This window comes from Limanda limanda, chromosome 14, assembly GCF_963576545.1.
Source record: "Limanda limanda chromosome 14, fLimLim1.1, whole genome shotgun sequence".
Classification (NCBI taxonomy): domain Eukaryota; kingdom Metazoa; phylum Chordata; class Actinopteri; order Pleuronectiformes; family Pleuronectidae; genus Limanda; species Limanda limanda.
In genome coordinates this window covers 7118546-7262724 of record NC_083649.1, presented here as the reverse complement: position 1 = coordinate 7262724, position 144179 = coordinate 7118546, and the positions used below count along the sequence as shown (strand labels likewise).

The following is a 144179-nucleotide window of genomic DNA, read 5'->3' as shown; positions in this document are numbered from 1 at the left end:
TCAGAACCTAACTGGATCCCGGAGCCACTAAAACTGTTCTTTTTCTACGTGGAGGAGCAGAGGTTCACTGACTCCAAGATCCCTACAGATGTCTGAACTCCTCACCCTCTCTTCTGTCGAGCCCAGCCGCCCGACAGAGGAAGCGGAGCTGGAGAACAAGGTCAATAGTTGGAATATTGCTGTCTACGTAAACATAACCACAGATTGGTATTGTCTTTCATTAGAAGCTCTTCAAATTATAGTCTCAACAGTTTCTCCAACACTTATTCTTTGTAAATTCAGAGTTATCAGACGACTGTACAGCTTTATGAATGTATGTATCAGCTACAAGGGACAAAATGTATGAAAAAGCTCTGTCTGCTAATAAAAAGACGGTGGTTTTGTTTTATCTGACAGTCCAGAATCCAGAATAGTGCCTGTGTGCTCATGCAGAATCCCACCATGCTGCTGTGGTGTCCTATCAAAACTTGTATTAGTTATTTTAACTTTTGCTTCCACTCTAGTATGATTCTAATTAATGTCTAATTTAAACTCCTCAAGCACTGCTTCCCCTGCCGACCCTGATGCACCACCAGCAGCTCAATATTCAACTGTAACTTTCGATGTGACAGGTTCACGCTGTAGCTCTGCAGACGGTGGCCTTTCCTAAAGTCTTTTTATTAAACGTCAACTGAGCTCGGTGGAAGACTGATGGTGTATTTTACTCGAGAGGGAGTTTCTGAAATGTCCTGCGCTCATTAATATATTCAGCCGGTGACATTTCATAGCTGATGCCAGTTACCCAAAATACATTCTATTATGTGGCCGACTCCAAAACAATTCGACCGAACCAATCATTGCTCGGTATAATGGTGAGTTAATGCAAACGACCCAGGATGGAGATATTTTCTCTGGTTGTTGTGAAAGAGAGAAATAAGGGGGAGAGCTTGTGATTTGCTTCACACTCTTAACTTTGTTTATTCTGAAGCAGTGGACGTTTTATTCTGAAGGACCTGCAGTGAACAGGTGTGAGCTTTGATAATCACGTTCATCTGTGAAGTCCCTGAGGTGAGGAATGAAATTAAGATTGAAGCGATGCCTCCTTATGTTCCCTTCTGTTGTTTGACCACATCGAGGATAATGGGTTTTACTTGGATGCATCACTTAAATCTAATGGGATTTTTCTGCGTTCACTTCAGATTTCTTTCTTTGACGCTTGTGCACAAATCACCGTTGCAAACTTGGGACACAACATAGCCAGCTTTCGTGCTAACTTGCCGTGTTAGCCATCAATCCAACTAGATAAACAGATTCCAGGTTACCCAGCTGCATCTCGCGTCTATTTCCCAATAACACGATTTGATTGGCTAGCAGGTGCACTTGAGTATTCATTTAAAAACGATTTGATTGGCTGGTGCCTCCATTGCCGCATGAGAGTTCTGCCCGACCTCTGCAGCTTGCAGCAACAACACAAAGGAACCACAATGCAGTTCAGCAACGCACAAATCCCCCCCATTCAAGGTGAATGAGCAGCATTCCCAGTGATGCATCCAAGGTATAAGTGTGAGACAAGTGTAATGGAGGTCCGACATTTTGGGTCCTCACAACTTCACAGGGCTGTTTGAGTGTTAAGAACTGGTGTAATGGTTAATATTATAATAAGGTTTAGGGTTAGTAGCTAGAGCATTATATAAATGAGTGTCTTCACAAAAACAGCAGTATGAGGGTTAGGGTTGTGATTGTGTATGAATGAGTGTAACAACTGCAAAGTAGGAGGGAAGAACATTCAAAACAAACCTCTCTATTGCAACAATCTGAATGTACATGTCAGTGTCCTCAAGCTGTTCAGTCGTTCAGTGCCTTCGGATGAGAGCAGAGGACGAGCAGCGTCAGTTCTATCAGAGCAGAAAAGGAAAATCACTGCAGCCATCAGGGGCAGTCACACTTTTTTACATCCTGTTTGATACATCAAAGTGGTCGCTTAAGAGAAATGGTAGAAAATTCAGGTGGTGTAATGAGTCCGAAACAGAGCATGAAACCATCCTAGAAATGTCTATAACGCCGCATTGCATTTTCGGTTGTTGTTGTTGTTGTTGTTGTTGCTGTTGTTGTTGTTGTTGTTGTTGTTGTTGTTGTTGTTGTACGCCATAATCCTGCGATAATGACGTCATCAGAAGTGTTTTTTTCTTTTCGGGATGAGCTCACTATCTAGTACTTTATAATACAGAGCACTAGATAGTGGAGTAGGGGGAAGTGAGTGAATGCTTTCGGAAACATTCACCGACTCACTGGACACGTCACTGGTTCCAATGGGAGGAGATGGAGCCGATTGATTTGGTTTTACACCTCAGAACCTTTGCTCTGACTCCCACCTCCAATCTCCTGCTGGGAAAGTAGCTTCAGTGGAACACATATGTTAAGGATTCTCCGGAAACGTGGGAAATGAATCAAATGAGGTGAATCCAACACAAATCACAAACTTCTCATCTGTTTTATTTTTCTCCTCATGTATCATCTATATACATAGTCATGTGAATATAAGAACCATCATAATATCTAATAGTTACGAATTATAACAATTATTGTGGCCAAAAGATTTCAAATTCAAATTCATCTATAACTGTATTAATGGTTGTTTGGTTGCTTCTTTTTTTTGCAAATTGATTTAATTCAAAGTTCTAATACCTACTATAGAATGTGAATCAGATTAATAATTATTCACATGTTATTATCATGTGTGATATGAATATTTTATTTCATGTCTATTGTTAATGCCCGTATAACATGACATCTCTGGTATACATACATGTAGCCTAATATAATACACGTACTAGATTTAAGTCATGAATCCTTCTATATTAGTTTTTAAATGTCAGCACATCCTGTTCAAAAGAGATTATCCTGCCTCATTTTGTCTTTCCCTCCTCTCTCTTCCCGCTCCCTGTTCTCGTTCATCCCCTCATTATCCTGCCCATAGACAACCAGCTAAAAACCCGTCTCCATGGTTACCAGGTGTGCAACAGATAAATAGCTGGCTGGCCTTTTGACACTTCACTGGTGTCAATAGTTGAATAAATCAGCGGTTGTCTTGATTTTTTATTTTTTTATTTAAAAAAAATATATTTTTATTAGGAGGTAAGGCACAGTAGAACAGAAATCAATGTCAAATTTACATTGAGTATCACATAATCTCTGTACGACAATTAACAATATATAGAAATATTGACACCAAAAAAAAAAACCCACTGTGCATTTCGATGTTTTTCTTAATTTATGGACCACATGAACGTGGTCATGCGAACAATACATTACACAATTCATTGAAAATAATAATAATAATGATAAATAAATAACTGAAAATTCTATTAAGTAATAATTAAGTATTAAAGCTACACAGTATAAGTAAATAAAAATAAATAAAATAAGAAAAAGAATAAGTAAATGAATAAATAAAAAGGAAGAAGAAAGAGAGAAAAGAGAGAGAGAGGGGGGGGTCCGTCAATCAGGGGGCAGGGACTGGAGAGAGTGGAAGAATGTAAGAAAGGGAAGCCACTTATTATAAAATTTGTTAGAGATACCTTTCACTGAATATCTGATCTTTTCCAGCTTTAGAAAAGACATGGTGTCGTTGAGCCACTGAGTACTGGAGGGAGCTTTAGTCGACTTCCAGTGGAGAAGAAGGTGGCGTCTTGCCAGTAAGGAAGTAAAAGCTAAAATGTCGAATTGAGTAGAGGTAAACCGGTTATGGTTCTCTGGGAGCCCGGAATATGGCAACATGGGGGGAGACTTTTATAATCACTGAAAGTATTTTTGACATGGTGTCAAAATAATTCAACCAAAAGCGAGAGAGTAGCGGACAAGAGTAGAAGTTCTCTTGATTTTAACAGAGTCATCGTTAATGTTATCGGAGACGTCGCTGCATGACTCGTCAAAGTATCGTCTGAGAAAGCAGCTTGTGATGTGACGTGATGAGTGTCTGAGCTGGCCACAGGGGGCGCAGTGGTGCAGGTGCTCAGCGGTGCAGTTTTTCAGATCGACCAGGTCCGACCTCTCTACAGCGCAGCCGTGCGTATCGGCTTCATGATCACTTATTAATTTATGGAGACGATGATGAAGAGAGTCTGTCTATACATGATTAAAGATGGTAAATGAGCTTTGTTCATAATCCATACGGCCCCTTGTCTCTCTAGGTCTACATATCTACCATAATAACCTCGACTACAACACACACACACACTTTTTCTCCAGAGGTTATTAGTCTTCCCACTGGGCACACGACATATAGAGGCACATTCCATCTGAGCGCTCATTATGTTTCCACCATCAGACATTTTTTGTGCATTGAAAAAGGGACATGCTCTGAACTCGATCACCATCACAACGTGAACAAGAAGCCCAAAGGCCTCCGGGCATTAGGAATCTCTCAAGCTTTTGTTGTTGTCACAGCCGTTGCATGTGGCTACTCAAGGATTCAAAGCACTTTCCAACAGAACTACTGTAAATAGGTGGGACAATTGGCAATGCACAAACATGCAGAATTTAAATAAACACTGAATTGCCTAAAAAAAACCAGTAGATTGAATTTATTGACACTGAAAAGGGTCGAAAACAATCAGCAGAACTAGATATTAACCAAACAAGCGTGGTCTCAAATGTCCACTGAGCTGCTTAGTGCTGTCACTTTTTATTTGAAAACACAGAGAGGTGGAGAAATGTCAAGTGTTCATCTTCATCTGACTTGAATATATCAAAATGAAATACTCGCCGTGACAAATTTGTTCAAACTTGATTTTTATAAAGAGTGACAGCTTCAGTGCTGATCGTGCATCTCATGACAATGACAGCAGCCGGAAGGCCACTTAGAGCAAGACATCCGCCAAGGCCAGATCCAGATTTGTGATTTGGATCTGCACCAAATTCTACACACTCGTAACTATCAGTCTCCTACACACACGCCTGATATTTGTTCTCATCAAGATCCATGAATTATTCTCTGTGAAATCAATGTTCGAGAAAGTGAATTCCTGCGTCGCCCCAATAATCTGGATCCACATCAAAATTGAATGAGTTCTTCCATGAGTTCTACCACAGCCATCCACCAAATTCGGTAATCCAGTAGTTTTTGCACTAATCCTGCCAATTTGTGTACATAAAAGCAACAAAATAAAAGTGCAAAATAATGTGAGTGACTCGCCGTGAAGAAGTGCACAGACGGCTCTTTAATCTCCAGCAGCACAACGTTGTGACTCATCAAACCGGACCTGGCAGCTAAAATTAGATCGGCCACAGTTTCCCATTGAGAACAAAACACCTCTCGTCTTCACCGCCTGATGAAGTTAATAACGTGATCCAATATTGACTTAACCAGTTTAGCGCAGTCTCCCCCCCCCCCCCCCCATCGTCGCTAACGCCCAAGAGGAGGGATTTGTCATAATGACGACCACATTATTGTGATAATTTACTGTAGCTTTGAGCTTGTTAATAAGCCAGCTGGAGGGAGGGGGGGGGGGTGGTGTTTGGAGGTTAATGTAATGATAACAAATTCTGTTATGGTGCAAATGTTGTAAATTCAAATGCAGTTTTTTTTCCATAACTGACAAATTGGACCCATTTGAAACTTGTTATCTGTTAATTCAATGTACTGCAGGTAGCCTGTTGCATTATTCATTATTCATATTACCTCATAAAAACTCCCTTTCTATTCCCTCTATGGGATCTTTAGAGGGATCTTTACTACTACTACGTGCATCATGTTGGAGAAAAGCACTATGGCTTTAGGTGCTTTCATGGCAGAGGCTGGATTATATAGACTGAAAACATTCTCAGACGTTTTGTATCAAAGTTTCCTTTTCTTCCTCACTGGGGTACGCTTAAAATTAAATATCCCACCACAAGCAGAAACTAATATCCTCGTGTTCGCTGAACTGAAAAACACCACAGGCTCAAATACGACGTCTAAAATTAAATTAAATTTAGGGCGTTAGGGATCGGGTAGGGTAACACATTTGTTTACTGAGTTTCTCTGCTGCTCGGGGAACAGAGTAAGAAATGGTTTGTTTATCTTACAGCCGAACAGGAGCAGAGTGTGTAACATCACAGGACGCTGGCACCTTCACTCTCTCTATTCTCTATCTGTAATATTGTCCATGGTTTATCGGTGATCAACTATTTTAACTTTAGAACTGACAGAACAAACAAAAGATAATAGAAAAATAAAGCAGCAAGACACAGTAGCAATAATAACTTTGTGTTTTAATTTTGTTATTTTTAAGGATATTTGCTCTTTAGCTCTTTCATGGTGTTTAATTGTGTGATTGATTCAGTGGATATTTGTCAGTGGGTGTCTGTATCTTGTTTTGGTTCTTTTAATTAACTTCAGACCAAGTTCTTTCAGGATTAACAAAATTTTATTATATTGTTATTAAGACGCACACATTCTAATGCAAAGTGCAAATAACCGAGGATTGAAAGTGAAGAAACAAAATCCTCAGAATCCAAACACCCGTCTCCACTGATATTCTGATATTCCTGGGCGTTGAGGAGTGTGGGAGGGGAACATGGTGCATGGTGAGAGTTGATGAGTTTCATTCACACATCCCTGCCGGGTCCATCATTTGTATTCCTGCTTAAAGGCCATGTCGATATCCAGTTTGAGGATCCGAGTACATGCGTAACATGCCAAAGCCGTGAACATGCACAGACTTTGAACTCGGCTTGAGTCCCGATGAGTAGGTGGGCGTCTTAAACAAGAATAACGTGTGTGTGTGTGCGTGTGTGTGTGTGTGTGTGTGTGTGTTTGTGTGAGAAAGGCACTTGCAGAGTCAGACCTCCATTACTCCGGTTTAGCGCCTGCAGTTTCGCAGCCATCCAACCATTCAGCCTGTGATTGCTGAAGCAGGCCCTGGGTACACTCTGTTCCGACCCCTGGTGCCGAACACAGCAGGCTGATCTTCACCAGCCTCACAGCCTGAACTGTTTCTCACTCTCTCGCCCTCTCTTACTAACACGGTTAAGTTTGAGCACAAGAATGGATTCATTCCCCTCCTGCGCCAGCTCCGGCCTTGTTATGCATCTGAGGGACGCACCGGGAGAGTGCAATGCTTTGAAAGTAAAGTAACTAATGTTAAGGCTGTTTGCTTGCTCAGCACTTATACGTTGACAAGGTGAACAAGACGCATTAGGTTCGGACAAGCACTATAAGGAGCTTTTACGAAAGACCAGGAAATACAATTTACATTTAGTTGTCTGTGGAAATAGAGCAACTTTCGATGCAATACATGCATATATTGCTTAGAAACAAGAAAAGCAGGAAACAACTGTCAAGTATCGTGTTGTTGAGGAAGAAGCAGCTGAAAGGTTACTCACCAGTAACGTCAGTGCTGCCGTCCTGTTGCACCGCTGCCAGGACACTGACGCTGACCTTTCTCTAATGATCGACACAGAAACACTCTTCATCCTCTGTAACATCCTCAAACTCCAGTGAATCACGTCCACACCTCTCAAAGCTCTTATCCCTGCTCTGTCTGAAAAGGAAACAAGGCAGAGTAGAGTGGCACTTCAGAGCACATATCTCCGCCAGGGACCAACCGTCCCCTTACAGCCAATCGAACTTCCCCAAAGTGCACTCACAGATATCAGTCCACCGAATATTTCTGATTTCTTTTCATCCAGATCCATCCATTGTTCCTAGATATTTCATATAAACCTTTCTTACAAAGTTAAAGAAAGTGAGAATCAAATTCCAACATGTGGCCCTTTGTGCAAACTTTAATGCAAAGTTCTTTGGAGCAGTTTATTCATAATGCTGCTGGCAAACAAACATGGCAGAGGTAACGAGGGAACCTTGAACTTATCTCTGATGAATGAATGGTTTTGGTTCCTGGGAAGACGTGCAGCAAAGTGCCGGGTCAGAACCGAACCTGCAGGACGATTCAATCCTCCGTCTGCCATGACTGAGTCGTGAACAAGCCGACGGCTGAGTCTGATTTGTTCTCAACCTTTCTACCTCAGCGCATGATGTGTCTGAACCTGGAATTCAAATTGCACTTACACTCCTGGAATAAGAGCTGTCTCTTCTGAAATATTTTCCTTTTTAGGGTGAATTAAAGCACCATTTCATCTTATTTCTTTGGGAGTGACCTACAGCTTTCACAGTTTGATGCTCTTGATGCTTTGTGTCACTTCAGTAACAATGTTCACCAACAGGTTTTGATGTGCACTTTTCATCTCTGTTTCATCCTCTGGAAAACAGGAGCTTTTAGAGAAGCTATTATTAGTTTATAATCCTGCGGGTTAAATTAAAATTCATCTTAGCCTGACGTGTTATTGCTGGATTCACAATGAAAGCAAAGCCACTAGGCTGTCTTCTTCTCTGCCTCTGTCCAGAGCATCACAGTGTATCTGACAGGACTTCAATTTAAAGGTCAGCTCAGCTAGAAACGTGCAGCTCTGCCCCATGTTAACTGAAGTCAAGTGTTACATCAGATGACAAGTCACGTTCCACATCTATCAAATCCTGTGTCTCCCAGATCCCTCCTCACTGGGGCAGGAACATATTAATCAACCACATCGCAGCACGCACTGAAAGAGAGGAAGTAATACACAATAATGAAATATATGACAGGCAGCACACGTTGCATATGCATTCCATATTCAATATGTGCATGTGGCCACTATATGGTGTCATACAACTGCAGTAACAGGAACAGGAACAGGAGGGTTAACTGAAGGGAAGTCCATGAAATTGATGATGAGCATGACAGCAACATTGCAATGATTTCAGTGTGTGTGTGTGTGTGTGTGTGTGAGACACTGGCCATCTGCAATGACCAGCTAGTGTTTACATGCCAGTAGATGGAGAGACATTCCTGCCAGACACATTAGAGCTAAACACATAAGACAGTCCTCAGCCCATCATCATCAATCTGTCTGACAAACAGACCGTGAGCAACTTCACATCGTTTCTCACATTTAAGACACAGCTCACAGGCATTTCATTCCCCGTTTGTGATGGACATTCTTACATCTATTTTGGTAATTTTTTCTTTTATTCTTTTTCACTTGTATTGTCTCAATTTTGGGCCGTGCTAATCCGGGATGACTGTTACTCAGAGGAATCTTGTTAGTGTTACCGTTAATGCACATTTGCACATCTGAACAACTTCCTGCATGTTACTCTAAGAGAAGTATCTGCTTTATCCACGTTTCCTCTGAATGTGCAGCTCTCTTCACTGCTAGTTGCATGTTTTCATATAAATTCGGAAGGGATCTGTGAACCCAATAGGATTTTCACAGTAAATAACACTGCAATGTTTACTTGCCGTATTATTTTAGGTAGTGTGGGTTTTCCTACACAACACACAGTGTTCCCCACAAAGAGCAGTATACATGTCCTCCAGTCTGAATCAGTTCTCAGCCCTGCATGGATGGTTGAGCTTGCAAAATAATACACAGTAAATATACACAGGCTCCAGTTTCATTAACTTTGACATGAACAAACTCAATATGCACGACACATTCTTATCTAAGTATAATAATAATCCTCAATACGATTAAGTGTATCTTTGGAAATAGCAGAGTTTTTTTAGCTGTTTATCCTTTTTATATGTTCTATTCATCAAATAAATTCAAATAAAGTTACTGAGTAGATGAATAAAACTGTTCTGGCAAGTTGGAAGAAGAAGATTTATTATAGGAGCTGAGTGTGTTAATCAATCTATTTCCACTGCTCTTTTAAAAGTTAGTAATTTATTTATTCTGCAGAGCATATTTGGCAGGTTCAGTAACATCTATGTCTGTTGCCAGTAAACCGTGCACAACTTAGTTTTCACTCATTAGACTGAACCGTCTGAAGCACACAACCTGAAAAGGTCTGTGCAGCCTGATAACGAATGTTAAGCAGGTTAGTATTGACTTCAGAACTCTCTAATTAATCTGCTCTAATGAGTCAAGTGAGGACCAAACCATCGCTGGTGTTAATCTCCTCCTCCTGTGTGGATGCCTTTTTAAAACATAGCATGTAAAACGTCCAAATTTACAGCTCAGGCTTCTAAATAACTACTAACCCTTATTTGAGATGCCAATCACACCCCTTCCAGACTATTTGTGTTGCAGCGTTTTCTTCCAGAAACAGATTTTTTTCTCCATTCAACACACTGTAGCTAGTTGAGCCTGGAAGCGTGAGTGTGATGAGAAGAAGGGACGGAGCTGTAATCATAGACGCTCTAATTGGTGCTTTAGGCCTCGTCTTCACTGGCCTAGGCAGCTGAGACACAAATAGATGCTCTGCTCATGCTTACACACACACACACACACACACACACACACACACACACACAAACACACACACACACACACACACACACACACACACACACACATACACACATACACACACACATGTATTATCTGTTCATACTATTTGTTGGAATAACCATGAGGCGTAGACAGCTGCACAAACAAGCTGGAGGAGTGATTCTTAATAAGGTTGTTAATGACAACGCTACTTGTGGGGAAACCTCTGAGATGCCTGCCACATATAATGGTCTTATTGGTATTGATCCTGCAGGTGCTGCTGCTTCAGGTTCGACCTTTGGAGAGTTTGAAGAGGAGGGAGACATCAGCATAGTGTTACGTCCAGTCCGGATTATTGAGGTTATGTTGGCCTCATATTTATCGTTTATTTCTTCGAGTTGTGCGATTGAATCCTCAGACTCTACTGCACCCATTACACATAGAGCCATGTTAATCCTGTTAAACTAAAAACAATTTTAATCTGTATAAAAAGTTGGAGATCATTTCTCAGAGAGGTCGTGTGCTGTGTACGTCAGTTACATTCCAATGGTTGAATAAACACTTAAATTCACAAAAAGGTAGATTGAAGAGAAGTAGAAAACACTTTTGTGAAGTTGTATTTTACTATCGGGGTCTTGGATTTGGTTTCCATTATTCCACAAATGTAAGTTCACCAACAATCTATTCTTTCTTCCATTTGATTTTCTTAACGAATAATTTATATGCGGCAGTATGTGACCATCCAATTCTTCTGTTTTAACACTGTATGTTGACTTTATATGTTGACAGTCTAAAATAGAGTTTGTTAAAACAAATGAATCAATTAAAAGTTTCCACTGTTAAAGAAAAACTGAACATCAGGAGAAAACCTAAATGACAGACAATGAGAAATGTGTCGTTTTAACAGAGCACTTTTATTAGAACTTGAGTATTTTTGTGATCTGCACTGAAAAGAGACTGAACATGAAAACTGAGGTTTGTGGAGTTTCAGGAGGAAACTGCCTCAGTTATTCTCTCATATGAGTTTCACTTTGTCTCCATCAGTTTTGAATGAGATCCTGGAATGAAGACACAAGAACAGACTGGATTTACTCTTTATTTCAACTTTCAGCTTCTTCACACATTAGATTGTTATTGCTTTATACGTATATAAGATATTTAAGTGTATATAAACATGTATAAGAAACACATGTGATGAGAGCTGCAGAACAAACCCTAGGATGAACTCAATCAGGAAACTCTCCAATGGAACTGCTAGTTCAGATCATGAAAATAAAAAAAAACAGATACCTACGCAGCAGCAGATAAATATGCCCGTTCACTAAATATGTAAATACAATGAGGACGAGTGGATTCACACTTTACAGAGATGAGCCGTGATAAAAACAAACGGGGTTCCACATTGTGACCAAACATCCCATAACACTGATGCTCTGTAAATCCAACCAGAGTGTAGTTGACTTGTTGGACGTGTTGACGCTCTGAGTTCATTGATCATTTCATCAGTAAAGTCTGTTCAGTGACTCTTGTTCAGGGAGTTCATGGACACACAGTCAGTTTGTTTCACCTCCATCTCACATGTTGAAAAGAAAAGACCAAAAAATCAGCTCATTGATGAGGATCAGGATCAATACAGGTTCTAAAACATCCCAGAACCATATTTCTACATTGATTTAGAAAACAACAGCAACATTACTTTTTTCAAACACATTCATGTCAGTGTAATTATAGATTTATGTCTTTACAGTGTAAACTAAATATATGTGATAAAGGAAGGTCAGTGTTTGATTGACAGCTGAACTCTGTGCGGAGCAGAAACGTCACCACGACGAACTCTGATCAACAAACATGGAGTCAAAAGAAGTTAAAGATTTACACACAGAATCTAAATCACTGCTTTTACTGACTCGAGTCTATTTGAGTTTACAGAATTCAGCTGTGGCTCCAGGCCAAACCGAAACTCCAGCATAGAGAGGCTGAGTGAATGTGGTCTGGACTCTGTGGAGGAGAGTCATGGTGTCAGTGACGCTGAAGAAGGACAGAACACCTGCACTGTGATCCAGGTACACTCCTACTCTGGAGGACTCAGGACCTGACACTGGAGTCTCGATCTTGTTGTAATAAAATGTATAACTGTTTTCAACACAATATAGCGAACAAGATTTATCATTGAATGCAAATCCACATTCATGTGACATCCCTGCTCTGCTGACAGTCTTGTATGTGACTGCTACATCAACTCCCATTCTTAACGCCCCACACCCACCCACACCTCCACCTCCCAGTAACAACGTCCAGTCAGACTCTCTCTACTCAGGACCTGCCAACAACCAGTGAATCTGTCTGGGTGATCAGAATAAGACTGTTCTTCACTCATACGTGTTACTTTTCTGTTTCCCTCAGATAATAACAGATATGTGTGTGCTGTGTTTGGATCCATTGTGATTTCCTGTGAATATTTTAAGAAGTCAGCTCTGGTCTCTGGCTCTGGCCGGGCAGTAAAACATCAACTTGAGACACAATCTGTAAAATCTCTGTCTCACTCAGAATGTCCTGTAGTCGACCTCTGACCTGTGACACAGCTGCTGTCATGTCCTCAAAGTTCCTCAGAGGACGGATCCTGAAGCTGGATGAGTGTGTAGATCCAATGAGTGGTGACAGTGAGGGGTAGTTGTGTAGAAACTGGTTGTGATCCTCTGTGTCTAACAGCTGCTTCAGTTCATGGTCTTTCCTCTTCAGCTCAGTGATCTCCTGCTCCAGTCTCTCCTGAAGCTCTCTGACTCGACTCACTTCAGTTTCCTGCTGGGATCTGATCTGCTGCTCCACATCAGAGCTTCTTTTCTCCAGCAGACGGATCAGTTCAATGAAGATCTCCCCACTGTCCTCCACTGCTTTATCAGCAGAGCCATTGACGGCCTCCTCCTCCTGTTGAAGCAGCTTCACGTCTTTCTCTGTGTCCTGGACTCTCTGCTGGATTGTTTGTCTCCTCAGCCCGAGCTCTCGCTGCCTCTCTGTCCTCTCTGCTGCAGCTGACACTGTGTCATGGTCTTTGTGTTCCTCCATAGAGCAGAGATAACAGATACACTGCTGATCAGTGCGGCAGAATATCTTCATCACCACGTCGTGGCGAGAGCAGATGTTCTCCTCGAGCTTCTCCGAGGGCTCCACCAGCTTGTGCTTCTTAAAAGGAGCTGACTGAAAATGAGGCTGGAGGTGTTTTTCACAATAAGAGGCTAAACAAACCAAACAGGACTTAAGAGCTTTCATTTTTCTCCCAGTGCAGACATCACAGGCCACATCTTCAGGTCCAGCATAACAGTGATCAGCAGGAGCAGCTTGGAGTCAAGTCTTCTTCAGCTCCTCCACTAAATAAGCTAATATGGTGTTTTTCCCCAGGACAGGCCTCGGTGTGAAGGTCTGTCTACACTGAGGGCAGCTGTAGCTTCCTCTCTCCTCCTCTTTGTCCCAGTGGGTGTTAATACAGCTCTTACAGTAGCTGTGTCCACAGACAGTAGTCACCGGATCCTTCAGTAGATCCAGACAGATCGAACAGCAGAATCTTTCTCTGTCCAGTTGATTTTCCTGCTGCGCCATTTCAGCTCGTGCCAGTGACTGTAGACAGATTCCCTTCCTCTGAGCAGAAACAGATCTCTGCTCCTCCCTCTCTCGTTCACTTCCTGCAGTGACTCCCAAAGTTCACAGCTTGTTTTCCACTTGCCCTTACACTGACACACCTGTGAAGGGAGGAGGCACAGACATATCCTGACTGGGAGGAGCTGGTTGTGTTTGAGGAAGAAGTTGTTGGTGTTTCAGGATTTACTGCATTTTCACTTTTTTGCATTTAATCAAATGCACAAAAGTAGGGATCAGCCTCTGTTTCTCTAAGCGGAGGAACAAGTGCCACATGTCTGCTGACATCAATGCTATCCTGATGGAAGAGGGCAGGTGATGTTACCTGAATGGGGGGTATGTCGTGTTCTTTTATCCGAATTATGAGAAGAGCCGGTCACGGTTTTGTTCAATCAAGTATTGATGAAAAGGTATGAAAAGTTAAAGCAAAGCAATGGGCACCCAACGCACAGCCCTAGCCCTCTAGCAGCACAGGACAGTAAAGAGTCGCACCACACGGACGGCGGTTGTAATATTTATAACAGTAGGTAGAACAGGTTTGGTCAATAACGATGGGGGATCGCCATGGTTTAGACTTGGTTCTTCCTTTAATGGTGTGCAGGCGTAGACCCAGCCTCTTGGCACTGGAATCAGGAAATTACAGGAGCCTCTCCATTTCGCTCCTCCTCTGATGGTTGCTGGGCTAAATCTTCACTCTATGACAGTTCTATTTTGTGTTTCATAAACAACCCTTGACTTGGCTGACGCCTTATGGGTCGTTGTTGTTGTTCATTGGAGTAAAGAATATTGTGTTTCTGCTCTATCGGCTGTATGTTCTGTTTGTGTAAACATTTGCATCCTCCAAACAAAACAACGCCTTTTTATCTTCCCTTCTGAAGCTTGGGCAGCCGCTTGAACTCTGTTTGATGTTAACTAAAGCTAAGGGAGTTATGCTTTCATACAGAAAAGTTAGGTATGAGAACAAGTTAAGGCTGCTCAACTGTCATTCAATTCCCACATTCGAGGGGCAACACGGGTGACAGCAAGTGTTAGGATTTCAAATTTTTAACTATAGTCTGGGCTGACAGAATTCTTAACAATAAAGCTAGAGGTGGTTTTAGTTAGATATTATGCTTTGTACAAATGATTGAATAATAACCTTTTTCTTCCTAATGTTTAATCTACAAACTAGCTGGAAATGTGTGTGCGTTACATTGTTGGTCAGTCTCACAGCTTTCTGATAAGTTCTGGAGGTCATACAGAGCGACTTTGTTGACTTAATTTTGTGACATTGTTTGGGTTCAGTTTGTTGCGAATGTTTACACAGTCAGGTTTGTTTTGATATAGCTGAAACATAATATTCTTTGGCCGTCATGGCATCTGCTGAGTCAAGGCCTTTCATGAAGTAAACAGGTTGCCTAGCAACTATCAGAGTAGTAGGAACGTCATTGGGAGTGTCCCTGTTCACTTCCGTATTCCAAAAGCCAGGAGGATGGATTACGCCTGCGCACTTCCGAGGAGGAGGAACGAAGATCTACTGCTATAAAATAGACAGATGCCGGATGTTCGTGGCGCTCTAATATAACTAGCGTACTGGAAGCCCATTGCTTTGCTGTGACCTGTTCATTGTTTCCTAAATAAATACTTTGATTGACTAAACTGAGTTCGGCTCATCTTCTCTTAAAGGATAAACGAACACGCTTTAACACAAGATGATACACGACAGATTGGATGCAGAGTTCTGAGAACGAGCGGAGAGGGGGAGGGGTTGTGGTGCTGAATGGAGGAAGCCGTGAATGAAGAGATGTTTTTAAAAGACTCATTACAGATGGAGGGGAGAAAAGGAAGAACTAAAAAGGGAAGATGTGTTCAAATGATACGGAAAAGAACAAAAACTTCAACAGTGAGAATGTTCCAATTTTTCTGCAAACCTAGTGTTTGTGTTACTATATGATCAAATTAAACTTACGATAAAAACAAACAGCTATGATCTGCATGAAAGTGTAAATAAACATTTTACACTTTTGTGATTTCAACACCTTTTACATATTGTGTAAAAACATACTGTGATCACAATGGAGGCTGCTGCTAACTATCTGTGTAACGTGTTGGTCACCAGGACAACACACACAAACGCGCACACACACACACTCACACACACACTACCTTAAATAGGATTTTGGATTGTCTACATTACTTTAATACATCCTACCAATGGTCAGGTTTATTCTCTGCACACCACATCCTGACCACATTTATTTCTATATTCAATGATAATATTATGGTTAACTTTAAGATTTTTATTATTAGACTTACATCTTAACGTTAGCTATTACTCAGCATTTTTTTAAAACTCAGGAATCTTTGAGTGACATCCTGAATCTGACACTGAGAGTGTTTTGATGCATTTGTACACTAAGCAATCATTTAAATTTTAAATGATACTTTTAATGAACTTTTTAATGAATCAATTAAACGTGTTTTTATATGTTAACCTCAGGGATCCTTGCCCTTACTAACCAAACCAATCTTATCATGACCATGACCAATTCATGCCTAACTCTAACCTTTATAACCACAATTCACATCACAACATGTTGACCAGGAGATTAGAAATTAAGTTGTTCCTCATTAGGAAAAGGCTTTGTTCCCAATTAGGCTGTGATAAAATCAGTATTTAAGTCCTAAAGAGGTGACATGACACACACACACACACACATACACACACACACACACACACACACACACACACACACACACACACACACACACACACACACACACACACATACACACTTCACAGATTAATTTGCGTCTTGTCTATCTTCTCTCCTCACACATTGTTCTCCCTCAGTCGTCTCTTTACTCCCATGTATTCATGCATCCTTTTGTTCCACATTCAGCAGTTCCTATTCGTCACCTCCGCTCCAGCCTGAATGAAGCATGTAATTAAAATCCAAGCCTGCTCTTCTCTCCTCTCCGCTGCTGCTCTTAAATCTGTTTCTATCTCGACATGATCTTGACGCCTCTTCACTCACCTGAACTCCGGTCTGCTGAGCACACGCTGCTGCTGATGATATCATGATGAGTTTGAATATAGAAATACATTATTTACTTTGAGGAATTAACCATCAAGGAGAATACGATGGATTCCTTATGTGAAATGATGTTTGAAGACAAATATTAAAACACAAACATGTGTTTTTGCTCCAGTTGCTCTATTTATTTCCTAAACCAACCGAGCATGCAACCAACTAAATTATTCTGTCATGCATCATTAGATGGTGGTAACTGTTGTGTGTGTGTTTGACTTGTGATTTATTCTGTTTGGGCTCACTCTCTACCATCAGGATAATGACTCGTCTCCTGAGGAGCATCTTGGTAATGCATTAAGATAGATCCATCAACAATATTCCTGCTTCAAGGCGACGGAGCAGAGTTCTTTACAGTATCAGCATATTGTTGCTTTGCGAACGTGTCGTGATGCGACTCTGTCTTTGCCCCACGTTCCCCTGAGTAACATTTCAACTGTTTGGAAAAGCTCCTCTGCTTATCGTGCCCTCTCTCCGTGTCAACACAGCTCGGGCAACTTACTCCCCAGCTCAAATTTAATTACAACTCAGTGTGCCGGGGATTATGCAAAGCAAGTAAACCTGGTGGCAGTGACACACAGGGGTCGACTCCCGAGGTCTCTTTGCAATAGTTTTCACTGATTGTTATTCATCATCATGTTTTGTAAAAGATTAAAGACCAAAGAGTCAACTGATTAATACGGATGAAACTTTTTCAACTAAGCAATCATCAGGGGTGACACTTTAGGGATTTTACTATTTGCTATAAAAACGTTTATTTACAGATTTAATTATTACAAATCGTCAGTCTCACGTTTAATATTTTCTTAATGGGCTGCAGATACTTTCTGTCGACTACAATGGTGCTGACTAGAGGACATAACTACTAAATCTGTCATTGCAATTGGACATAGTCCTAAACTATTGATATTTTCATGAATCTACTTTATCTCAGCTACACATTAGTTGCAGGTTTATAGCCTGACTTGTTGCTGTACAGCAGCTGGATGAATCCCACCCTGATATGAAACCACTAGAACCAAAGATTAACAGCATGTCTAACATATCAATAAAGAAGGATATGTGTTTCTAAGTGTTTTTCAATAGCGGCTGTAGACAATGAATTGAATTTACACACTGTTCACTTTAATACTCATGTTGCTTTGTTTGTTTTCACTGGGTCACAGTGGTGATTATGTCTGTTCCTGGAGGTGAGTGTCTGAAGTCGTGTTAATATTGATACTAATCCGGTGAAAACACAATACACAATGTTCAAAATTGGCATTTTTGACCATGAAGCACATGTATTATGCATGTACTGCGCACCCACTGTATTTGTGCATGTGAGTGAGTGTGTATGTGAGTCTTTATGCCTGCATAAGCAGCAGTATTAGCATTGATTACTCTTATATCTCTGCAGGTAATTGCCGTTTTTCTGCCTCTACCCACGAGACCTAGTGTTGGTATGTTAATAAACTCTGTCAGTGGAGGCTGCACAATGAACACAGCGCTTGTGTTTTGCATTTTGAACACAATCTCAGGCCTCCAGCACGAGGTCTGAGAGTAAAAATAAAGGCAATGTCGTATTTTCAACTCTAATTCCAGCTTCAAAACTAATATTTCTCCTACACCACAATAACGGATTCAGACAGTCAGTGGAAAAACAGCCAGTCCTTTTATTACCACAATTATGTCATTCTCTTTAGGAGAATGAGATCAGGCAAGAAACTTCAATTATTAAACAGTCTGCTGTGTCCTGAATACGCCGAAGGAAGTCACTAGCTTTGTGTCAATTTTTATAATGTTTTTAAAAAAATACCTCTGATGCTGTCTTTTATGTCTAGACTTATTAAAATATCTATAAAATACTTCAATAGGAAGAGACATCCTGCACAGTATATCTTCTCCACGCTGCCTTTGTAGCATGTGTCTCTATATAGGTCTCCTTCTTTTGTTCTTTCCCCAGCGTTACCACAGCCTCCTCTGCGTCTGTACTCTGTTCTGGAAAGGACCCATCACTAAAATCCCCAGAGGTGTGTGCCTGAGCGTCTGGATTGTAACTCTGAGTCATCATAACACGTCTGCTCCCATTCTGTTTGCTGTGTGTCTCTCCACTGTCGACACTGCACATCACCCTCTCTCTCTCTGTGTCTCACAACAAGTGGTGCAGCCGCAGCAGCAGGAGGTGAACTGGCATGAAAAGAACATGAGCTCCAACTCACATCAAAATATTCACGTGGGATTTGTTGTATTTTCACGGCTGTAACTTTTCCCATTGTTGTTACATGAGGAGTCAGTGAGTCACTTAAATGTGAATTAACAGTTTATTTGAGGCAGAACCAAAAGGAATTAGAAAACATGGCAAACATATTTCCTCTTGTGAATCTAATGGTCAATGCAAACAGAGACATCACTGTTATAAAGTTACATCACTGTTTTAAACCTGGAAATACAGAGATATGAAATAAAATTAGGATTTTAAACTTTCAGCTCCTTCAATTGACTATATGGACTTTAAATGCTAATCATGGCCACAAATAGCCTCCATACAATCAGATATATAATCGTTTTTAATGCAAAATCTAAAATGACTGACAACTGACTAAATCCTGAAAAACAAACATGACAAACAATATTAATCTGTGGAGAAAATGTAAAGTTCACCAGTGACTTCATTAAAAAAAAATGTCTTAAATCTTCTACATGAAATTCAGGGTTAAATGACCCAGTGGCAATATGTTGTGTCCAAAACAAACAAACAAACAAACAAACAAACAGGTTCAAATTGAATTACTCTAAGAGTCTAATAACACATGCAACTGGTAGAAAGGAACATTGAACATTTATAATAGTATTTAATTGGGGAAAAGGTTTAAAGTTTAAAATTATAAATGTGCAATTTGATATTCGAGATCTAACTCCATTCATTTGAATAGGCGCTCAATGTGAGTGCGCTTTACCACAGATACTTACGGTAAATGCTAGTCGTCTAGTAGGATGCCTGTCAATTATTAGCACAAACTATAGCTTCTCTTTTATTCTGAGACGTACATTTAAAAGATTTAAGATTTACAACAATTAAAAAATACTCCAATACACATAAAACCAGCATATAGGTTATTAAATGTGTGTTTCAAAACCACTAACGGGATGACGTGTGTGTTGTGGGTCCTTCGGACTTCCGGGTGTGTGTAAACAGGCTGCGGACTGATTCGCCTCGGAAACAAAAATGTGAGTTTTCTTCCTGCTCTGAGGGAAAATGTCTCCGAACATGTTTCACATTAATTGACCCAATATGGCGCTGATGCTAACTGTGGTTTCGTTTCCGTCCTCAGGTCTAAAGTCACATTTAAAATCACCCTGACGTCGGACCCGCGGCTTCCGTACAAAGTGTGAGTGTTTCACTGACAGCTCAACAAACACCTCTTTTGTGTTACTTCTTTAAATCATTCATTTACATGTTTTGCCGCTAAACAACGTGTCTGCTCGATGCTAATGTGGAAGCTAACCTGCTTTTCAACGAGAGCTACGTGCACTGGGGTCAATGGGAGAACAGCTGTTTCCATTGACTGGTGACCTCCCCTCTGGTTTAGATGTTTGTATTAATATGACACGTCCTCATAATGGGGTCATAATAATGTGTGACCCTACACGTGGTGTTCACAGGTTGTCATAGATGTGTGTTTAATGGATCTTTAACTCATGCATCTGGGTGGTAACCTCACATTTCCATCTCTAAAATGTGACAATGCATTTTTATTTTATCCTTCTTCACAAAAACAAGCTGCTGAATTGGATTTTTTGAATCAGCAGGAAGAAGTTAAGCAACAGACATATTCCCCACATGTGGCAGAATGTACGAATAATGTAAATTCATATTCAAACTCTTCAAACCAGTCAGTTGCTATCTGTCATTTTTCAGGTGTTTCCTTTAAATGTTTCATTTGGACCATTAACTGTCAAATAAAATACATTTTGAATCCCCAGATTCTATCCCTGTCATTGAAGGGATAGTTCACCTGAAAATGAAACTTCATTCATTCTCTACTGCCACTGGGATGGAGGTGGTTGAAGTGTTCGAGTCCATAAAACACTTCTGGAGTTTCCTGGGAATACGGCGTTGCAGCCAAATCCAATTCAATTGAAGTCACTGGGCGACCATTTCTTAAGACTAAAAAAAACTACAGAAAAAAACAAAATGCTTCACTAACAAAGACATTCAGGCTAAAAAACACAATGTGGGTCAAATTTGAATGTCGGGGTTTACGGACACTGGACAATAGATCCCCAGTTACTTCAATTATATTGGATTTGGATGTAAAAGCATTTTCCCACTTGATCCCAACCCTCTATCAGCATAGTGGTAAATAAATAAAGAGTGAATATTCTTTTTTCGGTGAACTATCCCTTTAAGTAATACAGTTCACTATATATACAGTTTTTGAAGCAGCTTTGTTTTGTCTGCTACTGTTTTCCATTGAGTGTTTTAGGCTTATTTGACGAACATTATTAGGTAGAATTTCAAACAATCAATCAATCGATTAATAACATTTTGTTTGTATCGCTCAAATTCACAAATTGTAATACATCTCATAAGGCTCAACAAGGTGCAACATTCTCTGTCGTTAACCCTCAACAAGAATGAGGAAAACGACCTAAAACCAAATTATTAACCTTGGAAAACACATAGAAACCTCAGAGAAAGAGACATGTGAGGATCCCTCTCCCAGGACCCAAAGAAGTGCAAAAGATTGATTAAAAGAAACAGTTTGTAACATAATGGAAAAGTGTGTTTTAATGTATTTGTACATAAGAAAATGTCTGATAGAGATAAAGGGAGCTGCAATGACACATGAAATGAGAGTTGTTGTCAGTAATGGTCGAGTATGAGTGAGTAGTTGTATTGCAGAATCAGCTGCTTGTGTTTCTCAGTAGTTGAGATACGACCTGACTCAAACCAACAAAACCATAGAAGAGGGAGATTTTCCCAGTGATAGACAGAGCACACCATTCATTTGAATAACAAGATTAAACTGGTGGAAAAAAAGAGAAATATATTTACATTGTGTACGAACAGGGGGTGAATCCATCATGTGCAAATCAAACAGTTCATCTACCATCTGTGAAATCAGGCACAATAATGTTAGTTAACCTTTGAAATGTATTTTTTTTTAAATTGCCTTAATTTTTACTTAATGGATTTAAAATGTCCCTACGTAGCTTCACTTTGAATTTTGTGCCTGTGCAGCTGCTGATGTCTCGGCACAAATAAAGGGATGATGATGAAAGTAAATGAGGCGAAGTGTTAAATCTGCTATAGACATGAACTCTGGCTCCCTGTCTGTCTGTTCAGATAAAAAAGTTCAGATATCCACCGGAGATACGTTGTAGTAGTGAATCTCTCGAGCAGAAAGCAAAGCAGGTGTTTGTCGATCAAAGATATGATATTAAAATAAAGAAGTCCTCCTTTTAAAAAAGTGACAAATCAAAACAGGCTGGATTTTGTGGTGTTTTCAAAATCCTGATTTTGTTTGCATTACAGACTGAGTGTTCCAGACAGCACGCCATTCACTGCAGTTTTGAAGTTTGCAGCTGAGGAGGTAAGCTTTTTTTTGTTCTTCTAAACTATACTATAAATATACAAGTATAATTCTTCCAACTCTTTAATACTGAGATCTCCTGGGAATTTAGGCTCAACACATCACAGATGAATATGGATATACATATGGTCGAGGCTGTGTGTAAACATGTTTGAGTTCATCTGAAGTGTCACCGTCGCACAGCTTTGTTCCTTTGTGCTTTTTTTGTTGTTGTTGCCATCTGCTCTATACATATGTTGGTCACACTTTTTAAAATGTATTAATGATTCAATTTATATACAAATATTAATAATTAACCTCAGAATAATATCTTCACAACAAGATTCATAAACAAATAAATAAGTGGTTACCAAGCAAATTTAAGGGATTGTCATCAAGGATGTTTTATATATTTTATGATGAGACATACATATGAACCAATAAATAATTTTCTCTTTTGTTTTGGTGTCAACTGTTAAATGATGACACCAAGTATTTATCAGGCTCTAATCTCAGACTGACCTACAGAGCTTGATAATTGCGCAGATTTGGTGTCAGCAATTACACGTGACCTTTTCTAAACTGAAATTAAGTCCTAGAGCTGAGAGTGGTACAGACACAGGAAGTTTTACAGCCAGGTTTTTCACTCTTCTATCTCAACTGGTTTTAATCAATGCAGTTGTCTGTACAGGTCGACTAATGTCACACATGTCACATACTTTAACCCACAGACTTTTATTAGGCTCTGTTTTCTACCTTCATAAACACATCCTGACTGTGGCTGCTGCTGCTATCACTGATGTGCTGCTTTTATAATGTGCAGACAGGGTGTTGACGAGCTGCTGTTGAAAACCAGGACACTGATGAAGCATCACTTTCACATTTCATACCTGGCCTTTTGTGGTCTAATGACGGAGGCTCCATTAACCCGATAGAGGCTGTTGAGTGAGATCATCTGTATTACTCTAATCAAAGCACTGGGTTGAAGCTTTTTTCTCTGTGAGAATCTCACTTGTCAGAGTGGTTTGTAATGTTAAATGTGATTTAGCCTTTTATTCAACAGGTGTTTATCTAAATCCCATGTTGATCGATATAAGAGCCTGATTGTTTTATATGTTAACCAATAAGAACGTCAGATATGATTCACAGACCAAACGGTATTAGAGTTTACTTTTTATTTTATAGATTAAACCATGCAGAAAGATGTACATTTATTTTATTAAAAACATATATTTATTTTCTTAATTTGAGTTCTATGTATTTGTTAAATAAATCCTTTGATTAAACTGTAAAAAATCCAACCACAACTAAATTTATTTGTCATAAGGTTTTGGTAACGACATCTTAAGAATCATTAACATTAATAATTTATTGGTAATATATATACAATATGATAATACTAACAATGTATCAACACTAGTCATTACAGTATAACAGAAACGGAGAAAACGTATAGATTTACAAATAACAAACGTTATCACCTGAAAGAGGTGATACCATTTAGGATTTATATTCAGAAATTAGCAGCTCAGGATTCAGAACACTATGCTGATTCTTTTTTACTCAAACCATTTCCAAACTCTCTTTTATCCGCTGGTTTTATGTGACATCAAACGAAGCTGCGTCCACATGTGTCCGTGTTTGATCCAGCGTGTTTCTCTTGTGTGCTGCCTGTGCTACCTGGCAGCAGTTTGCTGAGCCGCACTCTGCTAACCCTATCTCCCTGACGACAGACTGATCCCCCCCATCTTTTTTTTTTTTTTTTTTAACAAATCCCAGCAGCCCACATACCCCTCGCATGAACACTGAAGTAGGATGTATTGTGACCAGGCTGAGTGATTTTCTTCCAAAATTTCAAGCGTGGCTATCTTTCCCTCAGGCTGTCTCCCTTTCTTCCTCTCTCTCTCTCTCTATATATATATATATGTGTGTATGTGTGTGTGTGTGTCGGACAAGCGTAAAAGTTGGCAGACAAAAGATTCAAAACAAAACACACTACACAGCAGTTTCTTTTCCCTTTTTTCACTGACTTACATTTTTTTCTGAAGTCTTCATAACAGCAGCTCCTGTTTTTTGAAGCTGTCACCGAACAAAGTCTGTGTATCTCTCTGCGCTGACTCAGTGGATTCAGCTTCTCGCCTTGATGATTTATTCACACCTTGGTTCAGCCCAAGTGAAGTTGGGTTGCAAAGTGTTGCAAAATTCTTTGAGTGCTCCTGAAATTCACGAAATGTCAAAGAGTAGCTTCTGTTTCATCAAGTTTAGTTTGATCATTGATCTTTGATTCTTTTTCGCCCTTCACAGTTCAAAGTGCCATCAGCAACCAGTGCAATAATAACAAATGGTGAGTCAATGCTTTTTTTTAAGATGTCTTTGGGAAACTAACTGCAAAAGTGAGACGTTTACTAGACGTGTCTTACACCAGAGAGAGACCCTCATTCTCCAGACAGGGATGTTTGGAAACCCAGATAAGATTTAAAACCTCAGCACCGAGCTGGAAGGATTTGACGGCGCTCTAACAAAACCATGGGGAGCTTATGCCAAGTCTTTGAACTGCAGAGTGATGCTGAAGTAAGGTGATGAAGTAGAGACTGTGGAGTCAGATTATAAATCTTAATGGTCAGTGGATGATCCTCCAGCAAACCTGCAAATTGTCACTTCAACATAGTCATCTGTTTTTATTGTACATGTTTTTATTACGACCTAAAGCCGAAAGGATTTATCGAAAGAATATATTTGTTTATTTAGAGGAGAAAATGCATTGTTGCCTTGCTGTTTTCTCAAATTTAGATTTGGACATATTCCCTAAAATTCCCACTAATTGTCCAGTTTCAGTAGCTTTTTGAAGTCTGTCCTGCCATTTTACATGAAAAGATTCATTTTCCTCAAAGAGGGGATATGAGTTACTCATCATATATGAAAGACATGGATTTAGAATGACTCTCAGTAGAGCGTGTGCCACCGCCAAGGACCAACAATCGCATTAAATTGAATCAAGCTGCACCAAATTTCCTTCAGGCATCTGTTCTCTTAATTTGCCAGATTTATTTTTTCATCAAGATGCATGAGTTATTCCCTGGATCTGTCCCCTGGTCTAGATCTGCACCATTTGGTTCTATCCTGACCCATATCCAGCAAGTTTCATGGAAATCTGTCCAGTAGCTTTTGCATAATCTTTCTTACTATTAAACCAGACAGGGCTGAAAACATATGGCGGAGTTAATGAATGGAACATTTAATGATGTAGTTTATATATATATTAATTTCCTCAGGTTCTAAAGGAGAATTTCTGCGATTCCCTGTCTCTTTACTTCTAGAGGCAGTTTTCACCATCAGCGTCTCAGAGTACGAGTATTACTCATTACTGCTTTTAATTCCGCTCCACCTCTATTGATCTGTATCGGCGACCAGCTGGAGCTGTGAAAGTGCTGATGCCACTTATCTCCGCCCCCGAATCCCACTTTGTTTGCTCATTAGAGACGAGTCAGCTCGGAACTTTTCGCAAATCTAAATTAAAGATTTACGATGCTGATGTTTAAAGAACTCTTATTTACTTGATTTACTGCTACTGGTGTTTATTTTTAATCCAGTTGAAATGTGATGATTTCACTCGATCTCACTTGCAACATAAAGTACTGAAGCTAAAATAAAAACTAAATTCAAGCTGTTTGAAATCTGGCCTGCAAAATAAAAAAAGAGTTTCAATCAAGTACCAAACAGACGCATTTCTGAAATAACCTGAGACTTTAAAATATTCAGGTACAGAACTCCTGTAGCCAAGTAAATTATAACAAGAACAAATCACAGTCAATTGTGGCTGTTAGATGGAAACATGTTTAATTCATTAAACTGTAAAGCAAGATAATGTCTGTTTACATCTTGTGTTAACCTGTCCAATGTATTTCCTCACATTGTGTAGAGGCGAGTCAAAGTGTGGAAGCATATTGGACATTGGATTTGTATATAAATGGATTTTTAGTTAGTTTTCCAGTTGCAGAATTAAGTGGTCTGTTATTATTCCAAATGGAATTGCCTGCTGCTGAGGCACTCGCCCCTTTCTGTTGCCTCGTGCCACATCATTATGGATGAACTGATGATATTGTAGATAGTCTTCATTTCTGCGCTGCTCATTTGCATAACAATCTCTTCCTTTTACACTGCTGTTGTTTTCTCTGTTTCTCTGTTGCCTCGCAGACGGAATAGGAATCAACCCGGCCCAGACAGCAGGTGAGTTGTTGGTTTGGAGCCTCGGATAATCTTCAAGAAAAGCTGCTGTTTCTCTATATTTTATTTGTTCTGTCTCTTTGAAGTAAACTCAGTCAATACAGAACTAAAATAAAGCTTCTTTCACAGTTCACTTTGGTAATGCTGGTGGCAATGCATTTATAATAGAATTAATTAGATCACTTCGATAAGGCTGCGAGAGGCAATGATTTATGTGGGTGGTTCCATAAAGGAATGTTCCAAAATTGAAGGATTAACACTGAAATCCTCACTCAAGGCAAAACCACAAATCAGTCTGGGATGTGGATCAAGGTTATTTAAGTCGGGTTTGAAACATAAACTTACATAAAGATGGATGATGAAACGTAAAAGAGTTAGAAATAAATACATTTTCCGAAACTGAAGCAAACCACAATAAGCCAGAGTATAGACTTGATTACATTTCTGTTCTGATCTAACCGGAGTTTAATGAGATCTGCTGTGAAGAACTGAATTCTCTAAAAATAAGCTTTAAACTGCCTCAGTGTTTGAGCCTCAGAGTTGTTTATATGAATCTGGTGTTAACTGAGTCATGGATTTAGATGCGGAGCCCCGAGAGGTTGATTTTAATGTAAAATGCAATTTAAAAAGTGACCTCTGACTGGAGGCGAAGTAGACACACCCGGCTGCTTAGTCAGAAATAACTTTGACTTGAGATTCCCACATTCTTGCTGAGCCTCAGTGAATCACTTTTTCTATGTGTCAGCCTCCTGCGTGTTTCCCAGAGGTTTGTAGCCCACCTCTCCTTATGCAAGTCCTCATTTAAACAACACCCGTTAACACACAACTGAGTTTTCTGCACAGACCATGATAAGGTAATGTCTGATTTGACCAAAGGCAAGATAAGTTGTTCAATGCTCAGAAAGCAAAATGAGTGGTGGGCATTCGCAGCGGCTGTTTAATCTGTGCAACATCCATGCTGTGTGCTGCCAAGAATAGCCTGAGCTCAGCCACCTCTGTCTCGTGGCCTTCTTCCACCCAGCCACCTCATGTTCATGGGACCGAGACACACTGGTGTAATTTTACAGCCATTTTCTCTTCACACGTCGTTATTAAAGGTCGACATCACAAGTGTCCAGTGGAATAACAGAGGTCCACTTACACTGATGGTCCCGGGAATGAGTTGTTTATGATCTGTCAGCGTGATTCCTAACTGGGAACCTGAATAAATTAATTAGATTGCTGTGGGTCCAATCTGCAGTATTACACATTATTTATTCGCTTCTTAATAAACTGAGGCTGGAGACCATAGAAGCTGTAGATAGACAAATAGGCTGAAAAATGGGCCTGAGAAAATTGTTTTATTTTTCCATTTAGAAATCTGTCTGACCTCATTTCTGAAATCATACATTAAACTAAATGAATTTGTAACCAACTATGTAAACAAATCTATTAATCCTTGTATCAACTTTTAAAGCAACACTATGCAACTTTTTGCCCTAAAACAACAGCTTCAATATGAGTTTACTGGTTTACTGACTTTATGTTTTGCTTTGAACTGTGGATTTAACACAGATTTAAAAAAAAGAATCATTAACATTTTCATATTGTATCACAACTAGAGTCAATATTCGTCATCTAAAAGATGAAATCTTCACAGAAATACGTGAAATTAATAAACAATGGAGGAAGAAATACAAGTTTATTCATGCCATGAGTTAACGTTATGTTGTGTTGCTTTCAAGAAATCTGATTCATGATAAACAAATCATAGTTTTCTCATAGTTTCCCCTGTTTTAAATCAATCATCATTTCTGATAGACAAATTGTATCTTTTGAGGGAAAGTGTGTTCAATCAACTGTGATCTTTACGTGCTGCTCTGTCCTCTATTTCAGGAAATGTGTTTCTAAAACACGGCTCGGAGCTTCGCATCATTCCCAGAGACAGAGTGGGAGGACAGGTAGACTGATGCTGCGTTTCCTCGATGACGGCGTAATGACTCATCCGGCAGAATCATCTCACACTCGAGACCCGGGAAACTCCTCAGCGTGTGTCCTAATTATTTCTCTGGCCCACAACTGACAGTGACTCACATTAGTATATATATATATTTAATCTTGACGATGACTTGCACTCACACATGCATGGTCCCTGCTTCTTCAGTCATTTTATTTCCATCCGTAAGTGTTGTCCCATCAGAGGACTGGAATCATTACCCAGAATTCCCAGAGGTACCATGTAATCATTATAGACGAACACAGCAGATGCATCCTGGGTAACATTTAGTCAAAGATCAAGAAACGACTGCGTCAACAGTAGTTTTTCTACCTTTGTAAATGACAATAAACATGACTAACAGCACATCCCTATTTTGCAATGTCTATTTTTCTTCACTAATAGTATTGTGAATATATTAATATGTTAATGTATTAATGTAAAAGACAGTTTAACATGCTTTTAACAACTATTTTCTTGGATGTTGATATTGATAAAAATGTCTGTTTACATTATTGTTTTTGTTGTCAGGGACCTGTTGACAAAGATGATCATCCATAACTAGAGGAGATAATCTACAGATGAGAAGAAAATATACCAGCTAATGTAAAGACGTGTTGAGCTCATAGACTGTATACATATATATATATATATATATATATATATATATATATATATATATATATATATATATATATATATATTGAGCTGTGTCTCTGTTTCTGACGCATGGATCTTTGCTGCCCTCTGCCAGGTTACATTCTAACATCAGCTTGTCCCGCGCCCACATGCGCTGCCTCTGCATCTGAAACCATGTGTTGTGTCAAACAGTAAATCATCCTGAGTGACATCAAACCTTTTAATATGCTCTGCTAGATTCATTAGGAGCAGAGGAGCAGGTGGCCGAGTAAACAAGGCTGTGAATTAAAAAAACGCTTCGATTAAAATCCACTGAATGTGTCTGAGAAGTTCTGGCGCTGGATTCTTCCGGGGAAATAAACAAAGTGTTTGATTCTGTCTTGTTTGTTCTTTTGGCTCGATTCAAATCATCGATTCAAGCAAAATATTAAAAAAATATTCTTTCACGTTACGTTTCTCCGTTTAAACTAAAGCCGGAGTAATAGTCGGAGCAGCAGGTTTATTTATTGTTCCTCTGATTAATGAAGCAAGGCAGATTATTATCGCCCTCCACATTCATCACTATCATTTGAGAAGGTCTGAGTCATTTGTGAACTTGCTGAAAAAACCCAAAATACATTTCATACCTTGGCGAGAGAGAACAATGGAGCATGCGAGCTGTAATACTCAAGAGAAAAAACACCTTCGTGTGACAGGCTCAGATCGGGGGGGGGGGCAGGCCTCCTGTCACAAATGGATTTTTCCATTTATTTGAATCAAAGTCACCGTGAGACTCATTCACCTGAAGCCTGAAATGACTAAAGACCACAGAGAGCCTGAAAGTGTTTTGGCCTCGCTGCTCTGAATGAGGCTTAATTACTGCGGCTGTTGAATGTAAAAAAAAAAAAAGTTCAGTTTGAATCTTTAGAATCTGAATGTTTGTTCCCATGGCAGCACACATATTAGATTTCTTTCACATGCAGACAAAGGATAACAAGGTTTCATTTACTAAAAAAAATCAAAGGAATCAGTTCATTCCATCAACCTCGGATTTTGTGCTCATTCAGGCATGAAATTAAAAATGTTGCTCTTAAACAAAGATGGTGCCTCCGTTTAATCTTTATAAGCAACGATGTAGAAAGATACTCTATGATCAGATTTCAGGTTGAGCTGTGAGTCAGGATGAGCTGCTGCACCGTGGATCCCTGTGTCACTCGGACCAGGAGGAAATAAAGTCCTCTGATCCACTTCTGTATCCGCACCGGCACTTTTCAAGCGGGGAAACTCCACATGAGACAAACGATGCAGCAACACACAGACTGTCTGCTCTATAGGGGGGGGGGCTCGGGGCAGGTGTCATGTTAGAGGGCGATGAGGCTGAGAGTCACCGGTCGGGCCTGAGATGACAGGAGGAGCAAAGAGGAATCATGGAGGAGGGGATGTGGTCTCCTTACCTTCTGTAATGACTGTTATCATGTGGTTGACGATGTCGATTGTCAGTGGATCACACTTCCTCAGGCCTCTGACCTCTGACCTCTGACCTGTGCAGCTCAGTTGACTCGGTTGAAGCTCCTCACGCCAGTTTGTCCTCTTTTAGAGTCTGTCTCCTCCTCGGCCTCTTGCACCTGTCTGAGTTCAGACAAACATAGAAAGAGGAAGAACTATGGGAATGACAATAAAGTTGTAAGGCAACACATCTGGAAACGTTCATCTAGTTTTTCCTTAATAAACCACAATACAAATCTGTTGAAACCCTAAATTATATAGATAAACCTCATGAAAGCTTCCAGAAGTGAAGCCAAACTGTGTCAACGGCCCCCTGGTGACTTGCTGATGTAAAGGTTACAAACCCCACCGCCTCCATGTCAGCAAATGAGACATGGACCAAATTAAAAAGCTCACGTTAAATAATTAAAAAAGTTGTTTTTATAACCGGGTGGTGAATCTATTTGGTTTAAATTGTCCACTCTCGCTTCCATATGACCTGACTGTGTTCTTTATTGTTTAATTTCAACTGTAATATTTGTAAAATGTCCAACTGATTATAGCTGGACCGCCAGAGTTTTACCTGCCATTACAGACATCGGTCACAAGGTGGCAATATTGAGTAATGTTATGTTGCTCTTGGCAAATATTCAGTGAAAACACGTCACAGATCGTCAAGCTGCGTTTTCTCACTATATAGTCGTCTAAATAGAAAACCCTATATATCAAGTAAGGGTTAGTGAATGAGTTGATTTTGAACACAGCCTCTCCCTCCAAATTACCTCCTTGGCACAAGATGGCGGCGGTTGTATCTGGGATATTTTGGCTTCATTTCTGGACAATGAGAGCAAGTGGAGACTCGTCTGTAGTTGAGACGAATACTCGAGTGCATCTCGGTGCAGGAATGTGCCAAATATATTGTTTTTGCAAGATGTGTCTTAGAACAGTGAAATAACAAATGAGCCTTTGTCAGGACTTTAATGAGAATTCTCAAATGTCACAGAGACTGAGGTCGTTATATTCATTGATCCGTCTGTGTTGTGATTCATGATCTGAGCTGGAGATCTGGGTCGAGGGTCCGAAGTGTCCCCCGGTGTTTTCAAGTGTCTCAGTGTGAAGACGGTTGACAGGCAGAGGAACACGATGCTGACACAGGGACGACATGTTGATATGAGCTGATCACATGAGTCTCTCCCACTGACTCCTCCATTTCCTCCCCCAATGGGTCCCTTGTGCCCCCCCGCTGGTTTATAAATGACAATGTCGAGTGTGCTCCCCCGGCCTCCCATTAAAGGCAGCCAATCTAAAATGAGATCTGATGGTCCTCCGCAGACTCCAGTGGAGATAAGACCAGCAGCACTGTGGCCACAGGTCACTGAGCCGTGTGGAGAAATGAACGAACCAGGGAGTGGAAAACTATCTCCCCCCCCCCCCCTGACAACCCATCCCGCCCATTCTCACACATCTGTCCCTCACACACACACACACACACACACACATGTGGCACGGTGCAGGTGTGTGTCTTCCATCACCACACAGACACAGCCAGGTGGTGTCTCTCTGCAGGGGTATTGATGAAAAGCCCTGGGAGGCTCCACGTCAAGATTATTTATTTATATTAATGACCTAATTCTGCCCCCTTCTGTCTTAAAATAAGTACAGCAGCTGGAGGGGAAATCCCACAGAGGAGCACAGGCGCTGTTTGGATCTTCCTCTGCAGAACGACGCCTGATTAGTCTTGATGGAGTTCAGATATTAAGGCAAGAATATGGACATTTTTAGACGTACTGCTATTGTCTGTCTGATTCGTGTTTATCACTGATCTGAGGATCGGAAAATCCTTTGGGATCAATGAAAAGTGGATGATTAGTGTGGAGGCAAAGCAAGGCTGCATGTTTTGGTTCTATCCTGTTTGTATTTTAAAATCATGTTTTTCTCCTTTGATATTTAACTTTGCTTTTGTATTTCTCTTCTCGCAGAAAAATTGATTTGTCACTGATGTGAATTTCGATATTAAGCCAATGTGTTGTAAAGATAAATAAACCTGCCAGCATTTCTAACACACACACACCCTCCTCAGATGCAAAAGTATCCGTTTATTCCATCTCCAAAAACTGACTAATCAAATAGTAGGTTGTTGAGTTATTGGAAAATATCGTCTGCCTCTTCCCTCTGCTCCTCTTCTATTTGCTTTCTAGTTAAAACTCTAGAATAACATATCGGATAAACTGAGAAATGTTTGTCCTTCATTTTCACAATGTCACTTCTCAATATGAAATGAATTAATCCTCTTTGCGTCTGAAGGGCCTGTGAAGGACGGAGCTGGGAGGCAGGAGGAGTTTATGTTTTGAACATCAGGGATTTATTAACTGAAAAATGAATAGAAAATAAACAGAGAATAAATTCAGTTCAGGGCCTAAAGTCAAATCAACACAAGTAAATCCAGGGTCTGAAAATAAAGTAATGCAACGTCCTCACTGATGTGAAGGAAAGTGAACTGACAATCACAAAGAAAAGAGGACACACAATCACACCATCTACATAGAGAGAGGATGTTGAAATACTTAACACAACAACCAAGTAGAAAAGAAACAAAGCAGGACCATCAATTAGTCTATGAGTTGAAACAAACCTCACATTAATCAAAGCAAAAAGTATCTAACAAATTTAAATCTAATGAAAAAACAAAATATTCCAACCAAATGAGTTCAGACATGATGAGAATTTGTTAAAGCCCTTTTGTATTTAGGACCAATGCTTCCTTCCTTTACCCACATGACCCTGACAACTTATTATAATGTAGAATACAAATATTTAATTATACATGTGGGCCACAAATAGAATAACTCAGAATAAACATTAAATTAAACACAAGTACATAAGTGAACTACGAAACTTGTGGAACTAATAGAGCTACACAATAGTTTAATTGATATTACCTCAATTTGTCTGAGATCACTTTTATTATTGTATCACTGCATTCTTCAGGGAGTCACAAAACAGTTGAGATGACAACAGTTACACAAAACACTCTATTCTGTATTGTGGTTTCTCTTCAGCGACAACAACAGGCTTTGATTTGACACCATCGCTACTGTTTCTGTCTTTAAAAACATTTCCCAAAAAGTCATCTCACTTCTTTAAGTCACAGTGAATGGTCTCTTAAATCTGTGGAGGCAGTCCCACAGCTAATCTTTTATAATCCCCTTCTCTCTTTGTGTTCTCTCCTCTCTCTGCACCGACGTGTGTGTAGCAGGCTTGTGGGAGTGTTATTAAAGCGCTCGGAGAGAGAGTTTTAAGGACACAGCAGCCACGGGCGTGTTTAGCTTGTTTGCGGTTTACCCGTGAAGCTTTGGTCAGAATTCTGAGCCCGTCTGCTTCTCCAGCAGCAGCTCATCCAGGCAGAGTGACGGTGCACAGTCATGATGCTGCTGAGGCTGCAGAGACGTAGGCCGCTTAAGAACTGCACAACTACTTTTCTGTATCTCTGTGTTGTTCTGATCTTTTCAGACACGCCGGCAGCAGCAAAGCTCGGTGGATGTCACTGTCGGGTCTGAAATGTCTCAACGGTAATCTGATTCCACATTCGAGGTCCCCAAACTGGGAATCGGGCCCCTGATATCTCATGTAGCTTAAACTTTAGATTTACTTTTTTTGTTTTGAGTTGAATGTCTTGAAAACTCAGATGCAGATATTATCGTGATTATATGAGTTTGACAATCCCCTGACTTTCCCTGGTTGTTCCTGGTTATAACATCTCGGACGCATTGCACCATGAGATTCGCTGCACGTTCATGTTCCCCTCAGGAGGAACTAAATCACCAGGCCAACTTTGTTTATGACCAAAAATCTGCAGAGCTAATGATGTTCCCATCAGCTTCAGTCAAACCCAGTGTTTAATGCTAAAATACGCACATGGCCTTTTGCTAATATGCCATAGAAACGGGTGGTAATGGGATGAAGAGAAGGCTGAAGAAGAGAGAACAGATTTTAAAGGTTCAGTGTGTAGGATTTAGTGACATCTAGTGGTGAAGTTGCATGTTGCTGCCCTCACCCTCCCCTTCCAAACATGAAAGACAACCTATGGGAAACTTCAGTTGTCAAAAAAATTTAAAGGTTTAGTTTGTCCAGTCTGGGCTACTGTAAAAAATGGTGGCCTTCGTAGAGAGGAGCTGCTCCCGATGTGAATTTGAAATATTGAAATATAAATAATCGAGGGGAAAGAAAACAACAATTCGTACAATTTAGATGAAACACACTATTGAAAACATAACAAGGATTATTTTATATTTAATTTCTGCCAATAGATCTGAATCTTGCACCACAAACCTTTATGTTCCACAGCACACTATTGGCTGATTGAGATTATGGCAAAATCGGATTTGACGAAGCAGGAGGAGAGAGAAAGAGAATAGTGAACGTGTACTTCTTCGTGTAGCTGTGTGTGTGTGTGTGTGTGTGTGTGTGTGTGTGTGTGTGTGTGTGTGTGTGTGTGTGTGAGAACAGCTGACTGGAACAAAGCAGATCTGGAGTAGAGGGAAAAGGTGTCATAGAAAAAATGCTGTTAACTTTGAAACCAGCTGCACCGTCTGCTCCGACTCTCGAGTCTTAACGTTTAAAGTAAGTGAGACTTTAAACTTTGTCATTAGTGACTCGGACTCTCTCTCTCTTTTCTTTTACAGCCGCCTTCTAAGCGCTGCTGCTTTCTCACAGTTCCTGAGCACGTTTATCTCTGAAGTGGACGATACACCTCTGGGATATGGTGGAAAATGAAAGAAGGATAAACTTACAGAGGCTTTGATGCTTTGAGGCGGCAAAAACTTTAATATCTGTGTCGAGATCTGTGGAAACAATTTGGTGTAACAACGTTGGGATGCCTGTGAAAATTAGCAAAGTAGATTTTAAGCTCTGAATCTTAACTTATTGCTGCATTGGCCTCATTTGACTATGACAATGACGGCTTTCTGTTCTATTGAGTTTTAGATCAGAGAGCAGATGTAGACATTTTAATTTAATTGCCAGGCAGGGAATATTTGTTATTTTCCACAGAATAATTCATGGATCTTAATAAAATAAAAATCAAGCATCTTTAGGGCCTTGTGGGTGTGAACAATATGGTGCAGATCCAAATGAAAAATCTGGATCTAGTGAATTTAAACATGGTTTGATGAGGGGACTGTTGGGCCTTGGAAGAGGAATGTGCTTTACCGAAAGACATTCTAGTTTGTTTGTTTGTTAGCAGGATGATTCAACAGCTGAAGGAAGGACTTCTTCTTTTGACACGGATCCAGATCAGGGGACAGATAGAGGATTTGATTTTTCCGTCTCCTTAACATTGTGAGATATGTGTGATTTTATTTTCTCATTTTCACCAAATTTCCCACAGAATAATTCATGGGTCTTGATGATAATCATCAGGAGCGTTTAGTGGACTGATATCTTTGGTGCAGCATGATTGAATTGAAATGGGCTGTCGGGCTCTAGCAGAGGTTTCAGCTCCTCTACTAAACGTTGATGGTTTGATAAGCTGCAGCTCTTCACTCCTGAGCTGCTGCTGCTGCTCTTTGCCACCAGAGGGCAGTAGTCCAATAAAGAAATATCACCATTTATTTCCCTGGATTATTAAGATTTAATCATCACTCAATGTACTTGATTTATTGTTCAAATAATTATTTTTAGTTAGTTAATAAGATGGAAGTTCATTTGCAAGATGACATTTATCCGGCTTTAGTTGCATCTAAAGTAAATAATTGTAGTAAGTAAATAATGTTTGGTCTCAGGAGGAATATGAGCAGTTTAATTTGTTCTTCTCGCTGGGCCTCAATGTCTCATCTCCTCTTCCTCTTCTCTTCCACCTCTCTTCTCCTCTTCCTCTCCTCTTCCTCTGCTCTACCTCCCATCTTCCTCTTCCTCTGCTCTTCCACCTCTCTTCTCCTCTTCCTCTCCTCTCCCTCCCTCCCCTCATCCTCTGCTCTTCATCCCATCGTCCTCTGCTCTTCCTCCCCTCTTCCTCTGCTCTTCCTCCCCTCTTCCTCAGCTCTTCCTAACATCTTCCTCTTCCTCCCCTCTTCCTCTGCTCTTCCTCCATCTTCCTCTTCTGCTCCTCTTCCTCTGCTCTTCCTCCCCTCTTCCTCTGTTCTTCCTACCATCTTCCTCTTCCTCCCCTCTTCCTCTGCTCTTCCTCCATCTTCCTCTTCCTCTGCTCTTTCTCTGCTCTTCCTCTGTTCTTCCTCTGCTCTTCCTCTTTCTCTCCTCTCTTCTTCCTCCCTTCTCCTCCTCTCCTCCTCCTCCTCTCCTATACTGTAACAGTACTTTAAAATACAGTCCCCTCCGATGTGCCACGAGAGACGAACAGCCACCTAGTCCTGAACTGTCTCTGCCTGCCGGGCTGAGGGCTCTGTCTCACGCCTGATGGAGTGTGGCAGCCTCGTCCCTTATTAGTCTCGTCACCTCGGTGGAATCACGTGAAATGGAGAGAATAAGCTCTGCAGGGGGGAAATGTCACGTTGCCAACCAACTGGAAACAGATATATCACACGTGAGCAGTAAACAAGTCATTAAAACCTGACAGATCGGTACAGGGGCTGTTCTGCAAACCACCAGTGATTATCAGCGTGGGACACAGAACTGCAGGAGCTGCTTGTCCTGAGTGAAATGGACACAGGGTGTTTTGAAAGAGTGTCTTTTTCTCACAGTTTTGTCAGAAATGGAATCCATGAGAGGATTCCCTCTTAGCTCCAACAGATATTTACCCAATTCCACCAATAATTGACCTTGATCCTCTCACTGAAAGTCGGAGGCCTGCTGGAGCATTGTCATCTGTGCTGTAAATGAGTGGAGACACAGGAACAGACCGGCGGTTTCACCAGACGGTAAACGTTGGGCAGGATGGCACTTTGCGTAAACTCACATGCTCATTGTGTCGGTGATTACAGAGCAGCGGCCGCACTGAGAGGCCTGTTTGCAGCAAAGAGTTCCTGGAGTGAGCTCTGAATGCCGACGTTTTCACGACTGTAACATGGGAACAAAGATGGACCAGATGTGAGTGTGTACGCTTTTGTCAGCGCTCGTGTGAACGTGTGTGTTTGTAGAACTTCCCCTTTACACTTTCAGCTGACCCAGACACAAAACATCAGGTAATTGCAGGCTGGATCTGCAAAAGAAATCATTGGTTTTGCCCGTGGAGCTGTGGATTTTATGCGTTGGAGTCCTCAAGACGCAGCAGGTCTCAGGTCGCCGGCACGGAGGCGGTGAGGAGGCGGCAGTGAGTGACAGGAGGCCCGAGCCTTTCATTCCTGGGCAGCGTTGAAAGCATGAGAGTAACAGTTGAAAGCATGAGAGTAACAGCTGTGTGATCAGAAACACAAGGTGCTTATTACACTCAACGGCGCCTTCAACGGACTCCTATGACTTTAATGAGTTATTGTTCACGTTGCATTTATGTGTACGGAACATTTAAGTGTTTTTTTTTCTAGTTGAGAAGGGTTTGTAGCTATATGATATCCTGTTGTGAAGTTTAAAGTAAAATAACGCATCAAATTTTACAGTCTGATCAAATATTTAAGTCTCTTTCCTTTTGTGTCCGGATCCAGGAAGTTTTGATTCACTTCTTTGAACATTGCGATTATTATTCCTCAAGGAACTAGTGGATTTAAATGTGGTTTCATGAGGGGGTAGGACTTGTTTAGCCGCTGCACAGAAACAGACAGAGCTATAGAAACCTTTAACTACCACCAATGTGTAGCTGAGATAATTTGAATTCAGGGTAATCAACAATTTTGATCCTCTATAGTTTTAGATCTATGTTAGGAACTTACGCTCCGGTGAATGTAAATGTGGCTTCACTCGGCTGTTGGGCCTTGGCCTTGAATATCCATCTATGTTTTAGTGTGGGGGGGCAAGGTGGTGCAGTGGGAAGCCACAGTGTGAACACTGGTTTGGCCCGGGGGTCTCTCTCTCTCTCTGCAGTTTGCATGTTCTCCTCGAGTCTGTGTGGGTTTTCTGCAGCTTCCTGCCACAGTCAGAGACATGCAGGGTTAGTGTGAAGGTAACTGGAGACTCTGAATTGACCGTAGGAGTGAATGTGAGAGTGAATGGCTGCTGCTCTCTGCACATTGTAATACGCTGGCGACTTGTCCAGGTCGGACCTTCCCTCTCACCAAATGTCCAGCTTCCTCCATGACCCAATTTGAATAAAGTAGAATACAAAATTCTCTTACTTCTACGTGAAATACAGTAAAGAAGTAAGTGTAAATCCAAATGTGCTTGTTTTATTCGCCCCATGTATGCATGTATTTCCCAAGCCTATAGATTCTCTGTATGAATACATTTAGCACAATGAACATTATTGTTTCTGGGACATTTATTTTATGTTTATTAAAATGCAACAAGGAATAAAAGATAAAAAAAAGCAAAAATCCTGTTTACGGCTTTGTCTCAGCACCAGAGAACAAAAACCTCCATCTTCTGCAAACAAGATAAAGTCATTTTCTATTTGTATTTAAAGGCAACGCTAATCTTCGGCAATTAACACTGAGAGAAAAACGTGTTTAGATGAATGAGCCACTGCTTTGCAATAATCCCGTGTGTTGCGTTGGTGACAATTCCTTTGACTTTAAATGTCGACTGACGGCTCATCACACAATGTCTATTCAGATAAATTAGTCTTTGTGGTAAGCAGGGAACGACAGATTGTTGTTTTTAATGCAAATGCTTCAAATCTGATGGGTTCCTCGCCCTCGTTCTGTCTCTTTACTTGTCAGGTTTGAATCTCTCTCGTTGGCTCAAACACCAGAAATCACCACATGCGTTCTTATCACAGCCGAGCAGCTGCTGAGGAGAAGGAACCCAACGCTGCACCGTTCTCCATGAATATGTCATAAATCTCAGGGCCGGACTTTCCCCGAAAAAAAGTTCTTCAAAGTGCTGCAGGTTTGGGTGCAAATTAGTCAAATGGGACGTGAGCAAATGTTTGTGAAGCAACCAGACGTCCAGGGAGCCGAAATAATAGACATGAGTTACAACCAGCTGTTCATCATATGGAATCCCTTATGTGTTTATCTATAGGAAGGATTTTCATGGGAAACAAACACTGCAGATTCAAGCTCCAGGTGAACAAAGCCTCTAATCTCGGGCCTGATGATAATAATTCATACATCCGTCTTTCCTTCCTCATCTCTCCCTCTGTGTCTCATCAGACTTTCAGTATTCAGTCCAATCTGTGTGGATGTGCTGGCTCCTCACAGAGCTCATCCAGGCTGCTCACGTATCCGAGTGGCGTCTCTCATGTGAAGGCACAGGCAGAATCCTCCGGCTCGGGTAGAGAGTGCGACAGCTGGAAAAGCTGGGGGTGCCATGTACTTTGAAATAACAAGGCACCAGAAGCCCTCTAATCACCTGGCATTTTAAACGTGGGTGGTGAAGAGTCGAGAACAAAATGCAGTCATGAGCAGCACTTCTAACGCTCTGCATTTTTTAAAATTCAAGGCTGTCGGGCTCCTGAGAACAGTATTTCAAATATTCATGTTTGAAACCTGGTCCTGGTAATTCCTCTGCTTGTATCCAGTTTCAGAGTGATTTATACAAAGCGTTTAAATGAATTTTGACTCACACCGGCAGCAGCATGTGTGATCACTTCTATCACATATTCACATTTTCCTACTTTATTATAGTTATAATGATAAACTTTATATATACAGCTTCTTTCGAAACACAAGTACAAGGTGCTGCACAAGTTAAGAGTGAGAAACTGAAGGAGAACAATAGGAAACTAATGAATTTGTTTTGATTGGAAGATCACACAGCATAGAGAACAGAGACAGAAATAAAAGATGTTACAGATGAGAAAACAGTCAAAACAAGATCAAACACTATAAAATTATTATGGTGAGATCAGAACTAAAGCATGCCTATAAAAATGTGTCTTTAAGAGAGTCACCATTGAAAATCAAACCTAAAATCCAATGTGAGCCAAAGGAGAAAAACTCAAATCAGAGTAATTTGCTCTTTTACTCGGTTTTGGACGAGCTGTAATTTGTGTAGATTGTGTTGTGTTGGTTCGAGTCCGAGAACGACACGTAAACTTACAAGTGTCAAGTTGAGAAAAAGTCAAGATGGAGCTTCTTCTTCTCTACACACAACACGTGTAGCAGTGACATACCAACATGTGCAAATTCCTGAAAAGTGCCACACGTTTCTCAGTCATCATAAAACTTTTAGATTCAATACAAAATAGATATATTTCTGATTTATATTTGATTCATCATCCAACTCCGATGCCACCGCACGGCCCTCACCCCCCGATGCTCAACATCAAATTATAAGTATTCAGCAAAAACTCAAACACGCACTTTATTCTCTCATGACTTCGCTTTGACAGATGTTTCAACTTGCTGAACAAACCCCCCTCCCCCCAGGACCTGGGAGATCTGGCAGGATGGATTTTCTCCAGTCTTAAGAAACTATTTGCATCCATATCTCTTTTTTTTTTTTTCAACCCCATGACAACTGAATGTGTATTTCATATCCCTGTACTGCTGCTCAGAGCAATATTTGTGGATTGTCTCACTGCATCAACTGCAGTTTACTCAGCCGCACTGACAAGGCCGGGGTCGCCCGGGCCCCACTGCCTCCTGGGTAATTAGAGGTCTTACGTGGCGTCTTGGTCTCGCTGCTGCGAAGGTCAACGTGTTCCAGAGGCCGAGCTGCACCTGCTTACTCACCACAAAGTAAATGTCAACACATAGATTAGAAAATAGCTGAAGACTATCTCACTTTTATCAATATATGTGATTGTTATTATTTTGTCAGGGGGGTTTCGGGGGAAGTTAAGCCAACAATGAGCAGAGTGTCTTTTTAGAGGATGATGCCAAAAGGATTGTAAAGGTTTAATTCATCAGGAGCCAATCACATCTCATGGCAGTGCCTTGTTTCATTTAGATTAACCTTTAGTTTGATCTAGTGCTCAATGTTTATAAAACTAATTCTAACGTGATCAAGGCTGTTTTTTTTAAGAATATACACAAGAAATACCAAAATATGCAAAAACCTTTGTAGTTACTGCATTTTATTTTTTAAATACTTAATTATGAATGAGCACTTACACATGCTACTGCAGAAATAATCTAAATTCCTGTGAGAAAAAGACAGTTAAATGTGTTAATATTTGCTGTTATAAGAGTTATTTCTATATTCTGCATTGATCCAATTCTTGATACATTTATCAAATCAGTGAAGTTTAAGTTACATTATTTGGCTTTTCTATCATTTCACATCCTATATTTGGTTATCTGAATTGTCTAACTATTTATCTCTCTCTCTCTCTCTCTCTCTCTCTCTCTCTCTCTCTCTCTCTCTCTCTCTCTCTCTCTCTCTCTCTCTCGCTCTCATATGGAAAGTGTTGATAATCCTCTCAGCCACGGGGGTTACAGTTTTTACGATGATGACAATATGAACAAAACAAGATCAAACACTATCAAATTATTATGGTGAGATCAGAACTAAAGCATGCCTATAAAAATGTGTCTTTAAGAGAGTCAGCATCGAAAATCAAACCTAAAATCCAATGTGAGCCAAAGGAGAAAAACTCAAATCAGAGTTATTTGCTCTCTCAGTCGGTTTTGGACGAGCTGTAATTTGTGTAGATTGTGTCGTGTTGGGTCGAGTCCAAGAACGACAAGTAAACTTATAAGTGTCAAGTGGAGACAAAGTCAAGATGGAGTTATAGTTACATTATCTGGCTTTTTCTATAATTTCACATCTTATATTTGGTTATCTGAATTGTCTAACTATCTCTCTCTCTCTCTCTCTCTCTCTCTCTCTCTCTCTCTCTCTCTCTCTCTCTCTCCCCCTCTCCCTCATATGGAAAGTGTTGATAATCCTCTCAGCCAACGGGGGTTACAGTTTTTTTACGATGATGATAATATGATTATGTTTCTCTCCAGGGCCACTGCATTACATGATCACATCCCTCAGGAGGACTCGTCTCTCGTCTCCCTTGCTCGGTGATGAATGAATCCCATCTGTGTGGCTGGGCTGTGGTAACCCTGCCTCCTGTGTGACTGTCAGCCGAGCTGCCTATCGCTGAGGAGGCTGAGGAGCTCATCCCTGAGAATCCTCCAATATGCGCAGAGATGGGCGGAGGCGCTTTTTACGCACAGCCTCTCGAGTGGCACAACTTAAAACTCCTGCGCGCTCTTCTGGCGGAGAGTGTCCGGGTCCGGGCGCACATCCAGGGTCCACATCCAGCACAAGGATTCTTTTTTTTTTAACCTTTACGCGCAGAACAAAGACCCAGGATTGTGGTTTTGTCTCTTCTCTCCACCACCTTGGCACAGGGACTGTTTCCAGATGCTTTGGATGGGATCCTCCGCTGCGATGCCTCTCCACTCACTTCTCCTCCTGTGCGTCTCTCTCGCAGGTTTCTCCCTAGCGCAGCCGGACAGCTCCGGGTTGTTTTACGCGCTGAGGTCCGACCTGTCCGAGGACGCGATCCTCGTCGCCAACAACGGAGTGCGCGTCGCTTTCGGGAGATCCGTGTTCATCGACCCCATCAACGATCTGGTGATCCAGACGCAGCCCGGGGACCGGTGCAGCATCACGGTCCTGGACAACGACCCGCTCTCCCAGAGACCCGGGCATCTGTCCCCCAAAAACTTCCTGTGTGATTTCGGTCCCAACGACGTGACGTACTCCCACTACGGCTCCAGGAGTCCGGCGATGGACCGCGTGAGGCTGCAGCTCAGGTACGACGCGCCCACGGAGACCGTTATCATCCCCTTCATGATGGAGGTGGAGGTAGTTTTTACGCAGCTGGAGTTACTCACCAAGAACATGCCTCTCACCGTGGACCACCTGAGGGGCATCAGCCACCCCATTGATAAAAAGACTCTGGAGTTCACCTATGACAGAGCATCTCATCGCTGTGAGGTGGCCTCCCTGTCCAGCGGCAGCGCTCTGCCCAGGTATGGACGACTCATCGATGGGGGGAAACTTTCCAAAATGATGGACTGTGATGACTTCACGCAGGCGGACATCCGCTACGAGCACACGTTTCAGCGCCAGTCCCCCAACCGGGACTACGTGCCCATGGTGGTGGAGCTGCACGATAAGGAGGGCAACCTGGAGAAGCAGGAGTACTTCCATCTGATGATCCGCATCAAACAAGGGGAGGAGAACACCCCCCCCAAGCCCAGCTTCGTGTCCATGATGATGATGGAGGTGAGTCAGTTTGTCATGAGCGCCCTCACCCCGGATATGCTCGCAGCAGACGATGCAGAGTCCGACCCGGATGAGCTTATCTTCAACATCACCTCCCCCTTATCGTACGAGGAGGGCTACATAGTGAGCACCGACGACAGGAACCTCCCCATCACCTCCTTCTACCAGAGGGACCTGCGGGATCTGAAGATCGCCTACAAGCCCCCGGCCCTGGACTCGGAGACGGAGAGGATTTTCCAGCTGGAGTTTGAGGTGGTGGACACGGACGGCGCCGTGTCGGACCCCTTCGCCTTCATGATCGTGGTGAAGCCCATGAACTCCTTGGCGCCCGTCGTGACACGCAACACGGGCCAGCTGCTGTACGAGGGCCAGTCCCGGGCGCTCTTCACCAGCCACAACCTGGAGATCGCCGACGAGGACGACCTGGACGCGGTCACCATCACCGTGGTGGACGGGCTGCGGCACGGAGACCTCACCGTGTTGGGCTCCCTCAGCAAGTTCTTCACCCCCGCGGATCTCACCACGGGAGTTGTGGTGTACCAGCACGACGGGAGCGACACCTACAGCGACAACATCGTCTTCAAGATGTCGGACGGGAAGAACGAGGTGGAATTCCTTTTCCCCATCACAGTCGTTCCCACCGACGACGAGCCACCGATTATAAACGCCAACACGGGCCTGGTGCTCTTCAAGAACCAGATGATGCTGATTTCTCCCCTCATGCTCAGTGCTGCTGATATTGACTCTGAGGACTCGACTATTAAGTTCACCATCGTCCCCCCCCTCTCCACAATCGGCACGGTGCTCCTCAGGCAGTCGGACGCCCCCGAGGATCCCTCGTCCTGGAAGTTCAACGCCGAAGATGAGGTGTACGAGAAGGAGGTGACAGAGTGGCTCCAGAAAGACATCACCGACGGGAAGCTGTTCTACAAGCACACAGGCCCTCACAACACAGACACCATCATGGATCAGTTTGTGTTCACAGTGCAGGATGACAACGACCCCCCTAATGAGTCCGGGGAAAATGCGTTTATGATCCGAGTGTTGCCCATCGACGACGTCCCCCCGGTGCTGTTCCCCGGGACCACCCTGCAGATGACGGTGCAGGAGTACAAGCTCACTCACTTCAGCAAAGAAGTTTTGCGCTACACCGATTTGGACTCTGAGGACCGGGACCTGAAGTACACAGTCGTCCAGCCGCCGACGGACACAGACGAAAATAACCCGGTTGTGTTCGGTTCTCTGGTTCTGACGGACAGCCCGGACACCGAGGTCACGGAGTTCACGCAGGCTCAACTCAATCATCACAAGCTGTCCTACGACCCGCCGGATGTGGAGCTCGGGATCACGGCTCACGTGGTGCAGTTCCGTTACACCGTGGAAGACACAGCCGGGAACAGCGTGGAGGGGGCGTTCACCATCTACCTGCAGCCCGTCAACAATAAACCCCCGGAGATCACAAACACCGGCTTCACTGTGTTCGAACGTGGCATGCACATCATCACGCTCGCCGAGCTGGACGCCACGGACCCGGACACAGAGAGCAAACAGATCACCTTCGCTCTCAGCCAGCTGCCCAAACACGGCCAGGTCCAGGTTGAGTTCACGGACTTAGAGAAAAAAGGGATTTTCAGACTTGAGGACGTCTCCGAGGGGAAGATATCGTACGTTCACGGCGGGGAGGAGACGGTGAGCGATGACTTTCAGCTGGACGTAAGCGACGGGTTCCATGTTGTAACCGTGACGGTGAAAGTGAATGTGAGGCCCGTGGATGATGAGACTCCCACCATCAGTCTGCCTGCGGGAACCATCGGGTCTCACATGGACGTGCTGGAAAACGGAGCCACAGAAATCACCACTAACGTCATCCAAGGCCACGATGACGACACCGATGACCTCGAGCTGACCTTTATCGTGGAGGACGCTCCACTGATGGGCGATATATTGGTTAAAGGAGTGCCTGCCACCAGGTTTACACAGGCTGACATTATTAACGGTGTGGTGGTGTACGCACACACCAGCGGGGAGATCGGCCTCGCCTCCCAGCACGACGGCTTCAATCTGACTCTCACAGACATGTCTGATGATTGGACGGTGGGGGGGAATAAGGTCAACGGGGTCCAAGTTCGAGTTACTATTCTTCCCGTTGACAGCCAGGCCCCTGAGGTCGGAGTCGGGATTCAATTTAGTGTCCTGGAAGGAGAGAAATACGCCATCGGGCCCCAGCACTTGGATGCAGACGATAATGACACTCCGACAGATGATATCCTTTGCACCATCATCGTCCAGCCGACCACTGGCTATGTGGAAAATATATCACCGGCCCCAGGCTCAGAAAAATCCAGATCAGGGACTGCTATCAGTGCTTTCACCATCAGAGATATCAGAGAGAGGAACGTCTACTATGTGCAGAGTATCCACAAAGGAGTGGAGCCGGTGGAGGACAGGTTCACGTTCAGGTGCTCGGACGGCATCAATTACTCAGAGAATCACTTCTTCCCAATAGTTATCATCCCTGCGAATGATGAGAAGCCAGAGATTTATCTGAGAGAAATAGTCGTCATGGAGGGAATGAACATCGTCATCGACACCCCGATTCTGAACGGCGCGGACGCCGATATTCCACCTGAGGAGCTGATGTTCATCATCTCCAAACCGCCCAAGCACGGCGTCATTCTGAACCAGCTCCCCACGGGCTCGGTCCTGGTGACTAATTTCACCTTAGAGCAGATTAGGGAGGCGTCAAGCATTATTTATGAGCACGATGACTCAGAGACAACAGAGGACAGCTTTGAAGTGACTCTGACCGACGGAAAGTACTCTGTGCAGAAAACTGCCGTGGTCATGATTATTGCAGTCGATGACGAGACGCCCAGGATGCTCATTAACGACGGCCTGGAGGTGGAGATCGGTGAAACTAAAGAGATCAACAACAAAGCGCTGAAGGCGACAGACTTGGACTCAGACGACAGCTCACTCGCATACATCATCCGGTTCGGGCCTGGTCAGGGTCTCCTGCAGAGGAGAACTCCCTCCGGGGCTTTGGAGAACATCACACTGGGGATGAACTTCACACAAGCTGATCTGGATGCCGGGCTCTTGATTTACACACACAACGGACAGGAGGGCATCCGAGACCTGGTCAAGTTTGACGTCACAGACGGGATGAACCCGCTAATCGACCGTTACTTCTACATCACTGTGGGCAGCATCGACATGGTGTTCCCTGATGTGGTCAGTAAAGGTGTGTCCCTGAGGGAAGGTGGCAGAGTGACCTTGACCACAGATCTTCTCAGCACCACCGACCTCAACAGCCCCGATGAGCACCTGGTCTTCACGGTGACCAGGGCCCCTGTGAGGGGCCACCTGGAGTGCACGGACACCCCCGGGATGCCCATCGTGTCTTTCACTCAGCTGCAGCTGGCCGGCAGTAAGGTCTACTACCTCCACACCTCAGACGACGAGGTGAAGATGGACAGCTTTGAGTTTGAAGTCACTGACGGCTACAATCCCATCTTCAGGACATTCAGAATCTCCATTGTGGATGTTGACAATAAGAAACCCGTCGTGACTGTGAATAGTCTGTTCGTCACCGAGGGGCAGGTTAAGCTGATTACGCCGTTTGAGCTCACGGCTGAAGACCAGGACACATCTGAGAAGATGCTGAGATTCACCGTCACCCAGCTTCCTGTTCACGGTAAACTCCTCTACAACCAGTCCACACCCGTCACCAGCTTCACAAAACAAAACCTGAACGAAAACCTCATCAGCTACAAACACGACGGCACGGAATCATCAGAGGACTCCTTCTCCTTCACTGTCACCGACGGCACGCACACTGACTTCTATGTTTTCCCCAACACTGTTTTCGAGACTCGACACCCTCAAACGATGAAGATCACCATCGTGTCGCTGGACAACGGCGTCCCTCAGATCGTGGTGAACAAAGGAGCCCCCACTTTGAAGATCTTGACCACGGGTCACCTGGGGTTCCCAATCAGCTCCAAAGTGCTGAGGGCGGAGGACAGAGACAGCAGCCCGGTGTCCCTGGTGTTCCACGTCACCACGGCGCCCAAACACGGTTACATCATCAACCTGGGACACGGGAACAACTCCATCAACACGTTCACACAAGGTGAGATCAACAGCATTGCAACATATTGACCACTGCATGAATAATAGTCAGAATCAAAATCAGAATTCTTTTATTTGCCAAGTATATTTGCACATACAGGAAATTGCCTTGGTGTCATTGGTGCACTGAACATAAAACAACAATATAAAAACAACAATATATAACAAAATAGAATGAAATAGAATAAAAATATATAACAATCAAATGACAAAAAGTAAAAAATAACAATGAAAAAACTGATTTAAAATAAGTAATCTGCCCTATTTGGGAAACATAATAATCCAAAATCATACAGCTTTTCAGAAATCTAAACTTTAGAAAAGTGTGATTAATGCAGTCTAATATATCTGATACCTTAATATGTGATGTCAGGCTCTTCAGAGTGAAAGAATCTGTAAAGTTTGATTATTTTTCTTCACACCAAGATTTTAATTTATGGGGTAATAATTATGTATATGTGTGACAAGTGCTGGCTTGGGAATTTCAATGCCCAATTTGTGGGCCTGACTCAGACGTGCCTTGCTCATCAAATCGTAATTAGCAGAACCAAAGTTAGGGGCTGATGTTTTCCGTGCAAATGTCTTGTAGATGGTTTGAGATGAATAATTTATTATTTCTCCGTCTCGGGGGGAAATGTTCACATCGGATGTTCTCCACCGCGCTGTGTTAAATGAAGCAGGACAGGAGCAGAGGATTCGTGTGAAAAGGTCAGAGCAGTCGTTCCAGTGGAGGTTCAGGTGCAGATTTGCAGATTTTTGACTGTTTCTTCAGGTTCGAGCTTCTCAAAGCCATTTATTGCAGTTTTAAAAAAAAAACATCACACTGAGCAAACTCGCCCTCCCTGAGCTATGAATTTGTAAACCTCCATGTGCATCTGTGCATGTCTGTTTATTGATACTGGAGACGGAATCAAGACAACAATGCCACTGATTGAGGTTTAAAGCGACGCAATCAATGCAGTGTTTCATATCACGCTGAGGCAATTATGCAAACAGGTTAGGAAATTCATCTGCTCATGCTACGAGCTTGGCACGAGTAAAGACGGCAGCTGAGAACACAGAGGAGAGAAAAGAGCGCTCTTCAGTCTGCGGGAGACGGACACTTCTGTCCACCGCTGTGCCGCTGCAGCCTTTGATAAAAAAAGAAAGAAAAGGAAAAGGGGACCGGGGGGCACACACACACACCGGGGTGATACTAGAGTTCAGAGAGAACAGGAGGCAGAGGGGATGGAGAGAGCAACTAAAGTAGAAGATCGAGTGGAGAGCGGGAGGGGGGGGCTGCAGGTGGCATGAGAGAAATATAAAGAATGAGGGAAGGGTCGTGAGAGAGAGAGAGAGAGAGAGAGAGAGAGAGAGAGAGAGAGAGAGAGAGAGAGAGAGAGAGAGAGAGAGAGAGAGAAATAAAGAATGAGAGAGGGGTCGAGAGAGAGAGAGAAAGAGAGAGAGAGAGAGAGAAAGAATAAGATAAGGGTCGAGAGAGAGAGAGAGAGAGAGAGAGAGAGAGAGAGAGAGAGAGAGAGAGAGAGAGAGAGAGAAATAAAGAATGAGAGAAGGGTCGAGAGAGAGAGAGAGAGAGAAATAAAGAATGAGAGAAGGGGAGAGAGAGAGAGAGAAATAAAGAATGAGAGAAGGATCGTGAGAGAAAGAGAGAAATAAAGAATGAGAGAAGGATCGTGAGAGAGAGAGAGAGAGAGAGAGAGAGAGAGAGAGAGAGAGAGAGAGAGAGAGAGAGAGAGAGAGAGAGAGAGAGAGAATAAAGAATGAGAGAAGGGTCGTGAGAGAGAGATAGAGAGAGAGAGAGAGAGAGAGAGAGAGAGAGAAAGAGAGAGAGAGAGAAATAAAGAATAAGAGAAGGGTCATGAGAGAGAGAGAGAGAGAGAGAGAGAGAGAGAGAGAGAGAGAGAGAGGGAGTGAGAGAGAGAGAGAGAGAGAGAGAGAGAGAGAGAGAGAGAGAGAGGCTCGTCAGAAGACTCACTCAGGTGAAAGAGACAATCCCTCGCTCTTTATTTACTCATCCTATTTCCAGGGCACATCCCGTGAGGCGCCTCTTTAAATATTTGATGATCAGTGTGAACCTGGTTCTCTGCCAGGTCGTCGGGTTCAAGGCTGCAACACAACTCCTGCTGTTCAACACTCCACAACGCAACTTCAATCTTCTCTGTACATGCGTTTTTGTTTCCGTGTTCGGGGGGGTGGGGGGGAAGCAGGGGAGTCGGTTAATGACAGGAAGCCAGCGAAGAGCTTCCTGTCAGTCAGTCAGGAGTCGGAGCTTTACACTTTTATGAACCTGCGTCCTGTCACATCTAATATTGACGGAGGTGTTTCGCGGAGGCCAAATCCTTTCACGCTCTTGATGATCTTTCTGCACTGTAATAGACGTTTGTGCAGAATGGGGGGGGGGGGGGGGGGAAACATGCAGACTGAGCCCTGTAATTCTGAATTCGCTGGGAAAACAGCTGTGGGAAGCCTGGGTGCCCGCGTGCGATCCTGTTCTTAACATTCCTGCCCCGGCGTCTGTCATTAGAGGTCCACTGCTACCCTGGCGGCTGTGGCTGAGGGGTAGAGCGGTCGTCCTCCAACCTGAAGGTTGGCGGTTCGATCCCCAGTCTGAACCATCTACATGCCGAAGTGTCCTTGGGCAAGATGCTGAACCCTCAATAGCCCCCAATAGAATAACAAAGTGCTGCAAGTAGATGCACTGTATGAATGTGTGGGTGAATGTGAAACTGTACTGTAAAGTGCTTTGAGTGGTCATCATCAGACTAGAAAAGCGCTATATAAATACAAATCCATTTACCATCTACCCGGCCGGGCGACTCCAACGCCCTCCTGCAGGTCTGAGCTCTGAGAAGCCGTCTCAGATACGAGGTGCTGGCCCTTTATCCTCCTGCATTACAGATGCATGACTTTCAGAACGCGTGCTCTGGTACCAACCCGCTCATGCTGAGTGCAGATAAGGAAGAGAATCAGTGTGATACTCCAGACCTGCTGATACGGCACCGGGCAGCAGGACGGCCTCCATCTTTGAACAATTATTTGACAGAGAGTGTTTTCAACAATCCAATGGTCACAGAGACTTCAAAGTGGACTTGAGGCTGCGGCCAGCATCAAACATCACATTTTATTTAATCTAAAAAGAATATCTCACATATTTACATATATTTTTTCAAACCTTTGTAAAGCACAAATGTCTTTGATGCATAAATTAAGATTTAACCTCTCGAGAAGGGGATTTTTATTTTCATCATGTGACATTGACAGTGACAGTGAAACGACTTCTGTTCAAAACGCAGAAGTCACCGACTCTCATTTGCATTCGCTCACTAATTACATCAAAATATTTGTTGTTGTTTACTCGTCTGCTCTGTTTCCCTTGGTTCCCAGTATTTATAATTTGCACAAATGTCATCCCGTGCATGTTGGTGACACACGAGCAAATAAACTGAACTCAAGATGCTTGTGTGTTGCAGCTGATGTCGACGACCTGAACATCTGCTACGTGCTGCGGAACGAAGAGAACGCCACATCCGACCTCTTCCATTTCTCTGTCGAGGACAACGGTAAGATTTTTATAAATGTTTACACCCATTGATAGGGATGGGGGGAAAAATCGATTCAGTTACAAATCGCGATTCTTGTGAATGACGATTTTAAATCGCCATGCTGCCTCCCAAATCGATTTTTAAAAAAACATATTTATTGGTTATACGGGGGGGGATATATGGGGGGAGCAACATCACCCCAGAGCATGTTGACCTGCACTTGTTTTTGCACAAGAATCTAAACATACCCAAGCACTAGCTTAGCATCGGCTACATGCAAACAACAATAGCCTACTCTTTGTTTATTTCAAAGTTTACATTTTAAGTAAACTTTTATTCATTCTATTTAATTTACCTTTTATTTATTGTTTAAAAGTAGCCTAAGTGGCAATCATTTCTTAATCTGTCAGTTTGTGTGCAGTTGACAGGGGCTATACAGTAATAGGGCACATTTTTATTTATTTTCTCTATTGGCTGCCCGGCAGTCATTAAGTTAATGTTATTATTTGAAATAAAACTGGTAAAGCTCTAAGTGAATTTTACTGTGTTGTATTGAAGGGATGATTCCAAATTGTTCCATGGTCCAGTATTTAAAAAAAATAAATAACCAAAAGAAATCCCAGGAAATCGTAATATCGAATCGCAATACTTACAGAATCGCAATACATATCGTATCGCCACCTAAGTATCGTGAAAGTATCGTATCGGGAGGTCCCTGCCGATTCCCGTCCCTACCTATTGAGCAGAAAGAGTTTTTTTAAATTATGCTTGAACGAGAAAGTGTTGTTGGATTGGAACCGGCTGAAGTTGTGTTTTTGTTTGTGGTCCCGAACCTCCTGAATCGCTGGTGTCTCGTCTCTCCGGGTGAATTTGTGAGTCTGCCTCTCTTCTGCTGTCGGGGTTTCACAGAATCACTCATCACACTCACGCTCCTGATTGTGATGGACCCGCGAGTCAACTGTCAGGCGTCGTGTTCCAGCTCATCGTGCGTTTGATTCTGGAAATCGCTCCCTGCAGATTGAACAAACAGATCAGTGATTTCTTTTTTCATTTCTGCTGCGTTCATTCATATTCATCGTGCTAAACGCCGGCCCCCCCCCTCTGTCAGCTTCGGGGAGGCTGATATTTGGTCTGACTTCATTTGATTCACGAAAAATAAAATCTGCATAGGCCAACAGAAATCCCAGCTTCTGCAACTGTAAACTACAAGTGATGCTCCGTCTTATTAGCTCAGCAGTGAACTGAGGCTTCCACTTCTGTTAAAGAGAGGAAACTCTTTCTTTCTTTCTGAGGCGCTGGGATTGACTTGTGTCATTTTCACAGTCCGTTGATTTAATGAGACGTTCTGGTTAATTTGTGAATATGGCTGCAGGATATGTCAAGCAGAGCTACTGTGTATCTGGTCCTGTCTTGATTTATTAGTCAGTGTAGTTATTAGAATGCCAACAACATGCATTTAATATACATGAAGATATACGAGACCTAGTTTAAACTGTCAGTGTTTTACCCGTTGGGCTATAGAGGGTCAGGTCAACCTTTGTATAAAGGGCATCGAGCACAGTAGGGACAGTATGACAACGTGTTTTCATCAGCAACAAATTCATCTTACTTTCCATATTTGTTGTGCACATTTTGACGTGCATTGTACCTGACATTGCAGACACAGTGACGTTAAATTTAGTCAATTCTTTCGATATTTGTGTTTTCGATTAATTTGCTTCTTATTTACTGAAGTATCAGCGTTTTACCTCTTTCACACTAAAATGAATAGTTATACAGAAGTTATTTAAACATGGGCAAACCAACTTTAAAATGGTGGTTGACCCCTTTCCCATCGCCAGTAGAGGAGTTTCCCTACCACTTGTTTGACATCACGAATGCAACAAGAACTAAATCGCTCTCACACCTCCCTGTCAAGCCAAATTAGTGCATTAACCGTAAATCACACAAATGCAAAAGACACTAAAAGAAAACGACAACAAAAACACAACCACAGTGGAAGTGAGTGACAACGGATGTTCACTGAAACGAGCAGAGTTAATTAACTGTGGCTAAATGACCCAATCGTTTGTGAAAACCCGCTTAGTAAATTGGATGCTTGTCTATTTAATTATTATTTGTACTTTTGCCTTCGTGTTGTCCGTTAATCGGCTCGTGTGATAAACGCAGAATGCAGATTGTTTCCATCTCATCGAAAGTCTCAAGAGCATCGTTGGGTTTGTTCAAGATGGAGTAGCTGAAGAAGAAAAACCTGAATGTTCTAATTCTGAATAGAAATGATTGTTAATGACATAGTTACATTTCGAGGCGTTTACCAAAGCTGCAATCAAATTCAAACTGTGAAAATGACTTGAGTATTTAAATCGGTGGGCGGCCGAATGAAACGAGAGGGGAAACACAAACGCACAACATGTGGTGTTGTGCGTAGCGTGCAAAGACCAGAGGAATGGTTTTATGTTTGGTCCTGGGCGGCCACCGTAGCCAATCGAAATAACAGTCATTCTTTAAAGAAGGGTTTGTAAGTTATGAAATAAACAAACGTGACATGAAATGACATGAAAATCTGTACAAATATTCAGATTTCATTTTCAAAAATGACCCAAACAAATGCTTTGATAAAACCTTCAGGTTGTGGTTTAACTTCGACCTCAGAGCTCCACCGTCACACAACAGATTTACATGTTTACATCCTGTCGACCTCTGTTCTATTTTTCTCTCTCTGCCGTCGCTGAGGTAGAAATTACAGGTTAATTCAATTTTCTCTGCCACAATCTTTCAATACATGAACAGATGTGCAGGTAGTTTTTTTAATCCTGGAAAATATGTAGTCACACCAACTACGCAGACATTTGTGGCACTTGATCCTCGATGAAATGCACAGTGAAAATAAAAGGTGCTCAGGAGGCAGAGAGGTTCATCCACCAACCAGAAGGTCGGTGGTTCGATAGCCGACCTCCTGGTTAGTGGCTGTCCTTGGGCAACATACAGAACCCATGACTGCTGCTCCTGCACCGTGTGAATGGCGTGTTGTTGTAAGAGAGCTGCATAGAGATGGGTTGTACGAATGGGTGGATGTGACTTGAACCTGAAGTTACAGGACGCGTTTACACTCTTATTTCTCTCAGTCTGTTCTTTAGTCTTCTGTACGATCAGATGTAACTTTGCTACGTGGACTTAATTCCCAGATTCACTTTCAGCAGCACAGTTCTTCTCAGTGACTCACATCACTGCAAGACTTCCCATCACTGAGTGTCGGATTAAAACATAACGGCGACGTCACGATTCACTTCTCAAGGTCGTTGTCTTCATCACCACGGCTGCCTTTGTTCTGCAGATACAAAAGGACAAAGTAGTTGAGATAGTGACTTTGTCCCTCAGTTTCAAAACTACTCTTCAGTCTTAACCAGCGACGGCAAGTAAATTTAAATTGTTTCCTCAAATTACAAAAGAAGACAAAACCGTGTAGGTTATTCAACACTTTCTGTCTAGAAACATGAACTAATGGTTTGGTGAATTAGCCCTGGACCCACTTTTCAGAAGTGTCTTTTAATTTGTAGTGCACTTAGAGGGAAATGCTAATGTGCAGAAGACTAACAGTTTCTTTATGCACATGAAAGGAGAAACATTGACTAATTGATTGTCCATGCTCCGGTAAAGTTCTTAGATTTTTTGTTCTCTTTTCCCTGCTCCTGGCAATAGTCTGGTTTAGATTTTTTAAAAAACAGCCTGAGGCTTTTAAAGGGAATTGTGCTCTACACAAGTTTAGGCTATTGTCAATCCATAACTTACTGGATATACTTAAGCTTTCCTTTTTTTTGGAGACTTGGTGTTACTGCAAACCGGTTCCAGATAAAGAATTTGCAGAGGAAGGAAATGTTAAACGGCAGCAGTACAGTGAATTACAGTGTGTGGTGCAACACAGTGTGAAGCATCATTCTCAGCCCCCCCCAAAACCCCCCCGAAGCAACTCCTCCACTTCCACTCGGTTTTACATGAAGCACCTGGTTCCTCTTGTAAAACACGAGTGTACACATAAACAGGTACAGATATGTATTTATTGGTACATGTGTATATATGTATAATTCACATGTTCACTGGCACACTTTCACACATTCCCACATATGCATGCACAGCAGAGGACGGAGGGGTAGCCGCGGGCTGAGGGGCGGTCAAGCCTCCAGCACAAAGAAAGAAGTGTTTGATATTTAAGAGCACCGGCAGCATCGTGGCTAATGAGAGCCCTGCAGCGTGTGAGCCGGGCAGAGCTGGAGGCAAACACTGGTAATTACACAGCTCTATTACAGGCTCATCTACTGGGGAAGAGCGGCAGGAAGCGCCTTCTGTCACAGGTTAAGAGCAGCTGCGATCACCGTGGTTCACTGCGGCGGGCTGGAGCTCCACTCGTTTCCCAGGCTTCTCTGTGACCACGGGACGCTCAGGGAGTTTTAATGAAGACGCACGTAACAACATTGATGACACTGAAAACAAAAGACTGAAGTAGAGCTGCAACGAACAGAGATCGATCCTCAGTATTGATTCGTCTGAAAGTTAGTTGCCTCGTTAAACTGAGGAAATCATTCGGTCTCTGAGATAAGTCAACGTGTCTTTAAATGTCTTATTTTGTCTTTACAAAATTTAAAAAAATGAGTTTTATTTGGGTCAGCACATATATCATTCCCAAACAAATAAATAAACAAACAAACAAACAAACAAACCAGTGGGCAGTGATAAAAACATAACGTGCTCGGTAAGAAACAAAAGATAATCAGCAAACCCTCATATTTGAGAAGCTGGACCTAGAAAATGTTTGGTGTTCACGAATTATCACAATAGTTGATAATTATAATTGACCAATTAACTAATTATTTCCGTTTTACTTGAAAGATTGATTTGCCAAAATCACAAAAACAAACCTCTTAATCTTTTCCTGTCATCTTGTCTGTTTCCTGTTTGTTTCTTCTCCCCCCTGCGAATGGGACTGATCATCACACTATACACAGACTCCTCCCCCCACCCCACCCCCCCGTCCTCACCCCTCTGTGACCCGTGGTTTCACTGCACAGACTTGACATGTGTTTCTCCGTCATCACAGAGTTGACTTGAATAAAACATGATTCTCATCGGTGGCGATGAAGACTAACTCTCACCGCAGATTACAGTGCTAAGGCGCCGCTTCTTTAATGTTCTGGTGAGACGCGTGTGAATCCGTGGTGCCATGGTGACGCCGCTCTTCAAAAGATATTTTTTCTCAGCAGTAATGACAACTTGGTCAAATTACCTCTCCATGTTCCCCTTTTCTTTGAAACCGCTTCTGAGCCGTGAGTCGTTAACTTTTAAACTCCGCTTCAACTCTGCAGAAGAACGAGAAGGAAACTGAATACAGCTCGAATGAAATCACATTTAAATTCACTACAGCCAGATTTTTATTTGAATCTACTCCTTATTACAGACTCTTAAATATAATAGATACATATCAGTGCCCTAAACTTTCTATTTATCATGATCCATGATGTAGTCTCCAAGAAACCATTTCTTTCTGACTAATACTGGTATCTGCATTGATCCCCAAATATCTGGTCAGGCTCTAATGATTTTAACAGTGGCTGGTAAAGAAATAGGAAAATCTCTAATTGTGAATAGAGGAAACTTTATTACCTGAATCAGTAAAAAACCAGGATGCTGCTCAGTAGAGTTTAAACTGCTTCAATCAAGCTGCACCAATTTCACACACTCAGACATATCACGTCCATAAATGAGCTTCGTTCTATTCAAGACACATGAACACAGGGTCAGTCATAATGTTACAATCTGTTTTTTAATTTTGTTTGCTGATTTTTTTTGCAATCATCGCTTTAATCCTTTTTTAATCTGTCTCACCTTCATTTAAAGTAAAGTTTTCACATTAAAGTGCATAAAAGAAAAACTATTACAGCTTTAAACTGGCCGTCACCATGGCCACAAATCTGCTGACCTTTTGTCTTTTATATTTGCAATCGTTGAATACACACACACACAAACACACACACACACACACACACACACACACACACACACACACACACACACACACACACACACACACACACTAACGCAGCTTTAAATGAGGATTCTCTTTATCTGCCTCCATTCAGGAGTTTACTGTCATCCACTTCTCCCACATCTCAACTCTTCCATCTCTTATCCTCTTCATCCCGTCATCATGACACTCTTAGATCTTATTGGATTCTTCTAAATTAATCCTCCGTTCTTTTCCTCCGCTCAACATCTGTGATCATTACACCTTCTGTTCTTCAGTCTCATTCCTACGCTGCGTATCAACGTCTCCTTTTCCTTTCCAGGTTCAGCCTTGTTGAGCTTAATCTCAAAGTCTGTCGCCGTTTATTGTCCCGAATGTCAACTCTAGTCTCCGGCTTCGGGTTTTACTGTCACACCCTCGCTGTGGTTATTCTTTCCTGCCGCCTGACGTGTTTTTCTGTCAGTGTTGGTGCTGACGGACGTCTTTGTTGTAGGATTACCGCACATTCCGCAGTTGTGAATGTCGCGCGGCGTTGATCTGCATCTCATTAGAGCGCCGGGACGAGAGCGAGAGACTTGTTGAGGGATGTGAAGGGGAATATTTCATCGCGTTAATCATCTTTGATTCTCGGGTTCTCTAAGCTTCACAACCCATCAGCTCCATCAACAGGACCAAACACACTCCAATCTCAAGAACAAACAAAAAAATGTATCTTTTCTACATTCATTTCGCCACTGGAATGTGGTCATTTGCAGTTTTTTGAATATATGGTGAGATTTCTCCAGATTATTGGCTTATTATTGCTTTTTCTGTTGCACTTTTTGCAACATACACTTCCCATAATGTTCAATGTTTACTTCTCCACACAAAATGAAACTTGGGAAGCGACTATTCCAACCCCAACTCTCCCTTTTCCCGTCTTTGCATGTGTCATCTTAATGGAACTTTAATTCATATTTAAAATCATACAACCATTACAAAAAATTACAAATATTACACTTTTCTCCCTTCACATTGCCAGGATGCACGGCACCGGGGAGCCGTTCCGAGCTCGGCTGCTCTGTGAAAATAATAAAAACCATACATCTGAAAGTATAGTGAGCCGCCGAAGTAAAAATTTAGTAAGTAAAAATTTGTGGCTAAATAAAAAACTGTTGTTCTGAGGAGTTGGATGAGATAATGGAGGGAAATGAGAGCAGAGGAGTGGCAAAGGAAAGAGCAGAGATTTAAGTACCTAGTTTATCATCTCCACGCTCAGACGCAGTTTGCTCTCAGGAGCAGCAGCAGCCGTCCTGAGATGCATTAAACCCGTCCCTCTGTTTAATATTATATCGGTGGCGTGGGGGGGGGGACTTGTGCTGATGTGGAAGTTGACAGGCGGCGCCGCACAAAATAATCCAGCAGGACGACAAATGCTTTTAGTTTCTATGATTCATCTGACACTCAAGACATGCAAGGCGCTGACATTTCTGTACACACACACACACACACACACACACTCACTCACACACACCTTCAGAGAGCCCCCCCCCCGTGTCTTGGTCCCCGAGCCTTTTCCCTGAAGCCGTGCCCGAGGTCGTATGCGGCTCTCTCTGTAGACATCAGTGAAAAACCTCACAGTGTTAAGTGCAGCACAAGAACTTCAAAGCAGCGAAGGTTCTCTGCCCTAGATGTCAGGTTTTTTTTTTTTTTTTTATGGCTTCATGTTGAAGGTTGCTTCAGGTGTTTCTGCACCCCCCCCCCCCGACTCGAGGCCGGTGGCTGTTGACTGTAGGAAGGAAACAATGCATTATTCCGTCACATGCAACTTTCATTCCTTAAGGGTGGACGGGGGATTTAATTGTAGGTGCAGCTCACTTCTCCTTGTTGCCACCAGGCAGGAGCTACATGCACAATCACATCTGATAATCCCTGATAGAAACAGCAGCAGCAGCAGCAGCAGCAGCGTTCGTCCTCACATCTGGTTTTTTGAAGTTGTGCGAAGCGACTGATCAAACGCACAAACTTGCGGAGATAATTACCAGTACACAGGTGAAAGCGGGAGGTCCGCACAGCCGAGAGATGAATTTGATTCCGGTAAATTAGCAACAAAGAAACCTCGTGCTTATTAGCATCATTTACCCTCAAGCTGAGCAGCATTTGAAATACACGTGTTTGCCCGGGGGCCAGGAAACCTTGGTCAGTCTACTTACATCTCAATACACCTCAGGAGAAATCCACTGTGGTGCTGCTCGCCCTGGGCAAAGTGTGAATGTAGATGGAGACACAGATACACAGCACACACACTCAGACACCAGGCCTTGGTGCTGATAGAAGGCCTGTAAAATGACCTGCTTGTGCGGCCACACAAACACAAACACACACAGTTGCGTCTCCATGACTTAACGGAACATTACATTGACTTACACTGATTTCCTGATGACTTACTCTAACCTAAACCACAGTAACTACTTGCCTCACCCTTACCTTTAACCGAAACCTTAACCTAAACCTTACTTTAAAACATATCTTACCCTTAAAACTCAATTGAGATTAAGATTAAGATACATTTATTTGTCCCAAACACATGCACAGACATGCACAAGCACACTCACGCAAGGAGGGAAATGTAACCTCTGCTTTTAACCCATCTGGTGCAGGACACACAGAGCAGTGAGCAGCCATGTACGCCGCCCGGGGAGCAGATGTTGGGGGGGGAGTAAGGTGCCTTGCTCAGGGGCACTAGACAGGGTAGGGAGAATCCTCTTGGATTTTTGGACAGATCAATCCAGGTTCGTCTTTTTGTTGTTTCTCCGTGGAGTCGAACCAGAGACGAACCAGAGACCTTTTCTGCCCATAGTCCAAGTTTCTGCCACATGTCCATCGCCTCCTTGAGTTATTTGGACTTGCGTCTTCTCCACATCAGGAAGACAAATCTCCATAAAGTGACGTGTAGGCAGATTCTGGTCCCCACATCATGAGATAAACCTGGAACCACAACACATTCTTGAAGAACAAAGAAGCAGCTGAGTTCAGAACCCGTCACAGCTTCGTCTCTCCCACCAGTTGCACGAGTGCCGAGGCCGCGGTGACTGACACACACCTGACAGGCAACATTCAAAGAATCATCCTGAGGGGGAGTGAGATGCTTGTGTTTTGTCAACCATCAGAGTCCGTGCAGAGTGCCACTCCTGTCAGATGACGGGTGCGTGGGCTCCTGTTACTAAAGAAATATCAATGCCAGTGTATCTGCAACAGAAAGAATGTCGAGGTGCTTCACACGCCAGCTGAGTAAATAGCAGATTCAGTGATTACATCCTGGTCCAATGTTTCTCAAATGATGAGCAAAAATTATTTGGCTTGTTGCCTGCATACAGCTGTTTGGTTGCCAATTGCACTGGGAGATGGGGACTTGTATATAAATGAGTACACAGATGTAGCAGTGAGGAGAAGTCGCAGAGAGAATTTCATTTGAGTCTGGTGGTGAAGACTTGGAGATGTTTACAAAACACTGAGCTGAAATTCAATACAGGAAAGTCTGGGGTTTTTAGGAGTGAAGCTAAAAGATAAATTATAGAATTGTAGTTAAAGAAAATCGTGTAAAAAACAAGCTTCATGTCTTTGTAACATCTGATCTGGTTAATTTTGGTTTCACGTTGTAATTTAGGGAACGTACTGTTACCTATGTGAGCTGCACTGACTTATACTTGATATTAGTTTGTAGTCGAGCATGCGTCAGATGTCAGATGTCAATTTAACGGGTATTTGTCTTTCCATTTGGACGGAGAAATTGAGTAAACTGGTTAATTTTCCACCATTTTGTTAATCGTTGCCACTGTGGTATGGTTTTGGTGTTTCTACCAGCATCACCAACCTCATTGGGAGGAATATACACAATGCACATAACGAACATCCTCATCTGTCAAACATTATATCATCAGAGGCGAAGAGAGAAAGTATAATCCTGTGAGCTGCTTCTTTGTGTTTTTGAATTCTCCAAAAAACTCTTTTCACACTGAAAACGAACCGAACCGCTGAGGTCTGAGGTCCCTTCTGTTGTTGTTAATGTGGTTCTGACTAAACTGAAAAAGTCTGTATAGGTGCAGAGCAAAGGCTCCTCTTTAATATGCAGTGCCGGCAGTTACAGTTTAATTCATGATAGGCTCCCTCTCCCTCTGCACACACAACCAGAGGACATAACATTGACTTACATTCATTAACCGTAACTTTAACATAAACCTCGCCTAACCTCACACTCACATTAAAGCACATCTTCACCTTAAAAATATAATGATTCACATTATGTGCACTTTCTTTTCTGTCCCCATAAGGTGGCTGTGAGAACAGGTTTAGGTCCCCACAACATAAGGAATACCTACCTACACACACAAAAACCAGTAAATGATAATTCCACTTTTTATGTGTGTGATTTCCACATAAATGTGAGTTATGTTTATTGGGCAAACACGAGTTGGGGGTGAAGTGAGAGAGAGCTTCACACTATCTGATCTGAATATTTAATGTGACAGTTCTGAGATCACGCTCTGCGACAGGTCTGCAGGAGAAGTGCTCCGTTTCATATTCACTGACAACATCAGCGTGAATTTATTATTGTCCCTAGAAGGAACATACGGCAATTGTGTGAAACTACGACGTCTAACATGCAGCATGAAATAGAATGAACACTTAGAAGACTGCAATCAATGCAGAGCTACAAATGTCAGTGTAGTCGTTGTAATGGTTGATTGCTGTAATTATTGGTTAAGGCCTTGTGGTGAGAAAAACTTGAATTTGCACTCACCTGGCTTTTAAATAGTACTTCCGTAAATATATACTTTATACTTTATATATATACATGTGCATTTTCAGCATCCAGCTGATATTAACTTTATCTCCTTGTTCAATGTTTTATTTTTCTCTCACTAGCTTATTTGAACTGAACATGAATGGAAGCTCCATGGTCTTAAAGATGATATCTATAACAATTATTAATGAGAGTGTGTAAAAACAACTATACCTATGTTGTGTTTTATATTATATCGTTGATTTGTGTACTTACATTTTGCAAAATGTTTCCAGCAATTTTCAAACCCAGCGAAATCCACATTTTCATTCCAACTATTTCATTTTAATCGCCTTTATTACGTCTTATCTGCTTTTTACCCCGTGGCTTTTTCCGTCTCTGCTATAACTTCTGGGGCAAATGTCGAGGACAAAATTCACTGCCAAGCCAGTCAGCTGAAAAAATATTTTATTATTTGCTGTTTGCTTCTTTGCTGTTGTGTTGATTGACAGACCCCTAGCAGCTGAAGTTACATGTTTACATCGTACGTTTTTTAAATGGCAGATTCTACTTTGTATTGATATATATCTATACCACTTATCCCTGGACAGGTCATCAGCGTATAGAGCCACCATAAACACACAGGGTTCGAACTGGGATCCTTCTGGCTGGGAAGCGACAGAGCTAACCACCGCTCCACCTTAAGTAGTTTCTGAAAAACATTTAAAGAAAACCCCATCTTCCTCGGACTTTAAGACTAACGTGTCTGGTTTTCTTCCACCGCCTCATGTTTTATGACATGAAAGAGTGAATCCTCTCAGCGAGCACCTCAGTGTGAGAATCTCTCAGCAGCGTATTCAGAAACCGAGCAGATCCTCAGACCTCGCTGAAGGTCAGCAGCTCTTGTTTTGATGTGCTCTTGAATGATTCTACCTTAATTACAGGTTCTTCACTCCGCTCGCCGACTGAACATTTCTTCAGCTCGAGGAGGGAGCGGTGAAAAGCAACGGCTGCAACACACTCGATAAGAGCATTACAAACTGTAGACGTACAATAGAGACGTTCTTACTGTGGATTTAGGTTTGATAGCTTCTTTTTTTGTTTAACCCTTTTGTGGAGAAATAAAAAAAAAGTAGTCTTATCCGACTGGACAGCTGTCTGTGATCATTCCATGAAGTGGATCCTAGATCACAAGCCAGCATGAAAACTGAGGCATCAAAGTTTCTCTCGGCAGAGTTCTCCGAGTGCCCTGATTCTTGAAATCTGCTGTTCAAAAACTCTGATCCCTAATTGCTAAAAAAAACCCTCTTGTGGTCAGTTTTTGTTAGGGAAGCCTTTGAAAGACGCTGTAAAAGTGAATTTATCTCTATTGAGGATGATTTCAAAGCGGCTTTTTTTTTTGTATGGTCAGCACATGTGAGCGGTCTTTTATCTTCTTGAAAGGCTGGAGGAACGAGGCCGTCTGAACCCGACTGACTCAGATCCCTGTTGTCCGTGCACATGCTCCTCACTTCCAGTGGGAGATCACACAGAAGGACCGACAAACACATGCGCACACACTTAGGATTTCAGGCAGCTTGATGCCGTATTTACCGTCAGGAAGCCGGGATGAAAGTCAACGGTGCAGTGAAGTTGGAAAGAAGAAGGGATGTGTGTGTGTTTGTGTGCAACTTCATATTTGAGCGCTAAGCGAAGCCTAAACTTGGCCCACAGGCTCCTCGGAGGATACACGAGTTGTGGTTGTACGAGCTGTCTCCCTCCCCCCCCCTCGGCCTGTTGTTGTGTTGTGTGACAAACCGGAAAGTGCTGAACTTTTCACCTCGGCTGCTTTTGAGCATCACCACGGTATCACGACGCAGGTTTATCCATACACAGAACTCTATGTGTGTCTAGATGAGTTTCCTACCGATCAGGGTTTGGGAAATACTCTTATTTTATCAATTTTTCAGAGCATCACACAACGCAGGATTAGCCACAGAATAGCTCTTTTACTGGTTTGATAATTCCACGTTGCCATTTACAAGCTCCATGATGGCGGCGGTAGAGCGCTGTGCTGTGTGTTCTTCTGACAGCCATACTGCTTCGGTCTTTTAAGAGGCATAAGCATTAGGGTTAGCTTTGAAGCAAATAGCTTTGAAATTGTCCTCAATGGAACTAAATGAGATTTCCTTTCCGACAGCCTCCACATAACGTTTCTACACAAACAGTCGGCCGCCTCTGCATTTCCCTGCCAGGAAAACACACACACACGTACACACACACACACACACACACACACATACACACACACCCTCATGAAGGCATTCAGCTTTACTCCCATTGTCAAACACTCTTTATCAGAGAAAGAAAAGATCCCACCTCCACCTATTTCCTTGTAGTTTTACAACGTTTTCTCATTATTTCCATTCATTACTGCAGAACCCCGTCCTCCTCCCCCGGCAGTCGGTCGGCAAATTAGCCGCACAAAGCATCTCTCCTTTCTGCCCGCCTGTTGAAGTGGCAGCTATTAAGTTCTACAAGCCTTCGCACTAACACGAGCGTTTACTCTGCCAACCCCTCGCTTTATAGCACTGATTGGCTGGCACGCTGAAACACTCGGGATGATATGCTATTTTTGCCGAAGCGAGGAGGGGAAAAAAAAGAGGAAAAAACGCAGTTCATCAAAGGTGGATGTGCGTTTAAATCATGGAGAGATTGAATACAAGATTGGGTTGTTTGTTTGTTTTTCAGCAGAAAGAGTTCTGCAGCAGATGTTTTACAGGACTTCACTTTCAAAATAATGAATGCACTTTTTCACCATTATGGTTTTACAATCATTTCTCCCTCCGGTCACAGAACTCGCCTTTTAGTTTCCTTTCCAATTTTTGCATAAAACCCAATGCCAAGTATTCGGTACTTATCATTAGAAGTAAATAGGCACAGACCCACAATGGCTCATGAGGTATTTCCACAGAGATTCTAGATAATAAACTGTACGCTCAAACTTTAAATGAACTAAAAGTTAAAGAGCCGGAGTTAACACAATGTTCTTGTGTGTTTGGTCCAGGTGGTAACAAGCTGAAGGGACAGAAGTTCCGATTGGACTGGTCCTGGATCTCCCTGGAGAGAGAATACTACGTGGTGGACGAGGAGGACAAGTATCTGGAGGTGGTGCTGAGACGGAGAGGCTACCTGGGAGAGACGTCCTTCATCGGTGAGTGGGTTTGTCTTTCTTCTTTGTGAGGACATACTTTGTGTTTACACTACATTTCAGTTGTTGGTTCTACATATAACAATGTCGGCCTGTTGGTGGGTCACTGTAAGTTCAACACTTCATTCAAAACTGAAATATCACCACAACTATCACGTGGTTTGTCACATTTGCAAACGTTAGCAAATAAGCTAAACCAAAAGGATGAACATGGCAAACATTAAACCGGCTTAACATTATAAAGCTAGCAAAGCATAAGAATTGTTTTTGTGAGTATGTTAGCGTGTTGACAGGCTAAATAAAAAAAGCTTGGTGCCGCCATGATCGTCATAACACACAATCACATTCTCGAGACACACAACATACCCGGCTTTTGTGCCATTATACCATGCTTTTTACCGGCCACCTTTGCCTCCTCTTTCGTATTTACATGATTAAATTGGCTAGTGGTCAGAATACGCCTCTTGTTCATTTAAGGATCCATCACTTGTTATTGTCATTATTGTTTCTGTGCGAAACAAGCATAGAAAGAAAACTGTAGCCTACTGTATGGCAAAATGTTGTGGAATTCAGGAAATAATACAAATCCTCAGCCTCATTTTTCAAGATTTTAGCTTGAATGCTTGACATGTAATCACAAGTTGGTAATTTTCTTGCTGCGGAGCTGTGAACATCATTTTCCTCCCAAAACTTTTACTGAAGTTGAAGCCCAATTTCATTTTCCCCCTCAGGGTTTCACCAGTTCCATCCCCTCTGCCTGGGTCATTTAGTTTGGCTTTAAGTCATCCCAGAGTTTCCAAGGTATTTTTTGCCATGAATTCTTAGAAACTAAATATACCGCGTTAAGGAGAGTGCAGTGCCCGGAGCACAATGCCACTTTTTATTTCCTGACACATACAGGAAAAACAAAAAAATGTCAAGAAAAGACTTTTACTTCTGCTGCAAGTGAAAGCAAAATGCTGTTTTTCTTTATATTCAAAGTTCTACTTAATTTCTCCCAGAAGGGCAAGTGATTTCCCAGCATGTCACCACGAGGACCTGAAATAGGCATCTGAATAAATACATGTGAAAAGGCAATAAACATGCATCACATTGAGCTGTGACTATGACACACACCTGAGAGAACAAACTGACAGAATAGATGATGGAGACATTACCAGGGTTAAGGACTTTGTTTACACTGCTGATATTTTCCCCTCTGATTTAAAAAAAAAAGCTCCATTCACACGACCTTCGTTTTACAAAATATCTCTGTCTAGACAAGAACACGAAAATGGGTACAAACGCACAAACAAGTACACTGGGCCAGCAGGTGGCGATAAAGTCTACATCGATGATAAATCCATTGTTAGCTTAGTCTCCTGTAAACCGATATGTAGCCACCACTGCTGTTTCTAGCTGTTTTATTGTGGACAGGGTAGAAGTCAGCGATAAAAAAAAAACCCATCATGTTACCATCACAACAGAATTGTCATTATCACCTTAAAAAGGTTTCTTAGTTTGTCTTTAAATAATTAGAAGTAGAAATACAGTCCTTGTATTGTTGCACCTTGTATAATGCGGCTCTCCACAGTAGACAGGAGGCAAAGTGAGTGTTAGTCGCTCCTTGACAAGTTGTTTCATGTGCGTGGGTTTGACGCGTCAGTGCCCTAAACTGCAGAATATAGAAGTGGTAGGAGATTGAAATGACATTAAGATCAGACTAAATACAAAATTATACGTGCTGACAATTGCATGTAAAGTGACTTGATGTACCTTTTACTCTGTGACAAGTGCTTTTCTTCTTGGAAACTGTTTTCCGGATGCTGAGATGGAAATAGCTGCTGTTACATTGTGTTCCAAATTAGACCTTAACATTAAGTTTGACATCCATCTAAAGTAGTTCTGCTCACTGGCCTTAGGTAGCATTTTACCTCAGGTCGTCTTTTATCCATATAAGGCTTTAAAAAGTCTAGTCACAGCAGACAACACTGACACTGGGAACATGTCGCCCCTGTCTGAAGGTCTTAGGATAAGTGAATCTTCAGCAAGCTTAAGAATAAAATGCAGAGAACACACTGCTGAGTCTCAAATCTTAAATCCAGCTGACGACACAAACATCAGAGTTTCTTTATAAGCTCTCCGACCAGCAGATGGAGGTTATTTGGGGTTGGCAACAACAGTCCGACCTGGTTCTGTGCTTATGTCGGAGTGTGTGTTCAGGTTCGAAGGTTAGAAGGATGATGATGATGTTGTCCCTGAACGCCCCCCCCCACTCAGCCCAGACTTTATCACGCTTCAGCGAGTTCGCTCGGTGAGATTCACCGGCTGTAAGCGGCTTTCACCGTCTCCCACCTCTCACGTCATCCTGATCCCCTGCTCGTAGCTTTCGTCTGGTCGCAGCATCACAGCAGCAGTTTATGTGCACCTCAAGACTTGTGTACCTGTGCGTATGCATGTGGTGTGTGTGTGTGCGTGTGGTGTGTGTGTGTGTGTGTGTGTGTGTGATGCCTCTCTGGAAAAGGTTGTGAGTGGATCTCTTGGGCACACATGAGAGCTCGCGGTGTAACCTGCGTCTCTTTGCACAGTTGGTGAGCGAGCATCTGGTTATCTCTGATGACACACACATACACACCTACACACACACCTACACATACGCAGACACACACACACAAGTCCTGCTTTTACAACATGGTGCTAGGAAGTGTCAATGTGACAGTGTCCTCCATCCGGGCCGATGTAGCTGCAGTTTGTTGAGCAGAGGTGATTTTTATTCATAAGTTGGTTTTGAGGAAGATTCGGAGAATAAATATTAACTTGTAATTTTAAAGGTCATATATAGAATATTTTGACTCGTAACATAGCAGCCAGCAACTATTTTTGGCCACACTTTATTTAAAAGTTCACCAAAAAGACAATATTTTGTATTAAATATGACAAATAAGTAGAAATACAATGTTTTTATCAGACAGTTAACATAATGGAATTTTGAGTATGTTTTATATTATAATAAACCACTTTCAAGATATATATTTTACTCCTCTGCTGTCTAATAAGTGTATGAATGTGTTTGTTTGCTGTTCTAATAAAGAACATGTAATTTCTAGTATTGGATATTAAATGTGGCTAGTTACTTAAAGGCTACCGTACCATTAAGAGCGGCAGATTTGCACACACATACGTCTGCTTATATTTTATTTTATATGCATTTTTGTATTTGTGATTAACCCAGAAAGGTCCAGTCACGGCACAGATGATGAAATATGGTCCAGTTGATGACGACCCAGAGTAAAAAACTGCAACTGATCAAAGCCCTAATAACTTTCATAGATTTCAATTTGCTGGGCCGGTGAACAGAAGAATGGAGCCGATGAAACAATAATAGAGTGGCAACGCTCGAAATGGACAAAATAGAAGGAACACCATTCGATGTAATTCAATCCAATGCCACACTGACACAGTAATGGGACCTTGGATTGATCCACGCTGTCGACTCAACTCAGTTTTAAGGCTTTAGTTTGTGTTGTTGTCAAGCAAATATCTCATTCGGAGTCGGTGTCAGTGAGGCGCCACTCGTGTTCCCCTTTGCTAATTTGGCTTTCAGGTGTTTGGCTCGAGCCTTAATGGTTTTTGAGAGTGTTCTCGTGCCACCGGAGACAATTTTCCAGTGAGTTTGATGAATTGGTTCAGCTGGCGTCCTCTCGAGTTCCCTCATTTTGTCTTGATATTGGCGGTTGTCAGTTTGCTACTCAAGCTGACACGTACTGCTGATGAGATGCAAATCATCAAGTTTCTGTTACCTGAGAATTAACCCTGTCATTTCTTAATTGGGAGAGGGTCGTCCTCCAGTGAGTCATGTTGCCCTGCCATATTTCTACAGTGGCTCTAATAGGACAAATCAAACATTGCCTCTTTAGATTGCCTTTTGCATTTTATGTTAAAACTGATGATACAGTGCCGTCAGAAAGTGGAATGACAGTTACACAAGATTTGAATTGAAACAACAAGTATGAGGTCAAAGTGTCAATGGTCTGTTCACCTTCCAAGGATTTCTACTTTATATACACATCAGATAACCAGCGCAGGAACTACAGCAGTGTTTGCACAAACTATATAACCCAGTTTTCAGGATCGAAAATAATTGAACAATGACAAACATCAACAACAGCCACCTTTAATCACATTCTAAATTCAGTTGCCAATCTGCTGTTGCTCGTGAGCATCAGACAGATCGGTGGACACGTCCTGCTTGCTGATGTCCCGCGGGACCGGCGCTGCACTTTCAAACACATCATCAGTTGGACCCAACGCAGTTAACTGACATTTGTGAAATGCCAGCACTATTCCGCAGAGCCCGATGTGACATAATTGATTGTTTTTTTTCCCGGCCACAGTTTAAAATAAAAAAATATATTGAATTTACGATGATAGGAAGCAGAGGAAGGAAGAAAACCTTCACCTTCGCAAAGCAGGAACCAGCAGCTTTTGGCATTTATGCTAGAAAAAGACTATCAGAGTTGTTGCCAATTAATTTCCTGTTCGTTAATTAATAAATCCGTGAATTGTTTGAGCTTTAAAAAGGGATGTAAGTCCTGCGCTGTTGAGCCAAATCATAGCTCAGTGTCAAAACCTCCAATTTATTGTTTAATTTCAAGGGAAAATAGCTGTAAATTGTTAGAAAACATGCAGAGACGTGGTGTGCAAACTATCTAGCGCATATAAAAAGCACAGGAAAGGAAGGAAAGTAAAAAAAGCATCATAGGATTTAGTGATTAAAGTGGATAGTGTGTGTGCAGATGGATTAGATAGATCAGATGCAGAGTGTCGGGGATGGTGACGCAGGGAGAGAGACACCCGGCGATGTTGACAGAGGCTTTGCTGAGGAAAGCTGGTGTGGTGCCTGCAGGCGGAGGTGGAGAGAAGCTGTTCCGCTTGCTCCATCACAACAGGGCGTGTATAGGTAGAGAGGATCAGCGGAGGAGGGATGCAGAGACGAGATCAAGGTTCAAAGATGCTCCCGCGAAGCAGAGCTCAGCCACAACAGGAACCAGGGATCAGGCTGGATCCTTCTGCCTCTTGTCTTCCAGCTCACAAGTCTCACTCTGCTTTCCTTCCTTCTTGCGGAAGAAAAGAAATAGTCCGATCATGACTAAGATATCAACCTTCAGCTTAACCCTTCCCGGGCCTGTTGCCCTCCCTCACCTGCCCCACTCTTCTAATTGAGTTCCTTCACTTTCTCCTCTCCCCCGTGACTCCTGTCCCAGTCAACCCACTTAACCCCTCTCACTTTCTAGTCTTTTCATCCGTAAGCTCCTCTCACCTCATTTCACCGTAGAGAGCATTTTGGTCCTTTTTGCACCTGACCTGCTTTTTCTCATCAAAGACACCAGCTCTCTCTTCCTCCTGCTCCCTCGCAGCCTTTTCAAGTCCTGGGTCTAGGCCACGAGTTCCGTCTTATATTCCTCCTCCCACTATCCATTCTGTCATTCGTCTTACATCTTACATCTACCCCCCCGTCTGTCTTACTCCAGTGAGGAGCTCATCCGCAGTTTGGTTCTCCTCTATCTGTAGATTGCTTTACTCTTTGTGTGCATCCTGTATTTGGTTGGAGGAAATTTGCCATTTACAAACAAACAAATTGGGTTCATGAAGAACACGGCGGGAGATCGTCAGGTCAGACGTGTTCAGGACAATAGGAACATGTCAGGAACATTCAGGTGAGGCGTGGTAGAGCAGGACATAATCTCGGAGCCCGTTGGTTATCATCCAACGACAAATTAGCCGAACGTGGTTTACAGTCCTACGAGTCCAAGTCGGATGTTTCTCCACACAAACAGTGCTTTTGAGAGGCGGTGCACTAGTGGCAGAAACTTGGACTATGGGCAGAAAAGGTCTCTGGTTCGTCTCTGGTTCGACTCCACAGAGAAAAAACAAATAGACGAACCTGGATTGATCTGTCCAAAAATCCAAGAGGATTCTCCCTACCCTGTCTAGTGCCCCTGAGCAAGGCACCTTACTCCCCCAACCTCTGCTCCCCGGGCGCCGTACATGGCTGCTCACTGCTCTGTGTGTCCTGCACCAGATGGATTAAAAGCAGAGGTTAAATTTCCCTCCTTGCATGAGTGTGCTTGTGCATGTCTGTGCATGTGTTTGGACAAATAAATGTATCTTAATCTTTTAGCTTTTATCAGAATCTGTTTAAAGGCACATTGACAGCGGCTTCTGCCCTCGGCGTCATGGAATGCTCATGACTCGCGTTGTCTTTCAAGTTGGCAGCTTTGTTTGCGTCTCCTTTTCCATTCTGAGACATATTTATTCTTTTTGATCTTTTCAGTTTTGCGTCTGTTGTGTATTCGAGACCTCGTCAACGCGCCCACTTGCTCTGTGTGAATTCTCCGGGTATTTTTAATGGAAAGTCTGGAGCAACTGACTGAGACATTTTGATTTTCACATAAACATTTTTAGGTGCAAGTCTGAAACCAGCTATTGATTTTTAGTGCACCTCTTCTGCTTGTCTTTGTTTTGGTACTTTTTCTCTTTCCTTCTCTTTCCTTTCTTTCGTCTTTTCTTCTGTGTGAGTACTAAGAGACGCCCCATGGGGCAACGAGACGGGACTGAACTCTCATTCGTCTTTTCCTGCTCCTCTCACAAGTCAGAGCGACTCCTTGAAGACTTCCTGCTCCGTCCTCTTCTCCGTCTGTCCTTGCTCCGAGAGACAAATGGCGGCTTGTTAACGAGGTGTATCTGTGCCAGGTTAAGTTGCCGTATATCTCCCTACCTTCTGTGGGATGTATTCCAGCCTCATTATTGGTACCAAGCCAGGAGGATGTAGAGATCTCCACCTCTGTTGTCTCGATGTGAAATTACCTCTCCGGTTTAATGAGCATGAAGGTTCCTGCATTCATACATTTTATGATGAACTGTGTGTGGTTGGTTTTTTTTACATTCAGCCAAACACAGCTTATTGCAGTGTTTGCTCTCAGCTGTGAAAAATGTACAACAGAGAACAAAAGGAGGAAAATGTTCACAGCTGTACAGAGCGTGTTTGTGCGTTTGTATTATGTGTGTGTGTGTGTGTTTGTGTGTGTTCTGGAGACACAGACACAACAGACTACAGCGCTGAGCAGCAGCACCGTAGCGATCAAAAGGTCCCGGGTGGGTATATCTGTCTCCAGCTGAGAAAAAGCCCCGGTGTGACCCCGGGCGATGCATGTCTCATCTCTCCTGTCGCCCGGAATTTGCCCTTGTGTGTTTTATTTGATGTGGATCGAAATTGATTTTTTTAGGACAGAAAGCCGGATCATATAGGAACCATCTGTTGCGATGACACCTTTTCTCATTTTCACTTTATTTTTGAAGTTATAATCCTTCCCCGAGTCAACCCTATTAATAGCCATTGGATGAATTTGCATTTGGTAAACTACCTCTTTGTATATAAATGTAAATGTAGTCTTTGCTTTTAGATGCAGAGTCTTATAAGGGATTCAAATCATGCACAAGGGATCTACAGGAGATGCATGTGCTGTGCATTATTACCATAAATAATGACCTAATCCTAAGACACACACACACATTTCTAATAATGAAAAAGAGAAAGGAATAGGGAATAGATGCATTAGATGCATTTTCAGGGTGTGTTGTACAGATTTTAGAAGTTAAAACGGCCAAAGTTTGCTTTAAAGGGAGCTCTGCCTTTTTCAAGTAACAAAAAACTAAAATTACGAACCTGAATATAAGTATACATCGTTGACTCTGATGGTCTTTACTCTTCTATTTCAATTAACATATTGAGGTCACAGATATGTAGCATTTCTTACAGATTAACTGATCAGAGTTCTGATCGGACTCCAATTTTATTTGCCAACTTGACCAAGCCAGAGAGAACGTTAGCCGAGCCCGACCTGAGCCCGAAATCTTTTAAAAATCCGAATCCACATTCTACAACTGATCAATGTCGATGGCATTTCACATTGAATAAAACAATTCTGTAAAGTGACCACACCATTAGCACAAATGACCACAGAAGTGCCCAATCAATCGAGCCTGAAATCCTTTCTATAGTTGTGTGTTTCTGTCACGCTGCTGTCGGCGCAGCTCGAACTCGGCTCAGCTCTTGTGACTCTCAGCTCGTGAACCTTCCACTCAGCTCCTGATAAGACTCTTAGCAGCGCAGTGCACTGTGTTAGTGCAGCTTCCAGCAGCATCATTAGCTTTTCACGTTGAGCAAACGCAGAGGAAATAGAGGGTGTTGGATTTAATATGATGCTTGGGTCAAATGTGAGATATGAGCCGTGGAGACCAGCAGTTTCTCTGCACTTCTGTGAGCTCTGTTGTTATTGTTGTTGTAGAAACTTGTCCAGAACAGTGAGTCTTTGACAACCTATAAAAAATGGATTGTGGTCAAACATCTCTACTCCATCTGCAGCACATTTTGTGCCACTTGTGAAAACAGAAAAACTACAACAAAAATAAACCCAGACAATTCAACATTTAACATCAATAGCCTGTTATAACAATCCTTGAGTTTGTCATCACAGCTTCCCTCACTGTATTGTCAATAGGGTTTCAAAGGGGTGGACATTTTCCGGTAAATTTCTGGAAACTTTCCGGAAACTTTCCATGGGAAGTTAAGGGGAATTTGTAGCCTGACGTTGTCAGACTCATTATTCTAGTCAGAATATGAGTCTGAGACCGCTCCATTGGGCTGTGATTATGGGGCGTGTTTCAACTGAACCAGGAAACCAGATGCCTCTTCGCTCAATTGGATAGACCTACAACCAATCAGAGCAACGTAATATGTGACGTATGTCAAGCGACGCATAGTTGTTGTCAGTTGTCTGTTTCAGGAGTTTATTTACTCTCTAAATAAATAAATGGAAGCAGGGCTGCTCGTGAGAGCCCGGCTGGCGGCGGCGTTAAGAAGCCCGCTACGGATCTCTCTCAGAGCCTCGCTACCGGCCCGGGACCGCGACCCGCCGGTCCCGAGGCTCTGAGAGAGATCCGTCGCTACCAGAAATCCACGGAGCTGCTGAGCTCCGCTGTCATGGCTCTGTAGGAGAACAGCGAGGAGGAGAAACGGCATATATTTTTTTCAAGCGTACACTTCCTTGTTGCTCCAACATTAACAGCGTCCCAACCTATGTGTCTTTTGTCTCATATGTGCTGAGGAGCGTAGCGCCCCCCCCCACCCCCCCCACTCTCTTTTTATTTATATGACTGCTTGTGTGGCTGCAGCATCGGGGCCAGCTGATAAATTAAACTTTTTATGAATCCCGTAGGAGGACGGCAAAAACATCTGTTCGATCTACAAATGCCTTGATCGCGTTCCTCTGTTCCTCTTTCAAAATGAATGCGCTGTCGATGTCTCTGAAACAGACTCGATGGCAGCATTGACACATCTCAGCTCTGCAGGCAGCGCTCTCTGGTGACGTGGTTGATGACGTTACTGTAGATCATCTGTCAATCATCGTATAAAGCCCGCCCTGACGATTTGATTGGATCGACCAGCTTCTGTACGAGCATAGTTTCTCCCCAACGGAGCGACTCCAGACCGAACTTCCCGAACAACAAATGTTGTGGGCGGGGCTAAGTTCGTCTGGCACCCAGGCTAGGGAATTTGGGGAATTTTTAAAAAAAATACTTAAATACGCAACTTAAACGCTCAGCAATAAAAAGATAATTCAAAACTCTATTTTAAAGATGTATGGAACGTTGAGTTTCAACTCTCCACTGTGCATTCTTCCATCACATGCACAGATAATTCCCAGCATCCTTCACTCTACAGCAGGGCTATTGAGGCCTGCTGTAGTGTGCAGGACTAGTCAGGTAAGTTTCGATGATATTACTGGAGAAAATATATTAGCATGCTGATTGAGGATTGTTCATCTGTTCATCTAGCCTATTTCCATACATTAATCCATCAATTATAAAATATTTTTACAGACGATTCCAATTGTTTGGCTAACTATTTATATCTCTGGCATTGCATTAGCGTTTTTTTACAAACTTTTTTCTCATCTTAATCTACAGAACAATGCCACGTGCACTCATGTCTCATGTGTGGAGACATTTCACCACAGCCAATGTAGAAGGAAAGGCTGTGTACATTTATAAATACTGTGCAAAGACCTATGTTAAGAATGACATAACAATGCAGAAGCATATAGTCAAGTGCCCAAAGTTTCCTCAGGGCTCAAATCAGCCTATGACAATACTAAAGGTTTATATTTATGCCTGTATATGACAAGGTAAATACATATAGTATAAATTACCAACAACATTTCCAGTTTATTCCCGTTAATTCCCGTTAATTCCCATTAATTCCCGTATATTCCCGTTAATTCCCATGGAAAGTTTCCAACTTTGATATTCCCGGAATTTTGCAACCCTAATTGTCAATAATTAAAATCACACAAGATCCTCACAAGAGCACAGTAACAGAAATCAGAGTCAAAGTTTGTATTTCTGCACGTGTGATTATCGTCAGTTTATTATTTGCATACAACACTCACCTCTCGCTGTGTGTGAGACTTAATGCATCGAGTCCTGTCTCCGTGTTTGTCACTGCTCTCTTTCCACTGCTTGGGAAACAAATCCTTTTAATTTACAAGAACATGCATCAAGCAGACAGGCCTGTATCTTCTCACGCTGTTTCTATGAATGCAGACAGTGGGAGATGAACAACACATTTCCGAATGTAACACGTTATTGTGTGGCTTATCCCACCTGGGTTTCCTTGATGTGTGCTTTAATCTGGAACCCAGTCGCTCTCCTGCTTTGAAGAAGGTGTGCCGATGAGCCTGAGTGTTAGACACATCTCTGTAAAGTGGTATCACATGAAAAAGACTCATTATAAATGAAATAAGAGACATTTTGAAGGGAAGAGAAGAGACACACAAACACACACACACACACACACACACACCAAACAGCCGTGGAAGCTAATCCATCTGCGTGAGGTGAATATGTTTATTTAAACGCCTCAGTCACAAATTCATTTCACACATTTCGGAGGCTGTGTAAGTGATCAGGGAAGAAAAACAGATGCAGCGCTCATTTCACACGTCTCTCTGAGCAACATTAAAGGGTGTGAATGTGTTATCTGCTTTTCATCTGTTTCTCTCTCTCCTGCCTGACACGTTTTCATGGTCGTTTTCTTTGCTTTGTCTCAAACTTTATTACTCACCCGGCCTCCTCTCTTTGTGTCTCTCTCTCTCTTCCCTTCCACGTCCGTCCCTCAGGCATCGGCACCCAGGACGGCAGTTCGAAGAAGGACGAGGATTTCAAGGGTAAGTCCCAGAGGCAGGTCCAGTTCAACCCGGGGCAGACCAGAGCCACGTGGCGGGTCCGGATCCTCACTGACGGGAAGTACGAGCAGGCCGAGACCTTCCAGATTTTGCTTTCCGAGCCGGTGATGGCAGTGATGGAGTTCCCCCCCACAGCAACAGTGGAGATCCTGGACCCCAGCGATGGTCAGTACATCCCCCACAAATATCATAGCCTTCATTTAGATACTTGACTATATTGTAACTGAAAACATTTACTCAAGTACTGTGCTCACGGTTTTAAGGGTTATTTTACGCTCCTCAATACCTCAACTCCAGCACATTTCCGATTTTTATTGCACTTTCTTATTCCGCCCGCATTTATCCGACAGTTTTAGTTGCGGTTTCAAATTATTAATGCAAAATATAATCAGCTGATAAATTATGAATACGAGACTTTAGCTTGTGAGAGACTATTCCTACACTGTGGTGTTGCCTCTTTTATTTAAGTAGAAGAGATGCGATTAGTTGTTGTGAATTATTTGTGCTCATTTGGTCTCAAATGATTTCCCCTCCTGGAATAAAGCATTTCTAGATAGTGAGATTGTGGTTAGCACAAAGTGTTGGGATTCGATCACACACTGTAAATAAAGATGGACAACTTGTCGGATCTCGGAAAAGTGAAGCCAGATCTCCCTGATTGCCTCCTGGTGGCTGGTCACAGTATAGATCATTAACCGTTCCTCAATGCTAGTTTATGGGACATGGACCAAACCAAGAAATTAAAGGTTTCAGAAGGGTAAGATGGCTGCACTGGTGTCTAAGAAGCAACAGAACCATATATGTATGGTTGTGAACGGTTGTTGTCTTTGTACGCTGCCCCTCCTCTCGCCCAATGGGGGATGGACTCCAGCCCCCCTGGGACCCTCAAAGGATGAGTGGTATAGATAATGGATTGGAACTGAGTGAAATAGATACAAATGCAGAATATTAGGGGTTGGAAATATTAATCTATCACAGGGATGCCCAAACTTTTCTGTATATGACAGTTGATTGGCAGCTGCATGTCGATATTTGTTTTTATTCAGATTTTGTCCCTATTCCACTTTCATTATTCAAAAATGAAAATCAAATGAAAGATCCACGGGGGAACAATACGGAGGATTGAAAATACAAGATAATACAATATAAACAAATTGTTTCTTTGCTTTGCTCACCTGAACAAACAGGAGCATCTGTGAGAACACTGACTGACGTCTATAATGAACACAGCACAGGATCCCAGCTGCCACTCAAGAATTCCTGTTACACGGCCATAAAAAATACACAACGCTTTTCCATATATATCGCTGTTTTGCTGTGTGAGGCATCAGTCAACTTGGCAGACACAGAATGAAGAATTGTCAATATTAACATTGACTTCTGTAGATCTCCTTTCATGTCAAATCTGCCCTGAAGGCAATCATGGGGAATATCATGTTGACATGACAGCCGGCAGAGATTTGTTGTGTTTTGCTTTTTACTGAGTAGAAGATTTGCTTCTGAAAAGCCAATAAAAAGCAGCATAATTTGAATATGATTGACAGGACAAGTTAAAGGTTATCGATAGGCCAAGTTAAGCCTTTCAAAGTAACTTGCCTTGCCCCTAATGGTTATAAACTCTCAAAGAAACAGTCACATAAAAAGTAAGTCTTTTCTTTCCCACTCTCTTTCATCCTCTGTTTTTTCGTCTTTGCCTGAACATTTTGGAATTAATAGAATATTGAGTTGCGCGACAACTCTGTGCAACTTTTAGGTAATTAAAGATGTGCAAGCAGTAAACAGAAAAGAAAACCACTGGTTCCATTACAATGACACACAACAGCTGCTTTCGTCACACTCATTTGTCTTCTCGTTCCCTCTCTTTCTCTCTCTCTTTTCGCTGTGTCTTGATCTCTCTCGCCTCCTCTTCCCCTCACACGTCCTTTTCAATCCGTCCTCCCCTGTGGGTTAATTATGTTGTGTGCAGAGGGTAGGTTGGGTGGGGGGGGGGGTGGTTTGTTTTCTATCATCTCCAGAGATTGTTTTAATGTGACAGAGATGTGCCACTCTGTGCTCTAATGGGCCGGCGAAGCCCTGGCAGTGCCCGTGGCGTTAGCTGTATCCCGGCGTTCGATCGCTAATGATGAGAACGAGCTTTGTCTGGTCTCCTGGTTAGCCGTGAGATCCCCCCCCCCCCCCCACCCCCCCCCCCTAGGGGACATATCAGCGAGGCTAATATCAGCTCTACAGCGGATCACTAAGCTTTAACCAAAATTAAAGGGAGCATAACAAGCTGGATTTGTTCTCGCTGCGTGGACGCTCTCTCTGTTTATCTGCATGAACGCCCCGGAGCTCTTCTTCTCCATTGTTTTCTCTTTCTTAGAACGCGTGCTCTCCACCACCCATCTGCACTGGGTACACTGGTACACCCACTCTTAAGTGCTGCGGCAATAACAAACTTTGTGTAATTACAGGGTGTGAGAGCCTGGCTTTCCTCCTCCAAAACTTTATGACTTTCTTTCATATATAATTCATGCACAATGCTGAGTCAAGATGAAGGTGGTCGCCTGCTGTTCGGCTGTTTGCTGCAGCCTCTTGCCATAATCGCTGGTATCTTTCTCACTTTCTGCACAGCAAGGACACCGTATATCAGTGGAGCTGTTGCTCGACCACATTTTGCGTCAAGGTCACCGCACTAAATGATGAACAACTGCTCCCTCAGTGGTAATGTTTTAGTGTGAAACCACAAGGCCAGCTGCAGTCGGGTTTTTCTGTAATTATGGGAGCTTTGTCTCAGTTAGGACGGGAAATCTGTTGACTAATGTAGTGCACATAAAACCAGCGAGTGCATCTTGTGGAGCTGTTGCATTGAACTGTGTTAGGTTACATGGTGTAATCGGTTTGTTTGTTTACCTTCACGTTACACTGGAGGTATTTGGCTGATGGGAATAACCAGCGTGGCAACAGCAGGAAACAAACGATCCCTGCATCCTTAGATTATTCATAAAAAGATCAATAATGGAGACGGCGTAGAAATGAAAAGCCAAACAGAGTCTATTTGTTGGATTGTTGTCTAGTTGTTTTTCCTTCTTTTTGCCAAGAGAGGATCAGGATCAGGTGAAGCCGTCCACTGTTCTAACACCTTCTGCAAAAAAAAAGATGTATTTTTTTTCTCCACATTAATGTTTTAAAGTGACTGTATCCAAGAGGGGCACTTGACCCACTTGGCTGGAAATTTGCCTTTTTAAATCTTGGATGGACTTAGAGGCACTAGAAGAACGAAGTGTGAGGTGAACTGTAAAAAGAGCTGCGAAGAGAGGAGGTTGGTGAGAGGGGAAGAATCTGGTGTGTGTGTGTGTGTGTGTGTGTGTGTGTGTGTGTGTGTGTGTGTGTGTGTGTGTGTGTGTGTGTGTGTGTGTGTGTGTGTGTGTGTGTGTGTGTGTGTGTGTGTGTGTGTGCATGTTCCCGCACTTTGGGACTTGTGACATAAACACCCACCTTGTCGGGACCAGTCGTCCTCAGGGAGACTGAAGCCTTATGAGGCCAAACATCATTTCTGAGGTCCTGGTTAAGGTTAGAATTCAGGTTAGGCCGTCCACAGCGTATAATATTCAATGCAACGCCCCCGACAAATACAGCTGCACAGACTTGTGAGTGCACGCACATATGTAGTGTGTGTGTGGAATAGGTAAGACCCTGATCCCCTGCTACGAGCCCCCCAGGGAGGGACAAATTGTGGGCCCGGGCAGAAAGAAGAAATGGAAGCGATGGGAGAAGACTGAGAGGAGAGAGAGAGAGGACGATTTGGGGAGTTACCAAGAGAAAAGAGCAATGCTGGACCCCCTGCGGTTTGTGAGATTGTGTTTGTTGATGACTTCATCTCAAAGAATCATCTCAGGTGTTGATCTGCTTTTTACGCCGGGCGTTGAGTCAAACGTCCTCGTCTGTTTTCTCTTCTCATGCTCACACGCTGGCCTTTGTAATGCAAGTTTAGGTTTCGCAAACCAAGCCACAAGTGTCTCTCAGTTCCCATCTCTCACTCACTCACTCATTTATTCTCTCGCTTTAAGGGAGAGCAGGAAGGGAGTGCACTCACAAGAAGATCTGTGATGAGCTGAGAGTCGGTCCGAGCTGTATTTTTTATTGGTCCCTGCGCGTCCGTGGAAAGACGCTCCAACATTTATTGTTTCTATAACGCCAGTAAGCTCTCTGCTTTGATAGATGATGCTTTCACTGGCTCTAAGTCTCTCTCTCAATCACAGCCTCCTCTCAGAGATGAAGAGAGGCGGGGGGGGAGAGTGAGAAGGAGAATAAGAGAGTGATGGCTGGGCTGACCCCTCGGTGGAGAGAGCTGTCGATACGTGAACCTCCCGGCTGGGTCGCTCTGTGGGAGGAGCTCAGCGCCTGCGACACACCAGGCAGGAAGAGACACTTTCAGCAGGGGTCTCTTTGAAGAGCACCTCTGGTTGCATCGAACTGGAAACTGATGGAGGGTTCTTTTTGAATATGAATAAGTACGCTGCAGGATCAACACTTCAATGGGTCTGAATAAAAAAAAAAAATATAGCAACCGAGGCTCACTAATGCAGAGCCAGAACAAAAGCGGGTGCCGGTCCACGGTGGCCTAATGCACTGTGGATTTTTTTCGCAGATTGTTATCCATATCATTACCCTTTTATTTCCTCCCCCCACCACTTATTCTCTCTTCTCCTTCTCCTCCGCAGAGTCGACTGTGTTCTTCCCCGAGCAGAGCCACTCGGTGCAGGAGGACGTCGGGGAGCTTTTCATCCCGGTGCACCGCAGCGGAGACATCAGCCAGGAGCTCATGGTGGTCTGCTTCACACAGCAGGGTACGGACCGGCCGGCTCTCACCTCGTATAACCCGTTTATCCTCAGTCCCACCGCCGTCTACCGGCTTTGAACTTATGAAATGGAGTTGGTTGTTATTATTGAAAGTCTTGATGCACCCGTTTTTCGGACCACAGGTACTCATGTGCATCATATATGAATCTCAGGTATAGATGTGAAATTAGCATCTTATAATATTAAATAAATGATATAATTGATTGAATATTTATTTAAGCCTTGGAAAACACATTGAGGGACAAGACCCTCATTTACAATGGTGCCGAGGGTACAATAAAAAGTTGATACATTGAATAAATAAGAATGAAATAAATATGCATATATATATATATATATACAGTAATACAAGGTATAAAACAATTCGTCAGTATAAAATACTATGGCCAAGTCAACTAGCAGTTACAATCACTGCAGGAGAAGTCAGACTCGAGAACTCCCTCAATGAAACAAATGAGCACAACCTCAAAGATTTTTGGACCTCATTCCAAATGTAGGGTGCTTTATAACAGAAAGCTGTCTTCCCCAAGTTAGTCTTATATGTATAATAATATAATACGTGATCATACTTTCACCCATTTTTATTCCTGCGTGTTCAAATCTAACAAATGCAAACACAATATCTACCATGCTTGAAAAATGCCAGAATTCCCCTTTAACTTTCTGCTCAAGAGTCTATCTGAGTCCATTTTAAATGCTGCCGTACATATTGATATAGTTTAATGTTAATAAACCAGTGTGTACGATGCATTGTGTTTGAAACACAGCAGTGCAGCGGGAGAGAAGCAGTTCAACTCACATTTACATTTCACAAATAAAACGAAGCAGCAGGAGCTCGGCAGCGTCTCAATCGGCTGTAAAATCCTCTTTGTGGTTTTTTTCAGATCAGCTTCCATTTAAACTCCACCACAGCTCAACTCTCTTTGGAACAATACAAATTATTTTTAATTGTTTACTTGCGGCTGGTGACAATGTGTGAAAAGTGACAGATTTTTATCCCGCATGCCCTCATGCATGAAATAAACGGAGCTAAAAGTGCAGAGATAATTAATTCACTGATTAGAATAATTAATGTGCCTTTGTTAAATGACAAAAAAAGGTTTAAATGCGGGGGTGGTCTGTTCCTTTTGTGTTCTCATATTAAAACTGACCTGGTGCACTTACTGTAATTAAAAGGTCCAACCTTCACCAGCCATTATGGCTACTTTAACAGTCTGAATTTCAATAAAGTGAAAGGGAGCCGTGCAGGTTATTGCTGATTGCCTGACAAGCCACCTGCAGCATGAAGACGTTTGTTACTTGATGTGTTTTGAAGTTTTGAAACTTTGCCACCACTTCTTTTTCACTATTTTCTTTACATCAAAGTCAGCTGAGTCTGAATATGTATCTAAAAATTACTAGTTCAAATGCGGTGAATCCATAATAGATAAATATGTGCCTGAAGCAGATCGCTCAGTATTCCCAAAATAAGAGATGCTGTTTAAAAAAAACATTATATGTGCTGAGGGCTCCAGTTTTCTGATGCCATTTAAAAATACATTATGTTCTAATGATGCATCTTCAACAACTTAAATGTTTAGAATGTTTGAAATGTCCTCACTCCCCCCCCTGTCCTCTCGTCTCTGAAGGATCTGCCTCGGGAACCATCCCCACCACCGTCCTGTCCTACTCAGACTACATCTCCCGTCCGGAGGAGCACGGCAGCATCCTGCGCTTCGACAAGGGCGAGCGGGAGAAGCTGTGTCGCGTGATGATCATCGACGACTCTCTGTACGAGGGAGACGAGAGCTTCAACGTCACGCTGTCGCTGCCCGTCGGGGGACGACTGGGAAAACACTACCCCACCTCCAGGGTCAACATCTTGGAGGACATGGATGACGGTAGGTCCTTTTGTCTCACTGGTGTGAACTAAACGTGAAAAACATCTGCTGACATCTTTGTTTTCCCCATTTCTCAGACACTATTTTCCCAAATAAGAAAGTACGTCAGTGCACACACTCATAGATATCTGTCTTTTTTCAAGATCAATTAATTTAAAGTTAAACCCTTATTGCCTGATTAATTTCCAATAATATAAAAAAAAAAAAAAAAATCATTTGTGTTTTTGGCTGTCATACAGATGCTAAATTAAGTGGAGATTGTTAATTTCAATATAGCATATACCATCGATATAAAATGTAGGTATGAGGCAAATTAGCGACATTAGGCATAATGGGGCATAACCGTAATTTAACAAATTTACAGTCTCTGGTATGTAGATTATTTTATTGATGCTGCTTTTGCTTGAAATTGTAAAGAACAACATATGTTTCTGTACAACCATTGCTGTTCCATCAACACGGTATTTCAAATACTGCTTAATATCTCAAAATAACTTTGCTGCACAGTACCAAGGGGCTAGTATGTATTTTCAACTCCGACCACTAGAAAGTACTTCCAATACCTTCATGGTACGTGTAGTATTTGCATCATCAGGCATTGGTGGGGCATCGGTAAAAAGACCGGAAAAGGGTTTAAGGCAAATTCGCGACATTCGTCAACAAATGGTTAAGAAAAAATCCTGGAACAATGATCAAAATATACTGGTATACTCTTAGCCCATGTCCTGTTCTCCCACTGAGTTTAATGGTAATGTGCCCTTTAGTTTCTGTGGAATGCTGCTAACTATCAGACCAATAAACCAAACAAACACAGATAAAAAACATAACCTCCTTGGCAGAGGTAACATGATGTGAGATCCTTTGCCTCTGTGATGTCTCAGTTTCTTACTTCCCACCAGTTTCTATCTCCACTGATCTTTTTGTGAAAGCCAGAATAACTCTACAGAGAAAACTTTCAAATCCAACTCTGTTTAAACTCTTTTTTCTCCCCCTGAACGTGCTGTACCCAAATCACACGGATGAGAGGGCGTAGTGAACTTTGCAAAAAAAACACATCTCATCTCCAAAGAGAGGTTGAGAGGATTTTAATTTCATATCTGCCTAATGTGTGCACGTGTGCGTGTTGCTGTAAGGTTAAATAACACATGCATATATGCAGGTTTCAGAGGCGTGTGTGAAAACAGTTTGTGGGTGTGAATTTCACAGGGTTCGAAGCTCTGGTGTTTTGAATTGTCACCAGAGCCTTGATATCACCGAGCATCTCTTAATGAAGCCTGTTTACAAACCTAGCGGGTGTTGAGCCATGTAGGATAAGAGAACAGCCTGACAGAAACCCTAGCTGCGCTCGCTGGAGACCGATGGAATAACACCCGCAGTCGTTCAGACAGTTTTTGTTTTTTTTTAACAATATTTTTTATTGAAGTTTCAAGTGCATATCAAACTTTATGCAGAATTTACAAACATTTTCATTTACATCCCCTCGAACAGCCACTCATTCACACAGACATAGAAAAAATAAATAAATAAAATGGACAATGACAACAGACATCAAACTAATGGAGTAAAAAATAAAATAAATAAAAATAAAAATAAGAAAAAAAAGGCAGGATCATTTCACAACCTGTTGTTCAGTCAGTGTTATCTGTTTCATTGGTCAAAAATGACATAAATGATTCCCAAATACAAACAAACTCCTCCTGTTTACCTTTAACAATGTATGTCAATCTCTCCAGTCCAAGACAAGTCATCATCTCCTTCTTCCATATTGCCAGTGATGGTGGTTCTACATTTTTGTTCAGACAGTTTTTACCCACACAGGGCTCCGGAGGGACGGTATTATCACACACATGTCCCCGGTCTGGTTTCATCATATGTACGGACAAGGTATATCAAGGTATACATCTTCCGAAAGGCGGAGATACGTGGAGGAGATTTATCTGGGGACAGACAAGCCTGCTGGGAAATACCTGTTCCAATCTACAGGCGCCTCTCCACCATCTCACTATTCTGCATTGATTTACTTTATAGACTTGGAGAGATTGAATGTCCCGGCTCAAGGTTTTTTGTTAAATGCCACGCTATAGATTGTTGCACTAAAATTCATACTTTCTTTCCTGGAGATGAAGGATGAGAGGAGCTGCAGTGCAATAAATTTAGGTCAAATACCAGCAATTTAACAAAGAGCCATACGGAGAGAGTGAAGAAAAGTTTGTTCCTGTCCTTGTAGACTGCGGCTGTCTTTGTAAAGGTCTGCGAGCGCCTCTATTGATCATCTATCAAGACAAATGACGAGTGCAAAGACCGCCCTTGTTTTTCTGTTAGTGAAAACCAAGCAACACTTGAAGCCCCCCCAGTTCTTACCAGTGTTTTACCTTGAGTTCTGAGGATCATGCATCAGCTAAGAAGCTTTTCAGATACAAATTTAATTATGTTTTTTAATTCTTTGTAATCGAGTGTTCTCTCGACACCGACCTATTCGTCATGTTTTACAGCTGCAAATGAGTTTCTACATTTAGCTTTGAATAACTACAGAGGAAATAAAAGAAAGTGTATTTCAGCCACTCTTCTCCATGTTACTGGACGGGAGATCGGCCTAAAAAGTCCAAATAAATGTGAAAATACATTTCTCAAAGATGCTTTCTGTTATTTCAGGTTGTTCTCATCACACTGACGTATCTGCAAGAGATTTCTCTGATGAGTTTGGTTTTAATTAGTCACTCGATGCTATGAAAACAAGATGAGACTTCAGGATTGACAGCAGAGACTGGCTCTGAATGTCATCATCTGTTGAAGATGGCAGCATTCGTGTCTGGGATATTTTGGATTTGTTTTTCTATAGTGGGAGGAAGTGGAGATGAGTCGTCCATCTTTATGTACAGGCTATGTTTTCGACCTCACAGGTTCTTTTTCAGGGTGGAAATAACGCTCTAAATATACAGCACACCAGAATATTGCATATCTCCTCAGCCTAAAACATGTTTTTGTTGATGACAGTTATTTCCTTTTGTAGACGCTCTCACTTCCTCCTCAGTAGCTCTTTTCATATCAGCAGAATATGATTGTAACATAAAGAAACGTGTCAGTGCAGAGCTGTCATTTTACTGTCAGGTTGATAAATGAAACAATGGACTTACAACGGAATTCTTATTTAAGGACACAAACAACTGTGCCAAATTGAATATTTGCGTGTGTGTGTGCGTCTGTGTGTGTTTGTGGAGGCATCTTGGGACTAGTTAACAAGAAAGCGTGACACACTCTCTGATTGTTAGTAAATTGTCAGAAGACTCACGGTGCTGAGTTCAAAGACATGGAAATGTGTTTGTGAAAGCCAAACTCCAGTGAGAGATGATGTGTCATTTTTAGCCTCCCAAAGGATGAAGCAGCGTCTGGCAGTGCTCTACTACCTGCACCCAGCCACTCACGCTGCAGCCTCCCTCACTTCAGTTCATCCCCAGCTCCCCAAGGGGGGGGGGTGTTTACTTGTATACGTGTCTGCATGTGTCTGCTGTGCATGTGTGTGCTCATTTTGCTTCTGTCTGGGCAGCCTGTGTGAACGCTGCATCTCAGACCCGGGCATCAAAGGTAACAGGGGAGAAAAGCACTTGAGCAGCTCGGAGTGTGACTGCCAGAAGTTGCTCGAGTCCTATTTTTCCTTCCCCCAGGTCAAAGTCAAGTTCAGTCTGCTGCTCCGCTTCCATCTACTCCTCCGCCACCACCGCTCGCTCCCTCTTCTCACATATACAGTCCTTCTCTCACTTAAGCGGAGAAAAAAAAATAGAAAAGGGCCCAGGGGTGTCTGCTAGATTTAGTACTTTATCAGATTAAACTCTACAGTACCTGTCTGCCTGCGTGCCGCGCTGCGCATGGCTGAGCTCCCTGACTCAAAGTGAGTGTTGTCATCTCCTTGTACCCTGCCAAGGAGAGAGGGCACTGGGGCTCGCTCGCCCGGGTGCATATACGGCCACAGCTGAGTTTGTGGAATTGTAGATTAGCTCGGAGTACTTCTCAGCGACCCAGTCCTCCATTTCAATTCTAGGGCGGCCTTGCTGTTGTCCGCACCCTTAAAGAAACTATTCTTCACGTCGTGCCCTCGCTGTAAATAATTATTTTCCACTATTAGGAGATAAATTGCAGCTAGGGTTGCAAAAATATCGGGAATTAACCGGAATTAACCGGAATAAACTGGAAATGTTGTGGGTAATTTATACTAACTGTATTTACCTTGTCATATACAGACATAAATATAAACATTTTGTTGTGTCATAGGCTGATTTGAGCCCTGAGGAAACTTTGGGCACTTGACTATATGCTTCTGCATCTTTGTGTCATTCTTAACATAAGTCTTTGCACAGTATTTGCAAATGTACACAGCCTTTCCTTCTACACTGGATGGGGTGAAATATCAATTGATGGATAAATGAATGGAAATAGGCTAGATGAACAGATGAACAATCCTCAATCAGCATGCTAATATATTTTCCCCAGTAATATCATGGAAACTTACCTGACTAGTCCTGCACACTACAGCAGGCCTCAATAGCCCTGCTGTAGAGTGAAGGATGCTGGGAGTTATCTGTGCATGTGATGGAAGAATGCACAACGGAGGGTTGAAACTCAACGTGCAGCGTGTGCTGCATTCCATACATCTTTAACATAGAGTTTTGAATGATGTTTTTATTGCTCAGCGTTTAATTTGCATAGTTTTTTTTTTTCAAAATTCCCAAAATTCCCGAGCTTAATATTCCGTGGAAAGTTTCCGGAAATTTACCGGAAACTTTCCGCCCCTTTGCAACCCTAATTGCAGCAGACTTAGAAATAGAGAGATTGTGTTTCACTTGTTGTCTTCATAAGAGGAATTGACTGCATGTTATCCAGGCTTCTCTGGACGTAACGATCCCTCTAAGTGCTTTACACCACAGTTCACAGCACTTCTTTAAATAGCACTTCTCTAACACACACGCACACGTTGATGATACATCCATCATCAGGGGGCCATGCGTGGTTCAGTTTCTGCCGAGGGAGACTTTGACGTGGACTAGAGGAGCTGGGGATCGATCCTACAACCTTCCATTTTGCGGATGACCCTCGATACCTCCGGAGCCGCAGCCGCCCCCATTGCAAGGCAACACGTTCCATTCATTAAAAAAGATACACGTAATTTGAATTACAAATGTTTCTACTTTACATACGTGGTGGTTAGCACCGTCACCTCACAGCGAGAAGGTTCTTGTCAGCGTGGGTTTTCTCTCCCGCTTCCTCCCACAGTCCAAAGACATGCAGATTGAGGTTAGGTTAACTGGAGACTCAGGACATGTTTGTAGATGTGAGTGTGGAGGGTTTTATCTCCGTATGTCGGCCCTGTGATTGGCTGCTGACCTGCCCAGCGTGGCACCTCGTATCTTTCCCAATGTTAACAGCAATTTGCCACATGGATGAATTGATAGATGGGCATATGTTCCATCTTTCGCCATACAAGGAGCTAATTGTGACAATTCGCTTAGTTTTGCAACATAAAACTGAATTTAAAATTTAAAAGCAGAAGGAAGAATCATGCCTGAGCCTGAAAAAGGTGAACAATTAAAAGCAAATATTAGAAAACACGCCGATTGCTGTGGATTCACTTGGATTCAATCTTGGCCATCTACCAATTCAGAGTGGTACATGCACCTGAATTCAAACTTCCTTTGTTGCAGTATCCAGTTCCATCCAATGTTGCTTTTTTCCAAGTAGATCCATCCAAGGCACTTTTTTGACTAAATTGTAGCAGCAATTTCTACCTTACTACTACTGTTGGCTGAGCTCGGTTTGATCCTGACGCGTCTATAAAAGATGAGGAGTAGAGGTTTGTCCAGTTGGTCCCTTTGACCATTTATTGTAGAAAAGATGGTTTACAATTAGCTTGAAACAAACTAAAATACATTAAACTAAAGAGTCTCTCGTAGAGCACATCGAACGTCACAAAACATGGTCAAAAAAGTGTTGCCTTGCTCAGCCACACCCAGATGCTCTCGTGGCTGGCTCCTTTCCCCCTTGGCTCCACCCTCCGCCTCTCAGGTTCAGTTCAGGTGTCCTTTAGGTGGGGTAAAAACACCTGCAGACACAGTGTCACTCATACACACACACACACACACACACACACACACACACACACACACACACACACACACACAAACACACACACACATGCATGGCTAATAAAGAAAGATAACATAAAGGTTAATTTGGCTCCTACAGTCTGAAAACATGAATTTAAACATGATGCATGTTGCAAAACTTTCCTCTTCATCATTGCATGATCCCTCACATGCAATCGACAGTGAGAAGTATTTAACTGAAAGAAAAGCCCCTCCTCCTCGGGGGGGTGATATTTACGTGCAAACTTGTAAGATCTCATTTGTCAGCTCCTTCAAAAAAACCCAGGGCCCTTCACCGGAGCGCAGCTGAGAATGCTCCGTAAACTGTGTTTAAAGGTGCAGTGACACACGGATGTCACAATTTGGCTTTGCACCTCCCCCCCCCCCTAGCCCTCACACACACTTCAGAGTGAGAAAGCAAAGCGTGGCCCCCCGGAGGCGGCAGAGAGGATGCAGCTCTCGCTCATCAGTCGTCGCTCAGCTCCCTCTCAGGGTGTCAGGAATGTTTTCCTCGTGCGCCCGGTCGGGACACGTGTGAAAACAGACGTGTGTCAGCGCCCGAGCAGAAGTTTCCTGTGCGGCAGATTAGATCAAATATAACGTTTTACTGAAAAACAACATGAATCCGGTATCACCGCTGAGCCATGCTGTGATAAACCCTCCTTCACTAGCCCCCTCAGTATTTACCCGTGTATTTGGTCAGATGTTTTCAACCCGCCTACACAATCTGTAATTTCACCATTTAACTCTGCAGCTGTGTAAATAAATACATAAAAAAATAATCTATTTGCATGACACACGGCGCTTCATCTGTGAGGTGAAGCCGCCTGTGTAGGAGGAAGAGAAACACAGGTGCACGGAGGAGAGAAGTCTTCAGATGATTGATGTGGATATCGCTGGATATCGTCAGAGTCACAATGTAACTGCAGTAATTCCCCCTCATTATGTACACTGTGCTTAGCTTTTGTTATCTGGCCCAGTTTAATAAAATATGAAAGTTCATACATCAGTAAAGTAATATTCGGAGGAAAAAAAACTCAATCTGGACTCCGAGTGTTTGATCGTGACACAAAAAAAAACGATAATGCGCTCTCGCTATTTTTGGATTATATGCCAGAATATAAGAGAGGAGCCGAGCAAGAGAGAGAGAGAGAGAGCGGATTCTTAAAATGGAGACAGAAGAACTTTTATTCTGTCATTTTTTTTTAGACGTGACAGAGGGAGGGGGGGGGGGGGTTGCAAGAGATGAAGCTGTCAAATACTCATTGGACTGCCTCTCTCCTTTGCTGCCTCAGGAAACAATGGCAGTTCAAACGAGCCTTTGAGCAGTGGAGAGGGACGCGTTCTCTCCGTCGCACTATCTCACGATGCCACGCTCAGGGAAATGAGACACACACACACACACAGACACACACACACACACACACACACACACACGTGAGCCTTGTTTTTTCAGAGCTGACGTTAAATACTTAGTGGTTTCTGTCAGAGGAACGCTAAGACTGAGGTCAGATGAGGGGCCAAGGAAGGTCAAAGGTCACCCCACCCTTACAGTTTAATTCAGACTAATGGGCTGTCGCTGTTTGACCCCGGTGCCGGCCGCTAGTTTTACAAATACATAATGTTAGAGTGCGTGTGGCTGCCGAGGTCTAATGATGCAGCAGGTGCATGAAGAAGAAGAAGAAGACAAGTAACACTACGACTGAACAAGGAGTGAAATCACACAGCAGCAGGGAACTCAGCCACAAAGGTTGGATCGTATAAACGTTGAAGGGCATCGACATTCAGTTTCAAGGCAATGTTAGAACTAACAGAACCATGTTTCTCCTCTATTCAAATATGTATTAAAGTATTTTGCATTGAAAACAGACTGTAAGTTCAAGGCAGGATTTCAACCACAGTGAAATGAATGATCAACGAAAAACAGTGACATGATAAGAAACAGCTAAATATGAACCAAAAGTGTGAATTACACAATATTATAAGCAAACTAGAAGTCAGCAGTCAGAGGAGCAGTCTGCTTAAATTGAATTAAGCTTCACCAAATTACACACAGTTAAAGATAATAGTTCCCTTAATGACTTTTTTCATCAAGATCCATTATTTATATCCTGGGGATTTGGTGAAAATGTTGAAAAACAAAATTTGCAATGTTATAGAATGTTAAAAGACTCCCTGATGATCTGGATCCATGCAATATGTCATAGGCTCTTCTATAGCACAACCTTACACCAAGTTGTGTGGTAATCCTTCCTGTAGTTTCTCCATTATCTTAATTGCAATCAAACAGGTTGAAAACATAACCCCTTTTTGGCGATTGGCTCACACTGATATACTCCTTGTTTTATTATTTCCTTTTTGCTTTTTCTTTGCACCCCAGCTCCAGTGTTTTACTTTGGAGAGTCACAGTATCATGTGGATGAGAGTGACGGGTACGTGGAGGTCAAAGTGTGGAGGACGGGAACCGACCTGTCCAAGTCCGGCACAGTCACGGTCCGCTCTCGCAAGGCCGAGCCTGTCTCTGCGGAGGGTAAGCTCATATCTACATCTACAAATAACAATCTTTCTGCATCAACTCAGCTTCTTATCGTTGTAATTTTGTCTGACCTTTCCCTCTCGCCCCCCCCTGACCTTCCACTAGCCGGCATTGACTACGTGGGCATCAGCCGGAACCTGGACTTTGCCCCGGGCGTCAGCATGCAGACCTTCAGGGTCTCCATCCTGGACGACCTGGGACAGCCGGAGCTGGAGGGGACCGAGAGCTTCGAGCTGGTTTTACGGATGCCAGTGAACGGCATTCTGGGAGAACCCGGGACGGCCAAAGTCTTCATCAACGACTCTGTGTCTGACTGTGAGTTTATATTTTCACAAGTGCAGATATATGTTTTCCCCTCAGGATTACACTCACTGTGGAGATCTTTGACTTTTTACCTAGGTTATTTAAGAATTTCCATTTCAAGGTTTTATGGTCCCCCTGAGCTATGGCTTTACTGTTTTATTTAGTGCTTATTAGCAAATATTAGCATGTTAACATTAATAAATTAAGTTGCTGAGCATTTTAACTGATGCAAACATTTGGCCTAAAGTAAATTCTCACAGAGCCCCTGGCGTGACTGTAGATTCTTGTTTTCCAATATTCTATAAGTTTGATCATATTTTGCATGAAATATTTACCATGTGTATAAAATGCATTTTTGTTTTTGCAGAATGAACTTCTCCAAGTGTTGGAAAAAATGAAATGAAAGTCTCAAAGAGTACTAATGTCTTAGCAACTTTGTTTTTAAGTTTGTCATGGGAACTTTTTTATCACTTATTTACACAATTTACTTTACTGAACACAACTTAAAGGAGACAAATTGTGCCCATTTTACCAGAGTTGATATGGTTCATTGGGGTCTTAATGAATTGTCTGAAACATATTTTGGTCAAAATATCACAAGGATCATTTAAAACAGCACCCTTTTTACCCTGTCTAAAACAGCCCTCCTCAGATTGACCTGTTTGAGAGATAGAGGAACCACAACAAATCGCGGGAGTATTTTTTTTTTCAGAGTTTTTGGGACGGTAGACATGCCAGATACCCAAATTAACGTGTAGAAGCACTACAAAAGTGGAATTTTCATAATATGTCCCCTTTAACAATTACTTTGTACTTTTTTTAATGGTTTCACAAAATTTATTAGCAATTTAAATGCAGAGAGAAATAAGCTTGTTGAAGCTTTGTCACTGGATTTGCTCTTTGATCATGATCACTGTATGTGTGCACATGTGATGATTGAACCATCCTGTTTGCTGACAGTGCCGAAGGTCCAGTTCCGCGAGCCGGTGTACACTGGAGAGGAGAGCGACGGCCAGATCTCGGTGACGGTTTACCGCAGCGGTGACATCACACACAGATCCACCGTCCGCTGCTACACCCGTCAGGGCTCCGCGCAGGTCGCCTCCGACTTTGATGAACGGCCCAACACGGACACATCCATCATCACTTTCTTACCAGGTACTTCATTGATCTCACAATTCCACCAAACAGTTCACCCCTTCTTTTACCAAACTGTCTTCTCCTCAGTGTTGACGCCTTTTTAATTAAATAAACAGCTCATCCAGGAATTACAGGTTTTTTTTATCACACAACTTTTGCCAAAATCCAGTTCCAATGTTCAACATCTTTCCTGCTGTGCTGTCACTTTCAGTTTTGTGTTTTGCTGCTAAATATATTTAACAGCTTCCAAAGGGAAGCAAAACAGGATAGAATTATGTAAATAAGACATGAGATGCTAAAGAAAGAAAAGAAATCATTGTAGAATTCCCGCTATCTTTTCTTTCACCTGAAATTTCCTGACGTGTTCCGTCACCACGCTCTTGCTGTGCTCTGCAGGCGAAGTGGAGAAGCTCTGCGTTCTGTCACTGGTTGACGACACGGTGTATGAAGAAGGAGAGGAGCTGCGGCTGGTCTTAGGAAACCCGAAGAGCAACTCCCAGTTCGGTGCGTCAGTGGGAGTCCTGAAAGAGACCCTGGTGAAGATCCAGGACACAGCTGACAGTAAGTGAGATGAAGAAAAGTTTACATCCATAACCAAACACTTTGTTGTCTTTCTGTTAAATCTGTGTCTTTCTCTTTGTGCCGTAGAACCCATCATCCGCTTCTTGGAAACCAAGTTCAGTGTTAGTGAACCGAAAGAGGCCGGCACCGTGGCGACCGTGAGGATCCCTGTGGTCCGAGTGGGGGACACGTCCAAGGTGTCGGTGGTCCGGGTTCACACCAAGGACGGGTCGGCCGTCTCCGGAGAGGACTACTTCCCCGTGTCTCAAGGTTAGACTGACACCAGCCACGTATGTTTACAGACACAGTGTGATGTTATCAAGAACTATGGAATTGTGAATGTATTCCTCCGCCAGGCAGGAAATATGGTCATGATCTCCCCTCCCTCTTCTTCTTCTCCTCCTTCTCCATCTCCATTTCTCCTCATCCTTCTTCTTCTTTGTCATCTGCTCAATCTTCTTCCTCCTCCCCCCTAATATTCTTCTCCTACTTCTTCTTCTTCTCCTCATCTCCCTCCCTCATCTTCTTCCTCCTCTACTTCTCCTTCTTCTATGTCTTCTTTTCCTTCTCCTAATTATTTTTTCCTTCTCCTTTTTCTCCTCCTTCTTAATGTTCCTCTTCTCCTTATCCTCCTCCTTCATCTACTTGATCTTTTGCCTCCTCTTCGTCATATTCTTAGTCTTCTTCTTCCTCCTTAATCTTCTTCTCCATCTTCCTCTTGTTCAGCTTCTTATTCTTCTCATCCTCCTTCTTCATCTTCTTCCCCCTTTTTGTCTTCTTCTCAATCTTCTTCCTCCTCCCTCCTAATATTCTTCTCCTACTTCTTCTTCTTCTCCTCATCCCCCTCCCTCATCCTCTTCCTCCTCTACTTCTCCTTCTTCTATGTCTACTTTTTCTCCTCCTTCTTAATGTTCCTCTTCTCCTCATCCTCCTCCTTCATCTACTTGATCTTTTGCCTCCTCTATGTCATATTCTTAATCTTCTTCTTCCTCCTCCTCCTCCTTAATCTTCTTCTCCATCTTCCTCTTGTTCAGCTTCTTATTCTTCTCATCCTCCTCCTTCATCTTCTCAACTTTATTCCTCCTCTACTCTTTCTTTTCTTTATTCCTCTTCTTCTTCCTTTTCTTCATCTTCTTCTACTCTTTGTTTGTCTTCTTCATCTTATTTTCCTCCTCCTCCTCCTCCTCCTCCTCCTCCTCCTCCTCCTCCTCCTCCTCCTCCTCCTCCTCCTCCTCCTCCCTCTTCACTCTTCACTCTTCATTCTTTCTATGAGACATTTTGACTTGTGTGAAACAAGGCTCCCCACAGGAATATTGAACTAATGAAATTGGTCATAGCGATTTATTTGGGCAGGGGTTACTGATTTTTAATTTCATCCTTACGGGGGGACTAGTCCAGTGGAGGGTCATCTAATTCTTTGATTGATTTATTCCGTATTCTTCATGCTCTGTCAGCAGAGTGAAACCTTCCTCTCTCCGGCTCAGCTTTTAGTGCACTGAACCTTTCTTGGCTTAATCAAGGCCTGAAATATTTATGTGAATACATTCCGTCTATTCAAATCATACCTGACTACCCGCTGCTCAAACACTGCAAATCTCCCTGCAGTTTTGAATCATTCAGCTTTGAATATCTCATTTTTGCAGAATGTTTCTCCAGTGCAGCACATTTCTGATGCAAAGCTCTATTACTTATATCGTAAGGAGGCGGACCACCTTTGGCCCCCTAGAAACCTGCAAAGAAATATATTACTCTGAGGCAATGAAATATAAATTAGTCTAATCTGTGAATACTTTTTCTAGAAAGCAAAACTTTTGGTGGAATCTGACGTTATTATCATCTCAACAAGTGTCTGTTTTTGGTTTGCAGTGTGTTGTATATACACCTAATCATATTCACACTATCTCTGTGTGTCTTTGTGTGTCCAGACATTGAGTTCCGACAGGGGGACAAGGAGCATGTGGTGGAGGTGGAGGTTCTGTTCGACGGCATCAGAGAGATGAGAGAAGCCTTCACTCTCCACCTGAAGCCTGATGAGAACATGGTGGCTGAAACTCAGGTCAGGATGTGTTCATGAATAACCATCACGCAGCAGTCACACCAAATCCAAACCGACAGTGATGGAATTTCAGCTTGATGAAAAATGAAAGAGATAAGAAAAAAAAAAGGAAGAGAAAACCGTGGCTTTTTGATTTTTTTTTTTTTTTATCTGACTCACATTTATCCGGGTCGGTCCCACTGAAATCAGGGAATCTCTTTTTACAAGTTTACCTCAGCCCAGACAACAACAGCACTTACTGTAGTTGTAGCTGAAAGAGTCATGGAAACATTGCACAATGAATAATAGATCGCACAAGGAAAGAAGAACAGAAAGCAGGAGAAAAGAGGCAAAGAGGGAAAAAGAGAAACCATGAATCAACCACGACTGAAGGATTGTAAATCTTGAACGTTATTCCTGATGTCTGTATCCGTTAGTTCTCATCAAATCTCCCTTCTTCTCTTGTTCAGGTTACTAAAGTCATCGTGTACATCGAGGAGACCAACAGCATGGCTGACGTCACCTTCCCCTCCTTGCCTCATGTGGTGTCGCTCCTCCATTACGACCACGTCGCCAGGACACCAGACAACCTCCGCCCACCAGCCGGCTACCCTGTCGTCTGTGTGACAGTGAGTCAGGCTGACAGAACAATGTTCAGGAGCACGAGCGGCTCTGATGGCATCTTGAATTAGGGCGGATGGCGGAGCACTGTCTCACAGCACGATGCTTCTTGATTTGAAACATAGACTGAATGTAAAGATGGATGACACATAGGGTTGCAAAATTCCGGGATTTTTCAAAGTTGGAAACTTTCCATGGGAATTAATGGGAATTAACGGGAATATACGGGAATTAACAGGAATAAACGGGAATATACGGGAATTAACGGGAATCAACTGGAAATGTTGTGGGTAATTTATACTAGCTGTATTTACCTTGTCATATACAGACATAAATATAAACATTTTGTTTTGTCACTGGCTGATTTGAGCCCTGATGAAACTTTGGGCACTTGACTATATGCTTCTGCATCTTTGTGTCATTCTTAACATAGGTCTTTGCACAGTATTTTCAAATGTACACAGCCTTTCCTTCTACATTGGATGGGGTGAAATGTCTCCACACATGAGAGAGTGCACGTGGCATTGTTCTGTAGAATAAGATGAGAAAAAAGTTTGTAAAAAAACACTAATGCAATGCCAGAGATATAAATAGTTAGCCAAACAATTGGAATCGTCTGTAAACATATTTTACAATTGATGGATAAATGAATGGAAATAGGCTATAGATGAACAGATGAACAATCCTCAATAAGCATGCTAGTATATTTTCCACAGTAATATCATTGAAACTTACCTGACTAGTCCTGCACACTACAGCAGGCCTCAATAGCCCTGCTGTAGAGTGAAGGATGCTGGGAGTTATCTGTGCATGTGATGGAAGAATGCACAGGGTTGAACTTCAACGTGCAGCGTGTGCTGCATTCCAAATATCTTTAAAATTGAGTTTTGAATGATATTTTTATTGCTCAGCGTTTAATTTGCTTATTTATTTATTTTTTTTTCAAAATTCCCCAAATTCCCGAGCTTAACTTCCCATGGAATGTTTCCGGAAAGTTTCCGGAAATTTATGGGAAACTTTCCGCCCCTTTGCAACCCTATGGATGACAGATGTCTGTTGTACCCTGTGTGTGATAACATCATCCCAAAACGACAGGAACCATTCTTATTTTTATACATTATATTCATACAACTTACCACCAGAGACCCGTCGAGATGATTTGACTTGACTTTTGGAGAGCTGTCGTGTTGTCCATCTTCATACAGTCTATAAAAAGATGGAGATTTGACCTCAGGTTGGACCAGGGTCTGCCTGTGTGGAGTTTGCATGTTCTCCTGGTTCTCCTCCCAAAGTACAAAGACATGCATATTGGGGTTAGGTTACCTGGAGACTCTTAATAACCTTTAGATCTGAATGCGAGAGTCTATATGTCAGCCATGTGATACGCTGGCGACCTGTGCAAGGTTTACCCCCCCCACTCAATGTCAGCTGGAATTGGCTCCAACCTGCAGGACCTCATCAGGACCCTCATCCTCTGGGAGCAAGGGGGAGCACATTATTAACCCTCAGTACTTCAGCTTTTCTTGAGTCAAAGTTAAAGTGTCCTTCCACTGTTTGCCAGTCGGGCCTTAAAAGTCACATTACACCGTTTAGTAGGCCACGGCGTCCGGGCTTTTACTCTCAGGAGATCACTTCCACTCTTGAACACAGGCTCAGGGAGACACTGATGTGTTAAGTAATTTGTCCCTCAGGTGAAGGCTGTGTGTGTGTGTGTGTGTGTGTGTGTTGGGCTCAGATGTGTAGGAGGTTTTTCCACAAAGACAAAGCAAAGTCCTCTTATCAAAATCTAAGTGTTGAGTGCTGCACAATTAGGAACCGTGTCAACAGGAAGTCAAACACACAAACACAACTCACTTAAACATCACAATCTCCATGGCAACAGTCACTCATTTGTATTCGCCTCCTCTCTTTCCTCTTTTTCCTCCGGCACGTTCCTTCTCCGCTGTCCAGGCGTGCAACACCAAGTACCCGGACTACGACAAGACGGGCTCGATCTGCGTCAGCGAGCACATCAACAACACCTTGACCCGCTACCGCTGGCTCATCAGCGCCCCGGCCGGCCCGGACGGCGTCACCAGCCCCATGAGGGAGGTGGACTTTGACACTTTCTTCACCTCCTCCAAGAGGATCACGCTGGACTCGGTCTACTTCCAGGCCGGCTCCCGGGTCCAGTGCGCTGCCAGGGCTGTGAACTCCAATGGGGACGAAGGTTTGGAGCTCAGCAGCCCCATCGTCGCTGTCAGCCAGGAGGAAGGTGAGGACGGTGCAGGAAGCATTTGCTCGGTGTTTCCATTTGTCTAGAGAAGGAATTAAAAAGTGATTTGGAGTCAATCAACGGAGGGTTTTGTTCTCGTAGCGTCGTGAATGTTCAGAGATAACACAAGTGAACGAAGAGTCCTGAAAATACAGATGATATAAAAGAAATATATATTTTTAAATGAAGATTTTAACGGTGGTTTGTCTGAATTAAGGTGGAGGCAAGTTCATATCCTCAATGAAAAAATACCCCATTAAAAGCAAAATAGCCACAATCAAAAATGTGACTTGATTTAAGTACATACAGCAAGTATTAGAACAACTTGAGTATCTATCGTCATTACTCTGGTTTTTAATAACTTCTAAAATGTCTTTTTAACTGAGCTCCAGTTCAGCTTCACTCTTCAACTCGCTTGAAGCTGAGACTCTCCGTCAGTTCTCACATTAGCTCGCACCCGCTCATTCAAACTAATATTGAAGCTTCGATTTCAGCAATTTCCCATATTGTAAAAGATCATCATGTGGATGTAAAATCTTGTTCTTCAGAATATATCTGTCAAATAAATGGATTCTATTGGACTAGAAAGCAAAATATTTCAGTACTGTACTCACAGTAAATGTGACCGTTTATGGAACTATAGGGGGATGAATACATGGTAGAAGAGGCAGAGACACCATTTGCTTTGCCTGCAATAAACCATAATGTTCCTACAAGCTAAGAGCTTTGAGGGGAGGGGGTTGGGGGGGTCGCAGCTCTCAGACTTCTCAAATGCGGCCGTTGCTATGCTATTACTTATGCTCCGCTCCCTCCACCCACAAAACCTGAAAGCAACTCTCTCTCTCTCTCTCTCTCTCTCTCTCTCTCTCTCTCTCTCTCTCTCTCTCTCTCTCTCTGGGTGGTAGCAAGGTATTCTTAGAAAAATGGAAATTGCTACCTGACTCATGTAATGGATCAGGCAGGTTATGAGAAATGTATTTTTTTTTCTACTGTGTGATCTTCTGTGATAAGTCAAATAACCACACATGGATGTATCAGCTCTAATCACAGCTGCTCAGTCTGACCTTGTCTCCTCGTGTCCTCTGTCAAACTAAAGGAATGTGTCAACCACGTAAGATGGGGACGGTTGGCGCCGAGCCCTTCTCCGCCAAGCTGCGCTACACGGGCACCGACGACCCGCAGCACCCCAACCTCATCAGAGTGACGGTTACCATGCCTCACATCGATGGTAGGTGGGCGCTGGAGGCGGGACTCGTACCACGGAGGGAGTGTGATGTAGTGTGTGTGTAATGTTCACGTCTGGGGATCCTCAGGAGCGTGACAGCCAGAATATAGATGTCCCTGGTTTTGTGGAACCCTCGGCGTGGGAAGCCTCCAGCACTTCACATTCCCTTCTTGATTTTTAATCAGTTTGCTTCTGCCTTGTCTCCTCCACCAGGTTCCCCTCCTCCTTGCTCCCCGGCTTTTTGTTTTTCATTCCAATCTCCACGTCTCCCCCTCCGATCAACTATCTCTTCCCTATCCAAGTTTCTGAAATAATCATTTTTCATATCACCCCCCCTCTCTCTGTCTCGCAGGCATGCTCCCGGTCATCTCCACTCGGCCGCTCATGAACTTTGACCTGACTCTCAGCCCGGACGGAACCCGCGTGGGAAACCACCGCTGCTCCAACCTGCTGGACCACAGCGAGGTCACCACCGGCCACGGCTTCATCACGGCCTCCACGGGCAGCCCCGAGAGCATGGGCGACACGGCGCCCTACCAGTTCAGCGGCGCCCTGCGCGGGAACAGCACGCTGCGCTTCTACAGGAACCTCAACCTGGAGGCGTGTCTCTGGGAGTTCACCAGCTACTACCACATGTCCGAGCTGCTCACCGACTGCGGAGGCACCATAGGGACTGATGGACAGGTGTGTGTGTACATCTGCTTGACTGATAGTCTTTGTGTGTGTGTGTGTGCGTCCACCTGTGCACGTGATGGACTGTATGCTCAGTAGGGTTGCAAAGGGGCGGAAACTTTCCGGTAAGTTTCCGGAAACTTTCCATGGGAAGTTAAGCTCGGGAATTTTGAAAAAAACAAAAACTACGCAAATTAAACGCTGAGCAATAAAAACATCATTCAAAACTCTATTTTAAAGATGTATGGAATGCAGCACACACTGCATGTTGAGTTTCAACCCTTTACTGTTCATTCTTCCATCACATGCACAGATAATTCCCAGCATCCTGCACACTACAGCAGGGCTACTGAGGCCTCAATGATATTACTGGGGAAAATATATTAGCATGCTGATTGAGGATTGTTCATCTGTTCATCTAGCCTATTTCCATTAATTTATCCATCAATTGTAAAATAATTTGTACAGACGATTCCAATTGTTTGGCTAACTATTTATATCTTGGCATTGCATAAGTGTTTTTTTACAAACTTTTTTCTCATCTTATTCTACAGAACAATGCCACGTGCACTATCTCATGTGTGGAGACATTTCACCCCATCCAATGTAGAAGGAAAGGCTGTGTACATCTGCAAATACTGAGCAAAGACCTATGTTAAGAATGACACAAAGATGCAGAAGCATATAGTCAAGTGCCCAAAGTTTCCTCAGGGCTCAAATCAGCCTATGACACAACAAAATGTTTATATTTATGTCTGTTTATGACAAGGTAAATACAGTTAGTAAAAATTACCCATTTCCAGTTTATCCCAGTTTATTCCGGTTAAATGGAAAGTTTCCATTTGAATATTACCGGAATTTTGCAACCCTAATGCTCAGTTTATTTGCAGCCTCTCTGAGTGAGAGGGGCGCACAGACAGAACGGCACCAGGTCTGTTTGCCTGTGTCTCGCTCGGTGAATGCTTTCCAGCTCTGTAGTCCATCATGGATTTGGCAACACAGGTACACAGAGATATGCACGCTCAGACAAAGTGTTGCCAGCCTGTCAGTCTGTCCAATGATCCTCACACCACTGCTCCCAACATGGGGCATTAAAGTTTACCCTCACAGGAAATCTATGAAATCATGAAAGGAACTACTTATTTGGAGAATTAAATCTTAAGCACACCAACATCCCGTCGATTGTTACCATCCGTTTTGCTTTCTCACTGGTTTGACGCTGGAGCTTTTTCCCGGAGAAGTCAGACATCGCTGTTAAGTGTCGGTGTTACTGTCAGCCGTCAGTTTGACGCTAACAAACTTCCAGTAGCTTTTAGCCGTTGTTGCACTCTGCCGTTGTTGCATCATTGCAGCAGATGGTGCAATTGTTGTGTTATTTTTGTTGTACTCTATTTTCCGAGCTGCAGTGTTCTTCTCCTGCTTCTTGTTGTTGTTGTGCATTGGGAAACAGACCCTTGCTCCCTGGCTCATGTCCTGCTGCTCTTTTGTGTTCTCTCAGTCTTTGATCTGCAGGCTTCATGGTGCTGATCAGACTGCTGAGTGTGTGCACGTGTGTGTGTCTGTGTGTGTGTGTGTGTGTGTGTGTGTGTGTGTGTGTGTGTGTGTGTGTGTGTGTGTTTGTGTCAGAGAGAGGCAGCAATAGGGAACAAATAAGAAATTAATTTACTCGTCCCCAGTCACAGCGAGAGAACAGCTTGCACACATAGTCACACATGATGCCAGTCATCCACGAGACCCCGAGTCCCCTTCGTTAAGGGGGATCACTGTCACACTGTCACTTGGGTTGCGTTGTTTTTTTTTAACAAGTGTCAAAAGGGAAAAAAAAAAAGAAGAAGTCACAACCTTGCAGCTCCACCAGGGTGCACGAATCAGAGAGTGCAGGAGGAGTTGGATAATTAGTTTCCCTCTGAAGAACTTTAAGATGAAGCTAATGTTCAAACTGGAATGAAGCTCAGCAGAGAGCAAACCATCCGTTATGTTCATTTGGACACGGATCTAAAACTATATTAAAGAATCCACATTATCTCAGCCACACATTGGTGACAGTTACAGGTTTCTGGCCCCTTATGAAACCACATTGAAATCCATTAGATCCAGATTTGTATTTGCTTCTGCACCAAATAACACACATTCATTGATATCAGTCCCCCTCATCAAGATCAATAAATTATTTTTAGAAAAATCAAAGACAATTTGATAAAAGCGCCCAATCCTACAATGTTAAAGAATGTGAAAATATAAACCTTGATGTGAATTTGCACCAAAATTGATTGTGTTATTTCCTGCCCACATCCTTCCATCAAGTTCTGTGGTAATCCCACCTGTGGCTTTGTGCATAATCTTTCTTCTACGATCAAATGCAAATCTTTTTTTGCTTCTTTAATATAAAATGCTGGATCTGTGAGTTACTCCTTTATTTATATCAGAGCTTTAGAAGTGGGGAGTTGTTTCTCATTGTCCTGGGTTGCATTTTTATAAAAGTGTCAAGTAAAGATGACGATATTTCCTGGCAAGATGAACTGCTGCAATATGTATCCCTTCTTTTCCAGTCAGTATAAAGTTATTCTTAAAATCGTTTTCAAAATGGAATGATGGCTTTTTCAGACCTGAGCACTGAGGTAGTTTGTCTCCTATGGTTTATAGTCATTTAATTTATAATTTGTCTCCTGAGTCAGCGATTTCACAATTTACTCCACTGAGACGGCATGGATTCTGTGGTGCTTTGGGTGGATTGGGTAATAAATTACAGGTCTTTTGTGCAGATTCCCTCTGTTCTCAAAGATATTATATCAGACTCTCGATGCAGGGAAACTTTTTGCAGGTTGGATATTTCTGGATTTGGAGTGAAATGATGGAAAATGGATGGAGAGAGGGGGGAATAAGGGGGTTAGGAATCATGTTCACACTTTACTTTACTGAAAACATCTGAAAATTGACACTTACTTGTCTTCAAAGACTCAAACTAACATAAAACTAGCATTTAAATTACTTAAAATATATTTAATTTCTGACTTTCTTTTGTCTTTGTCAAACTTCTTTGGACACAATACCGTTAGTGAACAGAGACACCTTGTGGTTGACTTATGTAAATACATCTAAAATGTCATGATGGGTCCAAGATGAATGATATGTTTATAAATCAAAGTAAATGTGATCATATTGATTCTCAAATTGTGTGTACGCACTATTATATTTAATAGATTGTGCTTCAATAGTAGAGAACCTGAATTAAAAACTTTTAATAATAATAACTTACACCTTTTTTAAGGCGCACTATTTAATATATATTATTCCTAAAGTACAAAGTTCTGCACAACAGAAAAAAAATAGTAAAGTAGTACACAAATGATTATGTTGATAATAATAACAGAGATAAAAGAAAAAACACTAGCTGGGACTCTGAAGGAAGGATGTTTTGAGCTGAAACTTAAAAGAAGACAACGTCACAGACAGACTTATTTCCTCAGGCAGTTTGTTCCAGAGCCTTGGGGCCTTGATGACAAACACCACCCCCACCAGAAGTGTTTTACATTCCAAACTTTAAACTAATATAGAAAAAGAATAACACAAGCCCATGTGACGGTGGTTCTTTGTGTGCGGCGCTGAAAGACTTGGTTGAGTAGGAGTGAAAGAGTTCAAGCACCTTGTGGAGGAGAACAGTGGGATCACCTCTTACATCTTCTCACTGCTGTTTATAGCTGATCGACCTACATTAGGTGGATAATGCAACTGTGATACATTACTACTAAATATGTCTCGTTTATTGCTTCAACTACAATATCTAGTAAAGAAACAGCTTCTTGTTACCCCTAAAAACATTATGAGCTTAAAATTGTAGTGATTTGATTCAATGAATTCTTCTTTACTCGTCACTGCTGGAAACATCTGTGCAGGTGCTGAACCTGGTCCAGTCCTACGTGACCCTGCGTGTTCCTCTCTACGTGTCCTACGTGTTCCACTCGCCCGTGGGAACCGGCGGCTGGCAGCACTTCGACCTGCAGTCCGAGCTGAGACTCACGTTTGTGTACGACACGGCTATTCTGTGGAAGGACGGCATCGGAAGCCCCCCCCAGGCCGATCTGCAGGGTAAGTATCTCAGGATTGTGGGGAAACTGTAGTCACCATCTCTGGCAAACAGCTTCTGTAGAATCCTGCGTGTTTGCATGTGTCCAGGTGCCTTGTACCCGACCAGCATGCGGATCAATGAGCAGGGGCGTCTGGTGGTGAACTTCCGCACCAAGGCTCGTTTCAGGGGTCTGTTTGTGGAGTCTCACTCTGGAGGCAGGATCAGAAGAGCTGGTGAGACTGAACACAGACAAAAGATCAGTTTCATTGATTTTCACATTTTTTTAATGAGACAGTCGTTTTGAACTTCTCCTCCTCTCGATGTCTGTTACCAAAGGAGCCTCCACGTCATCCATGGTGATGAGTGTGGACCACCCCGGCCTGACTTTCAACCTCACATTAGTGAGGAGTGAGCCCACCTACAACCAGCCCGTCCAGCAGTGGACCTTCACATCAGACTTTGCTGTAAGGCTGCATTAACTATTTATCTGTGTGCTGTGTAAACACCTGGACAGAGACGGTCTCATGCGTGTGTGTCTCCTCTGCCTCCCACAGGTGAGAGATTACTCCGGGACCTTCACAGTGAAGCTGATCCCCTGCACCACAGCACAGAACATGGAGTACACGGTTCCACCTGTTTGCAGTCCCAGAGAACCCGTGACCTTCGACCTCGACATCAGGTTCCAGCAAGTAAGACTGTCACTCTCTCTGCGTCACTTCTATCTCTCTTTAGTCACAATGCTATCCCTCTCTAACCTTGTCCGCCCCCCCTTCCAGGTGAGCGACCCGGTTGCTGTAGAATTCAGTTTGAACACTCAGTTGTTCCTGTTGTCCAAGAGAAGCCTGTGGCTCTCCGACGGCTCCACAGGTTTCGGTCAGGAGAGCGACGTGGCCTTTTCCGAGGGTGAGTGTCCTCTGACAAGCTTAGACACCTAATCATCTATTCTGTGATCATTTCAGGGGAGATTTACAAAGAACCACTCTGGATGTTTTTGTCCCGTTATCTATCTTACATCACTTTCTGAAGCTATTAAGTTAATGTTAACAGTGACCATTATATCAGCTGACATTACACAACTGAAATTCAGGTCTGAAAGCATTACATTTTACTGGAAGACTACATACATAAACATCGTCATCTTTGAAAGAACTAAATTAATTTGGTCATTTTAGATTCATCCCTACATATTAGATGATAAAAGAACAGGAAGGAAATGAATCCAAACATCTACATTTTAATGATGCGGACGTTGGTTGTCAGTAATGTTCTGTATATTGTTTTTGATATCTTTAAATCTATAAATGTGACTCATGCTTTGTTTCAGGTGATACGGTGTACGGCCGGGTGATGGTCGACCCCGTGCAGAACCTGGGAGACTCGTTCTTCTGCAGCATCGAGAAGGTTTTCCTCTGCACCGGTGCAGATGGATACGTCCCAAAGTACAATCCCACCAAGTTTGAATTTGGCTGCCTGGCTGACTCTCCGTCGCTGCTTTATAGATTCAAGATTCTTGTGAGTATTTTCAAGTAGTTTCAAAGCACTGAGAAAGATTACAAATTTTTATTTTAATGTCAACACAAAATGTATTTCCCTCCTGAATCTCACACCCGTCATCAGGACAAGGCTCAGCCGGAGACTCAGGCCCGAGTGTTTGGTGACGTGAGTTTTAACGCGGCGCTGGCAGTGGACGACCCGTCGGCCTTGTCCCTCGTCAGGCAGCCGGGGTCCGATGGCTTCAGACTGGACTCTACAGCCATGTTTCAGGTCTCCTAGATCTTATTATTCCTCATAAACAATAACTTCAAAAAGCAGGGACTGCTCTAGTTTTGTGAACTGAATCCTGATGAATTTGTGTGTTTCCTCAGGTTGCCGCAGGCCGCGAGTGGTACATTCACACCATCTACACAGTCCGATCCAAGGAGAGCGCTAACAGAGGAATCGGGAAGCGCAGCCTCGAGTACCACTCCATGGTTTCCTCCAGCAGCGACCTGACCTCGAGTGTCAAAGGTCACCGCTCCAGGAGGTCAGCCGGCGACGAGATCCCAGAGGTCGCCGAGGATATCGGAGCCGACGACAACCGCGGCACCAACATCATGCACATGGCTCTGGACCGCACCAAGCGGCGGGCGGCGGGGGTGAACCAGATGTTTGCCAACGGGCTGGAACCCAGCGAGCTGAACGCGGAGGAGGAAGAGGAGGGTCTGCTGACTGTGGTGGGGGCGCTGGTGGGCGTGCTGCTGACGGCGCTCGTCGTGGTCAGCGTGGTACTCGTGCTGCGATCCAGACAGAAGGACGTGAAGGAGGGATGGAGGGAGGGGGTGCAGGAGGTGGTGAAGGGGTCGGTGAGCACGGAGCCCATGCTGGTGGTGAGGATGCAGGACTGCCACAACAGCTCAGAGGTCTGAGGATATGAGGATGGACAGATGGACAAAGGGATGAGGGAGCTTTTATAAAAACTTTGGGATTTTCTTTCCTTTTTCTTTTTTTTTTAATTGATATTAAATTTCTTTCATAACACCAAAAATCTGATGAGAGTGATCATATGCGTTATTGGGTGTGAGTGTGCGTGTGCCTGCTAGTGGGGGGGTTTCTACAGTATATCGGTTCCCTTATGCACCTTGATCCCAGCACAGAAACCAGTCCCACACACTTTACTTCACATTCCAACTCGTACTTGTAGTGGTAGCGTGGGGGTTTCAATTTCTCTCTCACCGGCTTTATGGTGTTAAAGTGCCTGAAGCAGCCGAGTCCCTTCAGGACGGTGTGAGTCACAGAGAGCAGCTCGTGTCACACAGCCACAGATGTGACGTGGCAGGTGCATCCTGGGTAAATGTCACAAAGTGATGTGAACGCTCACACTGAGAGGAGAACTGAAAGAAGAGTGTTCAGACGCTAGCGACCTGAAAACTTCTGTGCAACTCTGCAAAACATCACTTCAAAACCAGGATATCGATTAAACAGATCGCAAACAATAAACTGGATTTCTTCACACATTTGTGTAGCATTTTAGAATCGCATTGTGGATAAAAAATGTCCAGTATTTACACAATAATCTCCCTTCACTGTCCTCAGAGTTAATTAAAATCCATCCATGCAAGGATTATATTAGTTGAAAGACAAAGATTGGACTGATTAGAAATACTGAACCTAGATATTTGGCTCCAGAAATATTAAAACCATTCTGCATAAGTAGATTAATCTTCATCCCGGGCGGAACTGTGCCTTTAGGCCTCATATTCGTTATAGACGTTCACGCTGGATTACACAATGTGTTACAAAAAATTATAAACACAATCTGTGAAGGAAATCTGCATGACTCTCATATCGGTCGACTGGAGACGAAAACCACTGCTGAATATTTCATTCATTCACCATGTTTACTGTTCATTTTTGTTCCCATAAAATGAGGAAAATTTCTTCCGAGATGTGTCAACCAGCTCTGTAGCTGCTGAGTTGGGTTCTTAACACTTTGTTTTTCCTCATGTTGTGTGTCTTTTGTAAGATAATCTAATCAAACACTGGTTAAGACACACACACATGTAAGACACTCATCTCAGGAGTTCTGTATTTTTCAGAGAATGGACTCTGTGTTCTCACTAAATTCACTGTCGACTGAAGCTCCATCTCTGAGGATCTGCTTCTGATACACTGCTCGTAAGTGTGATGCTGTGAAACTGCAAATACTGAATTCACACGCAGCGATTTGACCCTGAAACTATGTTCCTGTGCTTTATTTCTGTCACTCGTGCTGTGTGGGTGATCACTGTTCTGACTCATGTTTGTTCGAACAAAGGATGCAAACAAAAACAGCTTCTTTACAGATCAGTGTGTCGCCATGAGGAATGTTACATTTAGGGCATTTCATATAATCCGCTCTCTCGTTATTTTCATCAATGTCACTGGTGAAATTTCCGTCTTGTTGAAAACCTGTGTCTTACTCTGCTTCGGATATATGAAAAGCTGAGATCAGTGTTCCTAAATATCTGTCTTGGTGTTGTGAGTCATGATTGTGTACTTGTTTCCAATGTTCATCAGGGTTGTGTCTGATGTGATGAGCGTCATCTGTGGTGTGAATCAGTGTGAGGGGTGTACGGGTGTGTGCAGAGTGTACTGTGTGGAAACCTTCATGTGAATCCTTATTATTTTCACCCTGATGAATTTGGAAATGAAACCATGTCTGACATCAAATGCACTTTTTTGAGCCACATCCCTCACACATGCCAATCCAAGCTATGCAATGTAATGTATAACCCACAGCCAGTTATCCCCATGTATATGACAACCTTAGCACAAACAGTCAAACTTGATAATCACTTTGTGTCTTTTTATGAATGGGTTTTTATGTACATGTATTTAAGAATAAACAGTGTTGCTTACTGGTAGGGATTTGTTGATTTCACTGAGTGATTAGAATTATTCAACCTATATATTTGGCTCCAGAATTATTAAAACCACTCTGCTTAAGTAGATTTATCTTCATCTTGGGCTGAACTGTGCCTTTAGGCCTCATATTCGTTATAGAAGTTCACGCTGGATTACACAATTTGTTACAAAAAATTCTGTGTAGGGATTTGTTGATTTCACTGAGTGAAGACCTGGAGTATGAAAAATTATTTATTAAGATTGTTCTGCTTTGAAGCTTTGAATCAGGATTGTGTTTATTGTTGAGTAGACTCTGAACATAAAAGGATTAAGCTTTGATGTTTGGTGCATATTTACGGAAGAGGATTAGGGCCACTGTGGAAAAAACAAGGTAGTTCTGAGTTTTAACTCAGAATTCTGACTTTTTTCTCAGAATTCTGACTTTAATCTTCTGACTTTAATCTCAGAATTCTGACTTTTTTCTCAGAAATCTGACTTTAAACTCAGATTTCTGACTGTAAACTCAGAATTCTGACTATAAACTCAGAATTCTGACTTTAACCTCAGAATTCTGACTTTAAACTCAGAATTCTGACTCATATTAAATAGAAAGACAGGGGAAAATAAAAAAGCTAATTAAGAAGCAAGTACTGTAGATCAAGGAGAAAGAGGAAGACAGGAGCTAAGAATACAAGAGCAAAACGTGAAAAAGTTATAGTTATATTCAGTTATTTCCCTTTGAAAACTGTCCAGGGGTTTTTACTGATAGATAAACATCTGTATCGAAGTTATTTGTAATCGGATCGAACCCCCCAATGTGATGGTATCGCCCGCAGAGCAGGAGGGAGAAAGGGCCGCCTCTGATTGGCTGAGAGGGGAGATGACGTAGCACAAATTTGGCCGCTGCCCTTCTTCCGCCCTCACTTCCTGCAGGTCCGTGAACATGGCGTCCGCAGGAGCCGCAGACGACTGGAAGAAGGAGCTGACATGTGCGATCTGTCTGGATTACTTCAAGGACCCGGTCATCCTGAAGTGCGGACACAACTTCTGTCGCTTCTGCATCTGCATGCACTGGGACGAGAACGCCGGGGACTATGGGTACCAGTGTCCCCAGTGCCGGACGGTGGGTTGCTGCACGTCCACCGCTGGTTTGCGTCAGTTTGCTGCTGCCGTTAAGAGACATTATTAATATCATTCATTTATCAACTGATTCGAAGTAGCAGAGCCTTGTGTGATGGTATTAGCCACCTAGGTTTATGGTGTAGCCACTGCTGCTAGCTGACGTTAGCTAGCTAAACATGTTAGCAGCAGGTTTAAAACTCCATTGCATGGCAGGTGCTCAATTGACAACAGTTTAAAAACAATAAAGAGAAAATGAAGGAAAATAAGACATTTTCATGCGAGGGGACCAAGAAACATGATTTGTTAAAAAACGTGTGTAGCGTATCTGGATTGTTTGTAGCTATTGCTGCTAGTTGACACAAGCTAGCTACAATGTAACAGCAGTTAAAAAGCGATTATTTTGTAGAAGTGTAGCATCGAGGATAGTATATATAGAAGTAAAGATATTTCTAGTGTTGGAACAAGTGACACAGGTGTAACTTGTCTGGATGTGTTTGTTTGTAGCTACTGCTGCTAGCTGACACAAGCTAGCTACAATGTAACAGCAGTTAAAAAACTATTAATTTGTAGAAGTGTTACATCGAGGATAGTAATATATGGAAGTAAAGATATTTGCTAGTGTTGGGACAAGTGACACAGGTGTAACATATCAGGATGAGATTGTTTGTAGCTACTGCTGCTAGCTCCCATTAGCTAGCTACAATGTAACAGCAGTTAAAAAACTATTAATTTGTAGAAGTGTTACATCGAGAGTAGTAATCTATGGAAGTAAAGATATGTTCTAGTGTTGGAACAAGTGACACAGGTGTAACATATCTGGATGTGTTTGTTTGTAGCTATTACTGCTAGCTGACGTAAGCTAGCTACAATGTAACAGCAGTTAAAAAACTATTAATTTGTAGAAGTGTAGCATCGAGAGTAGTAATCTATGGAAGTAAAGATATTTTCTAGTGTTGGGACAAGTGACACAGGTGTAACATATCTGGATGTGATTGTTTGTAGCAACTGCTGCTAGTTGACACAAGCTAGCTACAATGTTGCAGCATATACAACAGTAGCTTTGTGTTTTGGCTGATACAAGAGAGATGTTGTATTGCACAATAAACACACGCTGAACAAAACTATAACAACTTCTTGGTCACAGATTCTCTTTTGTTGCATTCCTCTCAGGTGTTCAACAAGAAGTCGTTCACCAAGAACTACCTGGTGCAGAACCTGGTGGCCAAACTGGACGATCTTGAGTGTCTGGGCTCCAGTTCTTCGCCCCCCCAGCCTGTCAAAGTAGACGGGAAGTGTGAGCAACACGGAGAAGAGCTGAAACTCTACTGCCAGACCGACAAAAGGCTGATCTGTGTTGTGTGCCGGGAATCTAGAGCACATAGGTTGGTTTGTGTATTCACCTTTTTTATATAGGGATACCACTGATATGTTGGTTTACTATACTTATTTCTCACTTGCAAGTGCTTGCAGGACAAGATTCATTGTTGTGAACAATTATTAGTGACTGATTGCGCAAGTTGTCGTTGTACACCTTGTCATTGACATGAATCTGCACCGATGCCTCAACCAACAACATGCAAAGAGTAGTGGCAAACATTCATAACATCTTTGCAAAGCTGAAAGTGACGCCCACAGAATCCAAATCCCAAAATCCGGTTTTAATTTGTTCCTTCAAAAAGAACACGACAAATCCTCACTTGAAATGTTACTGAAGCAAGTCATTCTTTATCAGAATAGTTATAAATGGACTGAATGATTAATCTACACATAGTACAAATTCCAGAACTGCAATAGAACATTACAGTAAAGTTTCCACATTGGTGTACAAAAGGATTATGGGGAAATGGACATATTTAATTGACCAAGACAGAATATAGTCCCAAAATTGGTACTATTCAGACTTTGTTGACTTAATAATTTCTACTTTTACAGCAACTGTCATTGTTACTCCTTTAGTGTTTATTCACTTAAAATCTATCATCATCCTCTCAGGTTTAATGCTTAAAATCTGCTTATTTGTTGTCCTGTCCCCGTTTTGAATTAGAAGTCAAATATTTAACTTTGCTTAGCTGGTCTAAAACTTGTCTGTGTCCAATCTGGCCAAAGATAGCACAGTGTTTGCTGTTTCATATTTTTCCTGTTGATGCCAAATACTTGTGGCACAATATCACAATGTGTCTGCTGGCCTCTAAACCTCAACTGTAATTCACATTGTGCCCTCGGTTTGTTATCCTAATGTTCCAGTGTGGAGTTGTAAGACTGTATAAACCTTATCACTAAGAATTTCCCCAAAGGCAAGAGCTTCAGGAATGGCTTTGTGAACACTGAGTCCAGCTGGCAGTCCCTATTCGCAGTTGCCATGGCAATCAAGGCCGTAGCACAGACCTTAATCGTAAAAGATATGATGAACAGCCGCTGAGTGTGTAAACAGAAAACCGGTGCTGGTCAGGGTCACAAGGGACGAGGTCGTCTTTTGTGTTCTTGTCTGTTGCATGAACTAAACATTGTTCACACGCATTGTGAACTTTATCCGCTCTAAGTTCTCCCCAAACAAATCTACTTCAACATGCACCTTTCTAAACCCCGGTTGTTCTCGATAATACTTTTTAACTGTTAGGATTGTTGAAATCAGACATCTGGATTTTTAACAGTGAAACAAGCTGATCTCTTTCTCAAATCAAAGCTCCTGGCAAGGGTGTTAGTATTTGTTCCAGGTTTAGGAATGAGTGGCTCAGAGCTTTTGAAATAAGAGCTCTGAGGCTCTGGATCACTGCCTGAGGAAATAAGACAGGCTGAGTCAGTATCTTCCTTTTTTAAATCAAAGCTTAAACATACCTTATTACATCACAGTCCCTGATTTTTACCTAATTCTAGTTTTTATTACTGTATTAGGTCATTCTTAAAACTGCTGCCACACGAAGTGTTTTTATTCCTTTTTAGATTCGATGTATTAGGCACTTTGTAACTATGTTTTAAGAAGTGCTATTTAAATGGTTAATATTGTGTGTTTTCATGTTAAGGATTTGATAAACAACAGAATCTTCACCCTTGTATGTTTGGGTATTGTTGTCCTACTCAGACAATCTCCCTATTTGGACTGGTACATTTTGTATGGGTGTAAATACGCCACGCAAAGGACTATGACCTTCAGCCTACACTAGCAAACGTAGCGATGCAGAGGCAGTGAAGAAGAAGACTAAACACACTGTCTGTTTTGATAAAGAGTGAAATGCTGTTTGTACTGTTTATGTTTTGTTGCACCTCGAGCGAAGCTGCTGAATGTAAACAGGCCCTCATTCCAGCTGAAGCATTGTGAGAGTCACACGCTGCTCTGGAAACTAACCAGTTGTCCTTCTGTCTCGTTTCAGACACCATGAGGTGGCTCCGGTGCCAGAAGTTGCAAATGATATGAGGGTGAGTTGGCAAAGAGATCAGATATTGTTTTTTTCCGCCCATCTAACCTCTATTACCAAAACTGATTCATCATTTCTGACAATGTATATGTGTCTTGATGAAATGTTTTATTGCAGATGGAATTAAAGCAGAGGCTAATTGAGCTCAACTGGGAGAAGTCTGCGTGTTTGGACATTACAACGGCTGAAACGCTAAACAAAGATGAAGCAGTGGTAAGGGATGGACCTTTATTAGTTTTTTGTTTTTTTTTAGTTTTTTTGCTGTTGACATTCACAGATGGTATTTGTGATGCAAGCCTGTGGAGTGTTTGATTCAAACTTTTACCCTCTGGAAGTCTTCAGTCTGACTAGTTTAATTCAAGTCAACTTAAATTCAAACAACAAAGAGCAATCCATCCTCAAGGCCCGATTTATTTGTCATCATGAAGTGTTCTTCGCAATTAGTTGTTGTGTGTATATATATATGTACTGTACATGCACACCCCTTATCATTATCATCAAATCCTTAATGCTGATCTGTTGAACCTCTGTTCCAAAGGTCAACAAACGGAGAATCAAGGAGAAGATCGAAGCGGATATCGGTGCCATGGTCCAGTTCTTGCTGAGTGAGCGAGACTCGCTGCTCGAGGGCCTGGAGATTCAGGCCGAGGACACTGTGTCACTGCTGGATGAAAACTTGGATATGCTAGAGAAGGAAGGTGCAGCTTTGGACAAAGTCATAGCTGATATCCACGGCCACATGGGTGGGAAGACGAGCTTTGAGGTCAGTGCGACTTAACACCGACTCTCGCTTTCTTAAATTCTCTTAAGTTAATGAAGATTGTCAGTCATCCAGGTCATGGTATCTTCAGAAGTTGTGAAAGTGTATGTAGGCAACTGGACTTGCTTGTGTTTCATGAAGACATTTCACCTTTTATCCAAGAGGCTTCTTCATTTCTGACTGACTAGTGGGAGGTATCTCTGTGGGTTTGTTAGTTAGACATAGTGACTCACCAACCAATAGAAAGCCAGTTGTAGTGATGACGAATGGATTATCCTCTCCCTTGTTTAGTTACTTTCTCTGCAGGTTCTGTTCTAATCAAAATGTCTCTTTCTACCAACAGAGTCTTGCTAAGACATGGACAGAGTAAGTGGCTAAACATGTATTTGAACCTATGAAATCTCTCTTGTTTGTTTGGTAACAAATTAACATTTAGTTTTGTCCCATCACCGCCTCCCTTCCCAGTGTCGTCCACCGCGAGCCCTTCCCCACCCCCGAGGTTCTGGGTGTGAATACTGGATTTCCAAAATACTCAGGGCCCATCCAGCTCATTTTGTGGAAGAAGATGATGCACGTGCTGCACACCAGTGAGTCTCCTCTGCACACTGAAGCAGATACTGAGCACAGTGAAGATATCCATTAGACGGACATTTATACATAAGATGAGTGTTGGTAAATCCTGAATTCTTCTGTGTCTCCGCAGTGCCTCAGAACCTGACCCTGGACCCCGACACCGCCCACCCATACCTGATCATCTCAGACTTTGACACCCAGGTGGAGGAGGGCCACGTGCGTAACCAGGACCCGGAGATGCCCAGCCGCTTCAGCCGCTTCTGTGGCGTGCTGGCCATAGCCCAGTACTCCAGTGGCCAGCACTACTGGGAGGTGGATGTGAGGGACAAAGGCGTGTGGTACCTGGGAGTCACCACTCAGAGCAGCAACAGGAAGGGCTTCGTCAACCTCACGCCCTCCGCAGGATACTGGAGCCTGTGTCTGCAGGACCGGCTGTACGCCAACGACGAGGACGGACGCATCCCGGTGGCGGACTACTGGGACTCCCCCCGGGTCGGCGTCTTTCTGGACTACGACAAAGGGCGCCTCAGCTTCTACGACGGCGTCACAATGAAGAAACTTTACATGTTTGACACCTGCTTTGATGAAGCGGTCAGCCCATTCTTCAGCCCAGGGAAAAACGATCCAGGCAGCCGGCTGCAGATCTGCCACTATTACTGAATGAGCTGCAGTGAGGCTTTTGAATGAATTGTGTAAGAGTCAACTCGTGTACGCCTTTGTTTCCAGATGTGCTGCTGGCAAGGCTCGAAGGTTTAAACACACACACACACACACACACACTGTAGGCTCATACCCTGACTACTGTGGCCGGGTGTCAGCAGAGGAACTGTCTGCTGGGAACCAGAGAACCGACGGCTCTGATCCTGTTCACAACCGCGATGCTCCTCCACTGTACATAAACCTTTTGGCTGAGTTTTTGTTTTGGACCGGGTCAGGGCTCCAGCCGTGTTGGTTAGTCCTGTAAGGAAACATGGCCTCGTTATCACATTGATACTTGTGGACAGTTGCGACTCCCTCATTAGCTCCAGCCTGAAGTCGGTGCTGACGGCCTTCACATCTCAGTGACTGGATTCGGTCACGCTCTCGACTCATGGACCTTGTTTGACCTCCAGGAACTAATGGCTCAGGTTGTTTTGTGGATTTTAACACCAGTGCAGATTATGTCTTTTAAAACTTGACCTGTCATTTTTTTTTATTGTTCTGTACATTCTGTACTTCTTGGGACCGTTGCAATTTCCTCTGTTTATTGTTCCGAGTCACATTTTTGTGAGCAGTTGTACAAACGAGACAATTGGCTTTGTTTGCAATTTAAAACTGGGTCAGTTCGAATGTGAGCAAGTTCAAATATTATAGTGACCAGTTATCAACTGTCATTAATTTAATCAGCTACATACGCCCAAACATGTATATATGTGGTTGAACCCATAGATGTGTTTTACTTTATAAAGACATTCCATCACATCCAAGAGCCAAAACAGTGTTTATTTTAGATTCTGTTACATAATCCTGCTTCACTTGTTTTGACAATTTGGCCATTTTATTCAAATTGAATGTAAAATACATGTATATGGACTGTTGTACAAATATTGGTCCTTTCTTCTGAAATGTAAGTTTTTACATATTTTCTTGCTTGTGCAGTTTGCCAATGTTTTTAATGCGAGGCAGAGTAGAAACATTTACCAGGATCAGTGATAATATTTGAGAAGACGTACAATCAATTTCAAGATGCTTTTATTTTTTGTATGTTTTGCCTATGATGGTATTTCATTTCATACCTTTACATACTTTTGGTTGCTTCTCTCATCCATGTGTACAGCGAAGCAGTTTGAGATGTCTTGATAAGCGACATAAAAATTATATTGTTATTCCTGTTTTGGGTCGTTTCCTACTTTTAATATGCTTCGTTTCTCACTTTACGATGTTTTTTTAAAGACACAAGCATTTCATTTTTTATCTGATCAACCATTTCCCTCTCAAATTGCATTATTGGGCTTTACATGTGAAGTTCCTGGGGAATGCTTTCTGTGTTTACACCCTAAACTACATCATAAATCTGCCAGAAATGCTGAGAGTGGCTGCAGTGGCCAGACAGCTGTCGGGTTGTGGTTTCCTGTTTTCTCATCTCTTGCTATTCCTGTTCAGCATCTAACATTCAACGGAGGAAACAAATAGTTGAGCGATATCCTCACCATGAATTGTAAATGGAATGTCTGCCTTTTATTGCTCGGTTTACAGAAAGCTGTACTCATTTGACGATGCAGAAATTCAGAATAATGCTTGAATACCCTTAAAATACTGTTTGAGATATAAACTGAAGTTTCTATTCATCTCTTTAGTTTAGTGGAAACAAGTGTTTTAAAACAGTCTGAAAATGGCAGGTGTCATTTTTCAAAGAAATTTGAACCCTTCCTCAAAAAAAAGCTTGAATTGACTGCGGAGTGGTTTTATCCAATGGACCATTTGCACAACAGCTGGTTGTAATATTCTGTAATATTTACATTCAAGCCATGATTACATAGGGATCAATTCTTTGTAAGACTGGCCTCTTGTAGTTTACAGTGGGACAACACAAAATTATTGATGCAGTGTTGAAATTACATTGGAAAAACTAGGGCTACATCGTAGCACTAACGGGCTCGAGCACCCGCACGTTGAAGCCTGTTGCGGTCGGGGGAGAGAGCCAACGATGACCAAGCGCACGTCTCTGCGTTGCATGCATTTTGTGCTCTGCAAGGATAAACACTTCACTTCCTGTAGCCAGCAGGTGGTGCTGTGATTTTAAGTCATGTTTTCTGTGTAGATGTCTTCAAGACGGGACTCTTGTCTTACATGTCTAGTTTGGACCCGATTGGACCAAATATGCCTGAGATACAGTAGCTCATGTTTTGATGGCGTGTTAACAAACTTTGATGCAACGCCACGGTCACACCGTGTGATGAAATCAAATATACCAAGGAAGTTTATATCTCCATCTTGTTCAGATGACATTCCCAGAAGTTGAAGTTGATCTGATGAAAGCCCTATGAGTTCGTCAAAGTACAAATGGAAAATGGCCAAAATAGCCATTAAAGTCAAAATAGCGGGCTTTCTGTTTGGTCTAGCATGTCTATCCAAGAGACTTATATGTTTTTTATGAAAAGACACATGTCCCTATAGATTTTTGTAGATGTCGGCCAATCGTAGTGCCAGGGCTGCCCTTTAGGGGGCGCTATTCAGTTATTTTGCCAGGCCCATTCCTTAAAACCATCTGAATGTCTGTGGGTTGTGGCTACACATGTGTAGTTTGAGGGAGCTAGACCCATATACAATACAATACAATAGGGCCCCCCACCGCTCGGTGCTCGGTTCTTTCAAACACATCCATGTCAGTGTAATTATAGATTTCTGTCTTCTCAAAGTGAGAACCAAATATGTGTGATAAAGGAAGGTCAGTGTTTGATTGACAGCTGATCTCTGTGCGGAGCAGAAACGTCACCACGAAGAACTTTGATCAACAAACATGGAGACAAAAGAAGTTAAAGATTAACACACATAATCTAAATCACTGCTTTTAATGACTCAAGTCTATTTGAGTTTACAGAACTCAGCTGTGGATCCAGGATAATAAACCCTAACTCTGGATCCAGCATAGAGAGGCTGAGTGAATGTGGTCTGGACTCTGTGGAGGAGAGTCATGGTGTCGGAGACGCTGTAGAAGGAGAGAACACCTGCACTGTGATCCAGGTACACTCCTACTCTGGAGGAGAAAGGACCTGACAGTGGAGTCATGATCCTGTTGTAATAAAAGTCATAACTGTTTCCATCACAATATAATGACCAAGATTTATCATTGAATCCAAATCTACATTCATCTGACTCTTCTGCTCTGCTGATATTCGTGGATACGACTGCTATAGCAACTGCTCTTCCCCCCACCTTCACCTCCCAGTAACAACGTCCAGTCAGACTCTCTCTACTCAGGACCTGACGCCAATAAGTGAATCTGTCTGGGTGATCAGAATAAGACTGTTCTTCACTCGTCCATGTTACTTTTCTGTTTTCCTCAGATAATAACAACTCTTTGTGTGCTGTGTTTGGATCCAGTGTGATTTCCTGTGAATATCTTAAAAAGTCACCTCTGGTCTCTGGCTCTGGTTGTCGCAGTAAAACATCCACTTGAGACACAATCTGTAAAATCTCTGTCTCTGTCTCACTCAGACTGTCCTGTAGTCGACCACTGACCTGTGACACAGCTGCTGTCACGTCCTCAAAGTTCCTCAGAGGACAGATCCTGAAGCTGGATGAGTGTGTAGATCCACTGAGTGGTGACAGTGAGGGGTAGTTGTGTAGAAGCTGGTTGTGATCCTCTGTGTCTGAGAGCTGCGTCAGTTCATGGTCTTTCCTCTTCAGCTCATTGATCTCCTGCTCAAGTCTCTCCTGAAGCTCTCTGACTCGACTCACTTCAGTTTCCTGCTGGGATCTGATCTGCTGCTCCACATCAGAGCTTCTTTTCTCCAGCACACGGATCAGCTCAGTGAAGATCTCTTCACTGTCCTCCACTGCTTTATCAGCAGAGCCATTGACGGCCTCCTCCTCCTGTGGAAGCAGCTTCACGTCTTTTTCTGTGTCCTGGACTCTCTTCCGGATTGTTCGTCTCCTCAGCCTGAGCTCTCTCTGCCTCTTAGTTCTTTCTGCTGCAGCTGACACTGTGTCGTGGTCTTTATGTTCATCCACAGAGCAGAGATAACAGATACACTGCTGATCAGTGCGGCAGAACATCTTCATCACCTCGTCGTGACGAGAGCAGATGTTCTCCTGTAGCTTCCCCGAGGGCTCCACCAGCTTGTGCTTCTTCAATGGAGGGGACTGAAGATGAGGCTGGAGGTGTTTTTCACAATAAGAGGCCAAACAATTCAAACAGGACTTGAGAGCTTTCAGTTTTCTCCCAGTGCAGACATCACAGGCCACATCTTCAGGTCCAGCATAGCAGTGATCAGCAGGAGCAGCTTGGAGTCCAGTCTTCTTCAGCTTCTCCAGTGAATCAGCTAACATGGTGTTTTTCTCCAGGACAGGCCTCGGTGTGAAGGTCTGTCTACACTGAGGACAGCTGTAGCTCCCTCTCTCTTCCTCTTTGTCCCAGTGGGTGTTAATACAGCTCTTACAGTAGCTGTGTCCACATACAGTAGTCACCGGATCCTCCAGCAGATCCAGACAGATCCAACAGCAGAGTCTTTCTCTGTCCAGGTGATTTTCTTGCTGCTCCATTTCAGCAGCTGCCAGAGACTGTTGAACAGATTCACTTCCTCTGAACAGAAACAGATCTCTGCTCCTCCCTCTCTCGTTCACTTCCTCTTTTTCCCACGTTTTAACACACCATTGAAAAGAGCAACAGTATGGTCCCTCAGCAGCTGCTGCCTTTATGTCAAACTGTTTAAAGGCAGCTACCTTTAGTGCAGCTGCCTTTACTGTAGCTGCCTTTGAACAGTGTGACATACTGTTGTATTTTTAGAATTTGATGCGGGCCAATTATCTTCCTGATTGGTTTAGCATATGTATCCAAAAGACGTATTTCTTTGTAATGTAAAGACACATGTCCCTATCGATTTTTGTAGATGTAGACCAATCGTAGTGCCTGGGGTGCCCTTTCTGTGTAGATATCATCAGGCCGGGTCTCTTGTCTTATGTGTCTAGTTTGGACACGATTGAACCAAATATGTCCGAGATACAGAACCTTGTGTTATGATGGCGTTTAATCAAACTTTGACGCCACGGTCACATGGTGTGACGAAAAATCGATCTCTAAATCAGTTTTTATCTCCATCTTGTTGTGATGACACTCATCTAAATTTGAAGTTGATCTGATGAAAGCCCTGGGACAAGTACGTCAAAGTAAAAATGTGGAATATGGCCAAAATAGCCACTAAATAGAAAATGGCGGGCTTCCTGTTGCTTTTTTCATAATGCCCCTTGAGACTATTTTGTTTGTCTGGTCGTGATACACGATTTTATGTGTTGATCGGTCAAAGGTAAACCTAGGGGCTGCTTTCCAGGGGGCGCTGTTGAGCCATTTTGCCACACCCAATTCAAATTACTCCAGAATACTAAAATATCCGTAGACCTTGAATTTCCTCCAAAGTTTCATAACTTTTTGAGTATGTCTAGACCCTGAAAAACTCCCCCAAAGGGGAAATAATACTAATCCTTACAGTTTCAATAGGGCCTCTCACCATTCGGTGCTCGGGCCCTAATAAAAGTTGTTGGAACGACTAAAAAGAAATAAATGAAATTGACGATATTGATCACAAACAAATTAACAAAGTTTATTCAAATTAAGTTATATTCATACAGTGGATAAATTAGATTTGAAAAAACGTAATCAATTTGCAGGAATCAGTAAATCAGTGTCTTTTTAAGTTGGTATTGATTTGATTCGATTTTAAGAGAATGTGCTTCCGTCACTTCACACAGATGTGAGCTGGTCAGTGACGGTTCCAGGTGAGAGACGCGTGCCAGTGAAAAATAAAACCCAATTTCCCAGTAAGTAGGAAAAAACAGATGGAAATACAGAATGGATCACAGATCAATGATCAGGCACGAACAGTTTAATCAGAAAACAAGTTTTTTAAAAACTCTACGTCACTGTGTGTTAGCTGGTGTCATGTTTCTCTGGGAGTCACAGAAAAAACCTTGAACTACAAAGCAGCTACTGGAAAAGTTCATGATGAAGGTGCCTGTCAGCTACAACAAGAATATGCTTGTATTATACAGTAAACTTTCTGATTGTTAAATGATAACTATACACGGAGGCATATATTACTCTTGCAAACTATATATAACTCTTATATTTGTATTTTTGTGCAATGTTCAACAACAACGTACAACACGTGTTTTCGGCAGAAGGAAACGTTACAGTTAAATTTATATAGACTGAATAAAGATGGACGACATGTCAGCTCCCCAAAGGTGAAGCCAAAGCATTTGGACTGCCCCCTAGTGGCTGCCTGCAGTATAGGACCTAAATTCCATATTCTCCAAATTTAATTGTCAAACAAATTTTTCTCAAAGATGGTTTCTGTCATTTTAAGTAGCTCTTATCACAGTGATGTTTGGTTGAGTGCGTTTATCGACAGGTCCTTAACACGTGTCCAGGATGTTTTGGCCTCACTTCTGGATACTAGACGCGTCGTTCATCTTTCTTTTGACAGCCTATCTTTGACCTGGCTGTGAGCTCATTTTGGGAAAGAGGCAGAAACAGAATCATTACGAGGTCTATGTACAACAACGTTTTGGCAAAGAGGAGACAGCTCAAAATGTACCGATTTAGAAAAATAATTTGTAGAACAAATTATGTAGAAAAGAAAATTAAAATAAATGAAGTCCTTTGGAACAAAACGAAGAAGAAAAAACACAGCACAAAACAATGTGTTTATAACATTGTTCCATTGTTTTCAGGTCATTTAGTTGGCTACTACTCGGCGTGACGTTCTAGCGTATTAGTAAATACTCCAGTGTTGAAATCCTTGATGCAGTAAGTGCTGGAATAAGTATTCTATATAGTGAAATAACATGGACATCAAATCCAGATATACATCGGAATATGCATATGTACAACGACGTCAGGTTGTAGATATGAATACGCAAAAAGTGCAAGAAGTAGTGGGGTCAGATATACGAAGTTTGTTTTGGTTGATAGACGAGAAAGAGGAACTATGAAGAAACCAGATCTTTTTCGTTCTTTTACCTGTTGTGCTTCTTGATGCTTCTCTTTGGATACACAAACAACAACAACAAAAACTTGCATATACATGTTGGTAACAAAAAAAAAGAATTAATATTGATAAGGTGCAGAATAAGAACAAGAAACGATTTCTTTAAATCAGCACATTCCTGTCTGGGTTTACCCCGGAGTGTGAGGGCAACTCAAAGGGAAAGAAATATCAGAGAGTTCGAGAATCAAGTTTAACTAAATATACGGAGGAAAACTTCAGTTTGGTTTTGTTGCATTTAATTGAAATTTGAATAAAAAGAAAGGATAGGGTTAGGGTTAGGGTTAGGGTTAGGGTTAGGAACAAGGAGGAAACAAGGAAGGAAGATAAGAAGCGATGGAGAAAAGAAGACAATACAACATTAATATTAACTAACATTTTTAGGGCTGCAAAGCAGCACTGGGTGGGCCCGAGCACATCCATTTTGAAGCGTTGCATGCTTTTTGTCTGAAAAAACAAAAATAACCAGTTCTGAGAGAGAAAGAGACGTGACCTTTGCAAGACATAAAGTTTCCTTTGATCTAGGAAGACTGAAATCAAAGGATTCATGGTCCATGTATGTCCGCGTTACAGAACATCGTGTTTTAATGGCGATTAATCAAACTTTGACACCACGCCACGGTCACACCGTGTGATTAAAAAAAAATCCGTCAGTCAGTTTTTATCTCCATCTTGTTGTGATGACACTCATCTCAATTTGAAGTTGATCCGATGAAAACCCTGGTACAAGTGTATCAAAGAAAAAATGTGGAATATGGCCAAAATGGCCACTAAATACAGAATATCAGGCTTCCTGTTTTGTTTTTACAATTGCACCCAGAGACTTTTTTGTTTGTTTGGTCATGATAGACCTGTATATCGATTTTTGTGAAGACAGGTCAATGGGAACACCTTCCGGGGGTCTCGGGGGGCACTGTTGAGCCATTTTGCGACGCCCATTGAAAATTCCTTCAGAATACGTAAATTTTCACCACTTTCTAACTTTCTGCAAATTTTGGTAAGAAGTTGAGCATGTTAAAGCCCTCAAAAAGCCAATTCATTTGCCTGAATAATAATAATAATAATCATTACAATTTCAATAGGGTCTCACCAGACACCTTTGATGTCTGTGCTCGGGCCCTAATGAGAAAAAATAGATACATTTACAAGAATAAACGTGCAGTATTTTCTCTTCAAATTCCGACTTAATCGTTGTAATATTTATTTTCTCGTTAAATGACAAATTTACTCCTTTTACCTTATTATATTAAAACATCTTTATTCTTGATATCTCGGATATTTCTTTTCTGTAAGTGGCCCTAACGCTCCGTCGTACTGTGTGTGTTCTGTTGTGAGGATTGGAAACTGTAAGTGACCACGGGGGAATTTCTAAGAGCAAACTGACGTGCAACAGTGGCAAAAGCGGCTGGAGCTTCGTCTTTTCACCAGGACACAGAGACTCGCTTCACCTGCTGGTCGCTGGGAGAGTTGCGCGTCGGCTTTGCCCCCAAAAAATTGCAGCGTATCACCAACTTTAAAAAACTGTCAGGCTGTCGACTGGTGAGGTCACACTGGTGAGACATAGAGCTGAAACGCCTGGCTCCAGAGGCGAATTTCCACTTTGGATTTCTCTCATGATCGCATAAGAGGTTGTTTTATTCCTCAGTTCCACAACTTTTCACTTTTACTTCCTTTAAACCTTTATTTTATCAGAAAAGTATTCTAACTGTTATTTTGTCTCAGAAATCCGGAAATCATTTCAGTTTTTACAATATTTTCTGCCTTTTTTTGTCTGTTATACTTGATTTACAAACTTTCAGGATTTGTGTTGTTTCAATGTTTTTTCTCATATTTCTTTGTTTTCATCTGTGAATATAAGATCTTAGGACGGTAGAATTTAATTAGTGGAACCGAGGGTCACGGCCCAGAGTAGCCACGCTGCAGCTCTATGTCCACGAGCAGTGTGTGTGACATGAAGTTGTCTGAAGAGCAGTTGAGCGGCGTTTGTCCTCCCTCAGCTCACTGCAGGTATCTGTAAACCTTAAAGCAGTGGTTGCCGGAGTCAGCGACAGCCACGTGTCCGTCTGAGGTGAGGGCGAGGCCCTGGGGCCCGTACAGCGGGTCGGCTGATGTGTTGATGTAGGATAAGAAGGAGCCTGTGCTGTCAAACACCTGAACAAAGAACACAAGACTTGTTTAGTGTCCATGTTGCAACAGATTATAATAAATAAACTGTAAAATACTTAGATTAGCAGGTTTCAAGTTGCTGTGACTTAAATGGTGTTTTACTGTTGCTGAACTGACGATCAAGCTCCAAACTAGCAGAGCACAAACCTCCCAAGGCCCAACAACCCTACACTAGATCGTTCTTATAACAGAAAAGAGGAAGTGGTCTGATAATCTAATTTATTAGTCATGAAGCATAGTTCACGGAAAAATAATTCTGGCTCCTGCATCCACAGAGAAGTCTTATAGGATATTTACGTTCGATGGAAATCGGTTTACTAGTTTTTGTGTAATTCCACTAACAGAAACCTAGGGACACACGGGTGAAAACATAAACTCCTCGGTAATGAGTTTCAGATACTACGTTTTTCAGCTGACTGATTCCAGACCTCACCTGTATTCTGCTGTTGCCCCAGTCGGCGACGATGATGTTCCCGTTGGCGTCCACAGCCACACCAGTGGGAGCGTTGAACTGACCGTTTCCTTCACCATGAGAACCGAATTTAAACAAGAATTCTCCATCGGCACTGTACACCTGCGACAGGAAGTCAGGGAACAAACTGTTACAACTCAACGCTCACTGGGAAATATACAGATAAGACATTGATTTCTGTTGAAAGTCTCACCTTCACAGAGTGATTGTGAAAGTCGGTCACGATAATTTCATTCTTGTTGTTCACAGCGACAAAGTGAGGACCTGGGTGAGGAGAGAGAAACGGGTCAGAGTTGAAGCTGCTGTGGCCTGAGATGATTCATGTGGTTTTCTTCATTCTCTTAAACGTTAGTCGGCTGTTAAATTTCCACTAGTTGATCTAAAAAGCTGAAATCATGAGTTTCATCAGACGTTTGTAGCGGCTCTGATCGTCCTGCAGTCGTCTGTTGGATTGATTTTAACACATCAGATGATTTAAGTTGAGCTACAAAATTTTTACACTGTGTACCCTGTACAACACTCCGCTCCATATACACTTACTTCACATCATATGTGATATGTGTTAATATAAACCATATTGATATTATATATCATTTTATAAAATAATATTGTCTTTTGCACACTCTGTCTACATATTCTTACACTCATAGTATATTATATTATCTATTGTATAGTCAAATACTTATATTTATACCTCTACTATATATCATATATTATATCATACTCTCTGTATATTCTTTGTATATATAAGTCTATATACACATATTTATACATGTGTACATGTTATAATTATTATTATTATATTACTATTATTATTATATATACTGTTGCTGCCATTATTACTATATACTGCTATTATATTGGTATAATTACTATCATATATAAATATATATTGTGTTATATTATATACTATATATACTGTACTTTTTTTATATACTGTCTAACAATAACATTACCATCATATCATTAGTACTATTACCATCATCTTGCCACTGCACCTTATCTACCTATTTATCTTGTGTTTCTGTTTTTATTCTTTCTACCTCAATATTTTTTATTTTATTCTATTGTATTGTATTTTATTGTATTCAAATATACCGGCTGCAATGACGACTTAATTTCCCTTCGGGATGAATAAAGTTATCTATCTATCTATCTATCTATCTTTATATTTTTTAACACTACTGAAAATCAAAGCTAAATTCATCATTCTGAAAAGTTTGTTATTAGTTGTCTCAGATATAAATGGTCCCGCTGGAGGTTTACAAAAATTCAAGCCAAACCGATAGGGGGTAAAACATTTCAGATATCTGATATTTATATTTAAAAGAAATTTGATTTCTAAGATGTCTCTATTTAACCCTTTTGACGAAGATATGTAATTGATGCTTGAAAACATTTAACCATTAGGTTTATTCATTTTTTTTCCCATATATTATATTGATATTACGAATGTGATAATATATCACAGTAAAAACAAAGAAAACGCAAATAAAACAAATAAAATATATTCACAACTGTTCTGTTTGGTTTATTCTGTAAATAATGATTAAAGTTTCCATATCTTCAAACACAAAGACTGTGAAAGCCTCATATCAAGAGAGTCGTTAGAAAATCGTTCGGTCTCTACAGAAATTTGTTACATTCGTATTTATGTAAAGTGAAAAGATTATCTGAGAGCAGCAGTATAAGGGCCTGGTCACACATGTGCGAATGCAAGCGATTGCAGGTCAAAGCAGGAAGCAGATGTTCTACTCGCCTCCTCACTCGCACTGATTGGACGTGAACATGAAGCAAAGGTTTCACGGCTGATACGTTTGCGTCCGTGTGACCGGGCCCTCGCTCATTACACTGATTGTCTCACAGCAAACACTGGGTCAGTCCGAGCAGTGAAAAATCACACAACTCACATCCACAACAACAAACCACAAAGCGTGTGACAAATCGTCCATTCTTGTAATAGCAGGTGATTATTACAATGCTCTCTGTGTTTGATCAGGTTTGCTCAGGCACAGCTGCATCCAACAGTGGGACACAGAACCAGGGGTGGGGGGGGGGGTTAGACACAGGGCACTGCACTGTGGGATTAAGGTCGCAGCAAGGCCACACTTAGTACTTACTGAAAACTGAGCCAGATTTATTAAAGTTTGGGCCAAGTTTTTCTGAATCGGAAACAGGAGGAAGAACAGAAAGAAAGAAAGAAAGAAAGAAAAAGATATGTCGTCAGAGATGAACAAAAATAAATAAAAGGAAGCAGAGAAGTCAAATAGAGAAAGGGGGGGGGGGGGCAGCACAGGCACAGTTTGTGTCGGGGGGAGCAGGGGCTCGGTGCGTCACCTGTGGCTTTTACAGGTAAAAACAAATCTTACACAATAATGTGACACATCAGTTCAGGTTTAGAAATAACAGCAGAGACAACGTGTGAGAGGAACCAAACAATCAAGTGGAGAATTAATTGTTTAGATGATGTTTCTGAACTGGACAGATCGTGCTGCACAGTTTGTTTTCAGCTTTTATTTTTATATAATAGAAGTAAGAGCAGGAGACTGTAAATTGTCTGAATACTTTCTGCTGCCCTTCGTTAGTCAGATTTCACAATCAAGGGCTTATATCAAAACTCTGGTGTCATATATCAGGCTAAACGCATCCATCATGACTTATTCCCTTTGTAGCAACACTTAGCAGATTTTACCTTGAAAATATCAGCCTCAGTATTAGCTTGAATGTTCAGCGACTGTGAATATGAAAAGTTATACTGAGCAAATTAAACTGCCAGAATTGAAATTCAAGGGTTAAGCTGATAAAAAAGACTCAGAGGAAATAAAAAAACTGTTTGTCTCCAATATTCAGCCGAGACAACGTTTAAAATGGGAAAAATTCTACACAGAGTTTGGTGGATTTGTTTATTTTTCTGTTTCGGGAAGTTTTTCTTTAAATGAAAACCAAAACAAAGCCAAACTGAAAGGATCCCCCCATGTGGCTGCAGAGGGCGCTGTTGCTCACTTAAAGTTGCATCGTGTTGCTTTCAGAAAGAAGCCCTTGCCTCTGAGCTCCCTGTCTGTATTAAAGAGAATCTCCTGCTAACTATTAACGCCTCCTCACCTGCGAACTGTCGGTCCGACGTCCCTCGGCCCCCGAACTTAGTCACAAGTTTCCCATTGGACTGAAAGATGAAGACGCAGCAGGCCTTGTTGTCCACGGTGATGATGTGTCCGTTCTTATCCACAGCGACGCCCTTGGGGCCCATGAGCCGGCCGGCACCGATCTTATTCTGCAAGGGAGCATTTCAGCAGAGAAAGAAAGACTTTGAGAGAATTTCTAAACCATCTTTATCTCTATACGTTTGTTATCAATATGTGTTTCATCTTAAGTTCTGTGATCTCACCTTGAACTTGCCGTCAGAGGAGAAGATGCTGACCCATCGATTGTCATAGTCGGCCACCACGATGTCTCCGTTCAGGTCCACGGTGACACCCGTCGGCCTCTGCAGTTGCCCCGGAGACCGACCTCTGACCCCGAAGCGCATCTTGAAATGGCCGTCGTTGGTGAAAATCTGTAAAATCAGTTCCGTCCGAGAGCAAATGAGTGACAGGATGTTGCTTTTCCAGCGTGACCACAGACACGCAGCTGTGTGTGTGTGTGTGTGTGTGTGTGTGTGTGTGTGAGTGTGTGTTTGTGTGTGTGTGTGTGTGTGAGTGTGTGTGTGTGTGTGTGTCTCACCTGGATGCACTGGTTGTTGCTGTCAGCCACCACCACTCTGCCGTTGCTGGAGGCTGAGATTCCCTGCAGGTTGGTGAACTCTCCTTTCTCTCTGCCCCGCGAACCTGACAATATGATGACTCAAATAATTACACACTCTCGAGAGTTTTCTTATCAGTACAGTTTATAGATAAGTATAAAGATGGACAACATGTCGGCCTCTTAAAGTGAAGCCAAACCCCTGCAGTATAGGTCATAACCTCTGCCTCCTCCATGTTAGTGGACGATACACGGACCAAACTAAAAAGTAAAACTACACATCAAAAAAGGTGTCTGTCATAAGTACATCATACTTCATCTCAGTTGAAGAGCTCATGTTTCAGGTATTATTGGTTTTAATTAGTTATCTGATGCCATAAAAACGTATGAAAGGCATGATGTACAGCTGAAACCGACTCAGAGAAACAATTACACTTTAATTTGTTTGTGGGGGTCAAACTATCTTTATATGGCATAGATATTATAATTTTAAAACCTGCCACTAAGCATTTGTAATGCAAGTAAACAACTGTGAAATTGTGGTTGTACTTTTCATAAAATCATTGGACATCATTTCTTCTTTTGGGTCTCAGCAAGTTGATTTTCTTTTGGTTTACTGGCATGAAATGAAAATAGTAGTTTCTAAAAACTTGTATTATGGTTCACAAATAAGTTTGCAGTAATGTTATATATTTATTTTCTCCAATGAATAGGATAAAACCATGAAAGTAACAAATAAACTGCCTTTAAAAGAGTACATTATTGTTTCACAGTCCTATGTGTGAAAGGAACTTCCTCTCCAGGCCTCTGTCTTACCCACTCTGTAGATGAGCTCATCCTCGATGGGGTTCTCCTTCTTCTTGGTGGTGCTGTACATGCTGGAGGGCCGTCGCACTGCCTTCTGCCGGATGTGGCCCCCCGTCCCGCTGGGAGACTTCACCCTCCTCTTCACGTCATCCGGAGACTGGGGCACATCTGAGAGCTTCACGGCCCGCAGGCGGAACGGGCTGCCTCGGACCGGCTGGCCGTACAGCAGCAGGGCGAAGGAGTACTCTCCCTCGGAGCGTATCGTGTAGCCCACCTCGTACGTCCCGTTCTTATTGTCCGTTATCTCAGTCTCTGCAGCTCGGCTCCCGTCGGCGGACGTTATCTCCGCCTTTAAAACAGCGTTTCCGCTCCGCACCAGCTCGCCGTCCTGCAAGAAGAGGTCACTGATTCAATTTCAGAACACAGATGATATCTTGTTCCAGCAACAGTAGTAATTCTCATATGATGCCTCCATAAAATAACTGACTTCTTTCAAAAACAAACAAGAAACATTGCATGAAATGTGAATTCAAAGCTGCTGTCTGTCAATCTTTCCATAGTTCCCTCTGCACATGTAGTCTCAACAACTCGAAGACTGTACCTTGTCTTTGGTTGTCACGGTGACGGTCTGATGCTGCCCGGTTGCTGCGTGGCGGAGGCCTTCTCCCGTGGCAACAGAGGTGTGAGCGACAGCAGCTGTGGTGAGGAGAACTCCCAGGTTCTGGATGGAGCGTCGCAGACCTTCAGTCTCCACCTGGAGCCACACGGCACACACAGGACACAGGACACAGGACACAGGACACAGTGCAAAACTTAAACACCCTTTGTCTCTACAAACAGCAAATCAGAGCTAAGCAGAGTGAGAAAACTGGACATTAAACCGTCAGATCACCATAGATACGAGTCTGATGAGAGGCTAATTTTGCTCTGTGTCTGCTTGACGTCAAAACAGCCTTAGAATAGCTTTAATGTCTACACTATATTCCACAGTGATCCACAAAATGAGCTCACAGACTGTGTATAAAGATGGACGACACATATCCATGATATTTTGGCTTCATAGACATGTTGTCCATCGTTATTTACCTAAAATTATTAGTGACCACAAGCAAATACTCTCACATCCTCAAAAGGAGCATGAAAGGTTAAAAAAAACCTGCTGCTATAGGTTTTCTATCCAGACCTTTTAGACAGAGGCATTGCTTCAAATCATATAAAACGATCATATGATCAAATCAGTCAGAGAAATGGTTTGAATGTGAATAAGCAGCTGTTGCTACCTGACAGTCCAGATGTGCGTTCTGATGTGGCCTCTCTGGGAAGTCGTGTCGGGCCAACGCCGTCACCCGCTCGCTCATCTGCTTCTGAACCAGCAGCACCTTCACAGGCAGGAAACACAAACTGGTTTCTCAGTCAACTTTTCAATAAGAGATATTCATTGTTTGTGCTCACAGCCGATTCTCCCAGATGAGCTGTGCACTGTGTGTGAGCTCTGTCATGCTAGTAGCAGTGAGCCAGCCCACCTCGGTGGCGCTCCCGTGGCTGAGGGCCTGCTCTGTGAAGCTGCAGCTGTTCTGGATGTGTTCCTTCCCCTGGAGCAGAGATGAGAGCTGCGCCTGCAAGACCTGCACAGGTGAGAGGGAACAGAGGATGAGGACAGGTTAGAGTTCAATATGAGAAGAGGAGGAAAGTGAAATACTGTTTATACAAAGAAGGAGGTGATAGAGTCTTTCTTCTGCCACCTTCTGCTTGGTGGTGCAGATGTTCTCCAGGTCTGTGATGAGGGCCGACTTGCGCTGATGCAGCGCTCGCTCCAGCTCTTCAAACGTACTGGTGAGATCTGCCACCGCCTCAGTCTTCCTCTCATTCAGCTGCCGAGAAATCTCACTCACCAGCTCGATGGCTGCTGTCAGCTGAGGGAGCCTGGAGGGGAACACGAGGAGAAACTTTCTTAGAAACCCTGGCTGTTTCTTTGCTGGTTGTTTGCAGGATTATGCAACAACAACAGATTGAATTACCATGAGACTTGGTGGAAAGATGCAACGTGGGAAAGAACAAATTACATTTTGGTGCAAATCCGGCTCAGAGGAAGGATCCAGGAATCTCTTCTCACTTTCTTTAACATTATGAGATGGGAAATTTTTCAAAATTTTCTCTGAGTTCTAGGAGAACAATTCATGGTTCTTTATTTGGATTTTTTTTTTCTTATTAAATAACAATTTAGGGAACTGATATGCACAAGTGTGTGAAATTTGGTGAAGATGCAAATTAAAATCCAGATCTAGTGAACTACATAAATGAAAGATATAAGATTTTTTGTATGACATTTTTCAGGGAACTCAATGATACAATTATAAGATGTATAACCTGTTGAAAATGCCAGATCAAGCTACAAAACGTGTCCCTATAATATATTAATCACAATAGAAGTAAAAGTTATAAATGCCAGACACAGCACAGAACAGCACAGGTGATGTTTGATGGCAGATGCTGAATCAGGGCCAAAACACCTCAGCTCCCAGACACCTGAGGTGAAGGATAAAGTCTGAAAGCTCTTCGGAGACATGGAGTCCTCACCTGCTGTGTATTGCGTCCAGCTGTGTCTTCAGAGCGGCCTTGTGCTGCTCCACCACGTCCCGCAGAGGAACCGTCACGTGCTCCCGGTGCTCGGCCTCCGTGCAGTCCAGACACATGGCTGTCTCACACGACTCACAGTAGAACTCCATCACCTGCAGAGGGAGACAAGCGGAGTTTCAAAATACAGCTCACTCACTCTGGTTATTGAAGCAGGGGAAAGGAATGTTTTTTTCAGATTAATTATGAGTAGGTTCCCACCTTGCCCTCGTGGTTGGGGCAGCAGAGCGGCTTCCCGGCAGCTGCAGCACTCACGGACTCCAGGACACTGCAGGCCTCCGGCCGCGAGCACTCCGGGTCCCGTTGAAGAACCTGGTCACGAACATTTAGAACTGTTATAGTAAGATAGTGATCTATGTTCTTATGCACAATGTGATCTACAGTGTCCTTTCTTCTCCTTTATTTGGCAGTAGACAGCTGACAGATGAGATGCAATAAAAGTGAAGCCAGAACTGAAGTGGGCAGAGGCAAACAAATCCTAAAAAGAGCCTCATGCAGGAGTAAGGACTGTCCAGGGTGACCTCACTCTGAAAGTATGCGCTCACTCTGTTCAACACTAGGAGCGGCCCTCACTAAAACAGCACCAGGATCACACAAAGCACTCTGACCCACTTCTGTTCAGTTCATTTCCCTTTCTTTGACATCTATCTCGTGATTGGCTGAATCTACGTTTCTTCCTCTGTAACATACTTGAAAATCCTGTTGGGGCGAACACATTTGTGTTGAAAGAGAAAAAGGGGATTAAGATTCAAACCTCCATGAGATTAGTGATGAAGAAGTTGTTCTGTAAAGCACAAACTCCTTTCTCTGGCAAGATGGACGTCTGCCGACACACTGGACACGAGAGCGTCAGAGACTCTGGGGGAATGTAGTTCTGGAGACAACTGGGGAGGCAGAGAAAGAAATGCATGAGTTAGAAAATACATAAAATATACACAAGTAAGTCTTTTGCATTGTTTTTTTGAATAATTAGTAGAGCCAAGAACTAATACGATACCGATATATCAGTCGATATTTAAAACATTTTTCTAAGATGCCGTTTTCAAACCTTTATAACAAAGAAATGTTTGATATTTTACAGTTTAATCATAAACTTTACTATAAACAACCATAAACACAGATACCACTCACATTCAATACAACTTTACCAATCCCAAGAACATTTGTAATAGAAAGCAAAAACAAGATACAAACACGCAGTGACAAACATCCACCAAAACAATAACACAATGAAACACAATAAAAGAGCTGTTCAGTTGCCTTAATGTGCAAGATTCTTAAATATTACTAATTTATTTGACCTTGAATCTGAACATGAATTCACAAGATTTCTGCATAAAAATGAAAGTATAATAAAAGTGTTCCTATTGGCAGATCAGCAGATTTTTATCGGCCAACCAATTAAACAGTAGAGTTCTAACTATCAGTCATATTCAGCAGAGAGGGAAAGAGAGGGATGGAGGGACAGAGGGAAAGAGCTGTGATCTTAGCACCGTGTTGAGACACAATCTCTGGTTCTCAACACGTCACAACAAATTGAGATTGAATCAGAGTCAATACAAAAACCCCAAAACCACAGCCTCAGAGAAAACAGCCAGACTTTGTCTTTAAGTGAGTGAAGTTGTTGGCAAACCATCTTTCCTCTCTGACTAAATACTGAAGGACAGAACTTGTGTGTGTGTGTGTGTGTGTGTGTGTGTGTGTGTGTGTGTGTGTGTGTGTGTGTGTGTAGCAAATACTGCACGTTTATGTCTCTGCATATTTGTGTGTGTGCACGTGACAAGGTTTTGGATTCAGGCCGAGCCTCCTCCGGTGCAGCAACCACAAATCTGTCCCACCGGCTCCTGAAGCCTGACGATGTTCAGGTTCAGTTGTCCTGAGGAGATTTAACATTAAACACCTTCCACTCAGCAGAGTCAGCTGCAGTAACTGCACATTCCACATGGCCGCCGGCCCGGCTGCCATCCAGCACATGATGCACAGCTGTGTTTACTTTAGCTTCTGTGATAACTGATCGTTATACAGTAAAAAACAACCTGAGGTCAGTGTGGAGGACAAGTCTAAAACCTTCCTGTTTCATTTATGTCTCAACCAAGCTTTGTTACACTGGTCATTAGCTTCTGAGAACAAGCAAAGCAACATTACAGTTGCTCTCCGACATGCACTGAAGTCTGATGATGGATACAAATATCTCAGGATCAAAACAGGTTGAAGTGAACGTAGAAAACGCCAACATAGATTCCAACTTAAAAACACAACGGAATTCGAGAGCTTTTGGTGATGAGGGCCGGTGCTGGTGTTGATGTGCTGTAAACAAATATATGAGACGTCAGAATGTATACGTCATGTCCTGCCTCCTTTGTTCTCACCATTATAATAACTATAATCACTTGCCTGAATATCTCAGACATTTTCTTGTTGAACATGTCTGACCCGATGAATCTCCTGCTGCGTTCTTCACATGTGAAAAGCAAACTCAGAAAAATATCTGTTCCCACGACTAATGCTGCGACTATCAATCAGTTCCACAGTTCTCTGGATCACAGGAGGTCGAACCCACTCGCCAAAGTTAGAACGAGAACAGGTTGAAGAGTGGAAATGAAAGAAGAAACATTCTCCATATTCACAGTCAGTGAATCATCTGTCAGCACCACTATAACACTCTGGATAAATCCCCATTGGTCTGTCTTTGTGTGTTTGGGGACTAACTGCGCTGTGAGCTCACATGTGCTTAATGACAAAGAGGAAAAGAGGAGCAGAATTAAACGTGACACCCACCACCCCGAACCAATGGGGCCCAGCAGGGGGGGGGGGGGTTACCAGGCTCAGCCCTAAAACCCCTAAAACTACATCAGCCCATCCAGCATTGAAACATCTGTCTGGCTACATCATGCACAGCTCCAGACAAAAATCTGTTCACCTCAGCAGGGCTTCAGATCACATGTCATCCAGTTAAACCCCCCGGATTAGCCCTGCCCCCTGGTGGGTGAATGCCCCTCTCATTGCAGGGAGAGAATGAGACTTATCCTTCATGCTTTGTGTCGCTATTGAAAAACTATCCCATAAATATTTGTTTGATCGCAGGGTTTAGACGTAAACCAGTCTGAAACATAATCCCGGTTATCCTCTGCACCTCACAACACTCCCCTCTCTACATGCTCCCTCCTCTCACCCTGACCCACAACAAGCTTTCCGAATGCCCCAGTAAGTATCGCTCGAGGGGGGGGTGTTGTCTTTCTAAGGAACTGCAAGTTTAAGTATTTTAAGTGTATCTCCCAACAAAGGGGCTACAGTCAGTCAGCGGCCCCCGATACTGAGGAATGTAATTATTCCCGTGGCGTCTGTGAGGAGAAGCGCTCCGAGCTGTTGAATTGTTGGGGGGGATTTGCGAAAGATTTTCTTCTATTAGTGGACATGTAAATATTAAAGGAATTCTTCAGAACTAGGATGGGAGGATACAGCTACAGTAAAAACAAGACACTATAATTACTGCCCTGTGGTTGTACGCCTCCACCAACCACAGCAGTTTCAGTCTACACACATTCTTTTCCCAGACTCATATGAGGACACCGTAACCTTTGACCTTTAAATTAATCTTCCAATTGAACAAAAATGTAAGATAGGCAGACTTGAGATATCATGTTCAAAAGAGGCTTCTTTGACATTGACCTTTGACCTTTGCCCACTCAAATCGAATCAGTTACTCTGTGAATCTAATGTGTGAAAGTTGAGAGGATTCTCTCATGGCATTCTTAAGATAAACCGCTCACAAGACAGAAAAGGTGAACTGTAAGGTCCCAGTGATGTAATGAAATCCCCAGTGGGTGTTCCTGATTTATCAGATTCATAAGAACATGATGTCACTGTGACCTTGACTCGTGCACCAAACTCAAATCAGTTCAACATTGAGTCTTAGTAAAAGTTTGTACCAAATTGGAAAAATGTGTGCCTGGGATTGTGCGTTCACAATGACCTTGAACTTTGACCTCTGCCTACAAAATTCTAATCAGTTCATCCGTGAGTCCGACGGAATGTTTGAACTAAATTTGAAGAAATTCTCTCAAGGTGTTCCTGAGATATCACGTTCACAAGGCAAAAAAATATCTTTTGACCTCTGACCACCAAAACCCAATTAGTTCATCCTTAAGGCAAACTGAGCAAGAACAGGTTGGACAAACTGACGGAGGGATGGAAGGAAGGACAACCTCATTGAGTCAGAGGCCTAACAAGCCGATGGTGTGAGCAGAGCCTTGTGTCGGGTTCAGCTTGAGGAACCTGGAGGTGTAATTAGGCCTTTTTGCCCGTGTGTGTTGAAAGCGAGAGGACAGGGGTGTGTTACCTCTCACAGAAGGTGTGCAGACAGGGCAGCACCTTGGGGTTGCAGTAGTGATCCAGACAGATGCTGCAGACCAGGAACTGCTTGTCTATCTGACGCACCACCGGGCTGGTGCTCCCAGCCTCGCGCTTCGCCATGGCAGAGGACATCTAGAGCCACAGACAATGGCAGCAGTTACCCTAGAGAGAGAGAGAGAGAGACAAAGATAAATGGATGAATACTGGGCTAAATTTAAACTTTTCTTTTGTGGAGTATCACTTTCCGGGGCTGCTAACGCTCAGCGAACTTCCCACAGGAGGTACCAGGAACCCAAGCTAATAAAGCCCTTTAATTCCTCGTGTCTATTGTCGTTGTGTTATTTCTGTGTTAATACCAGACGGACTCCAGCTGAAAGGGAACAGTGAGAGACAGAGACATGCAACAGCCCCGAGGACGAAGACAAACCAGCACGACCGTGTGTTTAATCAACACTTCAGTGAAAACCAGAGCAGGAAATTAACACAATCTGAACTTAAAGACAACACAATAATGTATTTTGATAAGCTTGTAAAAAAAACACCACACGTCTACACAACACACAACCCCGATGCACTCTGGACCTGTTGTAACAGTTAAATCCACTCATGAAATGGACACACACACACACATGCACACACACACACACAGTCACGCAGACACACAAAAGAATCTGCTGAGTCGTGTCTATGTTTGCTTCTGTTGCTGTTTGATAGTCGTTACTCATCACTTGTGATTTCTCACTGTGTCATAGAGTTAATAGTTCAGTTGTTATACTGTAATTTAACACATTCAACAATATGGGCTGACATGATAAACAAAGTGTAATTGATCATGTAAACATAGATTTGGAAAACATCATGTTAGAATGAAGTACAAACAGTCCCCTCATGAAACCACATGTTAATTCACTACATCCAGATTTTCTTTTGGTTTTGCACCAAATTACACAAACTCATAAATATGAGTCTCCTAAAGATGTCATGTTTTTAAAGAAGATCTGTTTTTTGTTCTCTGACAAATCAAAGAACATTTTGAAAAACGTCCGAAGTGAAAAGAAGATTCCTGGATCAGGGGGTGAACCTGACTTTTATGGGTTATTCCCGGGGTCATGGACGGTTAATTCATCCTGCTCACAAACAAATAAGCTAACAAACAAACAAACAAACAATAATGCAACCTCCTTGGTGGAGGAAATTCAAGAGTTCGATGTACAGATACATTTTAATGTGATTCACATATATTAGCCTCTTTACAAATGAAGTTGTTTTTAGTTGTGTAGGGAATGATAACATGTTACAATTCTGCATTTTAATTTCCCTTTAATTTGTATTATCAGATCATGTTGCCATTAAATTACCAGTAAATATGTTAAATATATATGTCATAAGTCATCACATAGATTCATCCTCTCACTAATTTAAGCTCTTAACATGTAAAATCAAGTTTAAATAACACACCAAATAGCTGGCATGAGCTACATGTCGCTAATATCTGCTAAACCGGAAAGCAGCTGGAAGGTGCGGAGACTCTGCCCGGCAACACACAGCAGCGCCGTCTCCGCCGTGTCCCACTTTCACATTCATCAGCACAAGTCCCAACACATATGGTGGAAGAATTACAGCTGCATGTGAGAGATGCTACTGCAGCGAGCTCCGATCGCATGGAGAGAGGGAACATGAAATGGAGAGAACGTGTTTTAACCGGACAAAAACATCTGGTCTAATAAAGAAAATCTACAATTTCAATTTGCAAGGATTATTGATCTTTTTGTAAGGAAAGCAGAGACTATCGTATTTTTTTTGATGATATCTCACCTCAGCTTTAAATTGTGGCCTTTCATGATGACTGCACGTGTCACTTGTACCTCTGTGCCGCTGACTCCGGTGTTTAAGTCCAGCCACATTTTCCTCAGTAGGTCAACACGTGTATTATTCATGTTACAGACGTGCACTCATAAGTTCCCACAGACACAGGGATGAGGGAACAGCAGCGTGTGTGAGTCTCAACAAACACACGTCTGCCTGGCTTCAAGATGGAGTTATGAACGTTCCCATGTGACGAGGACACACACAAAGTCCTGCACAAAAGCACAAACACACTGATAATCATCATCCTCCATCAGACCCCCCCCCCCCTGTGTCTGTACACATGACACTCAATCCTCTCGCCCATGTTGCCCTATTGTCAGTTGTTGCCCCCTGTGCCCCCTCCTCCCCACACACACACACACACTCACACACACACACACACACACACATGATCACAGTGGGTTAGAACCAGGCAGTATCTTTCCAGAGGATCCAATGACACACAGTCTGAGGACCGGCTGGGTAAAGGTCACGTCTTAAGCCGCCGAACCACAAGAACAACATGTCACACGCCCTCTCCGGTGAGGACCTTGCAGCCTGTCTGATGGAAAACATCAGCGGTTAAGTAGCTTATGATTTTTGTCTGAATCCAAATATGCATTGTTCTGTTTAAATCCTGCGATTATATCTGGCATTTCAAGAGTATCCGGTTGTCTCTGTTGGACTCTGGTGAAAAAGGACCTTGATAGAAAGTAGAACAAACACAGGATGTAAAGTTCGTCCACTTCTTCTCCTTCTTCTCCATAACTCACTGATACCACAACAGCATCATTCTGTCATGACGTCTGTCTAAATTTAGACAGGTGTATTAGCGGGGGGGGGCAGGGAGGCTTTGACAGAGAAACTGAAATATCACCCGTGGTCCTTGGACGGCTGTGGCTGCATTTGTTTACTTTAAAAAGTCATTTCAAAGCAAAATAAGATCCTGAAATTGAATAAATCCTAAATAGGAATTTGTTTTTCAAAATATGCCAGAGCCGTCTGCTCAGTGTCAGTCGGAGTAAATGGAAAAATAAAACCTTTAGTGTCACTTAACATTTCTTTTGAACCTATTGTGTAACTCATGCGTGAAAGGCATGTGACTTTTACAAAGCTTTGTTCCAGCTGATTGAAATGCATACATGCCGCTGCAGCAAACACACACACACACACACACACACACGTGAGAACAACACATGTACATGAGTGGATTCTCCTGCTCAGTATCATGTGTTTACGTACATGCAGGAAGCAGACGGCGTTCCCGACTTCACTCATGTGCCTAAGTAGGCCGCCGTGCTTGCTTCTGAAGCTTTAAAGCAGCCATGACCAGTTCACTGAGGAGCTCCAGGAGTGTGTGACGACGTGCAGACTCAGATTTTAGTCTCTGCCGTTAAAGCAGCAGAGTGTGATGAAGCCAAGCCCAGACGGGAACTGCAGGAAGCCTCTAAACCGTGATGTACGAGAGGACACGTCCTGCAGGGAGCTGTCAACTAAACACCATCAAAATGAAATGTGTCATAATTCCCCTGGCAATTAAACACGCAGTAATAACAGACCTCGGCTCCAGTAATCCCCCCCCCAACCTCCCCTGAACTCTCAGGATTACAGTATTTGCATGTGAATCTGGGGACGTGTTTGCGTGTGAGCGCATGGTTGCAGCAGGTCGGTGTGCGACAACAGGCGAACACTCGTGGAGTCACAACACAATGCGTCCATTCAGCGCCGGCTTAACAGGATACACAGTTATAGTTTTCTTTCTCCCACTTTCTCTTTGTCTCATCCAGAACTAAAGGAACTGGATCCTCACAGTTCATATACGTGTGAATATAATATATAACACACATACACACACGCACACACACACACACACAAACACACACACACACACACACACGTCGAGAGGAAGTGGAAATTAACCAGCTTCTTCCCAGTTCAACAGGAGGGCAGGGACAGTTTCAGAGGAAGAGTGTCAACAAAAGCTGGGAAATAAAATATAATTTTCATCATAAGTAATTAGGGCTGGGCAACGATTAAAAGTTTTAATCGCGATTAATCGCATGATTTCCCTGATTAATCACGATTAATCGCATTTGTATACGTAAAATCCAATAATGAATTAAAAAGTAGTGTATAGCGCAATTTTATTTTCAATGTTCTGCCATATGAACGAAAGTGCCATAACATTTGTTGTGCAAACACTTTTAACATCAGCATTTAATACAGTAGCAGTTAAATAAAATATTCAGTGTAAATCTCAACTTAACAATGTTATCAAAGCAAATACAAAGTTAAAGCTCAATGCCACTGCCAGGGCATTAATGTTATCCTCTTCCTTATGAAAAATGTATACTCCTCCCTGCGTCTAACGTAGTCTGCCGAAGCCTCGCTCCACTCGCTGTTTCATTGAATGATTTGCTGATATCAACTGTGTGTTTTGCATTCAGGTGATATTTTAGACTGGAAGTACTCCGGTGATAAGAAAATTCACCTTGGCAGTGGCTACAAATAACTTTGGTTCTGTCGACTCCGCCGTCTGGAAGAACTTTAAAATGAAAATGGCCATGTAAAAGCTCCGTACCCTTATCCATGGTTGTTTATCCGCCAATTATTTTCTTTTTTCCGGTTCCGCAGCAGTCAGCAACAGACATTTAATAAATAAAAGCCTGACTTTCACAATAAAACAATAAATAATCAAACCTGAGTTAATGCGAGATAAAATAATTGTCTGAGTTAAATAAGTGATGAGTTAACTCGAAATTAACTAGTTAACTTGCCCAGCCCTATAAGTAATTCAACAAAGCTTCAGTTCATACGGATCAACTTCAGATTTCTAAACTACTTTGCTGTTTATCAAGTGTTTAATTCTCTGCTCATTAAGAAAAGTTTTAAACCTCATCCTTCTCTCAGGAGCAAAAAGTCTAAAAAGTCTAAAGAAATAAAAATGTGTCATTAATCATTATAATTATCGCTTTTGACATTTGTGTCTTGATTTGAGTTTTGGCCTCATGGTCCATCTGCTCCCTGTGGACTCTCCTGTACCTGAACAGCAACAGTGAGTCTGTGCCGACAGCTTCACACACACACACTTCACTCTGGTGACAGCTGATGTGAAGTCACGCGGCACACAGCTGGGCGGCCGAGCCTCAGGAGAGAGAGAGAGAGAGTCGATGGTTCGATTCCCGGCTCCTCCACATGAGCAGGTGTGTGATAGAGTGGTGTTTGTTTTGTAAACAATAGTGCATCAGCTTTGGAGGGCTGTTGTATGAATGTGAATGATTGACAAGAATAAATAACCACTATGTGAAAATATACAGTCCACACGTGTACTGCATGAACATAATAACACACACACACACACACACCCACACACACACGCACATACACCCACAGTTGACTTGTATAAGTACACACACACACAGCTGACATATATAAGAACACACACACACACAGTTGACATGTATAAGAACACACACACACACAGTTTACATGTATGAGTACACATCCACACACACACACACACAGTTGTCAATTATAAGAACACACACACACACACACACAGTTGACATGTATAATAACACACACACACACAGTTTACATTTGTAAGTACACACACAGACAGTTTACATGTATAAGTACATACACAAACACACACACATACACACACACATCCACACACACACACACAGTTTACATGTATAAGTACAAACACACACAGTTTACATGTATGAGTACACATCCACACACACACACACACACACACACACACACACACAGTTGTCAATTATAAGAACACACACACACAGTTAACATGTGTAAGTACACACACAGACAGTTTACATGTATAAGTACATACACACACACACACACACACACACACACAGTTGACATGTATAAGTACAAACACAGAGTTTACATGTATAAGTACACACACACACACACACACACACACACACACACAGTTTACATGTATAAGTGCATACACACACACACACACACACACACACACACACACACACACAGTTGACATGTATAAGTACAAACACACAGTTTACATGTATAAGTACACACACACACACAGTTTACATGTATAAGTACATACACACACACACACACACACAGTTGACATGTATAAGTACAAACACACAGTTTACATGTATAAGTACACACACACACACAGTTTACATGTATAAGTACATACACACACACACACACACACACACACACACACACACACACACACACACACACACAGTTCACATGTATAAGTACACACACACACACACAGACTACCTGCTGTGAGTCGGCTGCAGTAGGTCAGTGTAGAAGGCTCCATGGCAGCTATGTGTTGGGTTTGTGTAACACTGAAGAATCCGCACACACCCTGACTTCCCCTCTCGCCTGCATGCGCCCTCCAGCTCCACTGACCACTCTTCCTTTTCCCTTTTCCCTTTTCCTCACATCACACACACACACACAAACACACACAAACACACACACACTGAAAAAGGGCTGAGCAGGGACGACAACAGAGGGTGGGACTGTAAATTGAAAGTCCCTCCTACTGTCAGAGCTGTTTACAAGCATGAGCTGACTGGATGAGCCCTCCTCCTGCCGCTCTCTGATTGGCCGGGGAACTTAGACCAGGGAGTGAGGGTTGCATCATGGGAGAACAATTCGTGCCGGCCAGAGCGGAATGGACGCATGCGACTGAAACAGACGAGAGGAAGAGGAGCGAGAGGAAGAGGAGCAGGAGGAAGAGTCCAACTGTCAAAGCTGCAAAGACATAAATGCTGTGTAACTATGTAACTTGTGTAACGTTGCTGAACGTAGCTTTACTCAGGAACAACATTGAGCAACTCTTATCTAAACATTCAGATTATCTGGCTTTCAGGTACAGTTACCAAAAAAAAACTGTTACTAAACCAGTCAAGTAC

At 42.6% G+C, this 144179-nt stretch overlaps 4 protein-coding genes and 1 pseudogene across 5 annotated transcripts; 3 read left to right on the top strand and 2 right to left on the bottom strand.

The window, feature by feature from the left end:
* Window positions 1-12939: 12939 nt before the first annotated feature.
* Window positions 12940-13866, bottom strand: LOC133020023 (E3 ubiquitin/ISG15 ligase TRIM25-like; annotated as a pseudogene).
* Window positions 13867-20119: 6253 nt separating this feature from the next.
* Window positions 20120-29098, top strand: ufm1 (ubiquitin-fold modifier 1). The gene is made up of 6 exons (XM_061085708.1): window positions 20120-20183; window positions 20288-20344; window positions 22495-22552; window positions 24836-24875; window positions 26726-26758; window positions 28631-29098. Coding segments are annotated over exons 1-6 (264 nt in total). The 5' UTR covers window positions 20120-20181; the 3' UTR covers window positions 28705-29098.
* A 14092-nt stretch (window positions 29099-43190) lies between these two features.
* On the top strand, window positions 43191-107654 carry LOC133019657 (FRAS1-related extracellular matrix protein 2-like). 2 transcript variants are annotated; one of them, XM_061086213.1, is made up of 24 exons: window positions 43191-48186; window positions 51656-51745; window positions 65552-65698; window positions 76915-77145; window positions 81684-81809; window positions 83451-83702; window positions 92217-92366; window positions 92478-92687; window positions 93636-93833; window positions 94212-94376; window positions 94464-94646; window positions 96302-96432; window positions 96882-97040; window positions 98983-99286; window positions 100383-100514; window positions 100864-101195; window positions 105077-105269; window positions 105357-105482; window positions 105586-105713; window positions 105804-105938; window positions 106026-106152; window positions 106574-106761; window positions 106867-107013; window positions 107115-107654. In XM_061086213.1, the coding sequence occupies exons 1-24, from the start codon at window positions 43191-43193 to the stop codon at window positions 107652-107654; spliced, it is 9390 nt and encodes a 3129-aa protein (XP_060942196.1). The 2 variants fall into 2 exon arrangements, with proteins under 2 accessions (XP_060942196.1, XP_060942195.1); XM_061086212.1 differs by having other exon boundaries at window positions 43209-48186; window positions 105077-105273; window positions 105322-105464; window positions 105589-105713.
* Window positions 107655-110545: 2891 nt separating this feature from the next.
* Window positions 110546-117344, top strand: trim47 (tripartite motif containing 47). The gene is made up of 8 exons (XM_061085612.1): window positions 110546-110734; window positions 111904-112115; window positions 114102-114147; window positions 114264-114359; window positions 114685-114909; window positions 115250-115272; window positions 115372-115493; window positions 115610-117344. Exons 1-8 carry the CDS (start codon window positions 110555-110557, stop codon window positions 116137-116139), a joined length of 1434 nt encoding a protein of 477 aa, XP_060941595.1. The 5' UTR covers window positions 110546-110554; the 3' UTR covers window positions 116140-117344.
* A 7006-nt stretch (window positions 117345-124350) lies between these two features.
* On the bottom strand, window positions 124351-143713 carry trim3b (tripartite motif containing 3b). The gene is made up of 16 exons (XM_061086011.1): window positions 143536-143713; window positions 137381-137556; window positions 133796-133925; window positions 133243-133353; window positions 132985-133136; window positions 132150-132330; window positions 131931-132032; window positions 131688-131786; window positions 131009-131161; window positions 130417-130795; window positions 129583-129686; window positions 129248-129415; window positions 128965-129133; window positions 126056-126126; window positions 125824-125964; window positions 124351-125375 (listed from the first exon to the last, which is right to left on the bottom strand). Exons 2-16 carry the CDS (start codon window positions 137524-137526, stop codon window positions 125223-125225), a joined length of 2259 nt encoding a protein of 752 aa, XP_060941994.1. The 5' UTR covers window positions 137527-137556; window positions 143536-143713; the 3' UTR covers window positions 124351-125222.
* Between the last annotated feature and the right edge of the window lie 466 nt (window positions 143714-144179).

Excerpts from the sequence above, each read along its gene's own strand:
- trim3b (XM_061086011.1), bottom strand. The coding sequence starts at position 137,526 with ATGTCCTCTGCCATGGCGAAGCGCGAGGCTGGGAGCACCAGCCCGGTG. Across the intron at positions 133,137-133,242 it reads GCCCCAACCACGAGGGCAAG|GTGATGGAGTTCTACTGTGA; the intron begins GTGGGAACCTAC and ends CTCCCTCTGCAG. Across the intron at positions 129,687-130,416 it reads TGAGCTCATCTACAGAGTGG|GTTCGCGGGGCAGAGAGAAA; the intron begins GTAAGACAGAGG and ends TCATATTGTCAG.
- ufm1 (XM_061085708.1), top strand. Across the intron at positions 20,345-22,494 it reads CCGCGGCTTCCGTACAAAGT|ACTGAGTGTTCCAGACAGCA; the intron begins GTGAGTGTTTCA and ends TTTGCATTACAG. Across the intron at positions 26,759-28,630 it reads CAACCCGGCCCAGACAGCAG|GAAATGTGTTTCTAAAACAC; the intron begins GTGAGTTGTTGG and ends CCTCTATTTCAG.
- LOC133019657 (XM_061086213.1), top strand. The coding sequence starts at position 43,191 with ATGGGATCCTCCGCTGCGATGCCTCTCCACTCACTTCTCCTCCTGTGC. Across the intron at positions 94,647-96,301 it reads CTACTTCCCCGTGTCTCAAG|ACATTGAGTTCCGACAGGGG; the intron begins GTTAGACTGACA and ends TTGTGTGTCCAG. Across the intron at positions 100,515-100,863 it reads TACCATGCCTCACATCGATG|GCATGCTCCCGGTCATCTCC; the intron begins GTAGGTGGGCGC and ends TCTGTCTCGCAG.
- trim47 (XM_061085612.1), top strand. The coding sequence starts at position 110,555 with ATGGCGTCCGCAGGAGCCGCAGACGACTGGAAGAAGGAGCTGACATGT. Across the intron at positions 114,910-115,249 it reads GTGGGAAGACGAGCTTTGAG|AGTCTTGCTAAGACATGGAC; the intron begins GTCAGTGCGACT and ends TTCTACCAACAG. Across the intron at positions 115,273-115,371 it reads CTTGCTAAGACATGGACAGA|TGTCGTCCACCGCGAGCCCT; the intron begins GTAAGTGGCTAA and ends CTCCCTTCCCAG.